The sequence below is a fragment of the Pantherophis guttatus genome, chromosome 13 (genome assembly GCF_059756535.1).
Source record: "Pantherophis guttatus breed Tessera chromosome 13, ASM5975653v1, whole genome shotgun sequence".
NCBI classification, from domain to species: Eukaryota; Metazoa; Chordata; class Lepidosauria; order Squamata; family Colubridae; genus Pantherophis; species Pantherophis guttatus.
In genome coordinates, this window is record NC_142075.1 from 21333284 (window position 1) to 21476049 (window position 142766).

The following is a 142766-nucleotide window of genomic DNA, read 5'->3' on the forward strand; positions in this document are numbered from 1 at the left end:
TCAGCTTTTCAAAGGGTTTCGGTTAGTGGTGGGATTCAATTTTTTTTTTTACTACATGTTCTTCTGGGCGTGGCGTGGCTTGGTGGGCGTGGCAGGGGAAGGATACTATAAAATCTCCATTCTCACCCTGCTCCAGGGGAAGGTTATTGCAAAATCCCCATTTCCTCCCGATCAGCTGGGACTCGGGAGGCAGAGAGTAGATGGGGGCGGGGCCAGTCAGAGGTGGTATTTACCGGTTCTCTGAACTACTCAAAATTTCCTCTACCGGTTCTCCAGAACCTGCTGAAGCCCACCTCTGGTTTCGGTATGCGTGTGAGTCTCACGGTGTTATTTCACGATGCAGTGATGATTCCTTAGTAATGGCGGAAAGGAGCCGTGGTGTATCTCGCCCAGCTTCTTACAAATTGCTTTTCTAGCTTTTGGATTTTCTTTAGTCACGGAGGAAGAGCAGCTGATCAACTCCCTTAGACATGTACAACTTACAACCACAGCTGAGCCCAACATTTCTGTCATTAAGTGAGATGTGAGTTAAGTGAGTTTTGCCTCCATCTTTCTTGCCCCGGCTGTTAAGCGAATCGCACCTGATTTATGACCTTTTTGCCATGCTTAAGCAAACCCCTGCAGTTGTTAAGTGAATCACATGGTCATTAAGCAAACCCGGCTTCCCTCCTTGACTTTGCTTGTCAGTCGCCCATGGGCAAGGCCGTAATTGGCACTCATACGATCCTACAACCGGTTGTAAATACATTGCTGGTTGCCAAGAGCTTGGATTTTGATCACATGACCCCAGGGGACGCTGCAAGGATTGGTCGTCAATGGCTTTCTCAGGGCTGTTGTAACTTTGAACAATTGCTAAAACCAACGGTCGTAAGTCAAGGACCACCTGTATTTAAACCCCCTTCCAGTTTTTAATGGACTTCCCTTGTCTCCAAACGTTGGAAGCTCTGAATGTTTGGAGCCGCTTAACGTGCTGATTTTTTTCCCTTGGATTTTGACGTTGGGGGGAAAAGGGAAAAAGTGTCCTTTTCCAGCAAAAATGCAGGAAGATAGAAGGATTATGCTCGTTTTTCAGCTATCGCTTGCATTGCAGAAGAGAACAATAGATGGTCTCCAGAGGAATCAGAAAGTACCATATCTCTGCACCTTTAATGTTGGGGGAGCGTTGAAATCTAGATCAGGACTTCCGATCTTCCCACTAAATTGTGACATTTTTGCTAGGAACCTGGAGGTATTTTAATTTCCACCACTGCTTCAAGGTTTGGTTGAATCAACTTCACGTCCCTCAAGGGAACAAGGATTGTCTGAAATGGGTAGAGGGTTGGACTAGAAGACCTTCAAGGTCCCTTCCGACTCTGTCGTCCTGTTATTTTGTCCACACCACTGGAAGTTTTAAAGAAGAGATTGACAGAAAATCCCCTTTGGTCTTCTCGTCTTTATTTTGTATCAAGATCTCATCTGAAGTCCCAAAGGTGCTTTTTGTTCCCAAGAGGAGACTGGACTTTCTGTTTTTTTTCTTTTGAAGACGTTTCGCTTCTCCTCCAAGAAGCTTCTTCAGCTCTGACTGGATGGTGGGGAATGGAAGGATTTATATTCCTTTGCAGATAGCTGGTCATTTGCATCCTTTTTAGAGAGTCGTGGAGGCCGCTTGGAGGTTTGTCTGTGTCCCCCTGAAGAAATGCTTCCATTCCCCACCATCCGGTCAGAGTTGAAGAAGCTTTTTGGATGAGAAGCAGGGGTGAAATGCTCCCGGTTTGGACCAGATCGCCCAATCCGGTAGCGATGGCGGCGGGTGGTTCGGAGAACCGGTAGCAAAAATCCCTGCGCCCCCCCACCATGCTCAGCTGAGTCGCACGATCATCAGAGGCTTTTTTTTACTTTTAAAAGCATTTTTTCTGCAACTTCTTCCGACGAAAAAATGCTTTTAAAAGTAAAAACAAAAAGCCTCTGATGATCGTGCGACTCAGCTGGGATCCTCAGAGGCTTTTCAAAGCATTTTTTTCTGCAACCTCTTGGCCGAAGATTAAAAAAATGCTTTGAAAAGTCTCTGACGATCCCAGCTGAGTTGCTTAATCGGCAGAGAGGCTTTTCAAAAGCATTTTTTAAAAAAACCTCTCTGACGATCCCCGCTGAGTTGCCTGATCGGCAGAGGCTTTTCAAAGCATTAGAAAAAAATGCTTTGAAAAGTTAAAAAAAAAAAAAGCTGGCCACGCCCACCCAGTCACATTAAACCCCCCCCACACACACAAAGCCACGCCCACAGAACCGGTAGTAACACATTTTACATTTCACCCCTGATGAGAAGCGAAACATCTTCAAAAGAAAAACCAGGAGGTCCAATTCTGAGGAGGACCCAGTTTGTGGGGGCAATAAGCTGACTTTGTATAAATATACGAAGTATGAAGGCTATTGCTTAACGCACTGTAAGCCGCCCTGAGTCTCCAGAGAAGGGCGGCATATAAATCAAATAATAATAATAATAATTAATTGCCTCTTGAAAAAATAGTGCCTTTAGGACAACCATGACCTGGATGATGGAGAATCTCCATCGGAAGCTTCCTTAGATGAGAACCTGAGTGGGTACAACCCCGAAAGCTGAAATACTCCAGATTGTAACGAGGAAAAGGGGGAGGGGTGCCCCTACTGAGAAAAGACCCTTGAATGCCAATCTCAGGGTGGAATTTCTCCATTGGAAAGCTGAAGTGTTAGCTGGAAGTGAAAGGCATCAGGAGTGCCCCGTTATCACTCTGCATCGATCCCGTGCCTCTTTTCCAACCTCTTGCTCCATGTAGTAAAATATTCTATAAAAGAAAGTGACTGAAAATCTATAGCTCTAAGAATACCTGGTTATCTTGTGTGTGTGTGTGTGTGTGTGTGTGTGTGTGTATCGCCCTTGTTCTTATTTTGATCTCGTTATTAAACTCAAAGAAATCGAAGGAGGGAAACCGAGGCGCATCAATGTTTGCTGGGACCTGAAAAGCAGAAAATGAAAACAAAGGGGGCTCTGGGAAATGGGAGGAAAGGGGGCCGGGGCAGAAAGGTAGGGGGGAGAAGGAGTATCTCACAAGTTGGAAGGCAGTTTTGAGCGAGTGGGCTCTTGTTCCCCACTCAGCTTTAGAGATCCTTTCCTTTCGGCAGAGGGCATAGAGGAGGAGATGGCAAATGCTGGAGGTTGGGGCAGAGAACCTGAGGATGTCTGGCGTGGTAGCGTGACCCGTCCTGGCCCCGAACTATATGGCTTCCCCAGAGGTCTGGGGCCACCCCCGATGTCACTGACGTTGCCTCCTCCTCCTCCGGAGAACGAAGAGAAGCTAGAAACGGACTCCCGGGAGGAGGAATGCGGGCTCGAAGTCTGCGCTGCTTCGTGGGGAAGAGTCGGTTGGGAGGCGGAGATCAACTTGAGGTCCTGGGTTAATCGTCCTGGCAAAACCAGTGGCCGACTCCGGGGTGGGAGCACCTGGGAAGGTGGGCTGGAGGTCTGAGACAGGAGCAAAGAGCCTTGAGAACCCAGCGTCCCTGACGGGCTGCGCTGGAAAGTCCTGGGGGGCAGGCTTTGACTGGGAGGGCTAAGGCCTGATGGTAGGGGGTACAAGGGTGGGGGTACAGGACCGGGCTTTGGGGGAGACAGGGAAGCGAAGGAGGATCGTTCCTGGTGCAACTGAGCAACAGTGGCCGGCTCGGCGGAAGAGCCTAATGCACTTGGCTGGGTGGGGCCGGAGGCAGGAGGGGGGCCTCCCGAGGCCTGGGACAGCTGGCGTAAGCCAGAGGAGGGAGAACTGGATGAAGGGGGCAACTGGAAGTGGTTGGTCCCTCCAGTTCCTGAGAGCTGCAACAGCTGCCCCGTGGAGTGGGGCCTGCCCGTAGGTTGCAAGCGGCTGCAAGGACTAATGGGGGAATTTGAAGAGAGTTGAGGGAATGAGGTGGGGGCGGTGGTGGGGGGCGACCTTGGAGGAGCCTTCTGGAATGGGCCAAAGCTGGTGTCTGAAGCCTGCTGCCGAGCGGCCCCTTCTGTCAAATCCAGCGGCCCAGGACACAGCTGCTCCAGTCCGGTAGATGTTGGGCTGCCCAGATTTTGCTGCGTCGACCCAACGGATGGAGAGCTGGCCAAGGACCGGTGCAACGGACCCAGGGTGGCTGATGCAGTAAACCCAGCCAACTGCTGGATCTGAAAGGAGGAGGAGGAGAGGGTCTCCATCCCTGGCGTGTGCTGTTGGGATGGCGTGCTTGATGGGGAACCCACAATGGAAGGTCCGGCAGAAGACACCAAGGAATGGAGCCTCCTCAAGCGCCTCGGAGTCTGGCTTTGCGCCTGCCCCAGAGAACCCAGAACGGAGACCGGAGGACGGAAAATGGCTGTGGGAAGGCGTGGGTGGTGAGTCAGCGCTATTGCTACCGAAGTGGTGGCGGCGGCGGCCTGCAGTGGAGCCTGGATCAGCGGGGTCCAAATTACAGGTGTGGGAGTCGAGGCTGCCGCCGCCGTTGCCGCTTGGATGTTGTGGGCGCAGTGGGCCATTTCTCGGTCATGCTGCACAATTTGTTGGATGATCTCGTTCTCCTGGTAGTTGAAGACACCGGAGTTGAGGTCATGTTGGACCTTATGGAGAAGGATGGAGTTCTTCTTACCTGAAAGGAAGAAGGAGGACAGTGAGGAGCTGTCCTGAGGAACCACCAACCAGTTAAGACACCAGGGGTGGCTCTTCTCCCCCATCTCAGTCAAGCTTCCTCTTCTGCAGAAGATTCATTTCCATTGGAAATCAAAATAGGGGTTCAAAAGCCACAGGTTTACAGGTTACGATATATCTATCAACCCTGAAGCTGGCCTGACTGAAGCCAGCTTGAGACTTTAGTGTTGACACACCGGAGGCGAGGAATAGGGAGGGGGAATAGAGATAGTTGGGGAGTTGTAGTCAAAAGAGCCTTGGTGGTGCAGCGGACTAAGTGCTGTTAAGTGCTAGCAATTAGTGCAAGTTCGAATCTCCCCAGGCTCAAGGTTGACTCAGCCTTCCATCCTTTCGAGGTAGGTAAATTGAGGACCCAGATTGTGGGGGGCAATAAGCCAGCTTTGTATAGAACAATACCGCTTACGGGAGGCCGCAAGCCCTAATAAGCAGGTATATACAAAAAAAGTATGCAGGCTATTGCTATAATGCATTGCAAGCCGCCCTGAGTCTACGGAGAAGGGCAGCATATCAATTGGAGAAAGAAAGAAAGAAAGAAAGAAAGAAAGAAAGAAAGAAAGAAAGAAAGAAAGAAAGAAAGAAAGAAAGAAGTTATTTTATTTATTTATTTAACACATATTTATATGCCGCCCTTCTCCCAAAGGACTCAGGGCGGCGAACACAAGCTAAAAACATACAATGATAAATGAAGAATCTAATTAAAACCAATTAAAACCAAAATAATAAGTAATAAAACCCCAGAATCAGAACTCAGCCCATTTGTTGACATAGCCAAGTCTTTACGCCTCGACGGAAGGAGCGGAGATCAGGCGCCATCCGGAGTCGGTGGGTAACTCAATAAATAAATAAATAAATAGATAGATAGATAGATAGATAGATAGATAGATAGATTAATTAATTAATTAATTTTCTCTTGGGAATCAAGGACATTCCTGCAGGTGCTCGGAAGGAGGGGACTGGAGTCACCTTAGCGACTGGACAGTATCCTGACTGGACAATGTGACTGATTGTTTTGAGAAAGTGACAAACTTTTAATTAGGTGAAAACCACGGGAATATTCAGAGTCTGTTTTCACCAGCCTGTGCCAAGATGACATATCCAATAAACCCGTCCTTTGAGGAATTTGCCTGCCTCAGGGTTTCGTTTGCTACGGGTATGTTACTTGAAACCCTGTCAATATTAAGAGCCTTGGTAGTACAGGGGTTTAAGGCACCCTGTTATTAAGCTGGTTATTAAGACCAGCTGCCTGCAATTACTGCAGGGTTCGAATCTCGCCAAGGCTCAAGGTTGACTCAGCCTTCCATCCTTTCTAAGGTAGGTGAAATGAGGACCCAGTTGTGGGGGCAATAAGCTGACTTTGTATAAATATACAAAAGGATGAAGGCTATTGCTGAGCACATTGTAAGCCGTCCTGAGTCTTCGGAGAAGGGCAGCATATAAATCAAAATTAAAAAAAAAAAATCATTGATTATAATTATTGGAGGTCCTCAGAAGAAAAGTAGAGCCCCTGAGTCCTGCTGATGAACTTCCTGGGAACATTTGGGTGGAAATAAGATGGTCCTTCAGCCATAATCAGCAGAATTTTTCTTCATACTCTTCCCAGGACCCACGTCCCTCTCTGCATCTCACATGCTCCAAGATGCCACATTAATGCTCTCCTAACCTGATCTGTGCTGAAGAAGAAATGAAGAATGGAGGCCAGGGAAGCATTTGGAGCAATACCAGAAGTGACCCTCCCGTAGTCAGTCCAGTATCTTCTGAATACCAGATCTCTCTCTCTCTCTCTCTCTCTGTGTACCTACCAATGCGGTCCAACCTATCCAGTGCCACTGTTTCGAAGGCCCTCCTCATCATGGGATATTCCTCTAATACTTCGTTGAAATTGTCCACCGAAAGTGAGTAGAGACGGCAGTACGTGTCAGCTCTCACGCTGGCTGTGCGCCGACCACGAGTCAGCAGGCAAATTTCTAGAAGAAAAGAAATACCTTGACATCTGCTTTGTAGCATGGACAATCGGCTTTTCAGGGGCAACGGCGAGTAATCTAGTAGTAGTCATAGTAGTACGTAGTAGCTTGGTACATTTAGAGGCTAGGAGCATACAAATCAGAGATTCAATCAAACGACTAAGCACTGAAAACTTCATTGAAAGTTCAGGATAGAGCTGGAAGGGACTTTGGAGGTCATCTAGTCCAGCCCACTGCTGAAGCAGGAGATCCTACACCATTTCAGGCAAGGGATTGTCCAGTCTCTTCTTAAAAAACCTCCAGTGATGAAGCACCCACCACATCTGAAGGCATGGCCTCTCACCTTGTATCTGTGGGAGACCTATCTTTTTACTTATGCATAAATAGATATTAATCTAAATGTCTATGAAGATTCTCAGTCATCCAAGACATGGTTGTCATAAAGGTGCTTTTTAAAAGAAAAAGAAAAAGAAAAAAAGAAAAAGATCTAGTAAGGGTGCAGAGAAGAGAGCAACAAAGATGATTTAGGGGACTGGAGACTAAACACATGAAGAACGGTTACTGGGATTGGGTACATCTAGTTTAACGAAAAGAAGGACCAGGGGTGACATGATAGCAGTCTTCCAATATCTCAAGGGCTGCCCCAAAGATGAGGGAGTCAAGCTATTCTCCAAAGCACCTCAAGACAGGACAAGAAACAATGGATGGAAACTAATCAAGGAGAGAAGCAGGGGTGAAATCCAGCAGGTTCTGACAGGTTCTGGAGAACCGGAAGCGGAAATTTTGAGTAGTTTGCAGAACTGGCAAATACCACCACCTCTGGCTCACCCCAGTGTGGGGTGGGAATGGAGATTTTGCAGTATCCTTCCCCTGCCACGCCCACCAAGCCACGCCACGCCCACCAAGCCACGCCCACAGAACCGGTAGTAAAAAAAAATATGGATTTCACCACTGGAGAGAAGCAACCTAGAACTAAGGAGAAAATTCCTGACAGTGAGAACAATTAACCGGTGGAACGACTTGCCTCCAGAAGTTCTGGGTGCTCCATCCATGGAGATTTTTATAAGAAGAGCTTGGACAACGGCAATGGCCTGGACTGATGGGGTTTTATATGGGTTTTTAACTTTTGTCTGGCTTAATTAGGTATTTTAACTTTGTACTGTGGTTATTGTGGATTTTATTGTTGTGAGCCGCCCTGAGTCCGTTGGAGATAGGGCGGCATATAAGTTAAATAAATAAAATAAATAAAATAAATAAATAAATCCTGCTTGAGTAGGGGGCTAGACAAGAAGAGAAGACCAAGGTCCTTTCCAACTCTGTCACTCAGTCATTCCATTATTCAATCAAACATGAAGACCAGATAATTCAACTCTACACAAAAGGATCGACCACTTTTGGGATCTTTGTTTTTGCTATATAACCGAGAGAGGGAAATGCGTTCCTGTACCTCCAAAGTAGGAACCATCGGCCAGTTTGGTCTCCTTGTTGCCTTTGGTGAGCACACTCACCAACCCATGTTGGATGAAGTACATCTTCTTTCCGATGGTGCCCTCTCGGATGATGTAGTCCCCTGGCTGGAAGACCTCAAAACGCAACTTGGTCAGCATGGAGGTTACGAAATTGGGGTCGGCGTTGGCGAATAGAGGCATGGAAGCCACCAGTTTCCTGCAGTTAAAGTTGATGATCTCCTAGTCCCAACAGAAGCAGAAACATCCTGTGAGATACGGGGGATTTTAGCTGAATGTCTAAATAAGGGCTCCTGGACCTCTTCTCCCTCTAGCACAGTGGTTCTCAACCTTCCTAATGCCGCGACCCTTTAATACAGTTCCTCATGTTGTGGTGACCCCCCAGCCATAAAATTATTCCTAAGACCATTGAAAATATGTGTTTTCCGATGGTCTTAGGCGACCCCTGTGAAAGGATCATTCGACCCCCAAAGGGGTCCCGACCCACAGGTTGAGAACTGTTCTGTCCCCGTCTCACACACGCACACAAACAGTCAGCCAGGAGTTAAATAAAACTTGCAGACAATAAATTCCTTCGATAACAGGATTGGCAGCAACCCAGTAGCTGCTTGCCAAGAACCTTACTCACAGAGGGAGGTGTTCCTCCTCTATCAGATAAACCAAAACAAATACACAAAGCCACAGAATTGTCAAGTCCAGTCCGTATTAAATCCAAGGCAGGTAGATAACGTAGTTTCAGAGATACAATGCGACTCGCTAGTTGTTTAGTTTTGTCCGTCACAGAGCCTGAATGGCCACCACACCCCCTTTTATCCCCTGTGGGGTGTGGTCCAGTGACTCAGCTTAATCTCTGGCACGCCTCCTTTTCTGCTGCGTGCACTTGTCTCTCTGATGCTGGCGCGGATCCAGCCAAGACTTATCTCCATCACTGTCCAACTGCGACTGTTCGGAGATACCTGGCTCCTGGCCAATCTCTTCTCCTTCGGGAGACACCTGAGGCATTGCCAGAGAGGAGGGTCCTGGAGAGGGAGGCCTGGCCAACTCCTCTCCCTCACCTTCGGAGTCTTCTCCCTCCGATAAGACGTGCTTGGGGGTCGGAGTCACAACAAGAACACTGCTCTAGCATGTACTGTAGATCCATGCTTCATCATTCAGTAGATTAATCAACATGAACACAATTTATGTATATGTTGATTGATCTGTTCTTCTCATATGTGAAGCAGCTCTACTGTTTGATTTTCATTCCTTTCATTTCCTTTTCCTGTCTCACTTTTCTATTTAAAACCTCTAATGTCAATATAAATAGTAATGGAGACAAAGGGCATCCTTGTCTTGTCCCTTTCCTGATATTTATTTTCCCTGTCATTTCACCATTTACCATCACCTTTGCCGCTTGATCTCTATATATAATTTGGATCATATTTACGAATCTGTCCCCAACGCCGAGGTGGCGCAGTGGTTAGGGTGCAGTACTGCAGCTACTTCAGCTGACTGCTAGTTCAGCAGATCAGCGGATCAAATCTCACCGACTCAAGGTTGACTCAGCCTTCCATCCTTCCGAGGTGGGTAAAATGAGGACCCAGATTGTTGGGGGCAATATGCTATTTAGTATACTGTCTTTGGTGTAAGCCGCCCAGAGTCCTCAGAGATAACATCATCATCAGAAACGTCTGTGAGAAAACCACCAAGCTCAGAAAGCACCAAGGAGCCCACAGTCTTCCTCCTCTTCCACTCCACAAACCCCGTTCCCTTCTAGCACTGATGATGTTATCTATTTGGGTCATGAAACGTCTTCAAGAAAATCACCAAGCTCAGAGAGCATCCAGGAGCCCACAATTCAACCCTGAGCTACAAAGATACCTTTGACGTGTGTTTCCTTCATCTTTATACTGCTCACCTCTTTCAGGGGCTCACTTAGTTCTCCCAGGATGCTCTCCTCATCAAACATTTTGCCCTGGTACCGATGTTCATAGTAGTCATGGATTCTTTGGCGCATCTCAGCTGGAAGTTTGTGGAAAGACATGTATTGTTCGACTTGCTTGTACTGTGTGGGGAGAAAACAGGATCCGTCAAGACGGGTTTTGACCTAACTTTAATGCATGCTATTTATATCTCCATTCCAGAATCAAAAATGGACATGGCTAGAGATCATCACCAACCTCCTTTTCTTCTCACCCTTAGAAGAAAATTCCAGTGGTTTATTTTTTTATTTTTATTTTTTATTTTACTTCAAATTTATATACCGCCCTTCTTCCTGGGAACTCAGGGCGGTGTACAGCCAGATAAAAACACATAATATAAACATTAAGAACAGATTAAAAGGAAATATCTCAATTTGGCCAAGAATTTAAAAAACATACAAATTTAAAATCATTTAAAAGGATTGGTACGTTGGCAACCAACATTTTTCGGAGTATAAGACGCACCTACCTTTTTTGGTGAGGAAAAGAAGAAAAAGAAATCTGCCTCTGCCTCTGAGCAATTTTGCCTTGTTACAGCAAAGAGCCTGCTTTACTTTCATTTTCGTTTTCAGCATCGCTTGATTAGCACAAGGAAAGAAAAAAAATCTGCTCCCAGCAATTTACCTCCTTGCACCAAGCAGCAGAGCCCTGCGCAAAACAGCTGAGAGCAAATCAGCTGAGAGTCGGGAGGCCGATCCAATCAACTTGTGCTAATTAGGCTGTGCTGAAGCTGAAAGGAGCCGTTTCTTCGTGCTGCTTGCTGCAAGGAGGTAAACTGCTGGGAGGCAGAGGCCAAAGGTGAGGGGGGGCAGTGGGTGGGTGGGGCTACATTCGGTATATAAGACGCATCTAAATTTTCACCCCCTTTTAGGGGAGAAAAAGGTGCGTCTTATACTCTGAAAAATACGGTATATTTCCAACGGTTGCAGCATCCCACGGTCATGTGGTCACCCTTTGTGAGCGTCCCTACGGACTTCAAACAAGCATCATCAACGAGGGAAGCCAGATTCACTTAAGGACCACACGATTCGCCTAACAACCGCAGTGTGTTTCTCCTAACCACCCTGGCAGAAAAAATTGTAAGATCCACTTAACAACCCATTGGCTTAACAGTGGGTATTCTGCTCCCAATTGGGATCGTAAGCCGAGGAACTGTATCGCTCCCAGTAAACCCCTTGGAGAAATCTATTTCTTTGAGATGTTGGGAGGACGTGTTTGAAGGATACATTTATATGCCTAATCTATCAACCTTCATGTAATCCAACAGGATCCACCGAAAAGCCGTGCTAAGAGAAGAGGAGAGGAGAGGAGAGGAGAGGAGAGGAGAGGAGAGGAGAAGAGAAGAGAAGAGAAGAGAAGAGAAGAGAAGAGAAGAGAAGAGAAGAGAAGAGAAGAGAAGAGAAGAGAAGGAATGGCGTGGAGAAGAGAGAAGGAAGGAAGGAGAAGAGAAGAAGAAAGGGAGGGAGGGAAGGAAGGAAATAAAGAGAAGAGAAAGAGAATCAGTGGAGAAGGAAGAGAGAGAAGGAAGGAAGGATAGAGAAAAGAAGAAGAAAGGGAGGGAGGGAGGGAGAGAGGGAAAGAAAGAGAAGAGAAGAGAAGGAATGGCATGGAGAAAAGAGAAGGAAGGAAGGAGAAGAGAAGAGAAGAAGAAAGGGAGGGAAGGAAGGAAATAAAGAGAAGAGAAAGAGAAGCAGTGGAGAAGGGAGAGAAGGAAGGAAAAGGAGAGAGAAAAGAAGAAGAAAGGGAGGGAGGGAGGGAAAGAAAGAAAAGAGAAGAGAATTTAGAATAGAAGAGAATTTGAAATAGAAATAGAAAGAATAGAATAGAATAGAATAGAATAGAATAGAATAGAATAGAATAGAATAGAATAGAATAGAATAGAATAGAATAGAATAGAATAGAATAATAGAATAGAATAGAATAGGAATAGGAATAGGGCTGAAGAGGAGAGGAGGTCTTCTAGTTCCGTAGTGATGGCCTTCCATTAAATTCTGCTCACGTGCCTCCTTCTCTTTCCACCTCTCCTTCATCTGTGCCACGGGGCATCCATCCGTCATTTTTATGGACAGAATCAAGCAGAAAGGAAGCAGGTTCAGGCAGTGACTTTGAAATGAGATCTGCACCGAATCTCTACAATTTACTGCCTTTCAGCTTGGCCTGCAGAAGCCAAATGGATTCCCAGCAGCAAACGGAGGAGCTCGGGAACAATTGAGCTGCACCTTTGATCCACCACTTCCTCCCCCTTGATAATGAACTGCCCCAAACCAGCTGTTTAGAATTAGAAACTGCATGAAAGTTGTAGCTTAAGGGCTAAAACGATCATATTTTTTTTTTAAAAAAGAAAGAGAAAAAAAATCAATTTCCCCCACCCCCCCAAATTAGCAACATTATAATTATCTTTTCTTTTTGGAACTATTATTGTTAGACAAAGGTGGTTAACTGTTACTGTTAGAGTGAGGTCTAAACTGGGATAAATTAAGGTTTGGTCATTTGCAGCAATGAATTTCATCAGTGCTAAATTAATCGTACTAAATCAGAAGCTCAGAACTACATTCGTGGAATTAAAATTAATTAAAATTAAGATTAAGACCAGCTGCCTGCAATTACTGCAGGTTCGAATCTCGCCAAGGCTCAAGGTTGACTCAGCCTTCCATCCTTTCTAAGGTAGGTAAAATGAGGACCCAGATTGTGGGGGCAATAAGCTGACTTTGTATAAATATACAAAAGGATGAAGGCTATTGCTTAACGCCTTCGTCTCCGGAGAAGGGCGGCATATAAATCAAATAAAAAACAAAACAAAACACAACAATGGGAAGATCTCAAAATACCATATTTCCCTGAAAATAAAACCCTGATTTATATTTTCTTTGAACCCTGAAATAAGCGCTTGGCCTTATTGCCATGCGCTCAAAAGTCCGATTGGACTTATTATCCGGGGGTGTCTTATTTGGGGGGAAACAGGGTATCAATTGACTTGTGGTCAATGTCTTCCATTCAAAAGTCCCAAAGGTGCTTTTTCCAAAGGCAGCTGGACTTTGTGTTTCCTTGAAGATGTTTCACTTCTCATCCGAGAAGCTTCTTCATTTCTGACTGAATGGCGGAGGATGGAAGGATTTATATTCCTTGCAGTCCTCTGGTCGTTAGCATTCTTTCTGAGGGTCATTGAGGCCACTTGGAGGTTTATCTGGGCCCTCGGAGGGGGGGGAGGTCACTTAAATGGTACAAATGGGTGTGGGACCTTCTTGGAACTGCTGAACAGAACTGAGTTGCAAACAAGAGCTTAGGTGGTATCGAATCCCTCCCCCTCCGTTGAGAGAGGGCTGTTCAATTTTAATATAGATGGCCTCTTTGACTCCTCTTTCAAACCAACTGTCCTGTCTGTCCAGAATGTGCCTTCAAATCCATTTGTCTCTTCCATCCAAAATATTCCTTGGCAATTCTTTGCAGTTAGAACTATTAACCAGTGGAATGACTTGCCTCCAGAAGTTGTGAAGGCTCCAACACTGGAAGTTATTAAGAAGATGTTGGATAACCATTTGTCTGAAATGGTGCGGGGTTTCCTGCCTAAGCTGGGAGGTTGGACTAGAAGACCTCCAAGGTCCCTTCCAACTCTGTGATTCTATTCTATTCTATTCTATTCTATTCTATTCTATTCTATTCTATTCTATTCTATTCTATTCTATTCTATTCTATTCTATTCTATTCTATTCTATTCTATTCTACTCTACTCTACTCTACTCTACTCTATCCCTTATTCTATTCTATTCTATTCTATTCTATTCTATTCTATTCTATTCTATTCTATTCTATTCTATTCTATTCTATTCTATTCTACTCTACTCTACTCTACTCTACTCTACTCTACTCTATCCCTTATTCTATTCTATTCTATTCTATTCTATTCTATTCTATTCTATTCTATTCTATTCTATTCTATTCTATTCTATTCTTTCAAAATATTTCTAGCCAATTTTGTTGGAGCGGGCATTCCAGTACATTTTGCTTTCTGCTGCTGGTTGCTCAGATCTGATCTCCCTGTGCTTAAGAAAATAACCAGTGCCTCTTTTTTTTTTTTCCTCTTTCTTTCTCCCACACAGGATCATAATTAAGTTCTACCCACTTATCATCCTCCAACAAGCAGTCCGAAACCCGACAGAGAAAGAGAAATCAGAAAAGGAGTGTGGGGGGGGGGGGAATATATATATATATATATATATATATATATATATATATATATATGTATATGTATATATATATATATAATTGAAGGCAGACCACAGAAAAAATAACACACACTGCGTTGACTTCAAACACAAAAAAACCTTAAACAAATTGAATTGGATGGAACCAACAGATGGAACTAAATATATCTGCTGGGCAGGCCACAGAATGAGGTGTACATCATTAAAAAGCAGGAGAACACGGTCAGATTGTGCATACCTAAATCTGATCACTCCCCCTCCCCCCCCTGGGAATTTTATGCATTAATTCTCTCTGGTTCACCCAAAGGTTTCCCAACATTTTTTAGCATCTATAACAAAAAGATCCGTCGATGGTATGGCCAATGGTAAAGGTAAAGGTTCCCCTCGTAAATATGTGCTAGTCGTTCCCGACTCTAGGGGGCAGTGCTCATCTCCGTTTCAAAGCCGAAGAGCCAGCGCTGTCCGAAGACGTCTCCGTGGCCATGTTGTCAGTATGACTCAACGCCTAAAGTGCACGGAACGCTGTTAGCTTCCCACCAAAGGTGGTCCCTATTTTTCTACTTGCATTTTTTACCTGCTTTTGAACTGCTAGGTTGGCAGAAGCTGGGACAAGTCACTGGAGCTCACCCCGTTACGTGGCACTAGGGATTCGAACCGCTGAATTGCCGACTTTTCGATTGACATGCTCAGCGTCTTAGCCACTGAGCCACCGCGTCCCTGGCCAATGGTACTGCAATGCATATGTTTTAATGTATAATATCCAAGTTGGATTTGGAGTTTCAGCTCCCCGATTTATGCATTGCTCAATCAATGGATTGGGAGGGAGTCATCAGACAAGCAAAGTTAAGACTGTCTCCATTAAGCTTTGGGCTGCTTATCGTTAGCAAAAAAAAAAAAATGTAACGGGGATTTCATAACTGCCAACATGAAACAAAACAGATAATAGAGACGTTAATTTGGCTTCCTCTTCCTCCTGCTTTGGCCCTTCTGTTCTTGTCGCGCAGGACTCCTCCCTGGGTTGTTGGCAGGCAAGTTCTGCTGCAAATGTATGTTGGGACAAAGGAGCATTTTCCTGATTTGCTGGCATTTGGTAGCACATGGAGTGTTTTGCTTATTCTTAGATGGTTCTGTTTAATTGGGAACTGAGCTCGTTATTTTTAAATTGAATCTATTCGGCATTGTGTCCATGGTACTGACTTGACAAGATAATGCATTTTAAAGAAAGAAACATTTCCTGTGAGTGACTTCTTTATCTGTCTGTCTGTCTGTCTGTCTATCTATCTATCATCATCATCTATTTAGCTCTATATCTCTATCTATCTATCTATCTATCTATCTATCTATCTATCTATCATCTATCTATCTACCTATCTGATCTATCATCTACCTATCACTATCATTTCACTCTCTGTTAATCTTTGTCTATGACCTAATTATTCCTCTCTCTCTTCCTTCCTTCTTTCTCTTTCTTTCTTTCTTTCCTTCCCTTCCTTCCTTCCTTCCTTCCTTCCTTCCTTCCTTCTTTCTATCATCCATCCATCCATCCATCCATCCATCCATCCATCCATCCATCTATCATCTATCTATCTATCTATCTATCTATCTATCTATCTATCTATCTATCTATATATCCCTTTCATCTCTTTCATCTCATCTATCTATCATCTATCTCTTGTATCTATCAACATAAACACATTTGCAGTACTGGAAAATTTTCTGCAAAATGTCACCTTGGATAGTTTTTGCAAAAAAAAAAAAAAGAAAGAAAGAAAAGAAAAAGAAAAAGAAAAAAAAAAGAAAAATCTTTGTAAGTAGCCTAGAGTTTCTTGACAAGAGGACAACTTAGGAAAAAATAAATAAACAGATGGCAGCCTATATTTGTGGGATGGGGTTGTGGCTATATTTCTATGCTGTTCTTATCTAGGGTTATCTCATCTGTTTGTTCCATGCTATCTTGGAAAGGGCTTCAGAAGGCTCCCTTATCTGTTCGTTCTTGGGGTGAAAAAAAGAAGGGACAGCTGATGAGAAGGATCCATTCCCTGGACCGTTTCTCAGCGGCGCCTGGATCCTAGAGTAATCTGGCTGCTGATCCTTCTCACCAAAGCCACCTTAGATGCCACTTACCTTCTCCTGATACTGTCGCCGTGAGGAATCCAGAGACTGGATAAGGGCCGTGGCGTGACCGATGAACATGGCATAGCACGTGGCGCCAACGATCATGCTTAACATTGTGAGCCACACGTCAGACATGCCCACTGGGGCTTGCTGTCCGTAGCCGATACATAGCATGTGACTCATAGCCTTGAATAGCGCATACGAGTATTGCTTCCCCCAGGAGTCATTCTAAAGAGACAGACAGACGAGAGTTACACAACATGAGATGGACACACTTGGATGAGGTGGGACTACCTTCCCTGCGCTCGGTGCCCCACCACCACTCCCATCAACTCTGAAGGGTCAGCGAGGGTCAAATGTCCACCAGGTGTTCTGACGTAGGCTCCCTTAACAAGCATTCACAGTCAGCAAAGCCTGTCCAAACAGTTTTTCAAAGGAATATTTATCAACACAGACCTTATCTCGCTTGGCAAGCTGCCACGTAACTTGTTTCCAAATGCAGTACAGGGTAAAACTTGGCACAGAGTCTCTCAGAGTCACGGAATGAATGAATTGTTTCCTGCAAAAGCCCACTCCCTGTTTGCTCCACTTTTATGTCCTGTGGGAGGGGCCAATCACCTCCAAGGTGTTGATTTACTCCCGAGTCGACCCTGCTTTCTGAGTTGTGCTTGTCTTCTGGCAGCTCTGCGCATGTGCAGACTGGGAATGGGCTCCAGCTGTTCCTCTGACTAGCTGCTGTCTATCTCCTTCTCTGCCTCCGATGCAGAGCCCTTGTCCGAGCTTTCCCCAGCCCCCAGGACTGGCCCAGTTTCCTCCCCAACCTCCTCACTATCCGACTGTGCTGCCAGCTCTGCTGGCTGCCGGCGGGCCACAACACCAGGTATCCATACCTTGCTACTTCCAAGCTTGAACGCACCAGGGGTTGGCTGGTGAGAACCTCAAGTCGGAAGAGGCAATTGCAACCAGTTCTCTTTCTAATTTCTCAAAATGCACTTGACTAGCGTCTGTTTGGAGCAGTGACGTCCATGTGGAGGAGGGTTCCAAAAAGACACAATGGCGCTCACAACAGCACAATCAAAATTTTGTCCTTTTTTTTGGGGGGGGGGAAGGGCGAGACTTCCACTCCCATGGATGCCACTAGTCTGAAATGTGGGAAGGAAGCTATTGTGTTGCTTGGAATATTGTCCTAGACTGGTGAAAGTTCTCTTGGAATTTGGGCTCGCATTTTTTTCCGAAGTATCTATATCTCGATCAGACTATCTCAGTCAAACTCAATTTCATTGAGGGCTGCATCGGGGTTGTGTTTAACCTTGGAGGGCGTGGCCAGAGTGGGTGTGGCCAGCATGACATCACTCGTGTCATTGGGCACCTGTGATGGCCCCCCGTGCTCTGCTCCGTTTTCGCTGGCAGAGGCACCGCGAGTCGGTCCTTTCCTATTTCCAGGGCGGCCCTGCGAGCCAGATCTAAGGACCCCGCTGGCCGGATCTGGCCCCCAGGCCTTGAGTTTGACTCCCACCTCCATCTATCTGAACCATGATAACCTTAAACCTTTGAATGTAGTCTTAGCAAACACAAAGATGTCCTGGTAGACAGACGTGAAACAACATGTAATCTCGGCGTGATCCAAGGCACCTTCTCTACCACCATGAAAATCCTTTCAAGTAAATTTAGATGTACATGTTATCCTAAACTTTCAAGCTCTCTGAATCCAGAGAAGAAAGCTGCCTTAAACATCTAAGGAGACATCTTCATGGAGAGGAACCCACGACAGATTCCCCCTTTCCAAAGCCTAAAGTATCTTCAACCCCCTCCAAAAATTCACCTACGTGCCACTCTGATCTGAATATAAATAAGTAAATAAATAAATAAAATTCCGCCCAGCCTCAGAATCACACCTTCCTTCTTTCATTCATGACTTAGAAGCAGCTGAGACCGTGTTCCTCGGACTGGCTGTGCGGGATCCATCATTCTGGATTTCATTTGTTCTACTTTTTTGGAGCTTCTATTTTTAGGTTTCCCCTCTCCTTCTTTGAGCTTCAGACGAGCCACGTTCCTTCCTCTCCTCTCCTCTTAACAAATTTGCAAAGCAGGAATCGACCTCTAGGACCGTGATGGCGAACCAATGGCACATGTGCCAGAAATGGCATGCAGAGTTATCTCTCTGGGCACGCGAGCCATCGCCTGTTGCTCTTCTGGTTTCTGGTGTGCTGGCCAGCTGGTCTTCTCACACTCAGGAGCGTCAGAAAACGGAACAACGGCCTCCCAGTGTGCATGCCCATGCCGGGAAGGCAGGGGTGGGTTCTAAATTTTTTTACTACCGGTTCTGTGGGCGTGGCTTATTTTGTGGGCGTGGCTTGATGGTCATGTGACAATTCTTTAGGATTTAGCAGAGGTACTGGTCTACCAGGCTTTTAACTGCTTGCAGAGCTGTACCGGTCTACTCATTCGTTTTTGGAAGCACCAATCTACCACCACACTGCCTTTTAACACTGATCAGCTGTAGGGCGGCCCTTTGAAGCCCCACGGCAAGAGTTTAAACAGTTCTTTTTCCTTCTAGCTGATCAGCTGGGACTCGGGAGGCAGCAATAGATTGGGGGTGGGGCCAAATAAAAGGTAAGAATAACGTGGGTGGGGGGGAGGTCCCAGCTCCCGAACAAAGAGAACCGGTTCGGTGACGACATATCGTCACTGCTACCGGCTCGGCCGAACCGGGCCGAACCGGGAGGAACCCACCACTGCCTGCAACCATACCTGTTTGCAAAAGTCTGCTTTCTGTTGTTACCTGTTCTGTTACAGCGTCCACATGGGGAGTTGTGGAGAGCGGTATGGCACTTCAAAAATAGATCCCTCTTTTAATAAACAGATTGTTCCTGAGGCATGATGACACATCTGTACCGCTGCTTCTCCAGAAGGTGAGGTGGCAAATGCTATTTTGGCTGGGTGCCCATGCGACTACTTCGGTGAGGGTGGGAGAGGGAAGAAACCGCTCTTCGCTTTGGAGAATGGAGATAGGGTGGCTCCTTGTATATGTACACACGCCCTCGCGCGCACGCGCACTCACACACACGCAAATGAAAGGAAATGCAATCGGCAGGAACAAGGACAAAGGAGACTGCAAGCCAGCATACGAAATGCATATAAAACAGGGGTGTCAAACTCGATTTCATTGAGGGCCGCGTCAGGATTGTGTTTGACCTAAGGGGGCCGGGATGGGTGTGGCCAGGGTGGGTGTGGCCAGTTCGACATCACTCTGGTTGGGGGCGCCTGTGGTGGCTCGAGCTCTCTGCCAGTGAAAACGGACTCCCGATGTCAGTTTTCAGCTGTGGTGGCCTCCTGCAACCTTCTGCCAGCAAAAACGACGCTCAGGAGGGCCGTGGGCCATTTTTGCTGGCAGAGGTACCGCAGGCCAGTCCTTTGCTATTTCTAGGGTGGCCCCACGTGCCAGATCTAACCACCTCATGGGCCGGATTTGGCCCCCGGGACTTGAGTTTGACACCCCTGATGTAAAAAGAGGCACATGTAGGACCAAAACAATGGTAATTGTTTGATAAGAGCCTCGGTGGCACAGTGGTTAGAGTGCAGTACTGCAGGCTACTTCTGCTGCCTGCCGGCTGCCTGCAATTTGGCAGTTGACTCAGCCTTCCATCCTTCCCAGGTGGGTAAAATGAGGACCCAGATTGTTGGGGGCAAGAGGCTGACTCTGTAAACCACTTAGAGACGGCTGTAAAAGCACTGTGAAGCGGTATATAAGTCTAAGTGCTATTGGGAAAGAAGGGAGGGAGGGAGGGAGGGAGGGAGGGAGGGAGGGAGGGAGGGAGGGAGGAAGGAAGGAAGGAAGGAAGGAAGGAAGGAAGGAAGGAAGGAAGGAAGGAAGGAAGGGTGTGTGATGGCGCAGTGGTTAGAATGCAGTATTGCAGACTAATTCAGCTCACTGCCAGGAGTTTGATCCTGACCGGCTCAAGGTTGACTCAGCCTTCCGTCCTTCCAAGATGGGTAAAATGAGGACCCAGATTGTTGGGGGCAAGAGGCTGACTCTATAAACTACTTAGAGATGGCTGGAAAGCACTGTAAAGCGGTATATAAGTCTAAGTGCTATTGCTAGAAGGCAGAGTAAGCTACAGATCATTAAGAAGATCCATCTAGTGCAAGGGTCTCCATACTTGGCAACTTTAAGGATTGTGGACCAACTCCCAGAATTTCTCAGCCAGCCATTGAGGAATTCTGGGAGTTCAAGTCCATAGGTCTTAAAGCTGCCAGGTTTGGAGACCTCTGGTCTAGTGGGACCAAGAAGAAGGACCTTCCTTCCTGTGGAACATCATCCCTGCAGAGATAAACCAGCTTCCACCTTGATACTCATTTGAAAGGCCCTCAAGACATGGAATTGCCAGCAGGCCTGAGAACCCCAAGGTGATATGGAGCACATCAAGTGATTTCACTAATTGTTGTCCCTGGTGGGGGTGATGATATATTGAGTTTTGTATTTGGGATTTTATACTTCTATAAACTGCCTGGAGTCACCATTTCTGATCTTCAGGATGTTATCTCGAAAAGACAAATGTCACTTTTAGTTACGGTGTGGACTTCGGTGTGGCCCAAAATCCAAAGTTTAGCTAAGCGGGAAAGCAATCAACTGCTTTGTTTGCCAATCTTCTTCTAAACTGCTCCTTCCGGTCAACATTTTTTTAATGTCCTTGAAAAGTCAGGTAGGAAATGTTCTCAGAATGAAGAGTAGCCTGTGTGCTCGGAAGCTGAACTCCCCCAAAAATGGACCAAGTCAAGAGAACAGCCAACAGTGTGGTTCTGAAATTTCAAACTAATTTTACTGAAATGAACAAATAACATCCAGCGTGGAACCATTGAATCTGTAACCATTGTTAATGGAATAAAAAGAGGGCTGAACTTGGATTGCTTGTGGACATGTAATGACTCCAAACTGGTTCCTCTCTTGACTCCAACCCCTATCTCTACTTCTCCTTCCATCGATTTGGGACCAGATCATCAAAGCAGACAGCTGCTTCTGGCTCCACCTCAACTCGACTTCTTAGCCTACCTGGAGCAGAGCAGACTTGACCAGGCCAGACTTTGGGGGGCCCATCTCAAGCACAAAGCAGTTGCTAACCAATTCAACATTTTTTAAAAAATTTGATTTATATGCCGCCCTTCTCCGGAGACTCAGGGCGGCTTACAATGCGTTAAGCAATAGCCTTCATACTTTTGTATATTTTATACAAAGTCAGCTTATTGTCCCCACAAACTGGGTCCTCATTTTACCTACCTTAGAAAGGATGGAAGGCTGAGTCAACCTTGAGCCTTGGCGAGATTTGAACTTGCAGTAATTGCAGGCAGCTGGTGTTACTTAACAGCACTTTAGTCTGCTGTGCCACCAAGGCTCTTTCCTCCCTAAACCAAATCCTAAAAGGGATTTTTCCTCCCTTCCCCAAATGGCTCCCTAAACTGGATCTGTAGTCCTTTCGGATCGCTAACCATTCGCCGTGATGGGTGGAAGCTGCCGGAAACTGTCATACTACATGCTTTGAATGTCATAGCTTCCCAGCCTCTGATGTCTGAATTCTACCGAAAGGATTCATTCACAAAATATGAAGAACTTTGAAGGTAAGGAGAGAGGGAAGGAACGTAATTTATTTATCCTCTCTCCTGATACATTGATATTCATTGATCCAGTCATTCATTGATCCATTCCTTAATCCCTTCCTTCCTTCCTTCCTTCCTCCCTCCCTCCCTCCCTCCCTCCCTCCCTCCCTCCTCCCTCCCTCCTTCCTTCCTTCCTTCCTTCCTTCCTTCCTTCCTTCCTTCCTTCCTTCATTTCTAAATGGAACTAAGATCATTTCCTGATTGCAGATGCCCTGAAGCAACATCTACATTATGGACACTTTCTCTCACATATTACAGGAAGATATGATGGTCACAATAATAATTCCTTAAAACATTTCTTCTTGAGCCTCTCATAAAACCACAAATCCTGCCATTCAGGAAGTCATTTTCCTCCACTAAAAGAAGTATTTTTAGGCTGCAATCATGCCCTGGTCTAGATTCCCCCCCGTTTTAATAGAGGTTATAAATTTAGATTGATTTTTCTAGCTGGGGTGTGCATGAAATTACAATGGGTGGAACATTCTGTTTTTTGCACTCATCAAGGGATAAGGAGGTGGCTGATGGACTAGAGAACACCCCCACCTCCTTAGAGAGAAATCAGGGAACACCGCAGCTCTACTCAACGGTGGTTCACCGGTACCAAAATTGCTCCGTCCGTTTCATCAACTTACCACCATACGATTCAGTGAAACCCAACAGTCCCCTGGAAATTCTTGGAGCATGGGCACCAGGAACTGGAGGCAGCCATCCCAATGGCACAACAACAGCATCATGCCAATCAAGTTGACGATCCGTACCACGGCACTGGCAAGGTCGTAGGTCATATGGAAGATCTAGAAGAAGAGGATTAACCAGTAAGCCCCAGAGATGCAATCATTTCCCAGAATACCTCCTTGTCGTGATAGATTCATGGGACCAAAGACAAGGGAGAGCCACCCTAACCCTCCAAGCAAAAAGTTCTAAAAAAAAAAAAAAAAAAAAAAGATCCTAGAAGGAGAAGTCAGGATTGGAAAGTTCACTGCCAACAATATGGAAATGTTGACTCCGTTATCTTCTTGGGATTTATTTATTTATTTATTTTATTAGTCATATTTCTATGCCGCCCACTCTCCGAGGACTCTGGGCGGCTTACACCAAAGACAGTATACTAAATAGCATATTGCCCCCCAACCATCTGGGTCCTCATTTTACCCATCTCGGAAGGATGGAAGGCTGAGTCAACCTTGAGCCTGGTGAGATTTGATCCGCTGATCTGCTGAACTAGCAGTCAGCTGAAGTAGCTGCAATACTGCACTCTAAACACTGCGCCACCTCGGCTCATAGACTTCTCAAGATAGACCACCCAACTAGCCAGGAAGCCAGAGAATTATTGGCTTGACCTCACCCAGGGAGCTTCCTGACTCCAGGGGGCAATCTAAAAACTCCAAATCCAGTTCATCTCTCCAACCGCCACACCATCTTCTGAAGTAGCAGCTCCGCTTTAAGAATAAGTCTATCCGATCGACAGCCTTTTTTTAAACTCCTTCGCTCGCAACAGAATCCCTTATGTCACCAGGCTTGAAATTTTGGGCTTGGACAACTTAGACCTACGCCGCCTTCGGTCTGACCTAAACGTAGCACACAAAATTATCGGCTACAATGTCCTACCTGTCAATGACTACTTCAGCTTCAACCACAACAATACACAAGCACGCAATGGATAACAAACTTAAGGTAAACCGCTCCAAACTCGAATGCAGGAAATACGACTTCAGCAACAGAGTGGTCAATGCCTCAATGGTGAAATCCAATTTTTTTTTTACTACCAGTTCTGTTGGCGTGGCTTGGTGGGTGTGGTGTTGTTTGGTGGGCGTGGCTTGGTGGGCGTGGCAGGGGAAGGATACTGCAAAATCCCCATTCCCTCCCCACTTCAGGGGAAGGATACTGCAAAATCCCCATTCCCTCCCCACTCCTGGGGGAAGGATACTGCAAAATCCCCATTCCCACCCCACTCTGGGGCCAGCCAGAGATGGTATTTGCCGGTTCTCCGAACTGCTCAAAATTTCCGCTACCGGTTCTCCAGAACCTGTCAGAACCTGCTGGATTTCACCCCTGCAATGCCTGGAATACACTTCCCGACTCCGTTGTTACATCCTCAAACCCCCACAGCTTCAACCTCAAACTGTCTACGGTGGATCTCACCCCATTCCTAAGAGGTCCGTAAAGGGGTCATGCATAAGCGCACCAGCCTGTCTACCGTCCCTGTCCTACTGTCCCCATTTCTTTGTACTCATTCCTTGTTCACGTCCATGTTTATACTTATACCTGTTATTTAGTACATGTCTGACGAATTAAATAAATAGGTCTATCCAATCGACAGCCTTTTTTAAAACAACAATGCACTGGCAGAATCTCATCATGCTTAACAGAGCCTGTAGTACAGTGGACTAAAGCACTGTTATTAACAGATTAACATCTGCTGCTTGCAATTACTGCAAGTTCAAATCTCACCAGGCTCAAGATTGACTCAGCCTTCCATCCTTTCTAAGGTAGGTAAATTGAGGACCCAGTTTGCGGGGGCAATAAGCTGACTTTGTATAAATATACAAAAGAATGAAGGCTATTGCTTAGCACATTGTAAGCCGCCTTGAGTTTCCGGAGAAGGGCGGCATATAAATTAAAGCAAAAAAAAAAAAAAAAACAGATGCCCAAGAGATGATAGTTTTCAAGAACTAGTCCACGGTACAAATGGCCTCTTGCCTCACAGGGATCTATGGACAAGACGGCTAGCTTTCCCACTGCCAACTATCAGAGCTGGCAGGTCTCTTCTCCGCGAGATCTCCCGCTCTTGAAGAAGAAGTAGATCTGGCAGAGTGTGGAGGTATTGGAAACGCCGCTGACTTATTTACATGGACATCGCAGCCAAATCTGCCCCGTTGCCAGGCAATCCTTTTGTTCAAGTGACTTATTTTGTCCACAAGGTAGAACTGTTCCTTCAAAGCGCTCTAAAAAAACCGTCAGCGGAGGCAGAGGCGCTGCATTGTGCAAAAGGCGGGATTAACATCCCTTTCGACGTTAACTCACAAGGCCACCGGGAGACGGGAGCTTTGCGATTCTCAACAGAGTATTATTGGCCCTAGGAAAAAAATAACATCACCCAAATCCTCCCTTCAAACAAGAGTCAGATTAAATCTGAGTGCGAAGTTGGGCTGACCCAGAATATGTGTCTCTCTCTGTGTGTGTGTGTGTGTGTTTTCAAAAACAGGAGCAGCTAACACTCCCGCCTGCCTTTCTAAATCAAAGCGGTACCCAACGGCCGCCAAGATCAGCTACATCAGGGTGTCAAACTCACGGCCCAAGGACCAGATCTGGCTTGTGGGGCCGCCCTAGAATAAACAAAGAACCGGCCCACAGTGCCAGCGAAAACGGAGCTCAGGACAGGAGGGGTTGCAGGAACCCATCGCAGCTGAAAATGGAGCTCGGGAGCCCGTTTTCGCTGGCACAGCACCAGGGGTAGTATTCACTTCCTTCGCTACCAGTTTGCAAATGTGAGCACGTGTGCATGCATAGATCCTTCCGCGCATGCCCAGAGCATTAAAAACAGGATGTGATAATGTCCGGCCGGGTGGGCGGAGACTTCTGCAGCCACCGCTACCAATTCGCCCAAACCGGATAGAACCAACTGAATATCACCACTCCACAGCACTTGGGCCACCATAGGTGCCCCCGACACGAGTGATATCGAACTGGCCACACCCACCCTGGCTCCCCCCAAAGTCAAACACAACCCTGATGAGGCCCTCCATGAAATCGAGTTTGACACCCCTAAGCTACGTTATTTCGGCACGTGAGATAAACCACGACAAAAAACCAAAAAAGACATTTGTCTCCCATGCCTGGAAGTAAAATTACAAGGACAAAATGACTAACAAGAGTATCACAGTAGATGGCAGCAGCTAACCAGCCTTGGATGATTGTGGAGATGCTAAGTAGGGTCTAACCTGGTGAGGCACTTAGAAGGAAGACCATGAAGAAGCCTTGGTAGGAGTACTTGGTAGTACAGTGGTTTAAAGCACCCTGTTATTAACACAGCTGCCTGCAATTTACTGCTGGTTCGAATCTCTCCAAGGCTCAAGGTTGACTCAGCCTTCCATCCTTTCTAAGGTAGGTGAAATGAGGACCCAGTTTGTGGGGGCAATAAGGTGACTTTGTATAAATATACAAAAGGATGAAGGCTATTGCTTAACGCATTGTAAGCCGCCCTGAGTCTCCGGAGAAGGGCGGCATATAAATCAAATTAAAAAAAAAAAAAGTCCAGAGCAATAAGCAAAATGAAAAACTGAAGAATCAGTCTAGAAAACAGCACTACCAATCCGTGGGTTTTTTTTTTTTTTTTTTTTTTTTGTATTGTTGTCAAGAAAAGCACAGGAAAGTGGCTAACTTGACTTAAAGAAGATATTGCCTTTTCTGGAAAAAAAATATATATTCTTTGCTACTAATTTATGATATCACCGATTGATGTTCTCTTTAATGGCAGAACCTGCCCCGATAACATATATATCCCTTTAAAAAAATTTTGGGTGTGCGTGTAGTTTTTATCAAGCAAATCCCTTCTATTAGTCTTTATTTTAGAAAAAACAAATGGGGGGAAAACAAATGACAAATTAAAAAATGGAAGTTAAACTAAAGGAACTCCTGCTCGAGCAGTGGGGTTGGACTAGAAGACCTCCAAGGTCCCTTCCAACTCTATCATTCATTCATTCATTCATTCATTCATTCATTCATTCATTCATTCATTTTATTTTTATTTATTTTTATTTATTTTTATTTATTTTTATTTTATTTCAAATTTATATACCGCCCTTCTCCCTGAGGACTCAGGGCAGTGTACAGCCAGATAAAAATATCTCTGTTTGGCCCCAAATTTAAAAAGACAAAACCAATTAAAATTATTAAAAGAATTTGTTAAGCCAGCCCAATGAATGTTAAGCCATTCATTCATTGGTTCGATTTATATGCCGCCCTTTCTCCAGAGACTCAGGGCGGCTTACAATGCCTTAAGCAATAGCCTTCATACTTTTGTATATACCTGCTTAGTAGGGCTTTTTGGGGGCCCCCCTAAGCGGTGTTCTTTTTTAAACAAAGTCAGCTTATTGCCCCCACAATCCAGGTCCTCATTTTACCTACCTCGGAAGGATGGAAGGCTGAGTCAACCTTGAGCCTGGTGAGATTTGAACTCGCAGTAATTGCAGGCAGCTGGCAGCTAAGTGCTACTTAACAGCACTTTAGTCCGCTGCGCCACCAAGGCTCTTTTATTATTTGATGTTCCATGTTCTAAACCCTGAACTTTAGAAAACAATGATTAAAAACCAGGGAAAAAAAGATGAGAAGGTAAGAATGGACAAACTAAAAAAAAAAAAAAAAACGAAGTTCCCTATATAGTGTGTTTCCCCAAAAATAAGAACCCTGTCCTATATTTTTTTTGAACCCTGAAATAAGCGCTTGGCCTTATTGCCATGCGCTCAAAAGCCCGATTGGGCTTATTATCAGGGAATGTCCTATTTTGGGGGGAAACAGGGTATTAAAACTGCAAATAGTCACCGATTTACTAATAAATGCCACGTCGTACTATGGTATAATCAGATATAAAATATTATTGTACAAAATATAACCTCTCTGCCAAAGAAGAAAACAACACTTCATCCTTCGATTAATGAATATGTCTGTAAAACAGATAAGTTATACATTTCTAAAAGCCATTGCTTAACCTCTGGAATAAATCATCCTTTTTCAATTTCTCAATGTTATTCCCCCCCCCGCCCCCCATCATCTTGCAGGCATGATGCAAGCGTAATGCCCGATAGACAATCAAATTCCAAAGTTTTGATCGTAATTCAACATCACTCTAGAGTAGGAGATTAAAAAAAAAAAAATCTGGGCTAACTTGTGATCCCATATGTTGTGTTTGTTTTTGCCAGATGTGTGAACCAGACGATCCTTGTTAAGCTTTTAAAATGGATTTTACACAATGGTATGAAAACAGCAACTGTGTGCGTTTGTAACCGGAGCTTAGCATAGGGTGGGGACTCGGCTGAAAAATATGTCTAGCCCAGGAGTGGGTTCTAATTTTTTTTACGACTGGTTCTGTGGGCGTGGCTTATTTTGTGGGCGTGACTTGATGGTCATGTTGACAATTTTTTTAGGATTTAGCAGAGGTACTGGTCTACCAGGCTTTTAACTGCTTACAGAGCTGTACCAGTCTACTCATTTGTTTTTGGAGGCACAGGTCTACCCATTTATTTTTTTCAGGCACTGGTCTACTCATTTGTTTTTGGAAGCACTGGTCTACCCATTTATTTTTGCAGGCACCGGTCTACCCATTTGTTTTTGGAGGCACTGGTCTACCCATTTATTTTTGCAGGCACTGGTCTACTCATTTGTTTTTGGAAGCACTGGTCTACCCATTTATTTTTTTCAGGCACTGGTCTACACATTTGTTTTTGGGGGCACTGGTCTACCCATTTATTTTTGCAGGCACCGGTCTACCCATTTGTTTTTGAAGGCACTGGTCTACCCATTTATTTTTGCAGGCACTGGTCTACTCATTTGTTTTTGGAGGCACTGGTCTACCCATTTATTTTTGCAGGCACTGGTCTACTCATTTGTTTTTGGAAGCACTGGTCTACCCATTTATTTTTGCAGGCACCGGTCTACCCATTTGTTTTTGAAGGCACTGGTCTACCCATTTATTTTTGCAGAGGGCCTCCAGAGCCTGGGGAGGCCGTTTTTCGCCCTCCCAGAGGCTCAAGGAAAGCCTCCAGAGCCCAGGGAGAGCAAAAATGCCCACCACCACCACCATGGTACAGGAGGCCGACTAGGCCGTGCCCATCATAGCCACGCCCACCCAGCAACTGGGCAGAGAACCCCTTGCTAAAATTTTTGAAGCCCACCCCCTGGCTACGGTTCTTGTGCTTGAGAAAGTTTGAAGGGCATTCGGTCAACTGCAAGCTAGAAGGGGCCACCGCTGGCCTTGAGAGAAGATAGTTGCCAAGGTTCCTGCACTGGCTGGAGATAAGAAAGGCAGCTGCTGACAGCCCAGATGAGTCTCATCTCAAAGCATGTACATGTCTTGAGGTGGAAGATAAGAGAAAAGCATTTGATGATATGGTTCCTTTTAGAGCAGCTCGTTTCTTGAGGTTTCCATTGGGCCTTTCACCCCAAGGTGGAGAAACTATAAATGGTTGGGAAGATCTTTGAATTCCTGACACTTAGTGAGTTCACCCTGCACGCAGTGAGTGTTGTTGCCCTTTCAAGGGTAACCGCAGAGAAGCTGGAATAGATCGGGCAATGAAGTTTCTGCAAATCTGTAAATGCGGAGAGTCTTAATTTTTGGAAGCTGAAGAGTATTAAAAATGGAGGGTCCGTTGCAATTGTATTGAGCAGCATGGTGGCCTAGTGGTGAAGATGCTCACCTTCCACTTGGAAGGTTGAGAGTTCAATCCTAGGTAGCGGCAGATTTTCTCTCCTAGGGCGCAAAGAAAAAAAAAATTGCTGCGAACTCCGCATAGGCATCAGGAAGGCCAGTAAATGCTCAGCTCTATCCAGTTGCCCCTACTCTACTCTAAGTTAAGGGATTACAGGGTCATAGAAAGGGTGTTTATTGCAATTGTGGAAATGTAAGTCTGCAAAGATAAAGAGGGATTTCTAAATGTACTTCCTGCTCCGTGGTGCCCTGGTTTACACACTGAGTGTACTTAGGTAGGTTGCAGAGCTGATTTATTTCTTTAGAAGCCCCATTTTAGTGTCAAATATTCACAGGGCAATTTGCAGTGAGCCGTCTTGCAAGGTTTGCTTCAGGGTAACTGAGACGGGCATGTGGCTACTAAGAGGAGAAGCTACATGACTCTTGGCCACATAAAGGAGATGCATGTTGAGGTTCTCCTAGATGTTTCTTTGCTTTGCCTCTCATGCTTGACCCAAAGGGTATTGTCAAGGTTTTTGATACAATTTTGGTTGGTGTGATTGAAGAGGCGCTTGTTTTTAATGTGTATTATATGGATAACATACACAAGAGGGGGGGGGAGAGAGAGACAGAGAGAGAGAGAGAGAGAGAGGGAGAGAGACAGACAGAGACAGAGAAAGACAGAAACAGAGAGAGAGTCAGAGAGACAGAGAAAGACAGAAACAGAGTCAGAGACACAGAGACACAGAGAGAGTGTCAGAGAGACACAGAGAGACAGAGACACAGAGACAGATAGAGAGACAGATAGAGACAGATAAACAGATAGAGAGAGAGAGACAGAAACAGAGACAGACACACAGAGAAAGACACACACACAGAGAGAGAGACAGACAGAGACAGAGAGACAGAGACAGAGGTGGAGATAGATGGACTTGGATCACACCATCGCAATCACCATTTTGATTTTTTTGGAACCATATCCTGTGGACAACCTGATTCTCTGCTTTCTGATAGATGAAAGAGAAAGGAAACAAATGTCAAAAAAGATCCTTCTCCTTCTTCTCCTCTTCTTCTTCCTCTTCCTCCTCTCTCCTCCTCCTCCTCCTTCTCCTCTTTTTCCTCCTCTTCCTCTTCCTCCTCCCCCTCTCTTCTCCTCTTCTTCCTTCTCCTCCTCTCTTCTCCTCCTCCCTCCTCCTCCTCTTTCTCCTTCTGCTCCCTCCTTCCCCTCCTTCTGCAAACCTTGAGGTATCTACAAACACGCTAATAACCTGTCAACATTCCTGGTTGAATAAACATGAAATCAGCCACTGTTTGGGCAAAGCCCGCCCACACAGAGTGATTAATTCCATTTGGAGTGCCAGGAGATCAGAGCGATGGATGCTCAGAATAGCAGCTTGCAAAGAAATTGGATTCTCCCGTCGCTTCTTTAGTGCTTTGTTCCAGAAAGAAGCCCTGCCCTGTCTGCTCAGCTGCCCTTCAGGTAGGGACCAGCTGCCCTGGTTCTCTGAGCACATTGGTTCCTGGTGGCAAAGAGCTTTTGGAGGCAGGTCTGGCTGGTTCAGCTACAAGGATGAACAGATTAACAGAGTTGGAAGGGACCTTGGAGGTCGTCCAAGCAGGAGACCCTACACCATTTCTGACAGATGGAAGTCCAGTCTCTTCTTGAAAGCCTCCAGAGATGAAGCTCCCACAACTTCCGAAGGCAACTTCTGTTCCATCGATTGATTGTTCTCGCTGTCAGGAAATTTCTCCTTATTTCCAGGTTGAATCTCTCCTTGATCAGTTTCCATCCATTATTCCTTGTCTGGCCTTCAGGTGCTTTGGAAATTAGCTTGACCCCCTCCTCCCTGTGGCAGCCCCTCCAATATTGGAAGACTGTTCTCCTGTCTCCCCTGGTCCTTCTCTTCACTAGACTAGCCGTGCCCAGTTCCTGCAACCGTTCATCATAGATTATAGGTGACTGTTCATCATAGGTGGAGCTGGGATTGCATGACGGTGGCTACCTGCTTGAGGCTGGATTTTTTGTTTGTTTTTTTACCCCTCCCTGAAGACACTCCTGCTTGTTTTCTACCCATGCAGGGAGGCTCATCTTCCCTGGCTCAGAAACTTCCCATCTCCTCCCCCACCCTGTGCGCATCCTGTTCCCTTCCTCCTCATCTTTTTAATTGCAAATTATGATTGTTATTATCATTACAAGTTTTTATTGCTTCAATGGTTTATTGGCTTTTAATGTTTGTAAGCTGCCCAGAATTGCCTCCAGATGTGATGGGCACAAACAAGCCTGATATAGATGATAGATAGATAAATAGGTAGATAAATAGATAGATAGATAGATAGATAGATAGATAGATAGATGATAGATAGATGATAGATAGATAAATAAATGATAGATAGATAGATAGATAGATAGATAGATAGATATAGATAGATGAGAGATAGATGAGAGAAGAAAGAAGAAAGAAAGAAAGAAAGAAAGAAAGAAAGAAAGAAAGAAAGAAAGAAAGAAAAAGGAAGAAAGGAAAGGAAAGGAAAGGAAGGAAGGAAGGAAGGAAGGAAGGAAGGAAGAAAGAAGAGAGAGGAATAATTAGGTCATAGACAAAGATTAACAGAGAGTGAAATGATAGGTGATAGGTAGATGATAGATCAGATAGGTAGATAGGTAGGTAGGTAGGTAGGTAGGTAGGTAGGTAGATAGATAGATAGATAGATAGATAGATAGATATAGATATAGATATAGATAATAGGATAGATAGATAGATAGATAGATAGATAGATAGATAGATAGATGATAGATAGATAGATGATAGATAGATAGATAGATAGATAGATAGATAGATAGATAGATAGATAGATAGATGATAGATAGATAGATAGGATAGATAGGTAGATAGATAGATAGATAGATAGATAGATAGATAGATAGATAGATAGATAGATGAGAGAGAGAAGAAAGAAAGAAAGAGAAAAAGAGAAAGGAAGAAAGGAAAGGGGAGGAAGGAAGGAAGGAAGGAAAGAAGGAAGGAAGGAAGGAAGAAAAAAGAGAAAAAGGAAAAGGAAGAAAAGGAAGGAAGGAAGGAAGGAAGGAAGGAAGGAAGGAAGGAAGGAAGGAAGGAAGGAAGGAAGGATCTCTGAGAGTCGGAGCCGACAGCTTGGGCCGGCTGCAGGAATTCCCACTGATGCCAGCTGTGCTCCTGATGCCAGCTGTTCCCCTGCCCTCCCCCCAAAAGCATTGGGATGTGGGGGGGGGGCTGTGAAGAATCAACAGCTTGCTCAGCCCACTCGCTTCTCTCTTCAAGGGATTTTCTATCCTCACGAGGCACAAAGCCCTGCTTTGTCCGGCATGCTGAGACAGCACTGCGCCCATCAAGTGCATCCCAGATGAGTCACCTCCTCTGACTCCGCAATGTGGGAGGATCTGGCCCTTCCCTCTTGTCAACGTCTGACTCCAGAGCTGAAGAGGTCACTACCATGGGAGAAGATGCAGCTTTGAGCGAGTACCCAGCCCTCGACCCATTTGACACAGTCCTCCTGGGACTCCATCAACTCCAGCCCGGGTCTACCAGCCTGCCGGGCTCGTTCCCTAAATCTGGTTGGACACAGGTTGCTTCTGGCTCCAAAAATCCTAACACCTTAGTAAGGCCACACTTGGAATATTGCATCCCGTTTTGGTCACCACAGTGTAAAAAAAGATGTGGAGACTCTAGAAAGAGTGCAGAGAAGAGCAACAAAGATGATTAGGGGACTGGAGGCTAAAATATATGAAGAGCGGTTGCAGGAACTGGGTATGTCTAGTTTAATGAAAAGAAGGACTAGGGGAGACAGGATAGCAGTGTTCCAATATCTCAGGGGCTGCCACAAAGAAGAGGGAGTCAAGCTATTCTCCAAAGCAGCTTCTGAAGGCAGGACAAGAAGCAACGGGTGGAAACTCATCAAGGAGAGAAGCAACCTAGAACTAAGGAGGAATTTCCTGACAGTGAGAACAATTCATCAGTGGAACAAATTGCCTCCAGAAGTTGCGAATGCTCCAACATTGGAAGTTTTTAAGAAGATGTTGGATAACCATTTGTCTGAAGTGGTGTGGGGTTTCCTGCCTAAGAAGGGGGCTGGATTAGAAGACCTCCAAGGTCCCTTCCAACCCTGTTACTCTATTCTAAATGATGACTTGTCGTGTCAGGCTATGGTTGACATTAGCCGTATTCTATTCTATTCTATTCTATTCTATTCTATTCTATTCTATTCTATTCTATTCTATTCTATTCTATTCTATTCTATTCTATTCTGAAATTTCCTGACAGTGAGAACAATTCACCAGTGAAAACCACTTGGCCTCTAAAAGTTTTTATCCTGGAGGTTTTTAGGAAGAGACCGGACCACCGTTTGCCTGGAATGGTACATGAATCATGTCGATGGTGTTGCACTCCACACAGGAGCAAATATTGAGTATTTAGCTACAACGCAGGCAGAATCTTGTTACAGTCACAGCTCTGGTCCCACGGAGATTGCTTTTTTTTTTTTTTTTTTTGCAGGGTTTAATCAGGACGTGCCTGATGAGATGTGACAGCATAAGAGAAAGGAAACGACAAATAAATTTTCAGCCCAAGGTGTATGTACTAAAGCTTTCCGAAATCTCTCCTTGTTGAACACCGCATGTCACTGAAACTGCAGGACAAAACAAGAAAATAACAGCCCGTTGAATAGGATCTAAAAGGTAAAGGGAAAGGTTCCCCTTGCACATGTGTGCTAGTCGTTCCCGACTCTAGGGGGCGGTGCTCATCTCCGTTTCAAAGCCGAAGAGCCAGCGCTGTCCGAAGATGTCTCCGTGGTCATGTGGCCGGCATGACTCAACGCCAAAGGCGCACGGAACGCTGTTACCTTCCCACCAAAGGTGGTCCCTCTTTTTCTACTTGCATTTTTTACCTGCTTTCGAACTGCTAGGTTGGCAGAAGCTGGGACAAGTCACGGGAGCTCACCCCGTTACGCGGCACTAGGGATTCGAACTGCTGAACTGCCGACCTTTCAATCGACAAGCTCAGCGTCTTAGCCACTGAGCCACTGCGTCCCAGGATCTACTCATATCTAATTTAAGAAACCACCTTGGCTGGGTAGTTTCTCTTTTGTTTGGAAGCAAAAACGACATGTTGGCTCTTGTAGATCCAAGATCTACTGCTAAGAAGCTGTTAAAAAAAAAAAAAAAAACCTCTAGGAAATGAGGTTGTTAGCAGTTTCTCTCCAAAAACCAAGCAGGATTTCTCGCTGAGCTAAAAATGAAGGTTGGAAATGAAACTAAAAAAAAAAAAAAAAAGAGTTAATTGACTGCAAGATAGGATCTGGCACCTGGTCCCTGCCTCTCCAGGGGACACGTCCATTTCGGATTTTCCCAAAAGAAAACTCGTGATGAACAGCTGCAGACAAAGCCGCCAGAGGTGCAGACGAGGGCTGGATGGAGGAGTGAGGTTTCGAGCATCTCCCACCTGAGCCCGTGGCAAGGAATCACGCCACCTGAGATACAGGTGTGCCGCTTGTGGCTCTGAGGGCCCAATCAGAGCCCCTAATATTCCCGCCCCTTCCAGTTATCCACAGCTTTTTTTTTTTTTTTAAATTTTATTTATATGCCGCCCTTCTCCGGAGACTCAGGGCGGCTTACAATGCGCTAAGCAATAGCCTTCATCCTTTTGTATATTTATACAAAGTCAGCTTATTGCCCCCCCAAACTGGGTCCTCAATTTACCTACCTTAGAAAGGATGGAAGGCTGAGTCAACCTTGAGCCTGGTGAGATTCGAACCTGCAGTAATTGCAGGCAGCAGATGGGGCTAATTGGCCACTCCCTTAGCCTATTTAAGGAGGAATGCCGACTGAAGCAATTTGCAGGGAACAACTTAGTTCACTCTCCTTCGCGTCTGGATCTTAGTTCTCTTATCAGTGTCCTGCAAATTGCTTCTGGGCTTTCCACCAACCATAGTAAGATTACAATTATTTATTCTTTGGATTCTTGTAGGTAGGCTGTTCAGAAAGTTAATTAACAGCCTTTGTTTGAAAAAGACTGATTTAATTTAGTAAACTAAGGTTTGTATGGACTTTGTGCGTGCTGCGTTCTATGGGTCCGTAGTTGGGGCAGAACAATGCTGCTCGGGACGGGAAATCCACTTCTGGGAATCGAGGGAGAAAGGATTATTTTCCTGCCCAGATCTCCCCCTGAAGGCTACTTCGTAGGCGAATGGAAAATAACAAACTCAACTCCTCCCTGAGCTTAACCTGAATTCATTAATGGCAAACAGGATGATAATTATGTGTCCACCGAGTGTCTCGTAGGTGCTTATTTTCACAGTGGTGCTCGGAAAAAATAATTTCATCCACCTGGATATCCCCTATTAAACCTTCACACCTCTTGATGGCCAATTCTGGGACGAAGCTGGACTTCAGAATTGGAGGTTGGCTTCTGGCTCTTTGATCGCCGAAAGGCGTTAAATGGAGAGTAAGTCTCCACCAACAAATTATCAACCTGTTGCCCCCCAAAAAAACCTTTTTGATGGCACCTTAAAGTCCCAAAAAAAGAAGGGCTAAATGTTGACACCTCTGTTTCCTATTGTTTTAGGGTGGGATACGCATACAAACCACTCTATAACTTCCGATAAATACCCCCCAAAATAGTGCAGTAGGAAAGAAACTGAAAATCATGACACCAGACCTACAAATATGAGCCAGTTTGGCCCAGTGGTTAAAAAGGTTAAAAACCAGGAGACTGTGAGTTCTAGTACTGCCTTAGCCACGAAAGCTAGCTGAGTGACTTTGGGCCAATCATCAGGAGACTGTGAGTTCTAGTACCGCCTTAGCCATGAAAGCAGGATGGGTGACTTTGGGCCACACACCAGGAGACTGTGAGTTCTAGTACTGCCTTAGCCATGAAAGCAGGATGGGTGACTTTGGGCCACACACCAGGAGACTGTGAGTTCTAGTACCGCCTTAGCCATGAAAGCAGGATGGGTGACTTTGGGCCACACACCAGGAGACTGTGAGTTCTAGTACCGCCTTAGCCATGAAAGCAGGATGGGTGACTTTGGGCCACACACCAGGAGACTGTGAGTTCTAGTACCGCCTTAGCCATGAAAGCAGGATGGGTGACTTTGGGCCAAACACCAGGAGACTGTGAGTTCTAGTACCACCTTAGCCATGAAAGCAGGATGGGTGACTTTGGGCCAATCACCAGGAGACTGTGAGTTCTACTCCCACCTTAGCCATGAAAGCCAGCTGGGAGACTTTGAGCCAGTCACTCTCTCAGCCAAGCCCACTTCACAGGGTTGTTGTTGTGGGGGAAAAGAAGAGGAGAAAGGTGTGTTGGATATGTTCCCTGTCTTGAGTTATTTGTAAAACTCATAAAGGCAGGATACAAATCAACCAATCGATCAAAATAAACAAAACGGAAATAAAAAAACCCCACCACACATCCTCTCCAGCAGCCTACAGCCAGAGAAGCAGGGATTAACACCAGACAAATAAACAGAAAACAATATCCTACTCAAGGAACTACCAAGGAGAAAAACCACATCCGCACCAACACCAGCAGAGCAAATTACTGTACATAAACAAGGAGCAATTATGTTACCTTGCCAGGTAATGAAATGCTTGCAAGCCAACCACTCTCAAAGAGCACCGAGGGCTTCACAGTAGCTCTTTGTTCACATAATGACAGAAGAGGCACCCAACCTTTTCCTTTATAACTGAAGTTGTACACAAGGTTGCTCCTTTCAATTCGCATGTTGAGAAGCTGGGTTACTTTGTGACTTCCTGGTGGCAGTGACTTCGAAATTGGGACCTATAGTATTTTATATGTCTGTTTATCTATGTCTTCAAGTCAGTCTTGACTTCTAGTGACTGGAGCAGTGGTGGGATTCAGATAATTTAACAGCAGGTTCTCTGCCCTAACATATGAAGAACGGTTGCAGGAACTGGGTGTGTCTAGTTTAATGAAAAGAAGGACTAGGGGAGACATGAGAGCAGTCTTCCAGTATCTCAGTGGATGCCCCAAAGAAGAGGGAGTCAAGCTATTCTCCAAAGCACCTGAGGGCAGGACAAGAAGCAACGGGTGGAAACTCATCAAGGAGAGAAGCAACTTAGAACTAAGGAGGAATTTCCTGACAGTGAGAACAATTAAATCAGTGGAACAACTTGCCTCCAAAAGTGGTGAAAGCTCCAACACTGGAAGTTTTTAAGAAGAGGTTGGACAACCATTTGTCTGAAGTGGTGTAGGGTTTCCTGCCTAAACTGGGGGTTGGACTAGAAGACCTCCAAGGTCCCTTCCAACTCTGTTATTCTATTCTATTCTATTCTATTCTATTCTATTCTATTCTATTCTATTCTATTCTATTCTATTCTATTCTATTCTATTCTATTCTATTCTATTCTATTGACTGGCTGGGTAGGCGTGGCTGGGTGGTCATGTGACTGGGTGGGTGTGGCCACCTCGACATCGACTCGACATCACTCACATCAAGGAGCACCTCACCTCACCGAGCCTCTCCTCGCCCCGCCTCGCCCCTCCACTCCCAGCTACTCCTTGTCACGCCCAGCTACTTGCCCCGCCCACCCAGCCAGGCGAGTGACCGGGTGGCCGGGTAAGCAAGTGGGCAGTGAGGCGAGGAGTGGCTAGGAGGGGAGCGGTGAGACGGGGCCAGGCGTGGCGAGGCACACTGTTCAGCCGGTTCGCCGAACTGTACAAAAAGTTAGCTACCGGTTCTACCCAACCTGTGCGAACCGGCTGAATCCCACCACGGCCCTGAAGGTTTCTTGTGAAGATTTCAGAAGTGGCTTGCTTCCTTCTTCCTAGGGCTGAGACTGATTGTCCCAAGGTCACCCTTCTGGAACTGTGTCTAAGGGCAGGACTAGAATTCACAATCTCCTCATTGCTAAGCTGGTGTCCTAACCACTCCACTCCACTGTCTCTCCTGGGACAATCCTTACCACCCCTGAAAAGAGCCTTGATATTACAGTGGCTTAGTGCACCCTGTCATTAACACAGCTGCCTGCAATTTCTGCTGGTTCGAATCTCTCCAAAGCTCAAGGTTGACTCAGCCTTCCATCCTAGGTGAAATGAGGACCCAGTTTGTGGGGGCAATAAGCTGACTTTGTATAAAAATATACAAAAGAATGAAGGCTATTGCTTAATGCATTGTAAGCCGCCCTGAGTCTCCGGAGAAGGGTGGCATATAAATCTAATTAAAAAAAAAAAATAACATTCCTCTGCTTTGGACTCTCATTATTTTTGCAAAGAAAAAAAAGAACTAAACCGAAAACCGAAACTCTTAATTCAAGCAAAACACGACAGAACGCTCAATCTGTCTTCTGCTGGCTATGAATAATTGCTTGACAACTCCTTCATTAATTGTAACATTGCCTGGTTAATCAGCTTTCCCTATCCTTTTTCCCACCTTCGCAGTTTTGTGAATTGTCAGTCTCATCTTTGACAGAAAACTGCTGCCTGCCTACGGAGTTATGTCGCTGTGGAAAAAAAAATATGTAAGGATGCGAAATGCTGAGATGCCATCGTATTCTCCAGGAAGCCTGCTGCTTTCCCATTGGTTCGTTGGCTTCTAAGCACGCCGGCTGGGGAATTCTGGGAATTGAAGTCCACCCATCTTAAAAAATTATGGAGGTTTTGAGAGACTAAGTGGCTAAGACGCTGAGCTTGTCGATCAAAAGGTCGGCAGTTCAGCGGTTCGAATCCCTAGCTCCGCGTAATGGTTCCTGCAACGGTTCTTCATATGTTTTAACCTCCAATCCCCTAATCATCCTGGTTGCTCTTCTCTGCACTCTTTCTAGAGTCTCAATATCTTTTTTTATAACGTGGTGACCAAAACTGGATGCAGTATTCTAGGTGTGGTCTTACTTTATAGAGTGGTATTTATTAGTACTTCCCTTGATCTTGATTGTATCCTTCTGTTAATGCAATTTAGGATTGCATTGGCTTTTTTGGCTGCCGCTGCACATTGCTGGCTCATATTTAGCAGGTTGTCCACTAGGACTCCAAGATCCCTCTCACAGTTGCTACTATTGAGAGAGGTACCACATATACTGTCCCTGTGCATTTTGGTTTTCTTGCCTAAACGTAGAACCTGACTTTTTTCACCGTTGAATTTCATTTTGTTAGATAGCGTCCAAGTCATCTCCCAGTGGTTAGCCTCTTTCATAATCCTTTCGTGGTCCTTCTTAAATCCACCCATGAATTTTACTCAAACTCCAGTTTTATTAGCTCTGGGCTATATATCCATCTGCCCCTTATCAAGTTGCCTAATCACAGAACACCCCATGGAATTCAAACCGCAGTTACCAAGAGTAAGCAGGTAAAAACCACTTTACTTCCCTGCCTTCACCTTCGCTCCATATTGCAGCAATGAAGTTATTCAAATATTTACCTTTGATTTTTTAGCCTATTATGCGCTACCCATCCTTCCATTAGCCTTCTCAGAAATCAGACACTGTCCTAGCTCTGGTGGAAAGCCAGATTGCAGCTTCTGGAGAGGGGTGGGGAGAGGGGTGGACAGGATAGGAACAACTCATGTGAATTTTACCAGTGAATTTTATCTCCTTGCCTTCAACATTTCCTCCAAAGAGTTGAACTCAGCGGTGAAATCCAGCAGGTTCTGACAGGTTCTGGAGAACCGGTAGCGGAAATTTTGAGCAGTTCAGAGAACCGGCAAATACCGCCTCTGGCTGGCCCCAGAGTGGGGAGGGAATGGAGATTTTGCAATAGCCTTTCCCCTGCAGTGGGGAAGGAATGGGGATTTTGCAATATCCTTCCCCCAGGAGTGGGGAGGGAATGGAGATTTTGCAGTATCCTTCCCCCAGGAGTGGGGAGGGAATGGGGATTTTGCGATATCCTTCCTCTGGAGTGGGGAGGGAATGGGGATTTTGCAGTATCCTTCCCCTTGGAATGGGGAGGGAATGGGGATTTTGCAGTATCCTTCCTCTGGAGTGGGGAGGGAATGGGGATTTTGCAGTATCCTTTCCCCAGGAGTGGGAAGGGAATGGGGATTTTGCAGTATCCTTCCCCTGGAGTGGGGAGGGAATGGAGATTTTGCAGTAGCCTTTCCCCAGGAGTGGGAGGGAATGGAGATTTTGCAATATCCTTTCCCCTGGAGTGGGGAGGGAATGGAGATTTTGCAGTATCCTTCCCCTGCCATGCCCACCAAGCCACACCACACCCAACAAGCCACGCCCACAGAACCGGTAGTAACAAAAAAATTTGAATTCCACCACTGGTGTAAATAGATCCAGGGAAACGCATCCTTGTGTTCAGTATATTCCACCTTAGAATATAGATCTCTCCACACCCCTTCCTTTTGCTCCACTTAGGATGGCTACTCCGTCTTTACTTACCTCTTCCCACTGATGAATGTACCGTATGAGCCTAGACAGTCTCAGGAGCCTCAAGAGGCTGAGGATTTTGGTGAAACGGACGATCCTCAGAGCTCGGGCCGTCTTATATACTTCCGAATCGATGCGGGTCTCCACAATCAGGAAAATGTAGTCTACCGGAATGGACGAGATAAAATCCACCACAAACCAGCTTTTGAGGTACTTCATCTTAATCCTCTGGGGGTCAAGGATGATCTCCGTGTTGTCTTCCACCACAATCCCCGTGCGGAAATTGAGCACCAGGTCAATGAGGAAGAAGGTATCCGAGACCACGTTGAAGACAATCCACGGGGTGGTGTTCTCATCCTTGAAGAAGGTGATGCCTACTGGAATGATGATCAGGTTTCCAACCATGAGGAGCAACATGGTGAGGTCCCAATAGAACCTAAAAGGACAACGCAGAGACACGGGGTCAAACAGAGAAGAAGACACCAACGGGATCTAAGGCCTGAGAAAGGCACCAACTTTGTCCGCAACCTGGACAAATGACAGCAGGTTATTTGTAGAAATAACCAATGGAAGGGAATATGCATAGCTCAGCATTGAACGACGGGGGTCCTTGATGCTCTCTGAGCTGGGCTGATTTCTTGCAGACGTTTCATTCCCAAACTAGGTAACATGATCAGAGTCAGAAAGTAGCAAACCCCACTCCCTTCTAACACTGATGATATTACTTACTTTGGTGCTGAAATGCCTACAAGAAAATAAGCAAGCTCAGAGAGCACCAAGGACCCCATAGTCGTCGTCCACCTCCTCCTCCTCCTCCTCCTCCTCCTCCTCCTCCTCCTCCTCCTCCTCCTCCTCCTCCTCCTCCTCCTCCTCCTCCTCCTCCTCCTCCTCCCTGCAATCCCCACTCCCTTCTAGCACTGATAATGTTACCTAGTTGGGTCATGAAACATCTGCAAGAAAACAGCCAAGCTCAGAGAGCACCAAGGACCCCATAGTCGTCGTCCTCCTCCTCCTCCTCCTCCTCCTCCTCCTCCTCCTCCTCCTCCTCCTCCTCCTCCTCCTCCTCCTCCTCCTCCTCCTCCTCCTCCCTGCAATCCCCACTCCCTTCTAGCACTGATAATGTTACCTAGTTGGGTCATGAAACATCTGCAAGAAAACAGCCAAGCTCAGAGAGCACCAAGGACTCAACTTAGAAATGAGATCCATCTGAGAAGACATTCAGTTCCAGAACTTGCTTTCAGGGTTAGCGTTCTTATCCTTTTTTCCCACAACAATTGATCTTCATTTTCCTCTTATCACTTACTTACCTTTTTAGATGAAATTACATTTTACAAATACCGGGTTCTTTTTAGTACGTCAGCTATTGATATTTTAAGATATTTTGTAGATTGAGCTGACTTATTTAAAGGTGGTTGTAACTGCTAATATTTCTGCACTAAAAGAAAGTCGGGAGTCACTTTTGTTAGATTTGTTTGATGTATATTTTGGTCGTTTTTAATTTGTCATTCTCTTTCCTTTTTTATTTATTTATTTATTTATTTATTGGTTCGATTTATATGCCGCCCTTTTCCGGAGACTCAGGGCGGCTTACAATGCGTTAAGCAATAGCCTTCATACTTTTATACATACCTGCTTAGTAGGGCTTTTTGGCCCCCCCTAAGCGGTGTTCTTTTTTATACAAAGTCAGCTTATTGCCCCCACAATCCGGGTCCTCATTTTACCTACCTCGAAAGGATGGAAGGCTGAGTCAACCTTGAGCCTGGTGACATTCGAACTCGCAGTAATTGCAGGCAGCTGGTGTTACTTAACAGTGCTTTAGTCTGCTGCGCCACCAAGGCTTTTTCCCTTTATGTTGGTTTGCATTTTAATGTTTGAAGATGAAATCTAACGATGATATTTTCAATAAATGCATATAGAAGCTATATCTAAGATATAAGAGCAAAGTGGGTCAGAACAAACATTTCCTATTAAGTTATCTAGGCCTGCTAGATATTTGTGTGCGAGTTTGTCTACAAAGAATCTGTGTAGCTGCAAATGAAAGAATAATGCATGACATTATTCAGAACATTTTGTCGCAATTTTTAACATTGCTTTTCCATTGTTCTGCTGGCTTATTTCCTCAGATAAAAGCCCACGGACATTTGCACCATTCCTTAATATTGAAAAAAGGAGGTTAAAACTATTAATATTTTCTCCAAATAAAAAGAAATTGCAAACAGCGAGACAACTTTAACAAGACAAAAATACTCTATTTCTTTTTTTAAAAAATTACTTTTTTTTTTAATTTGATCCCGATTTTTAATTATATCTATATAAGTCTTTGTCAGCAAGTATTTCTTCCATGTTTTACAACAAAGGGAGAAACAGTACAGATTTATCTCCAACCATATCAAAAGGCAACGCTCTGAAATATTAATATCACTCACAAAAGCCACATTAATTCCAGGTAATCTGGAGTCTTTTGCTGGGTTTTTCTTTTTTTCTTTTTTTGTATGGCTGAGCTGAAAGTTCTCAGATTAATTTTTTTCAGTCCCAAATGAAGCTTCTGGGGAAGCTAAAAGCCTCTCATCCCCCTCCGGAATCAACCTTCCCATGTACTTTTCTTCCAACATCTCCTGATCATTCTTGTGCTAATTTGGACTGAATTTCAAGCCAACATCTTGAACAGGCCAAATTTGGTTACACTCATACCAGAAACCAATTTAGAATGAGACCAATTTTCTCCCTTTCTCCTTCCTTCCTTCCTTCCTTCCTTTCCTTCCTTCCTTCCTTCCTTCCTTCCTTCCTTCCTTCCTTCCTCCTTCCTTCCTTCCCTCCCTCCCTCCCTTCCTTTCCTTCCTTCCTTCCCTTCCTTCCTTCCTTCCTTCCTTCCTCGCCTGTCTTCCTCTTCTCTCTCTGTCTTCTCCATCTTCCTTCCTTCCTTCCTTCCTTCCTTCCTTCCTTCCTTCCTTCCTTCCTTCCTTCCTTCCTTCCCTCCCTCCCTCCCTCCCTCCCTCCCTTCCTTCCTTCCTTGCCTGTTTTCCCCTTCTCTCTCTGTCTTCTCCATCTTCCTTCCTTCCCTCCCTCCCTCCCTCCTTCCCTCCCCCTCCCTCTGTCCCTTCCTTCATTTCCTTCCTTCCTTCCTTCCCTCCCTCCCTCCCAAGGTGATATGTAGTCAAAGTAACATTCCTTTCTCAGAGAGTCAAGGACAGCTTGCCCTGCGCCTGGAGGGCTGGAACTGGGAAGCCTCTCCAGTTGGGACAGTGCATTGATTGGACCATGTGATGGACTTGTGGGTGCAGGGGGAAGGACTTGGACTTTCCTTTGGGTGGGGAAAACCTGGAAGCTTTCAGATTCGGCTTTTCCCAGATGTGCCAATAGGACATCTCTCATAAAATGGAACTTTGGGGAAACTCAAGCTTCGGAGTTTTCTTTTGTTGGGGGGTGTTCCTTGGAGCCCTGACACCAACAACCACAGACAGTCCCTTCAACAGTAAGGCATCATGTCCCAAGAAGTGTACTCTGCTCCCGTTCTCTTTGAGCTCATCCTCTTTAATGCTCCAGGACAGATATGAGCTGCATTAAATCCCTCGGCTCAGCTATCGATTAGTCATGGGCCAGATTTGGCAACATCGCGTTCAATTCTTTCCAAAGCGGTTCTCATCATAAAAATGAAAGCCTCTTAAAAGAGATGCTCGTTTTGTATTCTTTTGGTTTTCATGCCAAGAAAAAACAACAACAAAAAACTCCAACAACGCAAAAGCTAGGCGTCTTTCTAAGGAAATTCCAGACTGGACTTCTGTGGTGTTTTGTTTTGTTTTTAAACTTGATTAGATTTAATTCCATCCTCACCACTTTTAAGAAGAAGCAGCTTCTTCATCTCCTCCCTGCACTTACTCAAACACTAAGAAAGGTCACGAAAGTGTAGTTAGTTAGTTAGCACTTAATTCTCTCCGTGGATGATATGTTTCATTAACACTTTGCCCAGGAGTGGTTTTCACTTACTTTCTCTACAAATGGGTGTGCGCCTTCCATGCATGCGCTCAGCCTTCCATGCATGAGGCCATCCATGCATGCGCCTGCCCTTCGGCACATGCGTGCACGCCTTCCGCCTATGCGCCCAGCCTACCATGCATGCACTTTGCTGGTGCGTGCACCTTCTGTGCATTCGCCCAGCCTCAAAAGTACAGAAGAGTCTGCACTTCCTGAGAATGCTCAGGAAGATAAATCTGTCTCAGCATCTACTTCCGTCCTACTATCGCAGCACCATTGAGAGTGTCCTGACATACGGCATTCTTGCATGATATGGGAGCAGCTCTGCAGCGGACAAAAAAGCTCTACAGAGAATCGTTAAAACTGCCCAGAATATCATCGGGCTCCAGCTACCAGCCCTGGATGACATCTTCGCATCTCTCTGCTTGAGGAAGTTGCATAACATTCTCAGAGACTCTTCCCATCCTGCTCACAATCTTTTTGGACTGTTGCCTTCTGGCAGAAGATGCAGAACAATTAAAACTCGGACCACACGTTTTCTGAATAGTTTTTATCCCAGAGCTATAATTGCACTCAACAATGAACTAAAGGGCCACCATCAGTGAGCTGTTGGACAGCATTACTTGGTCTGTTGTGTGGATGTTTGGGTGGTTTAGGGGTGGGGAATTGTGGTGGGTGGGGGTGTGTTTGGGGACTGTTATGTGTGTTGGACCTGGTCTTTGGGGGTTAAGTGAATTTCGTTGTATGGGTATACTGTGCATGCTGGCTGAGGAATTATGGGAGTTGAAGTCCACAAATCGTAAAGTTGCCAAGGTTGGAGACCCCTGCCCTAGACAGCATCTCATCTCCTGCAACTTCCAAGGTCATTCCCACAAATCCCATGACATCTAAACCATATACCTGAATAATAATTACGGATTACCTCTTTCTGACACTTTAATTTAATCCTGCTCAAAAAAACATATCCCCAGCTTCTTTGTCCGATGAAGAGAGACCAAACTGGGAGAGAGAGGCCCAAGTCAGCAAAAGCATTTTTTTTTTTTTTTTTTTTTTTTTACAGATTTTGCAATCTGCTGGAAAATTTTTGCAACTGTAGGAAGCTTTTTACAAAACGAAGCCTTACAAACATTTTGCAAAAATTCATCCTGGATTATTTTTTTCTTCAGCGTTTGATGACGCTGTTAATCCTTTCAAGGAAACACGCCAAGTCTATTTTCCTCCACAGCAAGGAACCAGGGATAATGTCAACCATAGCCTGACACGAAAAGTCATCATTTAGAATAGAATAACAGAGTTGGAAGGGGCCTTGGAGGTCTTCTAGTCCAACCCTCCGCATAGGCAGGAAAACCTACACCATTTCAATATTTATTTATTTATTTATTTATTTATTTATTTATTTATTTATTTTATAAACAAACATACAATACATAATCAATCATTCAGTGTATCATCTAGATGTTTCTATTGTTTCTTCACCTTATTCTTCCTCCTCCGATCTTCATTGTTCCTTTATTTTTCCCATTTCTTTATTATAACATTCTCCCCATACTTCATTTATTATAACATTTTCTTGTTTACTCTTAATAACTTTATCTATATCTCTTCTCTAACCAATTGTAAAATTGACTCCATATCTTGTAATATTCCGAACCCTCTCTTTCTTTGATTATCAAAGTCAGTCTATTCATTTCTGCACGATCTAATATTTTCTTAATTACTTCGTCTTCTGAAGGGATGACATTAACCCGAATCTGAAGCTTCCAGATTTTCCCCACCCAAAGGAAAGTTGAAGTCCCAGCCCAACACCCACATCAGAGGTGGGTTCCAGCAGGTTCTCACCAGTTCTGAAGAACTGGTAGCGGAAATTTTGAGTAGTTCGGAGAACCGGTAGTAAAAATTCTGACTGGCCACGCCCCCATCTATTCTCTGCCTCCCGAGTCCCAGCTGATCGGGAGGAAATGGGGATTTTGCAATATCCTTCCCCTGGAGTGGGGAGGGAATGGAGATTTTACAGTATCCTTCCCCTGCCATGCCCACCAAGCCACGCCCACAGAACCGGTAGTAAAAAAAATTGAAACCCACCACTAACCCGCATGTCCATCACAGAGGGCTCACCTTCTAAATGACACAACTGTGCCCACTGCAATGCAAAACAAACACTTGAAAACAAAAACAACTGCATGAACAAAACGGGGAACTTGACACCGAGACGCGTGTAGGCGGTATTGTATCTTGGCAATTGTTGCCCAAATATTGAGTAATGCATGTGGGACTTGCTTTGCTGAACTATTCCTGGAGAAATTTGGAGAAGCTCTCTCTCTCTCTCTCCAGATTCTTTAAAGATTGCAAAGTCGGATTAGTCTAGTGGGTTTTCTTTTTTGTGTCAATCAACCTATCAACACATTTCTTTCATGGATCATCTCTATTATCATTATTATTATTTTGGAAGTAATCATGGATAACATTAGGAAAACATCCTTTGTCCCAGTTTCTTCGATCTCATTCAAGGCCACGCTCAGAAGTTGATTGACTGAGGCTTACTCTCCAATAAGTCAGTAAAAAAATTTCTGCCTTTGCAATGTTTTAAAGGGAAAACAAACTAAGTTTGATCATTCTGGACAACCATCACTGGTGTGCTTGTCCAACATTCTGGCCTTGGCTTGTATCTTTAACAAGCCAGCTTTTCTATGGCAGCTTGTTCTCAGCAGGTTTACACGTACCACCTTGTTAAATGTGGTTTCTCCCAGCAAATTCATTCCCAAAGCCAACGTACGGCCACCAAGAGAAACATCTAGACGTGAAAGGAAACAGCTGCCAATTCCGTAGCTTGCACCGCCACCCGGCTGGCATCAGATTGACGGATAAATCCATATTTTCCACTGGCCAAATTAGGAACAAATAGGACAATTTCAGCCAAAGGGAAAGATTGATGGGGGACAAATTAAAAAGAACAGATTAGGATCTCAGGGTTTGAATTCCGATCAAGAGTAATGCTTCGATTTTTCTCTACCCGTTAATGACTTTTCTTTGCCTTGTGACCAAGGTAAAAAGGTAAAGGTAAAGGTTCCCCTCGCAAATATGTGTTAGTCGTTCCAGACTCTAGGGGGCGGTGCTCATCTCCGTTTCAAAACCGAAGAGCCAGCGCTGTCCGAAGACATCTCCATGGTCATGTGGCCGGCATGACTCAATGTCAAAGGTGCGTGGAACATTGTAACCTTCCCATCAAAGGTGGTCCCTATTTTTTCTACTTGCTTTTTTTACCTGCTTTCGAATGGCTAGGCTGGCAGAAGCTGGGACAAGTCATGGGAGCTCACCTCGTTATGCGGCACTAGGGATTCGAACTGCTGAACTGCCGACCTTTCGATCGACAAGCTCAGCGTCTTAGCCACTGAGCCACCGCATCCCTAGCCTTGTGACCAACATACACTCAAATCCCGTTTTTAAAAATGCTGAGGTTGATAGACAAAAAAAAAACAGAAAGGGGGAAATTTAGCTTTAGATCAATGGCAGAGGTGAATTCTACATCCAGAACTTCCTGGAAGCTTCTAACCCCGATTCTCTTTGGCTTCTCTCAACCGACAGAACGTCGGTTGCGTTGCATGCTTGCGAAGGCCTCGTCTGGGCCAACAAAACCCACAGAAGGACAACCGTGCCAAGCCAGAAGGGAACACATGGCTAAGTTTGTGAAAGTTGGCACGGGGTAAAATATGTCTCCTTATTAACAGAAGGGGCACATGGTGGCTTCCTCAGCAGTCAACAAACATCCTGCGTTTTGCCATTCGGAAGCCAAAGAAACACAGGAACAAAAGCAAATAAGAGCTGGGAATTCTTCTCTGGTTCTGAGTTCTAGAGAATAAGGAAGATGACCTTGCCAAAAGATATGCAGGTGCTGTTGACTGGACAAAGCTTTTCTCAAGACCAGAAGCTCCAGGGAGCACCTTGAAAGGCAGCTCAGGCAGATAATTTTCCTAATTCACTGAACTAAAAGAAGAAGGAGAAGGAAGATGTTTTTGTCAAAAGGCAACTGGAGTTCGTTTATATCCTCGAAGATGTTTCACTTCTCATCCAAGAAGCTTCTTCAGCCTGAGTGAATGGTGGGTAATGAAAGGATTTATTCTTCCATTCTCCAGTCAAAATCCTTCCTTCCTCCCTCCCTCCCTCCTTTTTTTTAAAAAAAAATTTGATTTATATGCCGCCCTTCTCCGTAGACTCAGGGCGGCTTACAATGCGTTAAGCAATAGCCTTCATACTTTTGTATATTTTATACAAAGTCAGCTTATTGCCCCCACAATCTGGGTCCTCAATTTACCCACCTTAGAAAGGATGGAAGGCTGAGTCAACCTTGAGCCTGGTGAGATTTGAACTTGCAGTAATTGCAGGCAGCTGATGTTAATAACAGTGCTTTAGTCTGCTGCGCCACCAGGCTCTTCCCTCCCTCCCTCCCTCCCTTCCTTCCATAGAATAATAGAGTAGAGTAGAGTAGAGTAGAGAAGAGAAGAGAAGAGTAGAATAGAATAGAATAGAATAGAATAGAATAGAATAGAATAGAATAGAATAGAATAGAATAGAATAGGGATTTTCTAATCCCCTGCTCAAGCAGAAAAACCTATACTACCATTTCAGATAAATGACTGTCCAGTCTCGTCTTAAAAACCTCCAGTGATGGATCGCCCATGATTTCTGAAAGCAAGTTTTCTGCTTAATTGTCCTCACTGTTGGGAAGTTTTTCCTTAATTCCAGATTGCTTCTCTCTTTGGTTAGTTTCCAACCATTGTTTCTTGGTCTTGCCTTCTGGTGCTTTGGAGAATAATTTGACCCCCTCTTCTTTGGGGCAACCCCTCAAATACTGGAATACTGCTATCATGTCCCGCCTAATTCTTCTTTGCTCTAGACTATCCAAACCCAAATCCTGCAATTCCTTCCTTCCTTCCTTCCTTCCTTCCTTCCTTCCTTCCTTCCTTCCTTCCTTCCTTCCTTCCTTCCTTCCTTCCCTCCCTCCCTCCCTCCCTCCCTCCCTCCCTTCCTTTCCCTTTCTCTGTCTCCCTCCTCCATCTTCCGCCTTTTCTTCTTTCCTTCCTTCGCTAAAATCGCCACATCTATCAATAAAAAAAAAATTATAGGCAGCTCCCAACGACATGGGCTATTCAATTATTTGAAATCAAATATTGGGGGGCTGCCAAACTGAGTTCCAATGGCCAGCGGGGGTCAGGGGGTAAGGAGAGAAGTCACCTTGCTAGGAAGCTGGGGGAAGCTAAGAAATCAGGGCTGTTAAGATGGAGACAAGAAGTCTTGAGAATGTGGCTTTATCAGTTTCCAGAAGATACAGCTTTCCCCATTTAGAGAAGCTGGGAAGCATTCCGAGACCTCTTTGGTGGAGGCTATCTGCATGTCTATGTATATTGACCAAATATGCAGAGTGTGAACGTTTAAAGAGCAGATATAAAGTCTGAAGAACACCTCCTGTCTCCAGAGGGAGGCGTTATGACTCCTGTTGTGCCCAGACAAACATAATTATGGAAGAGAGCTGGAAATTAACATGTTTGGCTTCAATTTCCAACATAGATGGTGGTCTCCCGAATGCATATTGAAGCATGCTTACTGGAGATCAGGGTCTCTATATAGTAAGGTAAAGGTAAAGGTTCAACTTGCTCATATGTGCTAGTCGTTCCCGACTCTAGGGGGCGGTGCTCATCTCCGTTTCAAAGCCGAAGAGCCAGCGCTATCCGAACACGTCTCCGTGACCATGTGGCCCTCCTTCCTTCCTCACCCTCTCCTTCCTTCCTTCCTTCCTTCCTTCCTTCCTTCCTTCCTTCCTTCCTTCCTTCCTTCCTTCCTTCCTTCTCTCACTTTCTAGCCTGGTATTTTAACCCCTAATCCAAACCACCTTCCCCGTCTCCAGCTGCTGTGGCATTTTGAACATGACCCTTTCCCCAAAGGAAATGATGATCTGGAGCCACTTAGCTGTGTGTGGCGGGAAGGCACACCCAATAGCTGTATCCCACATGCAAAACCCAGATTAATTTCAATTCAATTTAAACTAAATAAACAATAGATACTTTCCAAAATTCTCCATGGGGACACCCAGTTAATGATAGCAATTCTAACTGCTGGTTTAAAGTGCCAACTTAGGAGTCTCCTTAAAAAAAAAAAATAATAATCTGCTCAGAAAAGTTGTATGCACTCCATTCTGGATCACAGGAGCTGATAGAAGGGAGGGGGGTATGGTGGCATGAAGCAGCCACCCATATTCCAAGCTCAAAGGTCCCTTGTAATCAGTGGTGGGATCCAGCCGGTTTGGGCGAACCGGTAGTGAAATTGCTGGCTGGCCCCACCCTTTCCTGCCCCACCCCTTCCTGGAGTCCCCACGTGCCCCATTTTGGCTCCCAGATAAGTGCAGGGAGGCCTCCTAGGCCCAAAATGGGATGCAGGGTGCAGTGGTGCATTCCCCACCGTGGCCCGCTTTTGCTCCCAGGGGGCTGCAGGAGGCCAAGTGCTGCCTGTTAAACCCCCTGGCCACACCCACCAAGACACGCCCACAGAACCGGGAGTTTGAATCCCACCACTTTTTGTAATCCTAGGGATGGGGGGAGGGGAAGGTGGGAATGTCCTCTCGTCCGGCCCGTTTTCAGATCTGAACTTTGTTATTCTACTTACCCATTTCAACACCATCCCATTCAGTTATCATGCTGATGGAGAAAGACTGATAATATTGCAGGATCCGATCTGGATCCGAGGTTTAATCTTCTGAGATTTCGGACTCAGGCTGGACCCTTTAAAAGCTTTCTTGAGCTTTTAATACAATTTATTAGTTGGGAAAGGTGCTAGTAGACTTCTGATTTTTGGGCTGTCCTTCCAGTGGGTTATTATTCCAGAGATTATTCCTATGGCATATCTATGGGTGCTGTCAGTAGTGGGCACTAAGGGTTGCCTCTTATGTGTCTTGAGTTTGGGTTACACCTTTGATCCTTTTGGTCCATCAAACCCGAGGAAGAAAGAGCTTTGGAATATTAAGAAGCTTTGTCACCCTCAGTGACTAACTAGACATTTCCAGGAGGACTTCAAAGGCTCACCGTTAGACTAACTAGCAATCTTCAGAAACTTACTGAATATGCATGATCTTTTTTTTGCTCTCACGGCTGCTAATAACTGATGGTGATTAATATCCCTTATGAATGTGACCTATTGCCTTTTAAATTCTCAGCCAGGGGCTGCAATCAGTCTTGTCTACGGCAAGGAATTCCAGTTGCTAATCACAGAGGTGTTTTCTGAGTAGTGCCATCAACTAAAAGCATGGGCATGAGTTCACCTGGGCTCCCAAGGTTAGGGAGAAGGAGAAATGCATTTATACATACATACATACATACATACATACATACATACATAGGTTAGGGAGAAGGAGAAATGCATATATATATATATGCATATTCTTTCTAGCCAGGTTTTACCTACGTAAACTAAGTTTACGTAGGTAAAAGTTTAAAACCTGGCTAGAAAGAATATGCACATAAAAGCCTACGAAAAAGGAAAAAAGACTATATATATATATATATATGTAAGTTTTCACAGGTATATATGTTTGTACAGTTAATATTTCGGGTTTCTTCCCATGTAATTGTGAACATATCCCTAAAAGGGTAGAAGCGACGTTTCGACAGAATCTCATCTGCCATCATCAGGCTTATGTGAAGGTTCTCATAAGTTCTGGTAAGTTTATACATCTCCTCCCTGTAGAGGTTTGATATTTGTCTATGTAAGTTTTCACCTTCACATAAGCCTGATGATGGCAGATGAGATTCTGTCGAAACGTCGCTTCTACCCTTTTAGGGATATGTTCACAATTACACGGGAAGAAACCCGAAATATTAACTGTACACACACACACACATATATATATACATACACTTCCTTGGACTTTTTCCAAACTGATGCCCTCCAAGGGTATTTTCCCCCATCCTAGTCAACTTTGACATATTTTCATACATAAAGACCAAATGACTGTGGGAAGGAAGGAAGAAAGGAGAGAGAGAGAGAAGGAGAGAAAGAGGGAAGGAAGAGAGAGGGGGAGGGAGGGAGGCATGGAAAAAAGGAAGGAAGGAGGGCAGGAAAGGAAGGGAAGGAGGGAGGGAGGCATGGAAAAAAGGAAGGAAGGAGGGCAGGAAAGGAAGGAAGGGAGGGAGGGAGGGGGCAGGGAAGAAAGGAAAGAAGGAAGGAGGGAGGGAGGGAGAGAAAAAGGGAGGGAGGCAGGGAAAGAAGGAAGGAAGAAAGAGAGGAAAGAAGAAGGAAGGAAAGAGGGAGGGAGGGAGAGAAAGAGAGGGAGGCAGAGAAAGAAGGAAAGAAGGAAGGAAGAGAGAAAGGGAGGGAGGGAGGGAGGCAGGGAAGGAAGGAAAGAAGGAAGGTGGGAGGGAGGGAGGGAGGGAGGGAAATAAGGAAGGAAGGAAAGAAGAAGAGAGGGGAGGGAGGAAGGAAGGAAGGAAGAAAAGAGATGGAAGATGAAAGGAAGGAAGGAAGCATTTTGTTCACTTCCGATAGAGCCACCCAGAAACAGCAGCCCATTTTACTACCCACCTACAATGTCCAACGTCAGGATTTTCCCCACAGTAGCAATGGTGACACCCTGATCCAGAACGAGGTACAGTAAATAAGAAAGCTTTCAAGTTTCCTTTCCCTGGTGTTTGTGAACGATTGCATCCAGGAAGTGAGACAAGGAAGGCTGGGTATAAAGCTCTCTTCCTCCTTGAAGGCCATCCGGTCAACTCAAGCAGGTTGTGGGGATGGTTGGTGATAAAAAGAATATTAAATGGCATTTGCAGATAAGGGGAGTTGTCCCATTTAATGGGCATTGCAGATCTGCTGAGCTATTAAGGCATTTATTATCACTGTTTGAGGAACCAGAAATCCACCTCATGAATTTCCCATCTGAAGAAGACAATCCTACCGCAAGGACTAGCTTCCTTGGGATGAATATTTTCAGACGCACTGCTTCAGACTATGGAGGCTTTGCTTAAGTACGGTAACACGTGCCGACTAACACAGCCATCTTCCATTAAGTTTTCATCTTCTTTCCCAAAACTAACTGCAACGCAGCTCAGAGGAAACGCCAAAAGTTAATTCTGCCTGACATAACCAACTCTTTTGTTCTGACATTTCTTATACAGGTAGTCCTCGGCTTATGACTACCACAGAGGGAGGGCAGAACGCCCATCGTTAAGCAAGGAGCTTGAGTGGTGCCGGATTTTACAACCTTTTTAGAGTGGCGCTGTTAAGCGAAGCACTTTATATATATTTATAACTCGCCATGGCCAACTTAACATGGCCAACTCAACATGGCCAACTCAACGCGGCCAACTCAACGCGGCCAACTCAACGCGGCCAACTCAACACGGCCAACTCAACACAGCCAACTCAACGCGGCCAATTCAACATGGCCAACTCAACACGGCCAACTCAACACGGCCAACTCAATGCGGCCAACTCAACGCGGCCAACTCAACATGGCCAACTCACATGCTGGACAACTCGCTGTGGCCCAATTTAACCATTCTATGTAATGATGTAAAAATAAATCAAGATTATTTTAAGTTTCGCCATTCCCATTTCATTGGATCTCTCATTTTGCATCCTTCCTTTAATGATTCCGTTCTACCATTTCTTTGATATGAAGAGTAACTCTTGTCCTGCGGCGAGTTGGCCACAGCAAGTTGACTGTAGCGAGTTGGCCATGGTGAGTTGGCCGTGGTGAATCGTCATAGACCCCAATCGGAACAGCTACATTGCAAGTCAAGTTAGGTTAGTGATTTAAGTGTTAAAGCCAATCACCAAACAGTGGTTTGTAATGTCAAGGAACGCCTGTATTAAATGGGCAATCCTGGTTGAAAGAGAGCAAGCAGGACAGGGGAAGGAATCCATGAAATACCTTCTCTACCACGTGCTTCATTTCTTAAACCTCAAAGGCATCTCCCCCACCCTCTTTCAGCCCACATATTAAAAGCCCCGGACGCCTGCTTCTTTCATTTTGGCAAAGTTGTCGTGTAAGCTGATTGTAATTAAAATCAACACTATTGGGCTCGCTAAACTATCCCTTATGGCTTGGAAAGTTGGACTGCACAGCATAAGGTTGCTTTGCAACCAGGTAATTCTACTTTTTTAAAAAAAGAAAGAAAGAAAGAAAATGTAAAGCCCTCTTAGGTTTCCTGGGGCTCAGACACTGAATGGAAAAAATGAGAAAAAACAGCACCAAAGTTAATTTTGGCCATTACTTTCCTCTTAACTTCTCTCTATCCCAGGGAATTAAGGTTGTCGGTTGAGCAAAAACAAAACAAGACAAAACAGAAGGCTAGAAAAGAAAAAAGGGGGGAAAAAAATCCTAAAACAAAATGAAAAGCACCCAAAGGCCAGACAAGGAATACTGGATGGAAAGTGATCGAGGAGAGATTCAACCTAGAAATAAGGAGGTATTTTCTGATGGTGACAGCAATCAACCGATGGGACAGAAGTTGCCTTCGGAAGTTGTGGGAGCTTCATCCCTGGAAGCTTTCAAGAAGAGACTGGACAGTCATCTGTCAGAAATGGTGTAGGGTCTCCTGCTTGGGTGGGGGGTTGGACTAGATGACCTACAAGGTCCCTTCCAACTCTGTTAATCTGTTAATGTTGATGCTTGTCTAAAGAGACGGGCGAAAAACGAATCTCCCTTTAATTTCACAATGAAAATATCCCCATGGATGAACAAAGCCTGCCTTAAATACGTCCACAACTGGGGTCAGGGTTCCAATTGTTAAACAAGGCAATGAAGTGAATCGCTCCCAATTTAATGAACTTTCTGTCACAGTTGTTAAGCGAATCATGTCCTCGTTAAGCAAATCTGGCAGGAGAGGGCTGAATTTTTGAACTTGAAGGAACCGAATATATTGGACAAGTGGAAGGAAGGAAGTGTCTTATTGGATGTGTGGATTTCAGCTCCCAGAATTCCCCAGGCAGCATGCTAATAAACTTTGAGATGGGTTGACTTCAGCTCCCAGAATTCCCCAGGCAGCATGGGGGCATTTCCCCACCCAGGAATTCTGGGACTTGAAGTCCACCCATCTCAAAGTTGCCAAGATGGAGCAACATTGATCTAGACTTCAGCATTGCATAAAACTGTCGCACCCTACAATTGTCCTCATCCCTGGGGTTCATCCCTCTGGCTTTGTTCCTTCTCTTCCCCCCCCCCCAAGGCTTTTTTCCTTGTCTCTCCCCCCCCCCCCCCACTTTTCACTAGAGAAAACGCAGAGAAGATTCTGTCCACACTGAATTAAGTTTCTCACCAGGATTAAGGAATTCATTTTGATGGGAGAACCCAATTCAAGTACTTTTCCCTGCTCCCTAAGAACATCACCTCCCTCTCAGAGCCCAACCCACCTTGCAGAGTTGTTAGGAAGATAGAGTCCACCCCCCAACCCTCACTCAGCCACCCCCAGTTATAGGTGGAATGATGGAGCCATGTTAAGTCTCCGTTGGCCAAAACTCAAGAACCAAGCAACCCCTTTTCCAGCTAATAAATTTAATGAAAAGGGGGTACGCTTTGGACAAGCTTTTAATAGGAAAAAGGGTCACCTAATTCCTGATTTTTTTCCCCCCTTCTTAGATTTCCCAGGGCCTGCCAGATAGACGGGGTTCAAACTAACCCCGGCAAGCTGCCAAAAAAACCTACACACTTCTAAGCTGCATGAACACTTTATAATGCCTTGGTAAGGCCACACTTGGAATTCTGCATCCAGTTTTGGTCGCCACGGTGTAAAAAAGATGTGGAGACTCTAGAAAGAAGGCAGAGAAGAGCACAGAGTAGTAACTGTGAGAGGGATTTTGGAGTCTTAGTGGACAACCAGCTAAATATGAGCCAGCCGTGTGCAGCAGCTGCCAAAAAAAGCCAACACAGTTCTAGGCTGCATAAACAGAGGGATAGAATCTTTCGCCGTGCCCTAAAAACTTTTCTTTTCCATCAAGCAGGGCTGGTGTAACCCCACCCCCCCTTTTTCTTTTAGCCTTTTAAATTGTCAATAGGTTTTAGTTTGAATGTTTTCAATTTTGGGCCAAAGTCATATAATTCTTTTAAAATTTTTAAATTTTGTAATGGTATGTGTTTCAGTTCTGGCTGTGCACCGCCCTGAGTCCACTAGGAGAAGGGCAGGATACAAATTGAATAAAGTAAATAAATAAATAAATAAATAGAATCAAGATCAAGTGAAGTGTTAATACCACTTTATCAGGCCTTGGTAAGGCCACACTTGGAATATTGCATCCAGTTTTGGTCACCACAATGTAAAAAAAAGATGTGGAGACTCTAGAAAGAGTGCAGAGAAGGGCAACAAAGATGATTAGGGGACTGGAGGCTAAAACATAGGAAGAACGGTTGCAGGAACTGGGTATGTCTAGTTTAATGAAAAGAAGGACTAGGGGAGACATGATAGCAATGTTCCAACATCTCAGGGGCTGCCCCAAAGAAGAGGGAATCAAGCTATTCTCCAAAGCACCTGAAGGCAGGACAAGAAGCAACGGGTGGAAACCTTCCTCCTCCTCTTTCTCCTCCTTCCTCCCCCTCCTCTTTCTCCTTCTCCTCTTCTTCCTCCTTTTCCTCCTCTTTCTCCCCCTCCCCCTCCTCCTCTTTCTCCTTCTCTTCTTTCTCCTCCATCTCCTTTCTCTTTCTCCTCTTAGGGGACTGTAGGCTAAAACACATGAAGAACGGTTGCAGGAACTGGGTATGTCTAGTTTAATGAAGAGAAGGACTAGGGGAGACATGATAACAGTCTTCCAATATCTCAGGGGCTGCCCCAAAGAAGAGGGAGTCAAGCTATTCTCCAAAGCACCTGAGGGCAGGACAAGAAACAATGGGTAGAAACTAATGAAGGAGAGAAACAACCTAGAACTAAGGAGAAACTTCCCGACAGGGAGAACAATTAATCATTGGAACAACTTGCCTCCAGAAGTTGTAAACACTGGAGGTTTTTAAGAAGAGGTTGGACAACCATTTGTCTGAAGTGGTGTAGGGTTTCCTGCCTAAGCAGGGGGTTGGACTAGAAGACCTCCCAAGGTCCCTTCCGACTCCGTTACTCTAGTTCTAATTTGCCAAGAAAGTTGCAAAGGCATCGAAGTGCCCTAGCAACACAACCCCGTTTCCCACCCGGCCGCTTGACTCCGCATTGGATGGGGGGGTACCTGAAGTCGCTGTAAGGATGGATGATCCAGAAACCGGCGGATTTGACCCTCTCTTGTTCCCTCTCCACCGCCTTCTGGCTGCCGAACATCCGCAGGGAGAATTTGTTCACGCCGGGCTGCAGCAGAGCGCCGAACTGGCGCTGCATGAAGCCGGCTTGGCCCAGCCGAAGCTCGTCGTCCGGGCTGATCTGGTCCCCCGAAGCCCCGGGGCTTTCCACCTTCACGAAGGCCGCGTCGGGCGGCGCGTCCTGGCGGGGAGCGGCCGCCGCCGGGGTGGAGGAAGAGGAGGAGGAAGGGGCGGCGGCGGCGGCAGTGGGGGCGTCCGCCAGGCCCGGGGGGCTCCGCTCGTCGCCCGGGGAAGCGGCTTCGCCTTCGTGGCCGATCAGGCGGCGACCCTCGCCCGAGTCGTGCGGGTGGCGGCTGGCCAGAGACGAGCGGCTGCCCTTCAGACGCCGACAGTCGCCGTTGGTGCTGCTCTTGGCGCACGGCCGGCCAAGCCCACCGGCCGCCGCCTCTGCGCTCTCCGCAGGGCCGCCTTCCGAGGCTCTGGATCCCGGGCCGGGCCTCGACGGCTCCGCCGAAGCTCCTGCGGCCGCCGAGGGCGAGAGCGGGTGAAGGCGGATGCTCTTGCGCCGGGCATCTTTGCAGCCACCGCCTCCTCCTCCTCCTCCTCCTCCTCCGCCTTCACCTCCCCCGCCGCTCTCCTCCTCCTCCTCTTCCTCGTCCATCAGCGAGGCTTTGGGCGCGATCTGCTGCGGGAGGCTGTAGAGCCGCTTGCGCATCGACGGCGGCAAGCGATCCATGGCCGGGGCCCGCCGCGAGCAAGGAGGGCGATGAGCCCCAGGCGGTGGGCGCAGCTTGGAGGGCGGAGGGGAGACCCGGCTGTGCCAACCGTCTTTTTCTGCTTCTTCTCCACCCAGCCGGCCGGCCGGCCGGCCCCCCACCAGCGCCAGGCTCAGGGGGCGGCCGCCAGCTGCTCGGACGCCGCGCTCGTCATCTCCTTGCTGGCTGGGCTGCTCTTGGAGACGGGGTCCCCGCCGGGCGAGGGCCGAGGAGCAGGGCCGGCAGCCGAAAGAGCGGAGCCCTCCAGGGAAGCCGCCCCTTCCTCCTCCTCCTCCTCTCCCTCCAGGCGGGGGGCGGCCCCCCCTTCCCGGCTAGCAGTGGGGGTGCTGGGCCGCCGCCTTGAGGGACCCACCGAGCCGCTTCAGGAGGCCAGTGAGCCGGGGGCGCCGCCGGGACATCTCGGCCGGGAGGTTCCCCGAGGACAAGTCCGGCGCCGCGTCTGCTTCTTCCCGAAAGGCGACATCGTCACAAGGAAGAGGATGATGGGGAGGAGGAGGAGGAGGAGGAGGAGGGCGAGAAGCGGGAGGGCGGCGGTGCGGGGCGCAACAGCCGCGCACGCGGCGGCTCGGATCCAAAGCGGCGGCGCAGGGCAGCCGGCGATCACCAGGACTTGCGCGCCCCGCTTGGGGTTACATCATTGCTGCTGTTTGCTCCCATCTCTCCGGGTTCAGGCAGCAGCTCCGGAGCCTGGGAATATTCAGGAAGGCGGCAGATCCGATTGGGTTGCCACTGGAGTCCCCGCGTCCAATCGGCTGGGTCTACCTGAGCCGGCGCCCGGCTTCTTAAAGGGGCAACACCTTGGGAGGGGGCGCTCGGCCCTGTGGGGGGGAGGTAGGGGGAATTAAAGGGAGGGGGAGAGAGTGGGGAGGAGAAAGAGGGAGAAAGAGAGAGATGTGGAAAGAGAGAGAGAGAATGAGAGAGAATGAGAGAAAGAAAAGGGGGGAGGGAGGGAGGAAGGAAGGGGGAAAGAGAGAGAGAATGAAAGAGAATGAGAGAGAGAGAAAGAATGAGAGAGAATGAGAGAAAGAAAAGGGGGGAGAGGGAGGGAGGGAGGAAGGAAGGGGGAAAGAGAGAGAGAATGAGAGAGAATGAGAGAGAGAGAAAGAATGAGAGAGAATGAGAGAAAGAAAGGGGGGAGAGAGAGGGAGGGAGGAAGGGGAAAGGGGAGAAAGAGAGAGATGTGGAAAGAGAGAGAGAGAATGAGAGAAAAAAGGGGGAGAAAGGGGGAGGGAGGAAGAGAGGAAGGAAAAAAGGAAGGAAGGGGAAAAGAGGGAGAGAAAGAGAGAGATGTGGAAAGAGAGAGAAAAAATGAGAGAATGAGAGAAAAAGAAAAGGGAGGGGGAGAGAGAGAGAAAGAGGAGAAAGAGATGTGGAAAGAGAGAGAAAATGAGAGAATGAGAGAAAAAGAAAAGGGAGGGGGAGAGAGAGAGAAAGAGGAGAAAGAGAGATGTGGAGAGAGAGAGAGAGAATGAGAGAATGAGAGAAAAAGAAAAGGGAGGGAGGGAGAGGAGAGGAGAGGAGAGAGGGAGAGAGAGAGAATCAGAAATAAAAAAGAGAGCTGGTAACACCCAGGATCTGGGTTTAGATTGTCCTTTAGGTGCCAATTTTAACCCAACCGTCTCTTTGCCTCCCTAGAGCTTTAGAAATCCCTCGTTCCAGGGGAAGGAAAGGGGTCTCTGTTTAGCCCCCACCCCCTTCCTCCAGCAAACATTTGAGAAATCCCTCTCACTATTTGGGTTGTTTAAAAGAAATCCCTCCCCTAACTTCCTGAAAACTTCAAACATATTGAGAGGGCCAGATCCCTTTCCGTTGCCCCCTCAAAAAGTGACTGGTTTCCCCAGTATATTTCCAGCAAGCTCTTTTCCCATTTCCACCCCCACCCCCACCCTCAGAACGATAACCCTGCGAGGTAGGCTGGGCTGAGAGAGACGGTATTTGCCGTTTCTTTGAACTACTCAAAATTTCCGCTACCGGTTCGCCAGAACCTGCTGGATTTCACTCCTGGTCTGCTGGCGAAAACGGAGCTCAGGAGGGCCGCATGTGCGGATCTGGATGGGGAGAAACCGGCTCAAACTCAACCCTTCCAAGACTGAATGGCTGTGGTTCCCGGTAGACTAGTACCTCTGCTAAATCCTAAATAATTGTCACATGACCATCAAGCCACGCCCACAAAATAAGCCACGCCCACAGAACCGGTAGTAAAAAACTTTAGAACCCACCCCTGCTCAGGATGCTCCATATTTTGCCCAAAATATAGAACAATTAGTAAAAAAGGATAGGGGACATCTCTATCGTGGGTGATTTATGATCGTCCTTTTCCCTGATGTCCAATGGGTGAAGGAATGCCAACTTGAAAAGGCTCCCGACAGCCATCTCCGTAATTGATTGCTATATAATCTATATAATCTTACATAATTTATTCGCTATTACTTTAGGACCTGGCATTTGAATCAGCTGATATCTTTCTTTCTGGACCAAGTGTGGGATTTAGATGTAATTATTATCTGGACAACAAGACAACAATTATATATAAAGTGTTGGAGAGGTTATTTAGTACCCTTTTTGTGCACTCTGTGGCGAACGGTTAGAAATGAGAAGCCAAGACAGCGATTCCAATGGAAAAAGAAGGAGATTAAGATATACATTTCAAAGCCATTCGCCTTCCAGTGTCCAGGTAAGAAAAAACAAATAAGAGCATTTTGCCAAATCATGAATCTACTCTTAGGTGATACTGCTGATGATGCTACCTAGTTGGGTAATGAAACGTCTGCAAGAAAACTCCCCCCCTTCTTCCTCTCCCGCTTCCTCTTCTTCCTCTTCCCTCCTCCTCCTCCTCTTCCTCTTCTTCTTGTTCCTCCTCTTCCTCCTCCCCTCCCGCTTCCTCTTCTTCTTCTTCTTTCTTTTTCCTCCTCCTCTCCGGCTTCCTCTTCTTCCTCTTTCCTCCTCCTCCTCCTCCACTTCTTCTCTCTTCCTCCTCCCCTCCTGCTTTCTCTTCTTCCTCTTCCCTCCTCTTCTTCTTGTTCCTCCTCTTCCTCCTCCCCTCCCACTTCCTCCTCTTCTTCTTGTTCCTCCTCCTCCTCCTCTTTTCTCTTCCTCCTCCCCTCCCGCTTCCTCTTCTTCCTCTTCCCTCCTTCTCCTCTTCTTCTTGTTCCTCCTCTTCCTCCTCCCCTCCTGCTTCCTCTTTTTCTTCTTTCTTCCTCCTCCTCTTCCTCTTCTTCTTCCTCTTCCCTTCTCCTCTTCTTGTTCCTCCTCTTCCTCTCCCTCCTCCCCTCCCGTTTCCTCTTCTTCTTGTTCCTCCTCCTCTTCTTCTCTCTTCCTCCTTCCCTCCCCTCCTGCTTCCTCTTCCCTCCTCCTCTTCTTCTTCTTGTTCCTCCTCTTCCTCCTCCTCTCCCGCTTCCTCTTCTTCCTCTTCCCTCCTCCGACCTCACTTATCAAATTGATGTTCAGGACCATGGAGAGCTCAGTATAAGGTTGAGTTGCCAGACCACAAAGGAAGACTTTTGAGATGCGGCTTCCATTCTAGGCTGGAGGCTGTCCAAGAAAAGTCAGTAGGTGTGGTGTGTGTGTGTGTGTGTGTGTGTGTGTGTGTGTGTGTGTGTTTGCATATGGATATGAAGAGGGATGGTGGCTATTAATTTATTTATTAAACAGATTTGCAGCTTCTCAGTTTCTCACCGGATCTGTTTGGCCAGAAGGAGTTTTCTTTTTATTTCTATTTATGAAATGGAGTCACTCCCACAGTTGGGTTCGACTCCAGGCAGTTTCACAAGTCTAAAAACACATCGACGACACAAACTCGCACAACGGAATCTGTGGCACAATAAAACGAGCCAACAGAACAGAACGAAAGTCAGGATTGATGGCTCCGCAATCGGTCGCTGAAGCGATCTTGTGCTCTTAAGACCCTGCTCTTCCGACAGGCAGGGCTAGCTTCATAATTGAGTTTTAAATTTGGAATTCTTAAATTTTTGGGTTTTTTAGTTAATTGGCCTTAAATGCAATACTTTTAATAATTTTTTTAAATTTAAATTGTGATATTTGTATTGTGTTTTTACCTGGCTGTACACCGCCCCGAGTCCTTCGGGAGAGGGGCGGTATAGAAATAAAATTATCCTTATCCTTATCCTTATCCTTATCCTTCCAGAAGAGGCTGAATAGAGTTGATATTTATTTATTTATTTATTTATTTATTTATTTATTTATTTATTTATTTATTTATTTTTCTATGCCGCCCACTCTCCGAGGACTCTGGGCGGCTTACAACAATTGACAGTCTACTAAATAGCATATTGCCCCCAACAATCTGGGTCCTCATTTTACCCACCTCGGAAGGATGGAAGGCTGAGTCAACCTTGAGCCGGTGAGATTTGATCCGCTGATCTGCTGAACTAGCAGTCAGCTGAAGTAGCTGCAGTACTGCACTCTAACCACTGCACCACCTCGACTCTCTTGCCTTTTCTTTGAATGCATTCCATTCATAAGAGCTATATGTAAGATCATACCAACCAAATTTTGCCAGGTGATTATCTTGTGGAACGTGTTTGGGCCACACTTTGCTAAAGTCACTCTCATTAGAGACAGTTGGGGAGGGAGAGCAAATTCATGAAAGGATGAGAGAAAATACCATGTTTCTCCAAAAATAAGACCCTGTCTTATATATATTTTTTTTGCCACCAAAAAAAGGCACCAGGTCTTATTTTCGGGGGGGGGGGACATCATCCACTGACTCACCTCACTTGTGTGTGTGTCACCCCTGGCCTCCTTTTCACTGTCAGAGGCCTTCAGGAACTTCTTCGGCTAGCAAGGCTTTCCGGGAAGGTCTCTGCAGCCGATAACAGAGCTCCAGATTGATCCGGAGCTCTGTTACCGGCTACAAAGGCCTTCAGGAAAGCCTTCCCGGCTGCAGAAGAAATGGGCCGGCAAGGCAGGTGGTGTCAGGACAGTGATGAAATCCAAATTTTTTCCCTACCGGTTCTGTGGGCGTGGCTTGGTGGGCGTGGCAGGGGAAGGATACTGCAGAATCTCCATTCCCACCCCACTCCAGGGGAAGGATACTGCAAAATCTCCATTCCCACCTGGGGGAAGGATATTGCAAAATCTCCATTTCCACCCCCACTCTGAGGCCAACCAGAGGTGGCATTTGCTGGTTCTCCAAACTGCTCAAAATTTCCGCTACCAGTTCTCCAGAACCTGTCAGAACCTGCTGGATTCCACCCCTGACAGTCAGGGTATGTGAGGCCTGGCTGCAACTGTCCACAGGTAAGTAGTAGGGCAGCTCCAACCCCCCATTCCCACCCTAGCTAAATTTTTATCCGTGCACCCTGGAGTGGGCGGGGTCTTAATTAGGGCTTATTTTGGGAGGGGGTAGGGCTTATATTGGGTGCACATTTAAAAATCAAGCTAGGATTTAATTTCCGAGTAGGTCATATTTTCGGGGAAACACGGTAGCATGGAAATTCTCGTTGCTTTGAGTCTCTGCTTACCATGAACATAAGAGCTCATTTTATAAGAACACAATTGGGGTGAAATGTTCCCGGTTCGGACCGGATCACCCGATCTGGTAGCAATCGTGGCGGGTGGTTCAGAGAACCGGTAGCGATCACGGTGCGAGGTTCCACCCACCCGCCCGGTTGTCGTTACTTCCTGGTTTTAACCAGGAAGTAATGTGTTTTGTACCCTCTGCGCATGCGCAGAAGGTTTTGCTATTTGCTTTTAAAAGTACAAAAAAAAAAAGGCTCTGATGATCATAGCTGAGCTGCGCGATCGTCAGAGCCTTTTTTTTTTTTTTACTTTTAAAAGCATTTTTTTACAACCTATTCGGATGCGCAGTGCGTGTTTGGTGCGCAGCCAGCAAACCGGTTCAGATTTCAGCACTGAACATCAACAGAATGACCATTCTGAGTGGCTGGAAAGGAAACGAGATTCAAAAATCTGCTTCCCTCTGTAGTCTAAAAAAAGAGCAGAAGCTCCATCTGGCCATCTGAAAACAGTTCTGAGCATCTGATAAATGTTTTGTAAAAACGGTATTTCTTCCCTTCCAATTTTTTATTATTTTTATTTTATTTTATTTTACACGTTCCCTCCACGTTTCCAATGGTTGTCGGGTGAAAGCTATCTTGCATCTGAACTCTTTAAGAAGGAGGTAAAGTCATAAGAGCCTTGTAGTACAGTGGTCTAAGGCACCCTGTTATTAAGCTGGATATTAAGACCAGCTGCCTGCAATTACTGCAGGTTCGAATCTTGCCAAGGCTCAAGGTTGACTCAGCCTTTCATCCTTTCTAAGGTGGGTAAATTGAGGACCCAGTTTGTGGGGGCAATAAGCTGACTTTGTATAAAATATACAAAAGAATGAAGGCTATTGCTTAACGCATTGTAAGCCGCCCTGAGTCTCCGGAGAAGGGCGGCATATAAATCAAATTAAAAAATTTAAAAAAAAATAAAAAAAAATCACAATCTTCCTAAAATGAAACCTTCTTTGATTTCGTCTGTTTAAATTTGGAAGTCTCCCAAAAAAGATGAAGATTCAAAGTGTAGGAGATCAAAACCCATTGTGTACTCCTGAAGTTGAGTTATCAATGATTTTGCCCTGCTCCTAAGAAAAATATTTGGGGTCCCGCTTAAAAGGTTAAAAAATAAAATAAAATAATTAACCAGGACGTGAATCTAGGGTGTGAGTTCGAGACCTGCCTTAAGTAGAAAGCCCATGAGATGACCAAGGAAGTGAAGTTCTATGTATCTTGAATGTTTCCACATTACACTTCAAATATTAGCAGATGCCTGGCAGGCTTAGATTAGATCAGATTAACAGAGTTGGAAGGGACCTCGTAGGTCATCTAGTCCAACCTCCTGCTTAACCAGGAAACCCTACACCATTTCTGACAGATGGCAGTCCAGTCTCTTCTTGAAAGCCTCCAGTGATGAAGCTCCCACAACTTCCAAAGGCAACTTCTGTTCCGTTGGTTGATTGTTCTGTCAGAAAATTCCTCCTTATTTCCAGGTTGAATCTCTCCTTGGTCAGTTTCCATCCATTATTCCTTGTCTGGCCTTCAGGTGCCTTGGAAAATAGCTTGACCCCCTCCTCTCTGTGGCAGCCCCTCAAATATTGGAAGGCTGCTATCCTGTCTCCCCTGGTCCTTCTCCTCACTAGACTAAAGGTAAAGGTTCCCCTCGCACATATGTGCTACTCGTTCCCGACTCTAGGGGGCGGTGGTCATCTCTGTTTCAAAGCCGAAGAGCCAGCACTGTCCGAAGATGTCTCCGTGGTCATGTGGCTGGCATGACTAAATGCCAAAAGCACATGGAACGCTATTCAATAGACTAGCCATGCCCAGTTCCTGTAACTGTCCTTCATATGTTTTAGTCTCCAGTCCCCTAATCATCCCGGTTGCTCTCCTCTGCCTTGATATCAAGGTGGCATCACCAAACACATTTTGAAGCTCAGCCCATCTCTCCGGTCTCTTACGGTGAGGGGGAAAAATGGAGAAAAGAGTGCAGAGAAAGCTTAGGGAAAAACAATAAATAAATGCCTCTGTTTGAAATTAGATCCCAATTTTTATTTTTTTTTTAAAAAAAAGATACCTTAAAAGAGAGTGAAAGAGCAGCTACCATTCCTAGCTAATATCTTGATGGGCTTCGGCTCATTTTTCTGCACTCTAGTATATAATAGATACTTGAGATGAGGTTACTTGGAGGAAAAAAAATATAAGTATTTTTTTTTCAAGCTCTCCCATCAGTAGGTCTCAATTTCCCAGATGGAGGAAGATGCACAAAACATCAGACAAAGGATGATGTTATAGACACCATTGTTCATAGACAAAGGAAATGATATGAGCCATGAGTATTAATTCTCTTGCCCTCTGAATATGAAGCTGTCTGATACAACTGATATAAACTATTTAAAATTAATTAACCACTAAAATTAAAAGCGCCAGGGTGGCACAGTGGTTAGAGAGCAGTACTGCAGGCTATCAGAGATATATGATAGATGACAGATGGATGATAGATAGATAGTTAGATAGATAGATAGAGATAGAGATAGATAGAGATAGATGACAGATGGATGATAGATAGATAGATGATAGATAGATAGATAGATAGATAGATAGATAGATAGATAGATAGATATTTACCCATACAACCACCTCTCACAATACTAGACAATACAGTATCAACAGTAGAGACCTTCAAATTTCTAGGTTCTACCATATCTCATGACTTAAAATGGACACCCAACATCAAAAACGTCATCAAAAAAGCCCAACAAAGAATGTTCTTTCTGCGCCAACTCAGGAAGCTCAAACTGCCCAAGGAGCTGCTGATCCACTTCTACAGAGGAATGATTGAGTCTGTCATCTGCACCTCCATAATTGCCTGGTTTGGTTCTGCAACCCAACAAGACAGACACAGACTTCAGAGGATCATTAGAACTGCAGAAAAAACAGTTACTACCAATCTGCCTTCCATTGAGGATCTGTATATTGCACGAGTATATAATCATAATGAAAGCAAAACAAAACAAAATGCAAAAAGAACGCGTCAGTTATCGTTATTAGCAAAAGTCACCTGAGCTGGAAACTTAGCTTTCTTTTTCCCTTCCGTATTTATTCTAGCGCTAAAAGTTGCCTGCAGAAATAAAGTCTGCTGGGGGGGTGAGGGATGAGAATTTTCATAGCAACTTCTCACATTTTCCTGGGAGGTGCGACAGTGCCACCTAGTGAGGAAAGCTGGTTCTGTCCTCCTCCTGATTTGTTGTGGTTAGTTGCGAAGTCGTGTCGGACCCATCGCGACCCCTTGGACAACGTTCCTCCAGGCCTTCCTGTCCTCTACCATCCTCTGGAGTCCATTTAAGCTCACGCCGACTGCTTCAGTGACTCCATCCAGCCACCTCGTTCTCTGACGTCCCCTCCTTCTTTTGCCCTCCATCGTTCCCAGCATTAGGCTCTTCTCCAGGGAGTCCTTCCTTCTCATTAGGTGGCCAAAGCATTTGAGTTTCCTCTTCAGGATCTGGCCTTTTAAAGAGCAGTCAGGGCTGATCTCCTCTAGGACTGATCAGTTGGATCGCCTTGCAGTCCAAGGGACTCGCAGGAGTCTTCTCCAGCACCAGAGTTTGAAGGCCTCCATTCTTTGGCGCTCAGCCTTCCTTATGGTCCAACTTTCACAGCCATCCATTGCAACTGGGAAAACCATCGCCTTGACTATACGCACATTTGTTGGCAGGGTGATGTCCCTGCTTTTTAGAATGCTGTCTAGATTTGCCATGGCTTTCCTCCCCAGGAGCAAGTGTCTTTTAATTTCTTGGCTGCAGTCCCCATCTGCAGTAATCTTGGAGCCCAGGAAAATAAAATCATCACTACCTCCATTTCTTTCCCCATTTATTTGCCAGGAATTGAGAGGATCGGATGCCATGATCTTAATTTTCTTAATGTTGAGTTTCAAGCCAACTTTTGCACTTTCCTCCTTCACCTGCATCAAGAGGCTCTCCTGATTTAGCCCAGGCAAAACAGGCAGAAATTTGTCAAATTTGTGTCTTTTGGGCACCACGAGCAGCTTTTGTGATGTGTGTCAATCAAACGAAAGAAAGGGAGGAGCCTCGTGGTTTGGAGCTGCTGTCGTTCATTCTGCATTCGACTCGTTTGAGCTGCGGTGCCGAAGATACGTCCTTGACTTACAATGGTTTTCTTTAGTGACCCTTGAAAGCTATAATGGCACTGGAAAAAAGTGACTTACGACCTCTGAAGCATCCCCGCGATCACGTGATCAAAACTCATTACGCTTGGCAACTGGTTCATACTTGTGACGGTCACAGTGTCCCTGGGTTCACTGGGTTCCCTTCGGTGACCTTCCAAGAAGCAAAGTCAATGGGGAAGCCAGATTCGCTTAACAACCATGTTACTGACTGATCCGCTGCAAGGATTCGCTTAACAACCGAGGCAAGAAAGGTCGTAAAATGAAGGGAAACCCTCACTTAACAAATGACTCACCTAACCACAGACATTTTGGGCTCAATCGTGGTCGTTAAGTCGAGGATGACCTGTATTTCTTGGACAGCAAAAGTGACTAACAAGCAAGGAAGAGGAATAAAGGAGGGAGGGAGGGAGGGAGAGAGAGGGAGGGGGGAAGGAAGAAAAAAGGGTCAAAGGAGGAGGGAAGGAAGGAAGAGGAATAAAGGAGGGAGGGAGGGAGGGAAGAAAAAGGGACAAAGGGGGAGGGAAGGAAGAGGAGTAAAGGAGGGAGGGAGAGAGAGAGGGAGGAAGAAAGGAAGAAAGAAAAAAGGGACAAAGGGGGAGGGAAGGAAGGAAGAGGAATAAAGGAGGGAGGGAGGAAAGGAAGAAAAAGGGACAAAGGGGGAGGGAAGGAAGAGGAGTAAAGGAGGGAGGGAGAGGGAGGAAGGAAGAAAGAAAAAAGGGACAAAGGGGGAGGGAAGGAAGGAAGAGGAATAAAGGAGGGAGAGAGGGAGGGAGGGAGGAAGAAAGAAAAAAGGGACAAAGGGGGAGGGAAGGAAGAGGAATAAAGGAGGGAGGGAGGAAAGGAAGAAAAAAGGGACAAAGAAGGAAGGAAGGAAGGAAGGAAGGAAGGAAGGAAGGAAGGAAGGAAGGAAAGAAAGGAGCAAACATTTAAGACATGCAGCAAAGGATGTTCTATTGTGGCATATTTTACAAGCATGTTAGCCTTGGCTTTTCAAATGTTGCCTGGAGATACCCAGAATAGATGTTTTATCTTAATGCCTGCTGAGTATACTCAGAAAAATGAGAAGCGAAATGTCATTTTCTGCAAAGGCAGAGGGAAGGTTTTTCAATGCAGCCTGCAAGAGGCTGCTCAACATGGCCCCAGGGATTCCAACAGCAGCTGGGTGGAAGAAGGAACCGGAGCCCGAGAAATGTGACAAAGTCACAGCAGGGAACGACAAAACACGCCAAGCAAAGGGCAAGGGAAGGTCTCGCATGGGAAAAGAGCAAGGTGCAGCCACCGGAAGGTAGAACCGGACAAGGGAAGGTGTTATTTTAATGTGGACTTAATGGACAATAAAGCTGTCTTAGATGAGATTGGGAAAGGGGTGGGGGGAGAAATGGAATATGAATATACACTCTTTTTTTTCTTTTATCCAGCCCTTTATTAAATTTGCTGCCCACCTCTCTGAAAAGCGACGTTTTCAAAAGTTAAGAATCTTACTTTAGAAAGAACTCAAAGGGGCGAACGTTATGTCACACTCCCACCTCTGTTTTCCCTACAACAATCCTGTGAGGTAGGTAGGCTGGGCTGAGAGCAAGAGAGGGAATTCAAAGCTCCCCAGAGAGCTTCCATATTTTGGGTTCACTTGTTGGGCAGTTGACACCTCTCCCATACATCCTTGTGCCATCGACTGGGCTCCAGTCTCATTCTAGCCTAACGCTTGTGGGAAGAGCCACCTCTTCAAGGCTTTCTAGAAGGCAAGGAGGTTGAGGGCCTGCTTGGATCTCTGGGAGAAAGATACTCCACAGGGCAGGGGCAGTTACAAAGAGGTGGACTTCCAGGTTCTCCTAGATGGCACCACTTAGGGAAGGGACCAGGAGTGCACCCTCCATACCTGACCTGGTGGAATGGGTGAGATCCTACTGGTTCGGACCAGTTCGGGCGAACCGGTAGTAAAAATTACTATAGGTTTGGCTGAACTGGTATTTCTGATGATCAGCTGGGCGATGATCAGCTGTGATGTGTGATTTATATTAGCTAGAATCGTCGGATTTCCTGCTTTCTAGTTAATCTAAATCGTGTGGCACAGCAGATTCCCCTCCCTCACTGTTCTACTTACCTTTGCAGACTCGGAAGATTTTAAAAAAAAAATTTGAATTTTTTTTTTTTTTTTAGCGCTGTGCGGGTGTGCCTCAGGCGCGAATGCACGCAAAGTACACATGCACACACAAAGCACACGATCGGTAGCAGACTCAGAGAACCGGAAACAGACTTCAGAGGTTTCACCACTGGCAAGTAGCCTCCGGATCCCAACCAGATCCCAGAACCAAAGTTGATGGTGAGGTGTTGCTTACTTTCTTTTGAAAAACTGACTTGACTGAGGATTCTGGAAGGCTTATCAAGACCTGGCACTTCAAGGTAGACATAGGGGGACACGGGAATTTTGATCTCAATGTAAGACAAAATATGCAATTACTGTAATAATTTGCCTTTCAATGCTGTATTTTGCTGAGGTATGTTTTAAGATGATGGATGCAGCCGTAGAAGGAATCCTACTTGACCTGCTGAGAATGTCTTGTGAACTTATTTTACAGAGACTTATGAGAATTGTAGTCCACGTACATCAAGCGGGGAAGACCGACTTCCTCCTGTATTTTGAAGGAACACGTTAAAGCGTCAACTCCTGTCGATCTTAATCAACGTGGATAAGGGAAGAAACCCAGCAATATTTGAGGCTCCACAAATTGATTTAGACCGTGTCTCTTTTGAGAACATCTTCCTTGCATTTGTAGGCAAGGTGGAGAAACGGATGAAACGCTATCAGGATTTTGAGAACAGCCGAGCGTCCCCTGTATAACCTCAAGGAACAGGACTGTCACTTTACCCAAGATCTCACCTGGAAAAATAACACATTCCAGGTAGTCATGAAGGCTCAACAGAGACTCCATTTCCTTAGGGTCTGGTAGAAAAATCAGGTGGAACAACAACTGATGACTTCCTTCTACCGGTCTACGATAGAAAGTGTCCTCACGTATTGTGTTACGGTATAGTGTGCTGGCTTGACAGCTGCGGACAGAAAGGCATTGCAGAGGGTGACAAAAAAAATCATGGGCTGCCCCCCTGACCCCACTGGACGAAATCGCCAGGACCCACTGCCTTAGCAGAGTGAGGAAAATCCTCAGGGATGATTCACACCCTGGTCAGCACTTCTTTACTCTCCTACCAACCGGGCAGGAGATAGAGAAGCATAGCCAGCCGAACGAACAGGCTGAAAAATAGCTTTTTTCCATGGGCCATCAAGACTTCTGAACACAACGTAACACCACAATTAGGTTTAATAGGATAGACTTGCAGGGCCAGCATAACGTGCAACATGTTCATACCGGTGTAATATAATATAATGTTTTATGTATGTATGTATGTATGTATGAATATGGGAATGCGTGCCAGTTATTACTTATTTGGGTTTAGGGATTCTCTTTCTTTTACTTATTGAGTTATTGAGATGTATTCTGTTTTTTTGGGAGGGGCTGCACCAAGGGAGGCTCATTCAATCTCACTGTACACATGTTGTGCATTGACAATAAAGGTTTGATTTGATTTAACTGTTTGAGGAGACAGTAAAGGACTAAGAATGACACGAAGCCACCTCATTTGATCAGGAACATTCCAATTTAAAAATGGTCCCAGAGCTGGGGTTTTATTTAGCTTTTATTTTTAAAAACAGTGGAATCCCTTTTATACATTATTGTTGCACTTCAACAATTTTACACACCACGAGTTTCATGCATCTACAAGTACGCCCATAGTCTAAGAACCCAGTAATGTCTGTGATTCTACAGTCATCCTAAATCAACATGAATGAATGTCAAAACTGAAACGAACCAGTTGCATAGAAAATCACCATGCCGTGATGCTGTTTCCAACAGCATTAAAACAAACAAACAAAAAAAAAAAAAAAAAGAGAGAGAAGACATTATAAAATTCGGCCTGAATTGAATATACAAGATTGTGAACCCATCAGTGCAAAAAAAAAGAAAAAAAAAAGATGAGAAATATACACGATTTAAGGAAAAACAAAATTAAAGCCATTATAATATGTATATAAACAAAACTGTCTCACTGTATTCCATTGTCACCTTTGGACTACCCCTAAATCCTGCATTTTATATAATTATAGGATATTTCATTCTTTCTGTACAGATTGAGCCCTTAGGACAAATGTAGATTTATATTATTCCTCCTACATACTTGGACATAAATCTCTCATACGTACAATATAAGGAATGAATTCAGCAGCTTAAAAATCAAATACTCACTGTAGTTTGGTTTCCCCACCCTCCAAATATAAATATATACTGTATATATTTTAGGTTTCGCTGTACTTTACAAAAGGTTTTCACTAGATGGCAGCAGGTGCATTTCAGAGCTAATTTTTAACAGCTACGTTTTAAGTTAAAAAAAAAAAAAGATTTGCTGCATGCATGACTGGATTTCTTACTTATAATACTTAAATGTTCTCAAAGCGGGGGAAAAAAGCAACATTCCCACAGCACATCAAGCCCAGAATAGTTTACATCCTCTATTCTGAAGCGTTAGTAAAAGTATCGGCTAAATAAGGCATGCTTGAGACAGTCACCATTGCTCACTTCAAAGAAAAGCATCAGAGAAAAATGGAGTTTGTAAATCATCCATCGGATATTCAGCCTAGCAGGCGGCATTTCTATCAGTCTCTCAAACGTAAAACTCTGAAAAACAAATCACAATTAGCCATGGCTTGAAATTCCTAATTGCAATAAGCTAAAACAAAATTATAGGCCCACCCCACTTTCTCAGAAATCAGCAAAAAAGGAGTTCTGAACACAAATATAGAGGTGGAAGAATATAAAAAGAAGCTTTTGTTACAAGTTGGTTGTTGTCAGGAAAGCTGACAACAACCAACTATAGAAACCATAAACAATGGGTTTTCTTCGTTTAGTTGAAAAAAAAAGTGGAATCGTTTTTTTTTTTTAAAAGAGGCTCACCAATATTTTTTAGAGAGGCATGCCACACTGGATCATTATAATCCTGTATAGATGTGCCCGATCTGTGTGTGATGTGGGTCCGATTTTTATTGTCCTTCCAGCCAAAAATGTGTAAAAAAAATATTCAGGAGGAGGGCTGATTCTATATTCAGCATTAGTGCCACTTAACCTGCAAATAACTTCTGATATACAAATGACTCAGACTTATGCAAATTATATTTAGCCCCTTCACTTTCAAAAACACAGGGGTGGATAAATAATTAAGTAAATAAATAAATATGAAAACACAGTTTTGAGAAACTTTTTATACAAACTTACATAAGCACTGCTTTTAATTTGTGTTCCTCTGGCGTAGATTTTTATCTTTATGGTTGTTTGTGGAATTAGTTTTCCTATGAAAACAAAATGACATCCAAATTAAGTTGGGAGAAAACTGAAGTTGTGAACAAAACAATATTTACCACATGATGAAGGGAAGAGAAGGGAAGGGAAGAAGAGGAAGGGAAAAGGAAATGAAAGGGAAGGGAAGGGAAGGGAAGGGAAGGGAAGGGAAGGGAAGGAAAGGAAAGGAAAGGAAAGGAAAGGAAAGGAAAGGAAAGGAAAGGAAAGGAAAGGAAAGGAAAGGAGGAAGGGAAGGGAAGGGGCCATTAGATCAGTGTTTCTGAATTTCAGCAACTTTAAGATGGGGAATTTGGGAAGTTAAAGCCTACACATCTTCAAGTTGCTGAGGTTGAGAAGCACTGATATAAACCACTGTAAAACCTTGTGGACAGAACAGAGATGGCTTCCCAGAACAATCATTTTAGTGGCAGCTGAATGCATCATTTCCAATCACATTCACTTGTGTACAATGCACTGGTTTCTGTCCCAGTTATTTGTTAATATTGTTATTTTTAAAAGTACCACTCTCAAGGATTTGTTCTATGTAATCCTCCCCCTCCCCAAAATAACTCTGTTCAAGATGGCAACCCCACCGACATTCCCCCTTCTATTGCTCCTCCCTTTTCTGACAGTTAAGATTACATGCAAAAACATCTCGACTGATCTACAATGAGATTTAAAAGGCCAGAGTAAACAAACAAACAAAAAGATCAACGTGACAGTTTCTTGAACATCACATCCCTGGGGAATTCTGGGGATTGAAGTCCACATATCTTAAAATGGCCAAGATTTGAGAAGCAGTGCTTTTGGATGATACCCAGGACTTTTCTCTGCAACGTGGAAGTGTTTGTCATATGCTAACTCTCGAAAGAATTTCACCAGGAGTGAAATTCAAAAATTTTCCCTACCGGTTCTATGGGCGTGGCTTGGTGGGCGTGGCAGGGGAAGGATACTGCAAAATCCCCATTCCCACCCCACTCTGGGGCCAGCCAGAGGTGGTATCTGCTGGTTCTCCGAACTTCTCAAAATTTCTGCTACTGGTTCTCCAGAATCTGTTAGAACCTGCTGGATTTCACCCCTTCTTCATCGCCTTGGAATATCTTGCTTTCCTTTCATATATATTTGCCTGAAAGATGGAACATTTAAGAGCACAATACGGACTGCGATAGGAAGATCAGGTCCGTAAAATACTTACATTGGCCCAGCTGGTTCATCATCTGCAAGACGATGGATGGTGATCCAATGAAGGAAAGAAGAGAAGAGGGAAAAAAAAAAAGCTTTCAGGTTCTGAGGTAAAATTTTGTGGGGTAAGTACAAAAATCATTGTCTACCAATAAACAGCTTTATCTAAAAGGCCATTCCGTTTGAAATTGCAAAGATTTCATGAAGGGATTTTTTTTTTTCTCCTGGATTTGAGTTTAGATGACAAAGTAGGTTGGTTCAAAATCATTTCAGTCAACACTTTTTGAATGCTTATCGTTGAAAAATGCAACTGTTAAGTGGACAGATTCTTGCAAATGTGGATACATAACTCATCTTGTCCCCAAATTCCAGTGGTTCAATCTTACAAGAGAGATGAGAAGACAAACCAACATTTCAGTTGTAAAATCCTGCTGTTTGTTTCTAAAATCAATGCTTTATTTTCCCACCATCTGACTCTCCCCAGAAATGCTTGGTACATGATTTTTGTGTGTGAATTCCTGTCTCTTTCAGACACTTTTGCTTGAAGTCCTGAATAAAATATTTCAGAATTTTGACTGACACAAAGCAGCCCCTCCAAAAGCAGCAAGCTTTTGCTGTGATTTCATACACAAATGATATTACCCAGTAGTTATTACACATCACAGACACTTCAGCTTGTTACCTGGGAGGGCCAGAAATTTATCCCTTTATAAATTTTTTGAAGATTAGGAAAATAATAATAATAATCAACTTGTCCCTTTTCATGTAGGCTTCTTCGTGATCAACTCCTTTGTGCTTTATTTCATTTGTACTTTACCTTACACGGAGTAAAAAGAGAGGCACATTTTAAGCAATTAAAAAAATAACCCCAATCCATAAGAATACCTTCCGTTAGCAACCTGTTCTGCATTACATCGCTAGTTTATTTATTGATAAGATAGTTGGCAAGCTAAAAAAAAGAAGAAGAAGTTTTCTTATAAATTTGTGGTTTGGATACAAACTCAGCAGGATTCCACAAGGGGACTTTAAGGCACACAAAGCATTTATGGAAACTACAGTCTTTTAAACAGTGTAAGCAACTGCATGAGCACACACTAGGAGTAATGTTGGACCAAGCTGAACATTACTCCATCAGTACCTTGAAGGCAACGGAGTGGCTAAGCCACCCGCCAGCACAGTTACCAGAACGAGGGGGGGAAAAAAAAGGAAGAACAAAAGAAAAAAAGAAAAAAAAAAAGAGCTAACCACAAACTAACAGCTGGACAGTCAAAATAACACACCAGTATCCACAGAAGTCTGCTACTCACAGCAAACTATCAGAACAAGGTACAAAGAACTAGGACTAGTAAGGACAATCAGACATCAATGTGCTGTATATACAGTGGAGATATACAGAGACACATCTGATTTGGAAACATGGAAGCACAGTACGATAAAGAACTAAGCTGCCCCTCCCGACAAACATCTTTCAATCCCGCCCCGGCCTGAAAGATCTCAAAGGCAGCCTGAGCTAGAGACGCTCTAATATAGAAAACTTTGCTGGTGCTGACATTCAGGAACATCCTTAGTTTTCGGGAATTAGCAGGGTTAGGGGTTAGTGCCGTGTTCCAAAACCACCATTCTGCCATTCGAAACCTCGCTTCAATCACACCTGAAACAAGGGTGGTTTTTTTGGGGAGGAGGAAGGGTGTGTGTGTGTGTGTGTGTGTGTGTGTGTGTGAGCGTTTGGCTAACGCATTCTTGAACAAAACTCCAACTTATGCCACCTGAGACAAGAGCGGTCCTCAAACACGGAGGAGGTGGGACAAGAATGAGTTTACAAATGGAACAAGACTGGCTTCGGACTTTACATGAGGAAGCAAGATGGATGCTCTAACATGAATGCATTAGGTTGGCAGAGCTCGGGGAGAGGTGGGGGGGGGAGGGTCCTGTTCGATTGATGTGCAACTCTTTATCGTGGGACTGGCCATTTCTCCTTTCTATGCCCAGTCAAGTCAAGCGTGGCTGTTATAGAAAGTCTTTCTCGATCAATAGCCTCCTGGGTTACAGCCACGGCACACCTTTGCAAAAATCGATCCCACCATATACAGGACGTGACAAGACAAAAAAAAGAAAAGAAAAAGGAAAAAAAAAAAAGGATCAGAGCCCTAGAGAAGTTGACCAGAAAAGGGGAGAAACACAAGTATAGGAAGGGAGGGGGAAAGAAAAAAAAAAAAAAAAAAAGAATGGAACAAATTAGAAAAAAATGGAGATTCGATAGCAAACTGAAGCCCAAATTAGTGGTAAGAGGGAATGAAGAAAACTAAGGAAAAGTGTTAACGTCATGAACTGTGCATTGTATAGACTGAAGCGGAGAATAGACGAACTCCAAAGCATGCAAAGCATCTCACTTACCACCGTTTTTTTAAAGGAATGATGCAATTGAAAAGGGGGAAAAAAAAAAGAAGTCATAGTAACTGACAAATAACAATATTACTCAGCACGTTCTAGTTAATTCTCTAATTTGCTAGCATTTGAGCCGGGCGGTCAAGTTAAGAAAAAGTTCCCTAATGCTCTTCCAATCTGGCTACAAATTTTCAGACTACAGTTGCCTCTCTTGCATTCATTCCACTGACGTCATCAAGTTAAAGACTCCCAACTTCTCATTTTTACACATTGGCTCTAGGATACAAAAAGAAATTAGTCCGCCACCAAAACGCAGGACCTCTGAAAAATACATGCATGTAAAAAAAAACATGGCTTCCAAGCAGCTGCCTCAGGTGGGTTTTTTTTTTTTTTTTTTTTGTTTAAAATCACAAACTGAATTTTTACATTGTCATCATCTTCTTCTTTTAATGATCGCAATAATCCCTTGCCGGGTTGGAGTTTGAACAACTGAATGGAGCTAGCAGAGCATTTACTGGCTGGATGCCCTTCCTGTCGCCAATGCGGAGTTTTGTTCAGCAGATAATATATTCTCATTGTGCCCAAAGAGAGAGAGAAATATCTGCCTTTACCTAGGATTGAACTCACAGCCTCCTGATTGTGAGGCGAGAGCTCCACCTCTAGGCCACCGCACCACTCAAGCTGAATTTTTACACTTGACAAAGCAGAAATCCTATACGCTCTGTATAAAAATGGGACAGTCAGTTTTTTTTTTTAAAAAAAAAAAAATGAGGTTTAGGAACTTTGCTTAGGCGCAGGGGAAGGTGGAAGAGATTTAAGACCAGGCTAATCGGTCATTTTATTTTAAACCTGGCTTTGTTTGTTTTTTTCCCCCCCTCTGCCAAAGGAACAGAAAGGCTTATAAAGTGGGAATCTGTAAACGTGAGTTGGCAGGGGAGAAATACCTTTGTCCTCTGTTCTTCCCTAGCACAGAGGAGGCATTGTACACACGTACAGATGTTCTCAAGAGACCTAGATCTGGAAATCTCCCCCACACCCCTCCCTTAGTCTAGATCTAGGTCTCTTATTTCTGACCTGTCACGTCACCTGACGAGGAAAGAGCAAAATAAATATTAGAAACAGGCGGGGAAAGTGAAGGAAGGAACTTCTATCTTTCATTAGCAATACCTTTTCCCAATGAAAGAGCTAAGAATTCTGGGAGTTGAAGTCCACAAGCCTTAAAGTCGGCAAGTTTGGGGACCCCTGAGCTAAAGGTGTGAAAAGAGAAGGAAACAAATGCCCATTTTTTTCCATAGAGGCCGCATTACGTGCAGTTACGTGCAGTTGCTAAGTGGGTCTTCTTGCAGAGGTCCGTAAATCAATGCCAACTACGATCCTAAATAGGACAGGTAGTACTCGTTTAGCGGCTGCCTCGTTGAGCGACGGTTCAAAAGTTACGACAGCGGTGAGAAAGTACTTTGAGGGCCAATCTTTACATCTGTGACCTTTCCAGGTATATATGGCGAAAGAAAGCAGGAGCCAGATTGTAAGCTCCGTTACGGTTTCACTTAGTGAACGCTATATTTAACGAAGTTGCTGGTATTACGTATGGTCGCTAAATGAGGACTTCATGTAAAAACTAACCTACAGAAGATTATGCTATCACATTAAATTGGATACTGTTGTTTAGAAGGAGGATGGACAAAAGGCAAACATACATAGATATTTCAGGGGAAACTACTGTAAAAGCCAAGAATACTTGAAACTATTATGAATAATTTGATTAACATTTCAATAGCCCCAAATGCACAAAATAAACATACTTTACAAAAAAAAAAACTTTAGGGGACATTTCCCATAAATAGCCCAATTGTATGCTACAATGCACATACATGCAACGTATTAAAATCTTTATAGAACTGTCTTTTCCGACTTAAAAAAAAAGCATACTAGCTATGCGCATATACGTGCAAGTCTTCAAGAACAAAATGTTTTCTTATATATCTATGATAAACACGTGCAAAATACAAAGCTATGTAAAATCTAATATGTACATTTCTGTATTTCCGGAGCCTGGAATCTTATGAACGTTTATTTTTTACTAAGGAAAAAAAATCACTTTAATACAAAAGAAAGATCTGAAAAAGTTAAGTGGTCTGAATTCATTTATATACAGAGCAAAACAATATTCCAGATACATCAAATAGACAAAAAATGACTTCTAAGCACAGTTCATATCAACTGCAACCCTGGAAATTCAGTTTTATGTTTTCAAGATAACTCTATAAAGATCAGCTCCTTTCCTTTCTAAATCAGATATCAGAATGGAAAACAGAAGCTTTGACATGACATTTGATAAACAGTGTTTAGGATCAGCATATCGAATCAATAGAATGAAATGCATGGAATACATAAATAGTATTTTTTAATGAAGATAGCCAGGTATCAATTCATACAACCAATTCTGAAGAAGCATTAAGGGACAAGGCCCGATGGAAATTCTCTAGATTTTATTGCGTGGTTCAGGTGTTATGTTGTATTCCACTTTGTAAGTACTTCTGCAATACAATTATAAGCAGCACAATATGTTAATGTTTATGCTTGCTGCACTCAAATAAACTAACAAGGTATGGGGTAATATAAGCACAGCATATTTGGTAACTGCACTTATGTACCCAAAATTAAAACAAAAAACAAGAGAACAAGGAGAAAGCCTAATTTGGGAGGGTTGATCCAACAGCCTGAACCCAAGAAAAAATAAATAAATGAAAGGATTTGGCTTTTAGGTGAAAGTTAGCAGATTTAATATTGTAGGAATTCTAAGAAGTCATCAGTTTGAGTGTGTACTCATTTAAGTCTTCTACCTTGGCAACTTGGTTACCATTTTCTGGAGAGTCAGTTTGTTGAGTTGTCTAGCCTAGCAGCAAATCCTTATCACATAGCACACCATAATATATATTATATATTATGTTATATATTATATATATATATTTATATATATTATATAAAAGCCTTTGGGTTAGGAGGCCTCCTCCATGGAAACCTGCCTATGGAGGCACCGGAGACATTACTACTATTTAACAATAGCAACCTCTGGCCAAATCAATCCAAGCGGCTGGAAAGAGCATCGATAAAAATTAACACCTGGGATAAAGGACAAAGCTGCTCATTAAGCTTTGGCTTTTTTTGTGCGTTTTGCGTACAAGAAAACCTCAGTGGCAGGCAACAATTTCTCTGCTTTCAGACAAGCAAAGCACAAAGCGTAACCTACTTTTTGCTAAGGCGATTAGATGAGTGCCGAAGTGACAAGAAAGAAAGAAAGGAAAAGAGGACTGTTTAAATTGCTTTCTTCACATTATTACTTATAACCAGGATCAAGCCAAGAAAAATCAGTATTAGTACAAAATGCAGTAAAAATGGAACAGCTGCCCTGCCAAGAAAAAAATAATAATAATCATACGTTCTTTTATTTCAACTTGCAAAACAATTCAAACAGGAAAACAACAGGTTACCTTGGCTTAGGCTGAAATTAACACAGAGAGGAACTGGAAGAAAACCAGCTTAAGTTTTTTTTTTTTTTTACTTCCTTCTTTCTTCAAAACACACATCGTCTAGAAAAGCAGGTGTTTGTTGATTAATCACTAATCCAATAGAAAGATTTATGTTTCCCACGGAAGCCATCGTACATACACTAGACTTGATAACTTGAACGAAGAAAGGGACAGGGCCAGAGGAAGGGAAAGTAACCGCTTGACTGTAACACAAAAGCATGTCCCTGTTTGTGTAACAAAAGCTACAGCCCAGTGAGTTGTTGAAAACGATCACAAAGACCTGCCCTGCCTGTCTCGTAAGCAATGATTGCAGAAACACATCACTGCTTTTTTAAATTTCAGCACAACATAGCAAAAGCATGCAGGGAGTATGTGTGTTATATACAATACATCAAAATTTGCAGCATGTTGCGCTCTCTGAATCAATGGCTGTTAACTTGCCCATAAGACAAGCCGAGGAGGAAATTCCTCAGGGTAGCTCCAAGGAACAGCAAAATCTGGGACGTTGGAAAGTCAAGGTTAAGAATGAGCGTCTGTTTTCACGTAAGGAACATCAGCTACACTGAGAATACCCAGGTAATAGTAGGATGTCTCAGGTACACCTGGACCCAATTCAGTCTGCCTTGTCATTGGGAGTACAAAAGGAATCTACTGAGGCCAGCCTGATTCTCAAAACCATCAGAACGGAGTTAAATCGAAGAACACTCTCCACACACAGCACACAACTATCTCACCAAGAGAAAGAAGGCATAAATATGTCAACAATGAAGTGAAACATTCCTTTTGAATAAAGCAACCTTATGATTTTTAGGCTGATTTGGTGTTGTAGGAGATGGAGGTGCCTTTGGACACTGCCTTGAGCTCAGAATAGAGTTACAGTCAAGTCCTGGCCATTTATATAGGGCGGGGGTCAGTCTATTGCCAAGTGCCTGAATTCTGATCACATGGCCATGGGGATGCTACAACAGTCGTAAGTATGAAAACTGGACATAGGTAACTTTTTTCAGTGCCGTTGTAACTTTGAACGGTCACTAAATGAACTGGTGTAAGTCGAGGACTACCCGTGGGTGGCTTCTAGCTTTCCTATTCTTTGTTTTGAGGCTCAAAATGGGATCCTACAGGCAATGAGGATGGCAGGCCTGGACCTGATATTAATTGCTCACTGTGACAAAGTCAAACACTGAACTAACCGCTATGCGTAACTGTTATTCACAAATCATTTCTGTTAGTCATGGGCCTCCATTTACACAGGGGATTGGTGGGCGTGGCAGGGGAAGGATACTGCAAAATCTCCATTCCCACCCCACTCTGGGGCCAGCCAGAGGTGATATTTGCAGGTTTTCCGAACTGCTCAAAATTTCCGCTACCGGTTCGCCAGAACCTGCTGGATTTCACCCCTGCCAAGGATGCATTGTGGCCCTAAACCTGAAGGAGCACACCCACTGATGAAGCAGTGAGGGCTTTAGGCTTTAAGCTCTCCTTCAGCATTTCCTGGCTTTAATCATTGCTGGGAGTAGTGACCCAGCGGCTTCTTCGGATTGTTGGTATATTCTGTGTGAGTCCCCTCTTCGACAGTTAGTGCAAAAACTGAAACGGGCAAAAGGAAAACAGCCATTCATTCCTGAGAGATAGGAAGGCTTGAAATGAAGTTCTTCAGAAACTCAAGAAGGAAGTTCCGAGGCTTAGAAGGAAGCTTCGATGGCAAAGGCGAGGAAAATACATCCCTTAAGGATATCCCCATTGTCCCAACACCAGATCCCCAGTCACAGTCAGGAAGCAAACTCTTCAAGCAATTAAGAAGACCAAAGGGATTCTCAAGAATGTCTACACACATTCCTGGCACATGCATCTGTCTAGAAATGTGTTCAAACGAGAAGACCAGTCCAGCGTCAGCAAATGCTTATCCAGCTGTCAAACCAAACCATCTGTTCAAAAGAAGACCATGCACAACTGCTTTCATGCCGAATTGAAAGCTGGCGCCAACTCAATTCTCTTTGCATCTTGTTAGAAGTGAAGAGGCTTAGCAACTCCACCCCCCCTCCCCCGCCAGCCCACCCTCTTATCTTTTCTTATCAAGAAGCTGTTTGCCCAAGGAAGCTGTGACAGAAACAGACAATCCTTTCCACCTCCTTTGGCTGAATGGAAAGAACTTGCATTGGTCCATGGTAGTAGACAAACATACAAGCAAGCAATCTTCTTTGAGCCGCTGTTTAAGCTGTCATGGTTAGCACGGTTAATGCTACTGCTGGTTTAACTAGAGAAGCAATAAAATAGAAAACTAGAGAAGCAATAAAATAAAAAAGGGCCTTTTTAAAAAGAGGGATTGGGAACTGTTTAAAAAATTGACTTGTATATTTCTAGATATAGACTACATTCCAGTTGATCAACCTAAAATTAATGCCCAAGCTGGAATAGACTTTTGGAAACTGGAAAAACAAAAACTGCCTTTATTGGAAGTGGGGGTTATTGTTTTATTTTATTATTTTATTTTATTTTCTCTACTATGTTTTTATTGCTTGTAAACCTCCTAGAGTCGCTGTGAACGAGTAGGTAGCTATATAAGTTTCCTAAATAAATAAATTACTGGATTTTATGCATATAAGAAAAATGCTGGCCCATTTTTACACGAACTTACCAAAGCAGTTTCCCTTTGACCTGCTCATTTCAAAAAGCTGAACGCTTTGCCAAGGTGGCTGTGCAAAAACAGGACTGTCAGATGGAATCCATTGTGACACCTTCAGCATTTGCTATTGGCAGGACCATGCTTTTTAAAAAATTATCTTATCTTACATGGCTAGTCCAGAATTATCGTAAAGTTCAGACAGTGTTCGTTTCTATATACTGTATTTTTCGGAGTATCAGACGCACCTGAGTATCAGACGCACCTTAGTTTTTGGGGAGGAAAATAAGAAAAAAACTAATTGGTGGGTGGATCAGCCTCGAGGAATACCCCCAATCAGCTGTTCCTAGTGGTGAATTTTAGCAACAGGTTCCTTGGTTGTGAGCTCTGTGCCTTGTTTTTTTTTCCTGCATCTGAAACTTCTGAAACTCTGTTTCAAAAAAAAACTTTTTTTCTGCCTCTGAAAGCCTCCGAAACAGCTTCAGAAAAAAAGGCCTTTTTTTCTGAAGCTTCTTTCAGAGGCTTTTATTCTGAAGGACTATCTGTACTCTGTTCAATCTTCTTTTTTTGGTATTGGTATGTAGATTAACTTCTTCCGATCTGTTAGTTAGTGTGTCATTCTCCAGATCTGTTAACATAGTTGGGTTAGAACCTTTACTGATTCTTCTTTTGTTGCTTGCCATATTATTTTAGATAAAAGCCTTTCTGAAGCTTTTTTTCTGAAGCTTCTTTCAGAGGCTTCTTTCAGCCTCTGAAATCTCCGTTTGGGAGGCTAGGCGGGGCTACATTCAGAGTATAAGACGCACCCAGATTTTCACCCTCTTTTTTGGGGGAAAAAGGTGCGTCTTATACTCCAAAAAATACGGTAATTGCAATTTAATGTGCTGTATTGTCTACATGAGTCCTTATCTCATGAACATCTTTTTCAAGATGTTAGATGGAAATTAACAATTTATTTCTAAAATAATTTCCCCATTTAAAAGAAAGAAGCCATTTATTTTCGGTTCATGTTCATGGTTTTGTATTTTTTCTCATAAAGTAATATTTTACACACAATCAGACAACCCTCAATTGTGAATGGACATAGCCATGCTCTCTATGGCCTGTCATAGACAGGTCCACAAAGGCAGCTAGTTATCAGGTAGGAGTGTTTCTGCGCCTTAGTGACTGTAAAATGGGTGGACTTCAACTCCCAAAATTCCTCAGCTAGCCAAAGCCGGCTGGAAAATTCTGAGAGTTGAAGTCCACCTATCTTATTCTTGCTAAGATGGAGAAACACTGAGTTAGAAGGTAGGATAAACCCCTATTTCCTCACAATTAATAATAAAAGGAAAGAAACAACCATACTGAGAAGAATGGGCCACATTCAGTGGAGGAAGAAAGTTAAGATGGACACTCCCTCCAAGGTGTCTCAAGCAGAAGATTATGGCATGGTTATGGGATGTCTGTGGGGTTCAGTGGACAATTTCAAAAGGCTGCCCATCTCTACCATTTCAAATGCAAGTATGAGCAAAAGCTTTCCATTACGATGAGTTTTAGTCACTGAAAGCGTTAGATCTTATTCATGCAAAAGGCAGGTTGCAAGTATCTGCAGTCAAGAGATCTTAAAAAGTTTTATCGATTAGTATGAACAATCCTTCCCCCCCAGCAAGGCACCACAGTATGTATCCGACCGAAGCTGCATTTAGGCAGGGTGAATTTAGTAACAAGCAACATTTGTTTAAAATGTCTCACATGCTAGAAAGAAGTCTGTAGGACACGACCAGGATGAGGGAAGGAGGAGTCAAACACATCATCAGTCTCGAGTCCCTCCGTGCCCAGAAGAGACCTAACTCCAGCCCACCTTGAATTCCTTCTATTCTTCATTCCCGCTAATTTCCCTTGACCATTACTCGTTCAGGTTCTTGTCGAAGATCATAAGCTCGCAAAAAACTTTTATATTCATTTGAACTGCCTGGATTTCCCCTCATTTGACAGAGCCTTTTCAAAGATACAAATATTTCAGTACCTCCTGTCAAGGCCGCTCAAATGCAAGGACTGAGGGACAAGGATTTCCCAGCAGTCTTCAGCAGCCCGAAATTTTGGAAGCATGGGTTGATAACGCCAAGTTTTTAAAAGGAAGGCTCCCCAAGGAAAAAGAAGAAGGGACTGGTTCCCGGCAAACACAGCAGTGTGGAAGAAACTTACCGTCTGGAACCTCATCTGGCCGCTTCCTTTTCTCATAAACAACTATGATAACCACAAGAATGATGATCTCTGCCAGAATCCCCAGGAAGGGCCAGAGAGGAGCCAAGTGGCTGCGTACACGCAGGATGGTGATTTCGGCGGCCGTGCCCATGGAGTTGGTGGCATTGCATTCGTAATCCCCAGGATCTTCATCGATCTTGAGGCCCTCAATACGGAGTTCAGTGTAATTCTCTTTGTTGTTAATGAAGAAGCGACCGGAAGAGTTGTCAATACTCTAATGAGAAAAGGGTAATCCAGAGCAAAATTACCAAGCATTCCAGTTATTGTTATATGCCCACATCCTACCTTTCAAACGAGCTTAATATTCTTCATTCTGAAAGCTTGGTAAGGTGGGCATGAGAGAAGCATGGCAAGCTCATTCGCATAATCATTCGACTTGCTGATGTTTTCCTGTCTTTTAAAACCTCCTTAAGTTCATTTGTGACGGAAGATGACATGTATACAGGTGCGTCCTTGGCTTATGACCACAACTGAGTCCCAAATTTGTGTGGCTAAGCAACCCAACAAGACAGACACAGACTTCAGAGGATAATTAGAACTGCAGAAAAAACAATGGCTACCAACCTGCCTTCCATTGAGGACCTGTATACTGCACGAGTCAAAAAGAGGGCTGTGAAAATATCTACAGACCCCCCACATCCTGGACATAAACTGTTTCAACTCCTACCCTCAAAACGACACTATAGAGCACTGCACAACAGAACAACTAGACACAGGGACAGTTTTTTCCCGAACGCCATCACTCTGCTAAACAAATAATTCCCTCAACATTGTCAAACTAGTTACTAAGTCTGCACTACTATTAATCTTCTCATCGTTCCCATCACCCATCTCCTCCCTTATGACTGCATGACTGTAACTTTGCTTGTATCCTTACGATTTATATTGATATTGTTTCCTGATTGCTTATTTGTACCCTATGACTATCATTAAGTGTTGTACCTTATGATTCTTGATAAACATATCTTTTCTTTTATGTACACTGAGAGCTTCTGCACCAAAGAGAAATTCCTTGTGTGTCCAATCACACTTGGCCAATAAAGAATTCAATTCAATTCTATTCTATTCTATTTGTTAAGTGAATCACTGCAGTTGTTAATAACCTGGCTTATAGAGTGAATCTGGCGTCCCCACTGACTTTGCTCGTCAGGTCCCAAAAGGGGAATCACATGACCCCCGAGACACTGCAACCGTCATAAATATGAGTCAGCTGACAAGCTTCTGAATTTTGAACATGTGACCATGCGGATGCTGCAACAGTTGTTAAGTGTGAAAAATGGTTGCAAGTCACTTTTTTGGGGGGGGGTATTGCTGTAACTTCGAATAGCCACAAAATGAACTGTCGTAAGTCGAGGACTACCTGTATTTCAAGCAGCCATGGAGGAACAGTTCTGAGGGGCAAGCAAAGTTAGGTTAGTCAGAAAAGGATGGCGAAAGCTTGAGGGAAACCATATGCGATTGGATGTTTGGATTCTTGTTTTGCATTAGAAAGCAGGGTCATCTGCAAGGGATTTCCTGCCTAGAAATAACATTTTTTTAAACATCTGTTGCAGGGATCATACCTGGTTTTGCTCTTAAGACGTCTCCGGTGTTGATCTTCGTATATCTCAAGTTTAACAAACAAACAGAACCCCCCCCCCCCCCCAAAAAAAAAAAAGCCGTTTGCAGAACAAGAGAGAATTAGGAGGCAAAAATAACTGGAATAGTTTCATTCCTTGGCCTCGCGTTGCAAACTTCAGCCAACAGCTGAGCTTACCTACTGGAGTTCGATCTTCTACTCACCACAGACATTCCGTTGATTTTTCTGTACCACATCCAGTCTGGATGTGGGTAGCCAACAGACTTGCAATACATCAATGCCTCCTGCCCTTCGTTCTTGTTCTCACTTCGCTTATGCCCAGTAATATCAGGAGAAGCTAACAGGCACCAAAAAAAAAGGGGGTGGGATGGGGTGGGGGGAAGAGGGGAGAGAAAAAAGAGCAGTGTACAATTCAATCTGTTTCCTCTATAGAACTGTCACAACCCCATATAATGAAATTCAAAATCGTCACCCACTGTTCAAAACTCAAGCACAGCGGTTGGCCTTCGGCTGGCTTAATATATTCAGTTTTGCCACTGGTTATTTATTTAGAGCTTCCTTCCATTTCATATTGAACTATTGTTATGTAAATCTCCTGTCATGGGAGAATCTGCAGAATATTCGTGTCCAATTCTGGATTTTGTTTTTACTGAGTAACCCAACAGTTACTAGAAAAGTCTGGGGGGGAAAAAAAGCCTTCAGATGTGGAATTAGATTGTACTGAACAGTAAAACAGCATGGAGCAATAAAGCCCCCCCCCCCAAAAAAAAATAGAAAATGCTCTCATTCCGAAAAGAAAGATAATTCTACATCGTCACCTGAGCAGAAAATCCTGAACAATTTAGGACTAGGCTGGAAGACATCACATTTATTCCTACAGAAAAATGCAGAAAGTTAAAGCTGGGATACCATTTTTATCAGCTTCAAAAGATCCATTAGAACATGGCCAAGTAGCTTGTTAAGCAAAATAAAAACCTATAGAAAGAAGGCACAGTACTGACACATCTAGAATAATTTTAGATTTTCTGTGTTTGGCATTCGGGAGATAAAACCATTTCATAGACGTTCCAATTTATGAGGGTGGTGTTCTGTCCCCGTCCCACACACACACACCAACAGGTATCCAAGATTAAAAAACCAAACCAGCTGACAAAATCCTTTTCCTTATGATAACGGAACTTGGCAGCAACCTAGTGGCTGCCTGCCAAGAGTTTATTACTCATGAAGGGAAGAGATAACTTCTCTCCGCTTCTGGTACATCAAAGTAAAATGTTCAATAATTACAGAGTAAATTAAGTCCAAATATAATCCAGCAAAGCCTATAGCAAAAGTCCGGCAATGCAGAATGGCGTGGAAGCTTTCAGCTTTGTTCATCACAAGGCTTGGCTGGCCACCACGCTCCCTTTTATACCCTGTGGGGTGTGGTCCAGTGACTCAGCCTAATCTCTGGCACGCCTCCTCTTCTGTTGCGTGCGCTTATCTCTCTGACGCTGGCGTGGATCCAGCCAAGACTCATCCCTGTCACTGTCCGACTGCGCCTGCGCGGGGATACCTGGCTCCTGGCCAATCTCTTCTCCGTCGGGAGACACCTGAGGCATTGCCAGAGAGGAGGGTCCTGGAGAGGGAGGCCCAGCCAACTCCTCTCCTTCCCTTTCGGAGCCTTCTTCCTCCGATAAGACGGGCTCGGGGGTCAGAGCCACAACAGATGGGTGAGCACTCATCAGCTGTGAAGACTGTGACCCGGAAGCACTAAATAAAATGAAGCGTTCCATGGGGAATTGCAGGGAGAGAATTTTAGAAGCTAAGCTAAAGAGGAAGACAAAGGAAATGAATTAAGAAGTATGGGTACCTTTCACTTCTATTGTAGCATTTGCTGCTGGGGAGCCATCAAATATAAATACGCAACAATATTCCCCTGAGTCGTCAGCTCTGGCCTTTGTGATTCTGCAAAGAAAAAGAAACAGGGATCGGAATAGGCGGTGACAAATCAGCCAGGTTTACGAAGCCATAAAGCAGGGGTCCTCAAACATGGCAGCTGGCTGGAGAATTCTGGGAGTTGAAGTCCACAAGTCTTAAAGCTGCCAAGTTTGAAGACCTCTATCATAAAGGCTCAGTTGTTTCTAGGTCATTGGGTAACACAATAAAAAGCAGTCCAAAATATTCAAGACCTCGTACCAGCTTCTTTGCTGGAAAACTTCCAAAATGAAACGTTTCTACATGAGAAATCCTGAAAAGAGTGCTTTCCCTAATATTTTACAGAGCCAATGGGGACGCAAGTTCTGAACTATTTTAAAACTATTTTTTTTAAAAAAAAAGTTGGGTTGGGATGGATCGAATTATCACATAGACTTTAAAGTGAGCATAATGTACTGGTAGTCCTCGATTTGCAACAGTTCATTTAGTGACACAATCGTTTTTTGCACTTGCGACTGTTGCAGCATCCCCGTCAAAATTCAGACGCTTGGCAACTGGTTCATACTTATGACCGTTGCTGTGTCCCTGGGTCATGTGATCTCCTTTTGCGACCTTCTGACAAGCAAAGTCAATGGGGAAACCGGATCTGCTTAACAACCGTGTGGCTAATTTTATCAGCTGCAGTGACTCACTTAACAACGGTGGCAAGAAAGCTCGTAAAATGGGGCAAAACTCACTTTAACAAATTTCTCACTTAGCAACAAAAATCTTGGACACAATTGTGGTCGTAAGTCGAACCTGTATTCTGCTTGTTAATGGATAAAGAAACAAATAATGCATGGCTTCATCCCCATCTTGTAAAGTTTTGGATATTATTTCTTAATGCAGGGATGGGCAACTGTGGCCCTTTTACAACCTGTGGACTTCAACTCCCAGCCATCTCAGGAATTCTGGGAGTTGAAGTCCACAGGTTGTAAAAGGGCCACAGTGCCCACCCCTGTCTTAATGTCATTCTACGAACGTCTTGAGGATTGGATATGCACAGCATCTAAATCTCCTTAGCTAAAATCGCTAGTTTTTGATGATTAAGAGCTGTTCAGCTACTACATTTTGTTCAGCTGCTTCCGCGGAAGCGTCACTGAATTTTCAGAGATGGAAAAATTGCTTTTCAGACTTACTTGTATTCTGTCGTGTTTGTGTTCTTTCTGGTATTTGGTATCTCTTCTCCGTTTTTCACCCAGTAGCTGTGAATGAGGGGGCTAGGGCTGGTTGTGAGGTTGCACTGTAGAATGATAGGAACTGGAGGGAAGCTAATGGTCATCTCACTACTGGAATTGATCCTGGGCTCTAGAGGAAAAGAAACACATTAAAAGGGCTGTCAGTTTTCACCCGACTCAAATGTCCTACGTGGCACAATTAAATGGCAGAGGAGTTGGGAGAGGAAAAGAACTACATGTGGAAAACAACTTTACTAGCTCAGATGGCATCAAGGTGTACAATGAACAGCTGACCAGTAGAAGGAGGGGAAAAAAAAAAACACAACAAGGACTAGTCTACTGATACAAAAGGGCGCAAAAAAAAAAAAAAAGAAAGAAAGAAAGAAAAGAAAGGAATGTATTTTGGTATTCTTTTGTTTTTTAGCCTAACTAAGGGGAAATTAAAAAATAAACAGCACAAGAACATATATCAAGCATTCAGTCTAATCCGTTTTAAAAATAAAATCTTTGGGTGCTTTCACATATCGTTCTAGATTGAAGGATCTTGCTGCAAGAGAAAGACACCTAATAGAATACAATGCTGTATGCCAAATCCCCCCCTCCCCCCAAAACAGGTATTAGCAGGGCCAGTCTTCTAGGAAGCTTGCAAAGAAAATTGTGCCATTACACCCTTCAGTGTCTCAATAATGGAAGACAATTTCAAATCACCCATTGTGTAACACAGATTTTGAGCTATGATGAAACAAGCCAGGAAACAAAGTTTATTTAGCTAGTACCCCAAACTAGAGCTGGTACCATTTTGGAATCAGCAGCAACCATAAAGTTTTGTAGCAAATCTACCCTTGTCATTTTCTATGCTACAGAGGACACCTATGTAAAATGGTGAGTAAGGAACCCACCCCCTCCCCTTTCCCAGAGTTTGCCTTGCCCCTAACAGCATTAACTTCTTAGACTCCTGCTGTGTTCCTTAGGATCCCTTTCCTACCAACCCCTTTACCTAAGAAACAAAGAAAAGAGGTTGAAACCCTTCCCCCAATTAACATATGGATTTTCCTGTGATCTGCATTCAGATTACGTAGTATTTGAAAGTGGAACTGCACAGGGAAGCAAACCAAATTTACATGTTCAAGTCCTTAAAGCAGCAAGGTCTTTTTTGCAAGGCTTGGGCAGAGATTCCTGGCTATTTACATGGGGTTATATTATAATAATAATAATAACAACAGATTAACAGAGTTGGAAGGGATCTTGTAGGTCATCTAGTCCAACCCCCCCCGCCCAAGCAGGAGACCCTACACCATTTCTGACAGATGGCAGTCCAGTCTCTTCTTGAAAGCTTCCAGTGATGAAGCTCCCACAACTTCCAAAGGCAACTTCTGTTCCATGGGTTGATTTGTTAGGCTCCAAGTAATGCACCCATCATAAATCGAACTCCGAGGCATTGCTTCGCTTCAAAGAACAAATTTGACGTGACATGATTGCTCTCACTGTGAGAAAATTCCTCCTTATTTCTAGGTTGAATCTCCCCTTGATCAGTTTCCATCCATTATTCCTTGTCTGGCCTTCGAGTGCTTTGGAAAATATATACAGCTACTTTGTCTTACTGGGTAGAAAGTGGTCACATTCCTAATGGATTGCTATCCCAACCTAAACTCCCATGTCCTGCCACTAAGGAACGTGTGTGTTATCATGATACACAGTCCCAACACAAATCCCTTTGAAGCATCATCGTGCAGGTCAAAATGTACTTCATGTGTATCAGGCTATGCAGTCTTTTATCCTTCCTTTATATTTATGCTGTGTTTTATACTTTAGATCTTTGGAATCCATCCAATCCAACAGTATAATCTTTGTTCTGCAATTACATGTGTTCAGGCACAGACTGTGGGATTAAACCAAGTATCGGTAGACCCCCCCCCTTTTTTTTAAAAAAAAAAAAGACCCACTGCTAAGCATTTATTCCATGCCAGCATCTCAAAAGATGTAGTACCACCCCATTTAAAAATAATTGTGTAAAGGAATAGTGTAAGAATTTGAAAGACTTGTCATGATTTACTTCTGGCACAGAATGTTTGCAAATACATTTGATTTTATGGATGGTTTTGACATATACATATTATCTTCAGGAAGAGAAAATAGTGGCAGGATAAACATGCTGGTTACTGTAACAGAGAACAGGAGAGATTTAGACATGTCTTGTTAGTAGCATATGACTGTACCTACATTACCAAATCCACGATTTATGTGACCAAATTCATGAAAACCTTCATCTACTAATACTCTCAAATGAGAATTATCCTCCATAAACATAAGTTATATCCAGGTTTAATATGGCTTTATTCTAGACTGAAAAAAATCAGCAAATTTAATTAAATCATAAAATGTTCAACTGCAGCTCTCCAATTAGTCCAGAAAAAGGAAATCTGATTTTCTACTTGCCCATATGGAAGACTTCGTGTATTTGTTCTCACTGCAGCCGGAACACTAGGAAATCTCACACTCAGTGGAAAACATTACTAGAGTTCCTCTCAAATTTATTTGGAAAATTCCATTAGTTTTCCATTAATGTGTTAAAACATTTCCTCATAAACTCACCATTCAGATTAAACAAAATTAAATAAATATGCAAGGTAGACAGAGGCACTTGATGAAGAATATCTACATGCAATATGAAATACTGCACTAATAATATTTGTCAAAAACACAAAGAACTCCACCCAACATAGACATTTATAAATCAGCCTTGCATTCTCTAACCTGATGCCAAGAACCATATTGGCTAGAAATTATGAGGATTATAGTCCAAATATACCTGAAGGACATCCAACTAGGTAAGACTGATATTATATTTTCCTACCAGTTGTTAAAATAAGAATTAGAAACAAGGCAAAAGGAAGTAAATGGGAAAATACTACACAAGACTTTGGGAGCAGAGAGTATTTATCTCCTAGAAATGGGCAATACAATACAAGCAGTTGTATTGAATTCTGGGTTTCAAAAATTTATTCTGCTATATTATAAAAAATTGCTTTCAGAATACTAGTTTTTAGATTGATCCCGTTTAATGCACTTTAGCAAAATAGTAATATAAAACTGATAGTAAGACAAGTATGCAATTACTACTGGAAAATCACACTGACCATCCAGTATTTCAAGTTGTTAAAACTGTATCATAATGCTTGTGTATAAGGTACATGTCAGCATTACACATAATTGATTCTTGGTTTTTAATAAAATAACCCTCTACTGTTAGCTGCTCTTACTGCCAATTCCTAACTAGAGAAGCATTATCTCATAAAAAAAAAGAAAAGGATTTGTATGCGTTCCCTGTCAGGTGTAGTTATATACTGCAGGAAGTTTTTTTAAGTCTTTTATAATAGGAGTTTGTATGCTGTGCAAACAAAGCATCATAAACAAAGCATCTATATCCTAATAAATGTATACTTTGTACTGTTCTGTTTACACACAAAAAAAACATTTATGGTACAGCATTATCAGAAATCCAGATTAAATTACCAGATTTATTTTCACTGCATGGCCCAGGAGAAGGCTGTAAACCACAACAAATAAGAAAAAACATTGGGAACATTTGGGAAGCTTACAGGCCTCAACTAGACGAAATAGTTCTCCTTCCATTGTTGGCTTCCCAGTATTTAGGATATTTTTCCTATGAATCAGGAATTAATCCATTAACATTAGTAGATGTTAATTGCCTAATCCCCCAAGAGGTTGTCCAATCTTTTCTAAACATGAAACTTAATGTGTGCCGAATATTCATTTTTATTGTAAGAATTTATATGCCACCTTTCAAAATAAAAACCCTCCTGTGATGATACGTATTAACTCTTTATTGCCGCTTTCTTCGCAATGCAGTACGATTCATTGGCCTGTTTCTCTGGGCGATGGGGCTGTTCCGGAACAGACAACATTTTAGAATGTAATCATGATTTCTAAGCCTTCTGATAGAATCAATGGTTTAATGAATAAGTCGGTTACAAGATCACCCCATGCAATTTAGGAGACATAACTTGAGTCTTACAGGAAGGAGGTGAGAAAGAAAAGGCTTGTATTTGTAAGTAACCAATAGGCTTCAGATACACCAAGGAAAGTACCGGTACTATAAGCAGAGACTCAATATCTGGGAAGTTTTGGTATGTATGTTGTTTATAAAAAGCAACTTCTGACTTAAAGGGAAAACCCAACATTTTTCAGGCAATAAAGGTTGCAGACGAGAGTCTATGGATTGAAAACCAAGAAGAAAAGGAAGGCAATTCCATGATATCCCAATAAACGAAATAATAATAATAATAATAAAAAGAAATCGTTAGGTTAAGAATTAACGCAAAATAGAAAAGGCACTCATGGAGAAACTAGGAGAGCACAAAGCCTACTATAAAAGGTAAAAATAAATAAATAAAGAGGAATAAAAGCAAAAGGAAACAAATATTCCAATACCAGCTTGTTTTCAGAGGAACTAGAAGACAGTTTCAAAGATTCTCCTCAATATTTCTGATCCTAGGAAGGAGGAGACACATTAAGAAGGTGGCAAAAACACACTTGACACGTCCACAAATGAAGAAATCAACACACCTTTCCCCACCACCACACACACACATACACACGCAACAAAGACAATCGGTGGGTGATACTAAGGGTCACAAAAGAGGTTGGGGGGGGGGAATGAGGATCTCTGGGAGTGCCTCTAGAGACTACAGCACTACTGCTCTGAGGAACTGAACTCACTCTGAAGGACGCTTATAGTAGCCTGGGCTCGTATCCACGTTATGGCGGGGTTTTGCCTCAAGTCATTCCTTCTGGGGTCGTTGCTCGCCCTGCACTCATATGTCCCAGAGTCTTCCAAGGTAAGACGAGTGATTCTCAGCACGCTCACGCCATTCACCCCGTAGGCAGTGTTAATGGTGACACGGCGTTTTCGAGCACCGTCCCACAGCTGTTTGAAAGATTCAGCCCGGTTGACTTCAGCGTACCACCACTGGATCTCTGGGGTGGGGTTCCCAACCACGTCACAATACAGTTCAAAGGCGTCCCCTGTGAGCTTAGTCTCTGACATAGGCGACTTGACAAACCCAGCTAGAGAGGAAAAGGGGCAGCAGAAATGCCATGACGGATGAACGCGGGTGGGGGTGGGGAGTGGGGGGAAAAAAAACAGATCTTATAAAGAAAGCAAATGAAATAGCAGAAAACACAAAAAACAAAACAAAAACAAAAAGAGAGACATGCCCATCTACAACAGTGGTTATAGTGTGAGTTCAAAAGAAGAAAAGTGAGATTGGCAAAAAAAGCCAAAGTTTAAGGGAGGCAAGCCAGATTTTTAGTCTGCGACAGAAAGAGAGTGAGTCTATTTTTCCTCTTCCTTCCATCTAATAATAATAGTTCCAAGGGAGGAGGTTAAAAACTGGGTGGACGTCTTAAGTCTTATCGGGAATTCTCTTTGTTTAAACTTCAATAATTCTCCTTTATTATCTCCTTTGGATTTAACACTGGGATTAGAAAAAAGTCCTCTATTATAACCAGGGCTCCACAATGCTTCTGCTTTGATCTTTGATCTCTTATTTCAAGCCCAGAGGGATGTATGGTAGCCAGATAAATTGTCCTAAACATCTTATAGCAGCCAACAGTTAAAGAACTTTTGTGTTATAATAATCGTTGTATTACCATAAACTTAAGACTGATTAAAAACAAAAGGACCACAAAGATGTGAAAATTAGGCAAACAATCGTGCTCCTGTTATAGTCACACACCAAATAAAGATCCCATGCCATGTAGATCTCTATTTTTACCCCCCCAAGAACTGAATCAGCATTTTCAATTCCTTTAAATCTTTCAAGCTCTGGAGCCAAAATAGCACAAGTGGGATTTTTCGTAATGACTAAGAATTCATTTGTTCTCATTCCCATGTCCAAGTGCAGCTTTGTGCCCAAGGCAGGATCAGAACTCACGGATTACTGGTTTCTAGCCTAATGCTTTAACCGCTACACTCAACTAACTCTCACTTCATCTAATTAGCTAGATTACACCTAGATCACCAATTACCTAAAGTTGTAAGATTATTTTTCTGTTAGTCAAATGCCACCTAAACTAGACTGCAAAATATTTCAAGATAACGTAGAAGGTGTTACCTGCTTGTTTATACATAGAGTCACCCTGGAGAGTTAAAGAAAGTCATTTTCCTCATATTCCAATATGCGTTCAATCATGAAGTAAGCCAACCATTGTTGGAAATCAACATAGTATATATCAGCCAAGGAAGAACTCAGTTTTTGCCTCCCATTTCACAAAGCACCTCCCTATGAGATCAGGAATCATTCCTGTCACATTTTCCAGTTTCACATTTGGTGCCAAGAAAGCTATAAGACATTTGCTGATTTAATTCTACACTGTTGATCATTTCTTAATAATGTAGCTGCTGGAAAGCTTCTGGTCTTCTAACTAGTGAAGGATGGGATGCTACGGTCTTAAAAAATCACAGTAAAACTTTAGAACTGTATTTTCAATCCTAATTTGGTGAAAAATCAACCGATACAGCTATATATATACATATATATGCATTGTGCTATAATATTCAACATCCACATTTTTGCTTTTACGGTTCTTGAACCCCACCTAGATATGATAGAGTTTTATTCCCTTTTGATAAAAAGAAAACTGCCAAATACAATTGAACAGAATGTCTGCAAATCTAGTTAAGGTAAATGTTTCTGAGTATTGCTATAATCTTGACTAGCGCTATACCTATTCAATAATTTTGAATACACTGGATAGTTTGTACTATCAGCTTCAATTAGTTTCTTCAAGATGGTAATGAATAATTTCTACAGGCAGAAAAGCATTCTAAAAAAAAGCCTCTAACAAAAATCCAAATCCAAGCATGATGTACCTTAAAGTAGTTTTTTCTGCAGGTTCTATACAGCAAGTCATGAAATGGGCCATACTTAATATACTAAATTATTAATGTGACCAAAAGGCATCATCTCACTAAAAGCTGTGCTGGATAATGTTAATGTTGCAGAATCATAATAGAGGCCTGTGCGTAGCTATACGATCCTGCTGAGCCATTCTCCTTCTGTTCTGACGGTGCTGCTAAAATATACATAGCCTTAATAAAAATGCAAACACAACCCTTCCTTTGCTTTGTGCATCCTACATCAGTTAGCAGGAAATTGAGCTGTTCAAAATGAGTTGTGCTCGAGTGATCTTTGTATTTTCAAGCTCGGAGACTAATCCTTTAATATGGTTTCGCAGGGAAGCCGAGAGCAATAGATCCATTTGGTGCTTATGAACAGGCACAACTGAAATATAAGTCATAGAATAGAATTTATATTTAACCACTTCTATCAAGAAGCTTTTGTGAAAGGTGCATAATAAATTTACATTACTTAGCAAATCTCCTAATTTAAACCTTTCTTTGACTCAGACCACTACAACTCTTATAGCAGCTACACTCAAAGACAATACAGATTTTAATTTTAATAGCAATCTCCTGTAGTACAATGACCAAAAGGGAAATCTTTGTTCTTTTCAACATTAATACTATCCACACTAATAATATTTTCAAGGTCAGATGAATGCATGGAAAGAAAGGCCTTCAACCTTGTCTTCACTTTCATAATGTAAATCAATTATTATTCTGAAGATACCTGGTTATTATCATTAACTTTTGCTAAAGCTTTTGCACTAATTCAGTCTGTTTCATCCTACCAAACCAGTTATTGCCATATGTTATTAAAGAGAGAAAGTCTGAATATTTCTACCGTAAAGGATTTGAAACATTCCTTGTTTACATTGCCAAATTTAGGCAAACTAGACAAGCCCTATTCTTCTTGTATTGATCTGCCAGAAAATTGGAATATATCCAAAGCCTGTAAGCGATCAGTCACATAAAGTTGTTCAATTAATTTCTAGACTACAATTTGAAGACTTAACCACTTACTCTACAATTCTGTTACTGTACTAATTCTGCTTGATAGCACACAAAATAAATAGTCCAAACTAGTTATTTGCAAGTATTGCAGGTTTTCCCTTATTTGTACCGTGTTTCCCCGAAAATAAGACCCTGTCTTATATTTTTTTGAACCCTGAAATAAGCGCTTGGCCTTATTGCCAAAAGTCCGATTGGGCTTATTATCAGGGTCTTATTTTGGGGGAAACAGGGTAATTTCTTGTTTTCTAGTCAACTTGACTTAAAGCATTTCAAATTTTGATATAATTTTACAAATTACTAGAGCACAGGAAAAAATGAAAGCCATACACAACTCCTCCTTTAATTTCTTGTTTGAAATTAAGAATTCAGGAATCAATGTTCTATAATTTTCAGAACTGTCTTTTTTTAAAATACTGGGAAAAAAGTGAAGGGAAAAAAAGGTATAATTTGGTATCAAAATAACAAATCAATTTTCTATTACAGTGTTCAACTGAGATATTGTTCCTATATGCTCATCTTTTGGTTTTTTACCTCAAAAATATTTCCTCAATCTTCTTTGGACATGCTGAGCTTTCCTGTATTCATTTTATACTCTCTCTACTGACAAGTGTCACTCACTCGGATGCAAACTCATGTTTCTCACAGTTCTCTGGAGCAGAAAAGATTTTCCATGATAGACCTATCCTGTGTTGTGAAGGAGCACAAAGCATACAGATGTTCTATCTGATCAAACAGAATGCACCCACTATTCAAAAGAGCAGTGTCATAGACTCCTTTAGGAATCCCACTAACATCAGTAAAAAAAGAATGCTTTAATTACAACGCAGACCTCTCTAAGCATTTTCATTGCCGTGTTTCCTTGCTTTATACTTAAGCTATTCTTAGGCATTTGGGGTGTGTGTAGGTGGGGGGGGGAGAAGCTTGGGAATGAACGGAAAGGCTGCAGAAAAACTATAAAATGTTCATTAAAATGGATTAATTTCATTCTTGTTAAACAACTGAAGATAGAAGGACTGGCTTTCTGTCTGGAAAGGGACATAGGAGAAAACATTTTTTGTAGATCTTTTCTAAACCTTCTGGTCCTCCATGAGCAGCAGATTTCCTCCAAATTTTTCAGCTGATAACTATATATTTTGTGTGTTCTGGATTCTTCACCCTTTACTTCTGTTCTGTCCTTTCCTTGCTGCCACCTACCCATATTATTAAACCTCTTGCCAATTTAAATTAATCGTCTCCTTATTGCCCTAACTCTTCTTCTGATACTGCCACAGATTTTTATCTATCTTTTATTGCCTTCCTTTCATCAGCTTCCAGAGACATTCTAAGCTAGACCAGCTATTCTGAGGTTAATAAGTCAGCTTTGTGGCAATGCAGAGCTCTGGACCTGGCCTGCAGAGTTAACAGCCAATCTTGCATTTTGGGGCCATGCTTGGAATCTGAGGAACTGCAGTTCCAACACATCTAGAACATACCAAAACTGCTTTATTCACTGCCCTGTAGCAAATTTTAGCAAGTATCGCTGATTTCCACATCTTCCCTGCCTTTTAGGTCAAAAACCTCTTGACCACCTCTACAGACAATTCAAATAATTTTGTATTTTTAGATTAAAGAGCTCACATACTGCATGCGTAAATAGAGGGCAGTTTTCAATCAAATTTCAGACTATAACTAAAAGCAATACAGGTAGTCCTCGACTTACTACGGTTAATTTAGTGACCGTTCAAAGTTACAACGGCACTGGAAAAAGTGACTTATGACCATTTTTCATAGTTACGGCCATTGCAGCATCCACATGATCAAAATTCAGATGCTTGGCAACTGGCTCATATCTATGACCTTTGCTGTGTCTCTAGGTCATGGGATCACCTTTTGCGAACTTCTGACCAGCAAAATCAATGGGGAAGCCAGATTCACTTAACAACCGTGACTAATTTAACAACAGCAGTGATTCGGTTAACAACTGTGGCAAGAAAAGTCGTAAAATGGGGCGTAACTCACTTAATGAATGTCTCCCCTAACAACAGAAACGCTGGGCTCAATTGTGGTCGCAAGTCTAGGACTACCTGTATAGCAATATTGTTATTCTACTAACCCTATAGCAATAAATGCCATTGGATTTTTGGTGGTTCAGGCTTATTGCCAACGATCCAAGAGCACTTTCCCTAACAGAGCCAACTTAAAGTGCTCTTCCTCTTCCTCATTCTTGCTCCTGTATTCTTTAATCTTCTCCCAGCTAATAAGCAAACGATGAAGTGAAATACCTTCAAGGAAATTTACCCTGGCATCCAATGGCTCCAGTCCCTAAGCTCTTACGCCAACCTCCTCCCACCTATTTTATCTGGGCGTGACAATTCCCAGAATGCTTAGCTGTTAGCTGATATTGCCTGGAGATTGTAGATGTTTGAACATCTGGAGGGGGTCTCAGATTAGGGCAGATAAAATGCACGGCCTCTGGTGACATGGGCCCCGTGACTTCCCTAAAGCTGGCTACCCTTCAAGGACTTTCCCCTGCAAAAAAAACATGAAAAGACAGCTGCACCTTGCTGAAACCCTGGGTAGATTTCTCCAGATCCTTCCTCGCCCTCTGCTAATACAGATCCACCCTGTTGGAGGGGAGGGGAGGGGGAAAAAGGGCGACTCTGCCTTCCCTGCTGCTTCTCCTGCCGTGGCTTCCTTTCCTCTTTCCCAACGTATCCTTCGTAGCAGTGGTTCTCAACCTTCCTAATGCCGCGACCCTTTTATACAGTTCCTCATGTTGTGGTGACCCCCAACCATAAAATTATTCCTAAAACCTTTGAAAATATGTGTTTTCCGATGGTCTTAGGCCACCCGTGAAAGGGTCATTCGAACCCCCAAAGGGGTCCCGACTCACAGGTTGAGAACCACTGCTTTATAGGCTTGGGATCTCCTGGTGGTCTCCCATCCCATCCCATCCCCAACCAGGTCCAGAAAGGCTTGGTTTCGCCCTTCCAGAGGCAGAATTCCTCAGACCCTCCTCGGCCCCGCCCACCCGAGGAGCCAGCCCCGCCCCTCCTGGGCCACGCCCCCTTGTCAATCACCGCCTCAGGTCGGCTCCTCGCCCCCCCCAAGGCCTCCCCTCCCCTCCGGGCCGCCTTTCCTTACCGTTCTGCGCGCCGACCGGCGTCGGCCAGAGGCTCCCCGCCGTGGCCAGGAGGAGCGAGAGGGCCGCGGGTAGGGTGGCTGGGCCCCGCAGCATCGTCCCGGCGGAGGAGGAGGAGGAAGGGCGGGCAGGGGGCGCGGGGGCGGCGGCCGGCGAGGGAGGAGAGGTGAGGGGAAGGGGAGAACGAGAGGAGGAGGAGGAGGAAGACGAGGCGGGCGACACAAGGCTCCTTCGGCGTCGCCTTCGCCTGCCTTTTTTTTTTTTTTTTTTTCCCCTCAGCGACAGCGGCGGAGCGGGTTCCTTCTGCGGCAACGCCGGAATCTCGCGAGAACTCGCCTCTCCCTTCTCGCGAGAGCCAGCCCACCGGAGAGCGCAGAAAGGCGAGGACGACAAGGAGGAGGAGGAGGAGGAGGAGCCAGCAAGCACCGCCCACACGCCCGGCTCTCGCGCGGCAACGTCATGGGGGAGGGCGTGGCCTCTTTCTTTCCCCCCTCCTCCCCGCGCGGCAACGTCACGGGGAAGGGCGTGGCCTCCTTCCCCCAGCGCTGCAATGTCATGGAGCGGGCGTGGCTTCCTTTCCCCGCGCGGCAACGTCACGGGGAAGGGCGTGGCCTCCTTCCCCCAGCGCTGCAATGTCATGGAGCGGGCGTGGCTTCCTTTCCCAGCGCGGCAACGTCATGGGGAGGGCGTGGCTTCCTTCCCCTGCGCGGCAACGTCATGGGGAGGGCGTGGCCTCACTGTCCTTCTCCTCGGCCCGCTGTTCCCGCGAAGGGACCGCCTCCCTGCGGTTTTTCCCAGGGAGGTTTGGTGGGTCGTGAGAATGCAGGCAGCTGCTGGGCTTGCGTGCACCGGGCTTGCGTGCACCGGGCTTGGGTGGAGGGCGGGTCCTCCTCCTCCCCCCCCCAACCCCAGGCTTGGTGGGTCGTGAGAATGCAGGCAGCTGCGTGGGGACTTTGCGTGCACCGGGGTTGCGTGGATAAGGAGGGAGGTGCGGGAAGGCAGCCCTAGTGTGGTACCTGGGTGGAGGGGGTGGGGAGGTCAAGCTTATGCTGAGGTTTCTCAACTGTGGTTTGCTGGTCTTGTGAATGCGGCCAATTGCGAGTTAACCCTTGAGAGCTCTAAGTCTGTAAGAGATTCTCACTCATCCAGGTCATGCTTTTTCAGGAGGCAACTGGACTTTCTTGATTTTTTTTTTCTTTTTTGAGGATGCAAATGACCAGCTGTCTGCAAGGAATATTAAATCCTTCCATTCCCCAGTATCCTGTCAGAGCTGAAGAAGCTTCTTGGATGAGAAACGAAACGTCTTCAAAAGAAAAAAAAACCGAAAAAACAAGAAAGTCCAGTTGCCTCTTGAAAAAGCACCTTTGGGACATGGAGAGCTCTGGACAGCAAAGCCATGAAACAGGAAAAAGTACTTGTGGAGTAGAGTAGAGTAGAGTAGAGTAGAGTAGAGTAGAGTAGAAGAATAGAATAGAATAGAATAGAATAGAATAGAATAGAATAGAATAGAATAGAAATAATAGAAATAGAGTAGAGTAGAGTAGAATAGAATAGAACAAGAAATAGAGTAGAGTAGAGTAGAGTAGAGTAGAATAGAATAGAATAGAATAGAATAGAATAGAATAGAATAGAATAGAATAGAATAGAATTCTTTATTGGCCAAGTGTGATTGGACACACAAGGAATTTGTCTTTGGTGCACACGCTCTCAGCGTACATAAAAGAAAAGATAGGTTCGTCAAGAATCATAAGTTTCAACACTTAATGATAGTCATAGGGTACAAATAAGCAATCAAATCATACTAAGAAACAGTCCATATAAATCGTAAGGATACAAGCAACAAAGTTAGTCATACAGTCATAAGTGGGAGGAGATGGGAGAAGACTAATAGTAGTACAGTTGTTTAGAAAAAAGAAGAATAGATAATAGAAAAAAAGTGGCCATAGAGCAAGAGGTGACTCTGTAATTATACAGGGAGGCCTTGACTTATGATCGCAGTTGAGTCCAAAATGTATGTTGCTAAGTGAGAACTTCGTTAAGCGAGCTTTGCCCCGTTTTATGACTTTTCTCACCAGACTTGTTAAGCGAATCACTGCAGTTCTTAAATTAGTAACATGGTTGGTAAGTGAATCTGGCTCCCCCGTTGACTGGGCTTGTCAGGAGGTCACAAAAGGGATCATGTGACTCCAGGACATTGCCACCGTCATAAATAGGAATCAGTTGCATAGCATCCGAACGTAAGTCGCATGATCATGGGGAATGCTGCAATGGTCATAAGTGTGAAAAATGGTCATTAAGTCACTTTTTTCAGTTCCGTTGTAACTTTGAACGGTCGCTAAATGTTGTAAGTCGAGAACTATCTCTACTTGTATTCATGGTAAAGAAATTGAGATCCTTTCCTAATTGTTTCGTTCTGCATCTTTGTCTTTTTCTCTTTTTTTTCTTTCTTTGTTTCTTTCTTTTGTATTATCTTTGCTTCGTTTTTATACTTCCTTTGTATCCTTTGAATAAAATTTATATTAAAAAGAAAGGGGAAAAAAAGAAATTATAAAAAGCCTCTCGCCTCGTCTCAAGAACAGGCTAAAATCAGCTTTAGGAGCGGGAGAAATACACCTCCTGTGCCAGACCCAGTCGGTTTGACTGGGATTTAGCCACGCGTGAATTGTGAAAGAAAGTAAATAAATGCAACTCAAAAGAGGAGGCAGATTTGCATAAACTCTGCCTATATTAATTAACGAGCACAGGTGCTCGTTTAGAAATACCGATTAGGTTTTCAATACAGTCTCACTAGAGGTGGTGACTGGGTGATCACCATGGAATAAACTAAACAACCCATTAAATGTTTGTTTGTTTTAAATATCTACACATTGCCCTTCAGAATGAATTCCAAAATAGTCGGCACCTATTAAAAAGCCAACCTCCAATTAAAAATGCATTACTGACAAGCGGGAGGTTAAAAAAAAAATGGAATAAACAGTATTTAAAATGGCAAAGTGAATGTTGGAACTCCCCGTGCTGATTAAGATGGATAGGCTCATTAGAAGTTCATTAAAAGCCAATAAAAAAACCCCAAATACAATGAAATTGGGGAGGTGAGGGGGGGGAAACGAGGTTAAATGAGAGGAATTGGGGGTGTTTATTGGAATCATCAAATTGCTTCCGCTTTGATCAAACCATAAACCACATCATACGTTAACTTGCTTGACTATAGAGAAGGAGAAATAGCTACTTTTAGAAAAGTCTGGGAACCCTTTATGAACCTTTTGCTGAAAGTGGATCAAAATGCATTGGTGGTCGATCTCTGGAATGGTTGTAAGTCGAGGACATTCTGTAAGGCACATAGTATTGTTGGAAATACAAAAAACGCTCCATGTTAAATCAAAGCCCATCGGACCTCACATTTACACTCTGGAATCCAAGATAAAATGTTGATTATTTTATCAGCTGAGTTCCATACCCCGTGTGTTGTCCTCAGGATCCCTTTCCTAGCTCAGAAGTCAACCAGCCAATGACTCAGACGAGGTCTTCCACAGGAAGTACAATTTCTCTCCAGTGCTGCTAAATTTAATTTATAGTTCAGTCCCAGACAGCAATAATACCCAGTAGGCACCCTACGGTCATGCCGCCGTTGGCACAAATGAGTTATTGGACTGGGGCCAGCGTTGTTTCAAACTTTTCCATTCATGCTGTCCCTTCCTTCCTTCTTTCTTTCTTTGTCTGCTAAACCAGGGATCTCCAATCTTGGCAACTTTAAGACTTGTGGACGTCAACTCCCAGAATTCTGGGAGTTGAAGTCTACAAGTCTTAAAAGTTGCCAAGGTTGGAGACCCCTGTGCTAAACCAGCAGCAGCAAAGCTGGCTGAGGAATTCTGGGAGTTGAAGTCCGCAAGTCTTAAAGTTGCCAAGGTTGGAGACCCCCTGTGCTAAACCATTAAGGTATGGAGAACCACACAGGCATATATAAATATATGCCTGCCATGCAATTTCCTCCATTGTAAACAATGTATTGCAGTCCCAGTTGCTCAGATGCAGCGAACAAAATATTTGCAAGGCAGTGGTGAAATCTAATTTTTTTTACTATCGGTTCTGTGGGCGTGGCTTGGTGGGCATGGTGTGGCTTGGTGGGCATGGCAGGGGAAGGATACTGCAACATCTCCATCCCCTCCTCACTCTGGGACCAGCCAGAGGTGGTATTTGCCGGTTCTCCGAACTGCTCAAAATTTCCACTACCGGTTCTCCAGAACCTGTCAGAACCTGTTGGATTTCACCCCTGTTGCAAGGTCGTCTCTAGATGAGCGCGACTTCCCGGCCTGCGCCTCTCTCCAGACTCTTCTTAAAAACTTCCAGTGATGGAAGAGCCTCGGTGGTTCAGCGGACTAAGTGCTGTTAAGTGCTAGCACTTAGGTGCCAGCTGCCTGCAATTGGAGTGAGTTCAAATCTCACCAGGCTCAAGGTTGACTCAGCCTTCCATCCTTTCGAGGTAGGTAAATTGAGGACCCGGATTGTGGGGGCAATAAACCAACTTTGTATAGAACAACTCCACTTGGGGGGGGGGGGGCGAAAGCCCTAATAAGCAGATATATATATATATATAAATAAAAAGTATGCAGGCTATTACTATAATGCAGTGGGTCTCAACCTTCCTAATGCTGTGACCCTTTAATACAGTTCCTCATGTTGTGGTGACCCCCAACCATAAAATTATCCCTAAAACCATTGAAAATATGTGTTTTCCAATGGTCTTAGGCGACCCCTGTGAAAGGGTCATTCGACCCCCCAAAGGGGTCCCGACCCACAGGTTTAGAACCATTGCTCTAATACATTGCAAGCCGCCGTGAGTCTACGGAGAAGGGTGGCATATAAATTGGACTAATAAAATAAAATAAATAAATAAATGGAGCACCCACTACTTATGGAGGCAGGTCGTTCCACTGGTTAAATTGTTCTCACTCTCAGGAAGTTTCTCCTTAATTCCAGGTTGCTTCTCTCCTTGATGCGTTTCCATCCATTCTTTCTTGTCTGGCCTTTTGTTGCTTTGGAAAATAAACGGACCCCCTCTTCCTTGGGGCAGCCCCCTCAAACCCTGGCACACTGCTCACATGCCATCCCTACTCCTTCTCTTCTCCTTCCCCGCCAGCTCCTCTCCTCTCCTCTCCTCTCCTCTCCTCTCCTCTCCTCTCCACCCTTCCCTTCCCCTTTCCCCTCCTCCCTCTTGGCCCCCCTCCACCTTCCCTCCCTCCTTCCCCCCCCCATCCAGTGCCCAGATCCCCGCTCTCCACACCCCGGAAGCCAGAGGACTGGGATTGCTTTCCTTTTTCAACTGGGGCTCAGCTCCCTCCGGCTCTCGCCCTCGAGGGCGCAGGGAGGTGCCCGGCGGGGCTGTTGGACGAGCTGGGACCCGCACGCCCGGAGGGTACGCAGAAAGCGGTGGAGGAGACCCGCCCTTGTCTGCCGGTCCTGGAAAGGAAGGGCGGCGGGAGGAGGAGGAGGAGGAGGAAGAAGGGAGGAGGACGATCGGGTAAAGCGAGCCGGACTCCGGCCAGGCTGCAGCCCAGCCGGCGCAACTTGGACGGACTTTGATTGCGGGGCAGGGTAAGTCGGGCTGATTTGGGGAGGGGGCGCAGGGAAAGAAGGCACGGCTCTGCAGCCGAAGGGAAGGAAGCGGAGCAGACCCTGCCTTGTCCACCCCGCTCGCCCTCCCTTCCTCCGGGGCTAGAAGGCAGCTGGAAGGGGCTTTTCCTGACCTCCCCCTCCCGGTCGCCGCGCCTCCTTGCCCAAAACAATTCTGAGCTCAGCCGCGGCTCGCTTGCGCTTCGTCCCCGCCGTTGGCTTCGGATCCGCTTTTCCGCCGGCCACGTAGGTCTCGAGAGAAGTTAGCAGTCAAGGCGAGGGAAGAGCTCCGTTCTTTCACCGCTTCTCCCCCAGCCAGCCCCACCGGAGGGGGGGTTTCACCTTACGAGCGCCCCCCAGCTCCTCTCCGGGAAGAACGAGGGGGGGGGGTCGGGAAGGGTCCTTGAAACGGGCAGGGGTCCTCAATCAACAAATGACCTCCTGTTGTCTGGGAGGCGAAAAGGGGGAAGGGGCGGCAGTGGCGGTGGTCGGAATCCGAATTGCGATCCGGGTTGCACTGCAGAGGGCGGCGATGTGGCTCAGAAGGCATGTATATATATGTGTCTGAGACACATACATAAGCTATATGTATGCAGCATATATATATATGGAACACAAGCAGAAGACATCCGAGATCTGAATGAATGAAACAGCCTTATTCAATACTTTGTTCTTTACATACAGTAGTTTACACACTGCTCAAACAACTAAAGGGAACACAAAACTACTGTATGTAGCAATTTTATTTTTTTGAGCAGTGTGTATATATGTGTGTGTGTGTGTGTGTGTGTGTATGTATATATATATATGTAGCATGTATATATATTGTGGCATATATACATACATACTTACATACTTACATACATACATATTACATGCTACATGCTGTGGGATATATATATTTATATATATATATATAAAAAACCCACAGCAGTGTATTCAGCAGAAAAGTTTAACAAACTTATTTGCATCTCAGAGACTGCGAATGTAACCTAAGCTGTACTTTAGACTGGAACTCCTGTCGGTGTGTGTTTTCAAAATTGGCTTTGGAAATTCCCAGGAAAATTTCTCTTCTCTTCTCTTCTCTTCTCTTCTCTTCTCTTCTCTTCTCTTCCCTTCCCTTCCCTTCCCTTCCCTTCCCTTCCCTTCCCTTCCCTTCCCTTCCCTCCCCTCCCCTCCCCTCCCCTCCTCTCCTCTCCTCTCCTCTCCTCTCCTCTCCTCTCCTCTTCTCCTTCCCTTCCCTTCCCTTCCCTTCCCTTCCCTTCCCTTCTCTTTTCTTCTCTCTCTCCTCCCCTCCCTTCCCCTCCCCTCCCCTCCCCTCTTCTGTCCTGTTCTGATCATTTTCTGTTCTCTTTAGTTCTATTCTATTCCCCCTCCTCTTACTTACCTTTTGGAAAGCTGGAGCTCCAGAGTCTAATATTAATTTAGAAAACTGAAATTGTGGCCACACCAGGGAACTTCCATGTGGCCAACTGGGCTTGGAACCAGACAAATGACCACATCCGATGGATGTGGTGAAATCGGCAAAGCAAAGCAGATTGTGGTCTTTTGACCATCAGGTTCTGGTCGCGTAAGAATGGAAAAGCACTTTCTTGGGCTCAGTTGGAGAATTAACCCAATCTAACTCTGTGCCGTCTGGGCGAAAGCACTTCCCAGCCTCTGGTGGGAATGCCAGGGTTCAAAGGGTGCCTGTCTCTTGGTGTGTGTCATTCAAACTATCCTTCCTCACTTCCTGAAATCTCCCTTTGGGTAGGACGCCTCTGTGGCGGCACAGCTGGCCATCTGTTTCCTTTGGTGGGATGACTTCATTATGCAAGATTGGTTAGATGGCTCTTTTCACCATCTCCTCTCCAGAGACCAAGAAGATGTCATTAGGTCCAGGGGACAGAATGATCAAGGAGCCGAAGCGAGAGCAATCTTTTCTCTAGTTAAATAGGGTTGGTCAGTTTCCATAGTTAGTGTAATTGAACAGAATATTGGAAGGGACTTTAGAGGTCTTCTAGTCCAGCCCCCTGATTAGGCAGGAAACCCTATACCATTTCAGACAAATGGCTGTCCAATCTCCTCTTAAAGACTTCTGGTATTGAAGCACCCACAATTCTGGAGTCAAGTCTTTCCATTGGTTAATTGTTCTCACTGTTAGGAAGTGTCTCTTTAATTCCAGGTTGTTTCTCTCCTTAATTAATTTCCATCCATTGCTTCTTGTCCTGCTTTCAGGTCCTTGGGAGAACAGGTTGACCCCTCTTCTTTGGGGCAGCCCCTGAGATATAGGAAGACTGCTATCATGTCACCCTTAGTCCTTCTCTTCATTAAACTAGACATTTACACCTTTGAGAAGAATAGAATAGAATTTTATTGGCCAAGCGTGATTGGACACACAAGGAATTTGTCTTGGCGCATATGCTCCCAGTGTACAAAAAAGAAAAGATACCTTCATCAAGAATCGTAAGGTACAACACTTAATGATAGTCATAGGGTACAAATAAGCAATCAAATCCTACTAGGAAACAATCTAAATCGTAAGGATACAGCAACAAGTTCCAGTCATACAGTCATAAGTGGGAGGAAATGGGTGATGGGAATGATGAGAAGATTAATAGTAATGCAGACTTAGTGAATAGTTTGACAGTGTTGAGGGAATTATTTGTTTAGCAAAGTGATGGCGTTCGGGAAAAAACTGTCCTTGTGTCTAGTTGTTCTGTTGTGCAGTGTCCTATAGCGTCGTTTTGAGGGTAGGAGTTGAAACAGTTTATGTCCAGGATGCGAGGGGTCTGTAAATACTTTCACAGCCCTCTTTTTGATTTGTACAGTATACAAGGAGGAGCTTCCAATGATTAATTCAATGGGAGCACATAGACCAACATAACCTTCTCTAGATCTTTTGGCTTTATCGCTTGCAACCATTTTCAGCCCTCATGGTTGGCCAATGATCCCGAAGAGCGTCATTCCAACTCACTTCTTTTTTAAAACTAAAATCATGCTTCTGATTTTTTTTTTTTTTAAGCCAAGGACGTTGAAGGCGGATTTCCCGAGCTTTGTAAATTTCACTTCTGCAAAGAAGGGGCCTGACTAATAGTCCTGGGACCAGACTGTTCTTTTCTGATGGCTCTTTGCATGTTTTGAGGAATGCACAAGACAGCTGGGCTTGCCAAGGCTAGTGCAGAGATAGATTGTTTGCACAATCACACAGGAAAGGTGACTCGGTGGGTGGATGGAAGCAAGCATTTCAAAATCCAGTGTCCCAATTTAGATACAACATTAGATTATGCGTTGAATTGGGGCGTTAGACTTTTAAGACGACCGTCCAAGCACAATTCCAGAGGGGGAAGAATATTATGTCATTCTAAGCTTGCGTGTATTTCCCCCCCCCCCCCCCAATCCCTGGCTGCCTTTTAGGAGAATTTGGCATTGTGCGCTTATCTTGCACACTTGAATTTTCTGCCGTGTAATGCAGCTGGCGCGCTTTGCTGGCAGGAAAAGAAAATAGCCTTGACAATTACAGGGTTTTGTTGGTAAGGGAAAGGGAAAGCAGGAGAATCCTGGTAGAAGGAGGCTAAAAATATAAACCCAGAAGACCTTATAAATAGAACGTTCCTGATGATGTCAAATAAATAGGCTTGTCACAATCATAATTAGAGAGCCAAGAGTGGGTGGGGGAAAGACAGCAGAAGAAAGAAGCTGATAGAACTCCCTGCAGAACATTCGATGGGTCTTCCTGGGGAGAAATGAATTTCAGTTCGAAGATTGAAACACACCTTAGTGCTGTGCCAGGTAGTACCTACTTTTCGGAGTATAAGATGCAATTCCCCCACACACACCAAAAAAAAAGTGGGTGGAAATGCCTGTGCCTCTTATACAGTGAATGTTGCTGAAGCCCCGCCCACCCGTCGGCCCCCACCTGTTGGCCTCTGCCTCCCAGCAATTTACCTCTTTGCAGCAAACAGCAAACAGCCTGGTCAGCTTCAGCACAGCCTGATTTAGAACGAGCAGCTGATTGACGGTTGGATCGGCCTCCTGGAATACCGCCTATTAGCTGTTCCAGGCTGTGGGGATAGGCAGAAGTGGCGGCGATCCCCGCCACCTGGAACGGGTCGAAAATGGGACGCGCGGAGACCGAAAATGGAGCATGTGGAAGCGGCGATAGGTGACAGTGGTGATGGGCGCCGCCGAGACCAGTGGACGACGGCAATCCCAGCAGCCTGGAACAGCTGATCATTGGTATTCTGGGAGGCAGATCCAACCGCCAATCAGCTGCTCGTGCTAAATCAGGCTGTGCTGAAACTCACCATGCTGTTTGCTGTTTGCTGCAAAGAGGTAAATTGCTGGGAGGCAGAGGCCGAAGGGTAGGGGCCGACAGGTGGGCGGGGCTTCAGCAACATTCACTGTATAAGAGGCACAGACATTTCCACCCACTTTTTTAGGGTGGGGGGAGTGCATTTTATACTCCGAAAAGTAGGTACCTGGCACAGTACTAAGTTGTGTTTCAATCTTCTAACTGAAATTCAGGCTGTGCTGAAGCTGACCAGGCTGTTTGCTGCAAGGAGGCAAATTGCTGGGAGGCAGAGGCTGATTTTTTTTTTTTTTCTTGTTTTCCTCCCCAAAAGTTAGATGCGTCTTATACTTCGGAGCATCTTATAGTCTGAAATATATGGCAATTTCTCTTTTAAAAAAAAAAAAAAAAAAAAAAACCCTCCCTGAAAAAGAGTTTAATTTGTCAATCTTATCCTTCGGAGGTTGGTGAGAATTTATTTGGAATTGGTTGTGAGGATGTTCTTGAGCTGACTTGATGTTGAAGGTGGGAGAAATGGCATAATAAATGAAATGATAAATATTAAGAGACGTGAAATAATTGAGGAATAGGGAGAGGACACAAAAGATGTACTCAGATGATGTATGTTTGTTTTGTTTATAAAAATTAAAAAAAAAACTTTTTATATATAAAAAAAAGGATTTCGTGGTATCAACCCATCAATGTGCTTGGATTGTCCACAACTCGTAGAGTTCTCTATGTATCATGAATAAACCTGGTGTTTTGCATAGGTCGGTCTTACCCTGTTTGGTTTTCCTTCAGGAAGAGGATCACCGCTTTCTCATGACCATGTTCCCCAATGCTTGCGGGCCTCCTGGCTCCCAGGACTCTTCCTTTGCATGGAAGCTGTGTGTCCAGTTGCTGCTTCTGGGTTTTCTCCTGCCCACCTGGTTAGGTAAGTAAGAGGAGCGTCATGGACTTGCCTTCCTAACTTCTGTCTTCCCGGTTCCAAGTTTGATTTGATTAAGGATGACATATATCTCCTTCTGATGCACTGAGGATGTTATCTAGTTGGATCATGAGACATCTGCAGGGATCAGGCTCAGAGAGCACCAAGGACCTCACAGTCTTCCTCCTCCTCCTCCTCTTCTTCCTCCTCTTCATCTCCTTCTCCTCCTCCTTTTCTCTGCAGCCCCCCCTCTCTTCTAGCACTGATGATGTTACCTTGTTGGGTCATGAAATGTCTGCAAGAAAACCAACCGAGTTCAGAGAACACCAAGGATCCCACAGTCGTCGTCCTCCTCCTCCTCCTCCTCCTCCTCCTCCTCCTCCTCCTCCTCCTCCTCCTCCTCCTCCTCCTCCCTTTTCTCTGCAACCCCCCTCTCTTCTAGCACTGATGATGTTACCTTGTTGGGTCACGAAACTTCTGCAAGAAAACCACCTAGTTCAGAGAGCACCAAGAACCCCTCATTTCAACCCTGAGCTACAAAGATTCCCCTTTATTGGCATCATATAACAATTTCAGAACCATAAGGAGATATAGGTCATCCTTAACCTTAACCTCGTTGAAGTGTCCTGATCTGTGGGAATGCTCTGGAAAGAGAAGAAGGTGAGACCTTATAACCTGTGTGTTAAAGGTACCTCTACCCACAGAAGGTGGTAGGGCATGGGAAATGTTTCAGAAAGGACCCCAACCCAGTTTTCCAAAGAGTAGTAGGGCTCGGATAGCAACTGCTGTGGCAAGTGTAGCAAAAATCGGGTGCAACTCACTTAACAACCTTCTTGCTTAGCAATGGAAATTCTGACCCCAATTGCGGTCGTAAATTGAGGACTACCTGTCATAGTGAACCCATTTCTTCTCCACTCCCAGCGTCAAAAGCTTTTCTAATCTTCTTGGAAGCTTCACCTATCTCAGTGGCAGTCCCGTATCGAACATCTGACTGGTTCTTTGCTCTCATCAAAGCACGTATGTGCATGAATGAAAGATTTCAGTGTCTTTTAGTTCTTTGGACCAGGGATTTCCAACCTTGGCAACTTTAAACCTGGAGGACTTCAACTCCCAGAATTCCCCAGCCAGCAAAGCTGGGAGTTGAATTCCCCAGCCAGCAAAGGTGAGAGTTGAGAATTCTGGGAGTTGAAGTCCACCAGGCTTAAAGTTGTCAAGGTGGGAGACCCCTGCTCTGGATTGTTGACACTCGGAGTCAGCTCGGTCTCCCTCCCCCCAAATGCATCCAGAGCTACTAAGAGGCATAAAGCCGATGTGATGAAGCTAGACTGACATCTAGAGGTGAACATCTGAGCTTCTGGGTTGTTGTGTGATTTTTTTTTTAAAAAAAAATCATCATCCTTTTCTATTTGGCTGCTGGATGTTGTTCCGATGTGGGTACCGTTCCTCTAGACTTCAGGCTATTCCTCATTGGGGATTTTGGTATCCAAAGTTGGGTGTGAACAGAACCAGGGTCTCTCCAGAAGAGAGTCTTCTGCACTTCTAAGCTGGATGCCAAAAAGAAAGCAGAAAGTCAGGTGCGTCTTAAATAATAATAATAATAATAACTTTATTGTCATTGTACGTGTATACATAGTATACCCATACAACGAAATTCACTTAACACCCAAAGACCAGGTGCAACACACACAACAATCCCCAAACACCCCCCACCCACCCACCCACCAGCAAACACCACCTCTGGCTGGCCCCAGAGTGGGGTGGGAATGGATATCTTGCAATATCCTTCCCCTGGAGTGGGTGGGAGAAAATGGAGATTTTTCAGTATCCTTCCCCTGGAGTGGGGAGGGAATGGAGATTTTTCAGTATCCTTCCCCCAGAGTGGGGAGGGGAATGGGGATTTTGCAATATCCTTCCCCTGGAGTGGGTAGGGAATGGAGATTTTGCAGTATCCTTCCCCTGGAGTAGGGTGGGAATGGAGATTTTGCAGTATCCTTTCCCCAGGAGTGGGGAGGGAATGGAGATTTTGTAGTATCCTTCCCCCAGGAGTGGGAAGGGAATGGGGATTTTGCAGTATCCTTCCCCTGGAGTGGGGAAGGAATGGAGATTTTGTAGTATCCTTCCCCTGGAGTGGGATGGGAATGGGGATTTTGCAGTATCCTTCTCCTGCCATGCCCACCAAGCCACGCCCACAGAACTGGTAGTAAAAAAATTTGGATGTCACCAGTGTCTTAAGCGTTGTGTTGTCCTCTTCCCCATCAGGAGCCATGGAGATCAAGGTCTCCGAAGACCCCGTGGTGGCCTTGGTTGGCCAAGACGCCGTTCTCCACTGTTCCTTCTCGCCGGAGTCCAACTTCACTCTGAATGAGCTCAGCCTCTTCTGGCAGGTGACCGACACCAACCAGCTGGTGCACAGCTTCACGGAAGGCCAGGACCAGCCGGCCTACCAGGGCAGCACTTACGCCAACCGCACCGCCCTCTTCTATGACCAGCTGGCCCACGGCAACATGTCCCTGCTCCTACGCCAGGTGCAGATTTCCGACGAAGGGAGCTTCACCTGCTTCGTCAAAGTGCGGGACTTCAGCAGGGCGGCTGTGAGTCTGAAAATGGCAGGTAAGCTTTGAGTGCTGTGCCCCAGCTACGGACCCCAAAGAACGCAGCACACACAAAGTCCGTTCAAACCTTAATTTACTAAATAAACCGGTCTTTTACAACAACGGCTGTTAATTAACTGCATTAACAGCCGCCAAGAATTCAAAGGATAATAACTGAAAGCTTACTGTGGTTGGCAGAATGCCCAGAATGCAATTTGCAGGAAGCTGATAAGATAAGCAAGACAAGACACGAAGGTATGTGAACGAAGTTGTTCCCTGCAAATTGCTTCAGTCGGTGTTCCTCCTTAAATAGGCTAAGGGAGTGGCCAATTAGCCCCAAGCCTTACTCTCGAGGAGACCTCCTCCTAAGGAGCCACTCCTGCCTTTTGGCAGCTCTGCACGCCCATGCATCGAGAAGAGGCTCCTCCTCTTTGTCCTCTTCACTTAAGGGAGCTTCTGGAGGTTCTGAAGGCCCTGGCTGAATCCCCGCCTCTGGCACCACATCTTCTCCAGCCTCCTCATTTACATACCGAAAGTTGGAAGGGACCTTGGAAATCTTCTAATCCAACCCCCTGCCCCTATTTCATTTCAGTCAAATGGCTGCCCAATTTCTTCCCTAAAAACCTCCAGTTTTGAAACACCCACAAGTTCTGGAGGCAAATTGTTCCACCGATTAATTGTTCTAAATATCAAGACATTTCTCCTTAGTTATCCTTAGATCTCTCCTTGATTAGTTTCCATCCGTTGCTTCTTGTCCTGCCTTCAGGTGCTTTGCAGAATAGCTTGGCTCCCTCTTCTTTGGGGCAGCCCCTCAAATATCGGAATGCTGCTATCATGTCTCCCCTTGTAGACCTTCTTTTTCACCAAACTAGACATACCCAATTCCAGTCGCTAACTAAATGATTGTAAGTCAAGGACTATGTCAAGTTTCCGAAAGATGCCCTAATTAATTCATGAGCCATGATCCAAACTTCAAAGGAAATATAGCCATTTATTAGGAGCAACATTCCGGCAATACTCGGATGCAGTTAGGACTGATCCTACGTAGATTTACGTTCCCCTATGACCCTGTCTCTCCCCTCCTCTCTGGCCATGTCATAAATCACATTCTCCAATTAACCACTTTGGCTGGCTGTGAAACCTAACACCCTCCTTCTGATTGCGGTCAGGAAGAATATATGGAATGCACTTCAGTTTGGGAAATCAATCAGCTCTATCAGTTCTCCCTCCCTCCTGCTCATGGCAACTTGAAAGCTTTGCAAGTTGATAGACAACCTGTATTGACCTGGGTTTGGTCCCAAATCCTCTCTCATCCATTCTTCTCCCGTTTTAGCTACCTACTCCAAGCCAAACGTCAATTTGGAACCCAGCAAGAACCTGAAGCCCGGTGACCTGGTCAAAGTGAGATGCCACAGCTTTTCGGGGTACCCTGAAGCTGTTGTGCTCTGGCAAGATGGCCACGGCAACAATATCACCGACAACATCACCACCTCCCAGGTGGCCAATGAGCAGGGTCTCTTCGACGTCCAGAGTGTCCTGCAGGTGGTGCTTGAACCCAACAGCACCTACAGTTGCCTGATCAAGAATCCTTTGCTTCAAGAGGTGACTCATGCTTCCGTCACTATCACAGGTTTGTGCCTTTTGGGGACAGGGTGAAATCTGGGATAGTCGGTGAGTAGGGATCTACATTGGCTGTAGGGGTCTACATCTGGGATGAAATGTTCCTGGTTTGGACTGGATCGCCCGATCCGGTAGCGATGGAGGCGGATGGTTCGGAGAATCAGTAGCAAAAATCCCTGCCCTCCCTCTCATGTCCAGCTGAGCTGCACAATCATCAGAGGCTTTTTTTTTTTTTTTACTTTTAAAAGCATTTTTTCTACAACCTCTTCGGCCGAAAAAATGCTTTTAAAAGTAAAAAAAAAAAAAAAAGCCTCTGATGATCACGCGGCTCAGCTGGGATCATCAAAGGCTTTTAAAAGAAAAAAAAAAAACCCTTTTTTTCCTTTTAAATGCCTCTGACAATCCAAGCTGAGTTGCCTGATCATCAGAGGCATTTAAAAGAAAAAAAAAGCCTCTGTCAATCAGGCAACTCAGCTGGGATCGCCAGAGCCTTTTGAAAGCATTTTTTTTACAACCTCTTCTGAGGTTGTAGAAAAAAAATGGTTTTAAAAGTAAAAAAAAATAATAATTGGCCATGCCCACCCAGTCACATTACCCCCACCCCCCACCCCACCAAGCCACGCTCACAGAACCGGTAGTAACAAATTTTAGATTTCACCACTGGTCTAACATTGGCCAAAACCTTACAAGATTTCACAACCTCGTACATCTTTAGGAGGTTGCAAGTGACAATGCCAGAGGTTTAATTCTGGCACCCGCAGGAGAGGCCATCTGCAAAGGAGAACTGGAAATCAAGAGATGAGTTGAGCTTGTAAATAATCGGTTGGGCTTCCCTAAGCTGTTACAAAGCTCTATATTAAGCAAGAATTACTCCACAGTTTCTGGACAAAATTGTACAGAATTACAACAGAAGTGGCCAAAATTGTGGAAACCTTTTGGGAAAAGTGTATTTTCTAAAACTAGCTAATAACACTCCTTTTTTTCGGGAATAACACCCTAAAATTATATATCAATGGAAATATAATTTAATCAAGAATGTGTTGCAATCAATTAATCAAGACTGTGCGGATACGTTTAATTCTCTTTGCCACATTCTTATCATACGCTAATGTTATATATAGTGATAATGTTCTTATCATATATAATAGGTATGATACGCGGTGGCTCAGTGGCTAAAACGCTGAGCTTGTCGATCGAAAGGTGGGCAGTTCAGCGGTTCGAATCCCTAGTGCCGCGTAACGGGGTGAGCTCCCATGACTTGTCCCAGCTTCTGCCAACCTAGCAGTTCGAAAGCAGGTAAAAAATGCAAGTAGAAAAAGAGGGACCACCTTTGGTGGGAAGCTAACAGCATTCCGTGCGCCTTTGGCGTTGAGTAATGCCGGCCACATGACCACGGAGACGTCTTCGGACAGCGCTGCCTCTTCGGCCTTGAAACGGAGATGAGTACCGCCCTCCTAGAGTCGGGAACGACTAGCACATATGTGCGAGGGGAATCTTTAATTTTACCTTAAGCAAATAAACCACTGTTATTTCCCAAACCTGCCAAGACAAGAGCCCAGTGTAGGATTACAGCCTTCCAAAGGATCAGCTTTCGGGAAAGTCTGACCTTTTCCCCTCCGAGCAGTCTGACGCCCGCTTGCCTTGCCAACCTACATTTCCTGGCTTTCCAGATGTCTTCGAGCCATTTCAATTTTTATAGACTTCTCCCAAGTTCTCGCTAACCTCCTTCACTTGATGGTAACATTAATTAGGGTTTAATTGTCCTTGGCACAGCAATCGCTGCTTTGTGAGAGAAGGTCCCTTCGGGAGCATAAACATTTTGGTTAAACACACGATGCCACTCGATGGAGCCCAGTAGGGTGGGACCAGGGGTGAAATCCAGCAGGTTCTAACAGGTTCTGGAGAACCGGTAGCGGAAATTTTGAGTAGTTAAAACAGTAGTGTGACACGCAGAGCCGTTTCTGCTGCCAGTGTTGGGATGCCCGGCCTCCCACTGGCCAGCTGGTCTTCGGTTCCCTGCTGCACATGCGTGCATGCCCACGCATGTGCATGTTCACACATGTCTGCGCACATGTGCACCTTTTAGTTTCACCATACGTGCACGCACAGTTTGGGAACTCGGTGTCTAAAAGGTTCGCCAATACTGCCCTAGACCATTGCAGACAAATGGTTATCCAACATCTTCTTAAAAACTTCCAGAGTTGGAGCATTTACAACTTCTGGAGGCAAGTTGTTCCACTGGTTAATTGTTCTCACCATCAGGAAATTTCTCCTTAGTTCTAAGTTGTTTCTCTCCTCGATTAGTTTCCATCCGTTGCTTCTTGTCCTGCCTTCAGGTGCTTTGGACAATAGCTTTATTTATTTATTTATTTATTTATTTATTTATTTATTTATTTATTTATATTTATATTTATATTTAATTTATATTTATATTTATATTTATATTTATATTTATATTTATATTTATATTTATATTATTTATATTTATATTTATTTATTTATTTATTTTTAAATTTGTATACCGCCCTTCTTCCTGAGGACTCAGGGCGGTGAACAGCCAAGTAAAAGCATAAACTACAAACATTAAAATACAATTAAAAAGATATATATATATAAATTTGGCCCCATAATTAAAAACAATAACAAACAATTAAAAACATTTAAAGAAGTGTTAGGCCAGCCCGGCTTGCTGGACAAAGAAGGTTTTAAGGGCCCGGCGGAAGGCTTGACCCCCTCTTCTTTGTGGCAGCCCCTCAAATACTGGAAAACTGCTATCATGTGATCCCTAGTCCTTCTTTTCATCAGACTAGACATACCCAGCTATTGTAAGTCAAGGCAGTACCTGTAAGTGGTTGGGAGAAGGAATAAAAACAACCCTCTTTAAGCGTTCTGTCACCTGGGACTGGAATTTCCTTGAATGGGAACAAACCTTTGGCCAAATCAGCCGTGTTAAGTTTCCCTTCGCTAATTAAAAGAAAACGTACTTTGCAAACAGATGTCCCCATTGTGCTCTTCCATCTTTGGAGCCTTGTCTTAAAACTTGGAACAGATTCCAGCTTCTTAAAAAGCAGCGGTGGCTTGGCAGCACGTCAGAAATAATCAAGCTCTTTTTCATATGAGGAATTTCAACACAGGCCCGACAGTGAATTTCTTGGTGCTTCTAAAAGCACAGGGCGCCCAATTTCCAACGCGCCCTCCTTTTTATTTTTTATTTTTATTTTTTTTAAAAAAAATCTCTCGCTAGTTTAACTTAGCTGATTTTCTAGACCAGTGATGGTGAACCTTTTTGGCACTGAGTGCCAAAAAACGCGGGCGGGAGGCAGTGGTGGGTTTCAAATTTTTTTTACTGCTGGTTCTGTGGGTGTGGCTTGGTGGGCGTGGCAGGGGAAGGATACTGTAAAATCCCCATTTTCTCCCGATCAGCTGGGACTCGGGAGGCAGAGAATAGATGGGGGCAGAGCCAGTCTGTTGTGGAATGATGAGACCAACACAACTTTCCTAGGTTAGTCAGAGACAGTGTATTGCGCAATGGGTTCAGAGCCAGTTTTGTACATGAAGCTTTGAACAACTTATGATTCTGAGACCACAGTTTTATACATTTTCAAACAAAGGATTCTGTTAACTCAGCAGTTTTATCATTGCAGACATTCGTTACATCAAATGACATTTTTCTAATTACTAAGTTTGTTACATTATCTTTGCCAAACAGTCATAATTCTTCTTGTAAATCACCGAAGCATAGATTCAAATTATCTCTTGTTGATACTTCATGTGGTTATCCTTGGTCTCTTTAACCTTCAAACTGTATATCACCAAATGTCTCTATCTCTGACAATTGAGGGGCCCCTCTTATAGAATGTTTCTACTTCAAAGGAATTTGTCTGCCTTTGTACTATTTCAACTGGATACATTTGCTTAAACAAGCACATTTTCTTTCTTACAATACTATGAATAAAGAGGGCCCTTCAGTGATCATCTAGCTGGACCCGCTTTACCTACATTAAGTCAGAGGTGGTATTTACCGGTTCTCCGAACTACTCAAAATTTCCGCTACCGGTTCTCCAGAGCTGGTCAGAACCTGCTGAAACCCACCTCTGGTATAGCTCTGTTTGCGTGCGCCTGACACCACCAACGTTTAAGTCTGGGTAAAAGAGGGGGCAAAAATCTTTTCCCCCCTCCTCCATAACAAAGAGGATGCCGTTTACCAGGCAACCCATGTGGGTGAGGATAAAAGCCCGCTGAAAAACATCGGCAGACACGAAGTCCCCTTGCCAACATCCGAAACTTCCCGTCGACGGAGAGCCATGTAGGGAATCCGTTAAGCTGAATGCCTCCTTGCTCAGCTCCTCCTCCTCCTCCTCCTCCTTCTCCAAGCAAAGGGTGATAGATCAGCATTTATTTGAATTTATTAGCATAATTATTTAAAGGTTAATGAAGTGTTTTATAGGGTAATTCAACCTGCTGTTTCCTGGGAAGTCTTGGGAAACGGCGGCAATTGAAGCATTTAGCTACATCATTAGGGGGCTTTGGATTCTAAGTAAACTCTTGGCAGCCAACAGCTCTTTGCGGCCCGTGTGGTATGTGGTGTGGCATCGAGCCCACGTGGTGGAGTTTTCCTTGGGTCATCCCGCTCCAGGGCGTTGGCAATCACAGTGTCATCCCACCCCCGTTTTTCCTTCTCTTGTCTCCTTCCAGGACAACACCTTCTCTTCCCGGCAGTAGCTCTGTGGGTCACGGTGGGGCTGTCGATTTGCCTTGTCCTCCTTCTGATCGTCCTGGCGTACGTCTGCCAGAAGAAAATCCGGCAAAGTTGCAAAGAGGAGAAAGCGAAAGCCGGTAAGAGTTACCCGCGCGTAGGCTTCGCTTCGTCTTTTTTTTTTTTTTAATTGAAAAGTTTTAAAATGTTTTACAAACAAATTCCCCCCCCTTCCCCCCCCTTCCCCTCTCCCTCCCGCCCCCCCGACTTCCCAGAGCAAAATACAGGGTATTGCATTTAACAAACATAATCTAACATAAGCAAACTAACTATAAACTCTTAACTTCCCCTTACTCTTTAACTCCGCCCTAGGTACCAAAATGTCAAAGTAAAAAGAAAAATCATCTAAATATTTCATTCATAAGCTATTTGCAACTTTTTAGTCCCGTATTTGTTTTGTGTATAGTCAATCCATCTTCTCCATTCCGGTACATATCTTTCATTCGAACGGTCCTTCAAATATGCAGAGATTTTAGCCATCTCTGGCAAATTAGCTTCGCTCCGCATTGAACGCATGCATTGAACACCTGTTCAACTCCCCCAACCCCCCCCCCCCATGCTCCCCCAGATATTTCCAGGGCGATGCGCTGCTTGGAATTTGAAGGCAAGATGCTTCGTAGGGCTGGGAAGCTAGCATCTGTCTGCAACTCTTGAAAGCAGCCGTGTCTTTTTGGTATGCGTGTTCGTGGCTGTCTTTTACAATTGCCTCACGGTCCTGGGGAAGAATGCCTTTAATTCTTGAAGAGCCTTGGTAGTACAGTGGTCTAAGGCACCCTGTTATTAAGCTGGTTATTAAGACCAGCTGCCTGCAATTACTGCAGGTTCGAATCTTACCAGGCTCAAGGTTGACTCAGCCTTCCATCCTTTCTAAGGTAGATAAATTGAGGACCCAGTTGTGGGGGCAATAAGCTGACTTTGTATAAATATACAAAAGCATAAAGGCTATTGCTTAGCGCATTGTAAGCCGCCCTGAGTCTCCGGAGAAGGGCGGCATATAAATCAAATAAAAAAAAAAATTCAAAGCAGTGTTACTCAGCTTTGGAAACGTGAAGATGGATGGACGTCAACTCCCAGAATTCTGGGAGTTGACGTCCACCCATCTTAAGAGTTACCAAGATTGAAAAACATCGGTTGAAGGGATTTGCAGAGAGGTGCTACTACGCAGCTCTAACATCTCCTCGTTGTTCAAAAAATTAAACCGTATCGAAGATAGAACAAAGCATTTCCACCAAGAGCCGCGGTGGTTAGAATGCAGTAGGGCAGGGTATTTCTGCTGACTGCAATTTGCCAGTTCGAATCTCACCAGGCTCAAGGTTGACTCAGCCTTCCATCCTTCTGAGGTCGGTAAAATGGGGACCCAGATTGTTGGGGGCAATAGGCTGACTCTGTAAGCCACTTAGAGAGGGCTGTAAAGCAGCCGTTTATAAGTCTAAGTTTAGTTTAGTTAGTTTAGTTTATTGGATTTATATACCGCCCTACTCCCGAAGGACTCAAGGCGGTGAACAGCCACAGAATAAAACACATAAATACAAAAATTTAAAATAGAATAAAAATGAATTAAATAATTTGGCTGAGACAAATTTAAAATACCCAATAATTTAAAAACAAATTAAAATTTACATTTAAAAGGGGAAAAGGTTTAGGCCAGGCCAGCTTGATGAAATAAGAAAGTCTTAAGCGCGCCTTAAATTTCCTTCCTTCCTTCCTTCCTTCCTTCCTTCCTTCCTTCCTTCCTTCCTTCCTTCCTTCCTCCCTCCCTCCCTCCCTCCCTCCCTCCCTTCATTCCTTCATTCCCTTCCAGTGGTTAGAATGCAGCATTGCAGGTTAATACTGCCCACTGCCAGGAGTTTGATCCTGACTGGCTCAAGGTTGACTCAGCCTTCCATCCTTCCGAGGTGGGTAAAATGAGGACCCAGATTGTTGGGGGCAAGAGTTTGACTCTGCAAACCTCTCAGAGGGGACTGTAAATTACTGTGATGCGGTATATAAGTTTTAAGGGCTATCGCTATTTTCCTTCCTTCCTTCCTTCCTTCCTTCCTTCCTTCCTTCCTTCCTTCCTTCCTTCCTTCCTTCCTTCCTTCTTCCCTTCCCTTCCCTTCCCTTCCCTTCCCTTCCCTTCCCTTCCCTTCCCTTCCCTTCCCTTCCAGTGGTTAGAATGCAGCATTGCAGGCTAACTCTGTCCACTGCCAGGAGTTTGATCCTGACTGGCTCAAGGTTGACTCAGCCTTCCATCCTTCCGAGGTGGGTAAAATGAGGACCCAGATTGTTGGGGGCAAGAGTTTGACTCTGCAAACCTCTCAGAGGGGACTGTAAATCACTGTGATGCGGTATATAAGTTTTAAGGGCTATCGCTATTTTCCTTCCTTCCTTCCTTCCTTCCTTCCTTCCTTCCTTCCTTCCTTCCTTCCTTCCTTCCTTCCTCCCTCCCTCCCTCCCTTCCCTTCCCTTCCCTTCCCTTCCCTTCCCTTCCAGTGGTTAGAATGCAGCATTGCAGGCTAACTCTGTCCACTGCCAGGAGTTCAATCCTGACCGGCTCAAGGTTGACTCAACCTTCCCTCCTTCCGAGGACCCAGATTGTTGGGGGCCAAGAGGCTGACTCTGTAAACCGCTTAGAGGGGGCTGTAAAAGCACTGTGAAGCGGTATATAAGTCTAAGTGCTATTGCTATTCCCAGAGGATGTTGGGGCAATGATGGCTTGCTTGAGTTGGCCATCAGCCAGTTTCAGTTTTCCACCTTTGATCCAACCCAGAGTCCTGCCTCATGAGTCGATCTTTGACAAGATGGATTTGCAAGCCTTCCAGCAAATTTCGCACGGATGGCAGGTCTAGGCTGGTTCATTCATTTTTTTTTTTTTTAACCTGATCTTTTTTCCTCCTTCAGGACTAGAGGAGTTAAATGACGGAGAAGGTTCCAAAACAGGTCAGACAACAGTTTGATCTTCTATCAGTCCTTGATTGATACTTCCAGACATACCTCTGCGCTTGGCTGTTCTCAGAGTACAAAATAGTCCTCGACTTGCAGCCATTCATTTAGTGACCATTCGAAGTTACAACCTTCCAACAAGCAAAGCCAATGGAGGGAAGCCGGATTTGTTTACCGACGGTGTGATTCATTTAAGAGCAGCAGTGGTTTGCTTAATGAACCCAGCAAAAAAAAAAAAAAAAAAGATAGTAATATTGGGCACACAACTCATCTAAGGTGTGATTGTGAAACCACAATAGAGGGCCAGTGACTGTCAAAACGTTGGATGCAGGTTGTAAGTCCTCTTGGCAGGTGGGTTGTAATTTCGAATGGTCACTAAGCAATCGGTCATAAGTCAAGGACTGTAATTTCCTGTTGTTTTATGGTCATAAACAACATCTACATACCGGGCAAAAGTGACAATCCAGAAGCCCAAAAGGGAACAAAAAGTCCAAAACGGGATCCAAAACCTCCCCACCAGCAATCAACACTCAGATGAGCATAGCTGAACACCCAGATTAACATCGGACCAAAAATCAAGAAATAAACAATACCCCAATCAAGGAACTGCCAAAGAAGACAGTAAACAGCCCAGGATGACCTCAACCAACACAGATAGGGCAAGTCACCAGAATATAAAGTGGGAGCAAACTCCACTCCTTATTAGCACTGATAATGTTACCTAGTTTGGTAATGAAATATGTGCAAGAAAGCCACCAAGTTTAGAGAGCATCTAGGACCCTAAAGTCATCGTTGTCCTCCCCCTCCCTCTCCCCTCCCCAATCTCCCTCTCAGTCATCCTCCTCCCTCCAAACTCTGCTCCTTTCTAGTACTGATGGTATCACCTCGTTTGGGTCATGAAACATCTACAAGAAAGCCACCAAACTCAGAGAGAGCAGCGAGGGAAACCCCCCTCATTTCAACCCCCTGAGCTACATATAGTCTCCTGTATCGAAATCGAAAGCGGTGAGAGTTTTGATTTCGAATAAAGGCGCGAGAATTCCTTGGCATTCTGCCGGTATCCCAGAAGTAGAATATTGTGGGTTTTACAATGTGGCCAGCAAGGGGCAGTGCAGGACTTCCTTTTGTACATCGTATAACAGTTGAAAGTTGCTCTAACACAGTGTTTCTCAACCTTGGAAGCTTGAAGATGGGAGGACTTCAACTCCCAGAATGCCCCAGCCAGCAGCGCTGGCTGGGGGATTCTGGGAGTTGAAGTCCTCCCATCTTCAAGCTACCAAGGTTGAGAAACACTGCTCTAACAGGAGAATAAAACCAACTCTTTGCTTTGAACTACTGTTAGAGAGATGTTCAGACTCCGTAAGAGTCACCCTACTGTTTTCACTCTGTTCGGCACCCTCCTCTGGGGCTCAATCCACTGACGCCTTCTTTTTTTTTTTCCCCCTCCCCATTGCATGGACAGCCTTGCAACCTCTGAAAAACACGGATGTCAAAGAAGGTAAGGGCAGTTGCGCTTTGCAGCAAACACAGGTGCAGCGTCGTAGCTTCAGGTCCTTTCAAACCGAGGGGGTGGGTGGGAGGCCAGAAATGAGTGGTGCATTTGTTCTGGCTACAGAGCGATCCGGATTAAATCGGCGGCTCTCGCTTTCGTCCTCTCTTGCAACCAATGGCAGTGACTAAACTTGGCAGTTCCGTTACATGACTCCCCCCCCCCCCCCGCTTTGATTTCGACTCAGAAGTAAGGACACAGTGCTTTGCCCTCGCTCGGATTAGGCTTCATCCTTCGCTCATAATCTCAAAGCCAAATCTGAACGAGAGAGAATGAGAGAGAGAGAGAGAGAGAAAGAGAGAGAGAGAGAGAGAGAGAGAGAGAGAGAGAGAGAGAGAGAAAGCCTAGTAATCACTGAAAACTATTTTATGGGGACCTAACCCTAATCACTTAAGGTTAGGGTTAGGTCCCCATGAATTTGGAAACAAAATGAACACTACTGACTGATTTATAGGGCATTGCTATGCTTAGGAGGGTGCTGACTTTTCCACCCCATCCTATCTACGTTTCCTAGTAAAATACATGGGAAAATCCCATAGGGGGGCAAACCCACTTAGGTTTAGGGTTAGAGTCCAGGGGTGAAATGCTACCGGTTCGTGCCCCTTCGGGCAAACCGGTAGTTCAACTGAACCAGTAGTTTAAAAAGCTACCAGTTCGGGCAAATCGGTAGTTAGCTACCGGTTCAGTTGAACCGGTAGTTAAAAAAGCTACTGGTTCGGTGGAACTGGTAGTTTAAAAAAGCTACTGGTTCATCTGAACCGGTATTTCCGGCGATCAGCTGTGCTGCACGGTTTAGCTTCGCTAGAAGCAGGAAATCCTGCTTTCTAGCGAAGCTAAATCGCGCAGCACAGCTGTTACCCCCCTCGCTGTTCTACTTACCTACTGAAATCTTCTTTTTCCATGCAAAGCGTGCATTTGGCACGCACTGCGCATGTGCGTGCAGAGTCCTTTGGGGCTCACCACGCATGTGCGCACTCACCACGCATGCACAGGCAGCAAACCGGTGGCGATCCAAGGAGGATTTCACCACTGGTTAGGTCCCCATGAATTCAGACAGAAAAATGGACGCCGCCAATGGATTCGCAGCTCATGAGTATGCTTAGGAAGGCGCTGACTTTTCCACCCCATCCTATCTACGTTTCCTGGTAAAATACATGGGAAAATCCCATAGGGGGACCAACCCACTTAGGGTTAGGGTTAGGTCCCCCATGAATTTGGACAGCAAAATGGACACCGCCAGTGGATTCATAGCTCAGCGGTTTGCTTGGGGGTGGGTGGGGGTGGCGCTGACTTTTCCAGCCCATTCTTTCTACACGGGTGGGCAGATGCATTTCTCCCTATTCTGTGACACAAACGGGATTGGTTTTGTTTTTACGATCTGTGGGCTTCAACCCCCCCCCCCCCCAGAATTCCCCAGCCAGCTGGAAGTCTACTCATCGAAGTTGCTAACACTGGGATGCAACAAGGAGGGGACTCTGATAGCCTACCCTTTGAAGTGTCTCCATCTTCCCCAGCCCAATACTTTGGACCTACTTGGAAGACTAGCCCATCCCAATTTTGAAAAGTTATTGTCCTTTTCTTTCCAGATATAGCCGAAGAAATTGATTGACGATAATGGAGGTCAAAGCAATAGCCACCTCTCAAGGCCGAAGTTGCCAAGCCAACCCCTTGAGATCTTCCTCCAGCATAGACAATAGAAGAGGCAAAAGGGAATTGCCTTGAAGCCTACCACTCAAAGCTCCAGATGCCTTCTTACAGATTTTTGCCTTCTCTACAGACCTGGCCCTCCTACCCTGGATTGAGAAAGAGGCTGGAACTCAACTTACTCCTTGCCCCAAGCTTGGGATAGCCAAGGTCCTTCTTCATCCAACATATCCAAGACTACTTATTCTTCTCCCTGTTGACCTTAAACGGCAAAACCTGATCTCTATCCACCCAGGGATCACAATTTGGATCCACACGAAGATCCCACAATCAGGGCGGAGAACATAATCCATCTCAGCATTTCTATTTTGATTCTTGTTCTTGCCTTCTTCTGCCTGCAATTTTTTCCCCCCTGAGAGGATTCGCCCACTGGGTTTTAAGCCACTGCCTCTGGGAACAGTTTTCCTTTCTCGCTGCATGGATCTTTGCCTTCTCTTATCATTCATCCAAGAAGCAAAATTAGTCAGGGATTTGGCCAAGAGACCAACTTAGTATCTCTGGCATCCTGGCAAAGTGTGGGTCAGACGGGTCACAACCAACTCGCCATGGACAATTCACTGCGGGACAAGAGTTACATTAATATCAAAGAAATGGAATAGAATCATTACCCTGTTTCCCCCAAAATAAGACATCCCCTGATAATAAGGCCAATCGGGCTTTTGAGCGCATAAGGCCAAGCGCTTATTTCAGGGTTCAAAAAAAAATAAGACAGGGTCTTATTTTTGGGGAAACACGGTATCTATCTATCTATCTATCTATCTATCTATCTATCTATCTATCATCTATCTCCCTCCCTCCCTCCCTCCCTCCCTCCCTCCCTCCCTCCCTCTACCCTGTTTCCCCCAAAATAAGGCACCCCCTGATAATAAGCCCAACCGGGCTTTTGAGCGCATGGCAATAAGGCCAAGCGCTTATTTCAGGGTTCAAAAAAATATAAGACAGGGTCTTATTTTCGGGGAAACACGGTAAAGAACAGGTGCAAAAGGAGGGACAAAATGAAATGCAAATGACAAAAAGTAATTTTTTAAAAAAATTTATGTTAAATACTGTATTTTTCGGAGTATAAGATGCAGCTTAGTTTTGGGGGAGGTGAATAGGAAAAAAAAATCTGCCTACCAGGTATTCATCTGACTAGCGTAATTAGTCTGGTCAGCTTCAGCACATTGGTTTGCTGGCTTTTTATCCCCTGCTTGGGGATAAAAAACAGCTTCTAAGGCACAGCTGAGAGGAAGCAGCAATGAGAAAAGCAGGCAAAGCATGGGGAGATTGATTCACTCGGCTAGCCCCTAGTTAGGTCTGAAAAAAAGCTTCTAAAGAACAGCTGAGAGTCAGCAAAGCATGGAGATCGCTTTATTCGCTAGTGCCTCAAAGCACAGTGGAGAGTCGAATCGAGGGAGCAGACAAAGCTGGGAAGATCGCTTCCCTCACTAGCACCTCATTAGCGCCTCAAAAAAGCTACATTCGGAGTATAAGACGCACCCAAATTTTCAGCCTCTTTTGGGGGTGGGGGGAAGGTGCGTCTTATATTCCGAAAAATATGGTAATTAAATTGAAGTGTTCAATTCTCCTGCGGTGAGTTGTCCCACAGCAAATTGGCTGTGGCGAGTTGTCCCGATCTGGTGTCAGATTGCCCCAAAGCGAACCTTTCAGAAAGTAAAACCCTCGACTCCATTTGGTTGACGTGAAAAGAACTTTTACTTAAAGGAGGCTGGCTGCGATAAAGACAGGTGGAAACTGAGGTTCCCGCTCAAATATACAAAGCCAAACCTACGGTTCGCCATCCCTCCCCCCCAAGCCCATTTTCATCATTGACCAATCCGGCATTGCTGTAATGTTTTGAGAAACGCTGGGATGTTTGAGATGCTGGAATTTCACACCCAGGACAAATGGCCTTGAAGATGCCAGGCACAAATGGCTCGAACCGCTCTGCTCTCCTTCACTTGTCATTCCCTTCTCCCAAATTCCCACCATTGTATACAGGTGTATATTACCCAATTGCTTCTTTCTTCCTTTCCGCTCCCTTCCCTCTTTATGGCAGGACGCCAGTGAGGTGCCAAGCCGAAGATGGAGGAAGATCTGACTGTGTGTCTAAACACTTTTTCTGCTGGGAAAAACTCTGGCCATCAGAGATGGCATAAGGGAAATGGATGCATGACCCGAGGGCGTACACTTTCTTTTATAGTCATCAGTAAACACCGTTACAGTCAACATTAGAAATAGGGTTCTTTTTTTAAAAAAACTAACTTAGGAAAAGAAATAACAAAAGTGTTCTGACGTAGGCATTCCCAAACCACGACGCAAACTCCTTGTGCTGACAAAAAAGCCTTTTTATTAAGTTACTGTGAATTTCTCACATTCACATCCAGCAAAGTCTTTCAAGGGAGCATTTACAGTCACGGACCTTATCTGGCTTGGAGAGCTGCCAGGCCGATATCTTCAAAACTTGGTCAGGATTCTCTGAGAGTCACGAACCAGTTAAGCTAACTAATTTGTCTCCTGCAAACTCCCTTCCCCGTTTGCTCCTCTTTTATTCCCTCTGGGAGGGGCCATTCATCGTCCACCTGTGGCCTTACTCCCAAGTCGACCCTTGTTCTTTAGCTGTTCCCTTCGTCTGGTAACTCTGCTCATGCGCACACTGGGAACAGGCCCCAGCTGTTCTTCTGCCTCACTGATGTCTGACTCCGAAGGCAGCTGATAACTGTCAGACTGCCCTGACCCCCTCTCTGCCTCCGACGCAGAGCCTTCCCCAGACTCCAGGGCTGGCCCATGTTCCTCCCCAACCTCCTTACTGTCCGAATCTGCTGCCAGCTCTGCTGACCACTGGCGGGTCACAACGAAAAGTGCCTTTGAGCAGTGCTGGATATCGCCTTTCAACAAGAGAGACTTGTGATGCACAAAGAAACCTCACAGGGAACGGACTGTATTCTTTCTGCAAGCTTTCTTTAAATCAATCAATCAATCAATCAACAACAACCAACCGAGATGGAAAAAAAAAATCTGACTTCGGTAAACTTTGCAGATATGTTCAGGTTTGCCTTGAAACCAATCACATTCATGGGGTGGGGCTTACTTTTAAGTGTGCCTGAGATTAAAGCCGAAATACATGGTCAGAGGTCCCTGGTTTTCTTCCCAAGCTTCAAAAATGTCAGTCTTTGATTCTGAACGCCGAGAATGGCGTAGAAGCTGCTCTCCGTTTTCTTTCTTCTGTGGCTCTAAAGAGTATCTGGAGGAATAGGGAATTCCAGTCATGTTCAGCAGTTGTTGGACATGGTAGGGGGCAAATCTGGAACCGCCGAGGAAAGCAGCTCAGGAAAAGACAAAATTAAGTTTGAACAGAGGCTACGGGAAGATGCACAGAAGGAGAGTGAAAATCTTACAGGCTCTCTACTTCCTTTCATATTAGAATGCTTAAGACCATCAACTAGAGCCTGGTGGAAAACCTACAGATTTCAGAATGAATGTTTTCAGTGTGCGGGAATTTCATCTCGAGTTCCTGAGGTCACCAAGCAGAACTATTGCTATGAATGTTAATAGAGCCAAGAAACGGGGCCCTTAACACACACACACGATGGAGGCATGAATGAGAAATGGATTAAATGCCTTGATTAACAAAATAACAGAGTTGGAAGGGACCTTGGAGGTCTTCTAGTCCAACCCCCTGCCTAGGCAGGAAACCCTACACCACTTCAGACAAATAGTTATCCAACATCTTCTTAAAAACTTCCAGTGTTGGAGCCTTCACAACTTCTGGAGGCAAGTTGTTCCACTGATTAATTGTTTTAACATAGGTTAGCTTGGCTCTTCTCTTCTCTTCTCTTCTCTTCTCTTCTCTTCTCTTCTCTTCTCTCCTCTCCTCTCCTCTCCTCTCCTCTCCTCTCCTCTCCTCTCCTCTCCTCTCCTCTCCTCTCCTCTCCTCTCCTCTCCTCCTCTCCTCTCCTCTCCTCTCCTCCCCTCCCCTCCCCTCCCCTCTCCCCTTCCCCTTCCCCTTCCCCTTCCCTCTCTCCTCTCCTCCCCTCCCCTCCCCTCCTCTCCCGTAGCAGCAAGAATCTTAACGAAGCTTCCATGGAATGGGGAATATCAGAAATGCAGATCAATTATGCCCATTTCAGTTATCCAATCCATAGTAGGTAACACGTTGAGGAAGATGTTGAAAAATACATCTTTGTTTCTTTGAGTGTGGCCAGTTCAACATCACTCATGTTCGGAGGACCTGTGGTGGCCCGAACACTCTGCCAGTGAAAACAGGCTCCAAAACTCCATTTTCGGCTGCAATGGCCTCCTGCAACCCTCTGCCAGTGAAAATGGAGCTCAGGAGGACCCTCCCAAGCTCCATTTTTGCTGGCAGAGGCACTGTGGGCTGGTACTTTGCTCTTTCCAGGGTGGCCCCATGGACCAGATCTAAGCACCCCACAGGCCGGATCCGTTCCTTGGACTTGAGTTTGACACTCCTGGTCTAGAGAGTGGTGTGGTAGCCTAGAGGTAAAGACTCTCACTTCCCAGGTTGAGAGTTCAATTCTAGGCAGTGGCAGACGTTTATCAGGGTGTAAAGAGAAAATATCTGCTGTGAACTTTGCATAGGCGTCAGGAAGGGCATCCAGCCTGCAAATGCTCAACTCCACTCAGTCACCCCAACCCCACCCCGAAGCAAGGGATCATACAGGATTATTAAAAGAAAAAAAAATCATTTTTTGTGTGACAGAATAAGGAGAAATCCATTCGACCCACCCTCTTCCTAGGACTCCTGCCAAGAAAGCTTTTCCAAGTGTCACATTGTCACACCTGTGCTGTCCTTCGCAAATTCAAATTGAAGTTTTCTCCAACCGAGCTGGTAAAACCTGGCTTCTGGTACATAATGAACGCATCAGTTCCATTTAACAGATAGGAGATCTTCCATGGCTAACAGCTAGAAACATCTTTATCCAGCTTAATTCTGGCGGATTTGTGTAATAGAAGGCACAGCTTTCTCCTGCCTGGTGCCACAGGTGTGCTTTCAGTGATTCTGTTCCACGCTGGCATATTGTGCTTCACCATTCCTATTAAATATGATTTGGAAACAAACCCATCTGACGCTTGCCTGGGTTGCAAGAACATCGAATTGGTCAAGGTTTTGACAAGCCACCTTGAAATTGCAAGATAATCTCACTCAGGGTGAAACTTCTGAGATGCCGTTTGCATTCTGATAAATCCTTTGACTTCTCTGCGACTTTTCAAAGCGTGCTGACCATTGGACGGAGCGAACTGTTGTCTTACCAAATGCTTCGCAAACAGCCGAGGGTAACGCTCCTATGTCAACAGCCTAGCGAGGGCAATTAGGGCGGGCTTGCATAATGCATTCAGCTTTGATTGACAAACTGCCGCAGCTGAGTTCATGCACTCTGCAAACGCTACAAACGAGCACGATTTGGCATGCGGCGGAATCGGGCAATCTTTGCCACCGGATCATTCAGTTGTTCCTTTGCTAGGGCAAATATCAAGATCATTTGAAGTGTTACCATGTTTCCCCAACAATAAGACTGGGTCTTATATTAATTTTTGCTCCAAAAGATGCATTAGGGCTTATTTTCTGGTTAGGTCTTATTTTGGGGGAAATACGGTACTAAATGCACCCATCTGGCTGACAATCTTAACTGGGGCTTATTTTGGGGGGTAGGGCTTATATTACGAGCATCCTGAAAAACCGTGCTAGGACTTATTTTCCGGTTGGGTCTTATTTTCGGGGAAACAGGGTAGTACGCTTTATATGGCCTTAGTACAAGGGTTGGCAACCCACGGCCCTGGAGCTGCATGTGGCTCTTTCATCCTTCTGCTGTGGCTTCCTGTCGCCGGTCAGTAAAAGGAAAAAGGATGCTGTGCTAGGAGGAGACTCTATGGTAGGGGAACCAGACTTCCGGTTGGCAGAGGAAAAAGAACGCCGTGCTAGGAAGAGACTCTTTGGTGGGGGAACTGGACTTCTGGTTGGCAGAGGAAAAAAGCTGCCATGCTAGGAGGAGACTCTATGGTGGGGGGTAAACCGGACTTCCGGTCGGCTCCAGAATTAACAGGGGGCTTCCAGTTAGGACCTTTGTGGCTCTTCGAGTGTTTAAGGTTGCCAACCCCTGCCTTAGTAAGACCACCTTTAGAATATTTCATTCAGTTTTGGTTGCCACAATATAAACAAAGATGTTGAGGCTTGAAATGAGTGCAGAGAGGAGCAACAAAGATGATTAGAGGGGGTAGAGGCTAAACACATGAAGAAGGGTTGTGGGAATTGGGTGTGTCTAATCTAGTGAAGAGAAGAACTAGTGAAGAGAAGAACATGATAGCAGTCTTCCAATATCTCAGGGGCTGCCACAAAGAAGAGGGAGTCAAGCTATTCTCCAAAGCACCTGAAGGCAGGACAAGAAGCAATGGGTGGAAACTAAACAAGGAGAGAAGCAGCCTGGAACTAAGGAGAAATTTCTTGATAGTGAGAACAATTAATTAGTGGAAGGGCTTGCCTTCAGGGGTTGTGGGTGTTTCATCACTGGAGGTTTTTTAGGAAGAGATTGGACTTTTGTCTGAAATGTTGTAGGGCTTGAGCAAGGGGTTGGACTAGAAGACCTCCAAGGTCCCAACTCTGTTATTCTGTTAAATAGAGAACGGCTTCCAGGGAAGACTTTGAGCCAGCTAAGTGGTGAGACCAGTTTCTATGTAGGATGCCAGATGACTGGAAACTTCAGAGTGGCCATGGATAATCAAGATTTTGATTGCAAAACTTTTATTGACTGCTAGGTGGCAGCAGAGGTAAATATATGGCTAACTCCCTGAGACCATCTTGCTTAATAAAGGAAACTGGTCCCATTTGTGGTTGGAAGTCGAGGACTGCCTGTAATCCAATAGATCTGAAAGGCACCAGAGTGAGGAAGCTGAAGAACGTGTTGGAGGAAAGCAAACCACCTTCTAGCAATTGTCCTCCAAGAGCAGAGATCTCCAACGTTGGCAACTTTACGACTGGTGGACTTCAACTCCCAGAATTCTTCTGCCAGCATGGGAATTCTGGGAGTTGAAGTCCACAAGCCATAAAGTCGCCAGGGATGGAGACCCCTGTCTTAGAGAACTACTGATTGCCACGGACTTCATTTCTGATCGTTTCCCTGCCCGAACGCTGCCGTACTCCTGAACTAACTGAATCTGGGACCTCTCATTGGTATGTAGACCTACCTCCGTGAGTTTGATTCTTAGGTAGCCAACAAAAGGCCTAAGGAAAAAAAAAGTGGGATCCTGCAGAGAAACAATTGAATTATTTAGGGAATGGAAAAGATGCCAAAAGAAGAGCAGATCCGATTTCAAACCCTCATCAGTTCTGCAAGAGTTGTCCGCTCGTATTGTCTCTTGAGTTCCTCGGTCCCAGAAGGCTACCTTGGTGGATGGTGGGTAATGTCCTTGCTGCGACGCACTGCCGATCAATAAAAGAAAGCTTCAACTATCATGGGTTTATGCCTTTCATTGTGCAGTCCCATTGATGTTTGTTGAATCCCTACTGCCATGGCTGTATCTCTTTGTTTCTCTTTGGTTTCCCCCTTGGGCTTCCTTGAAAAATGAGCTGCTTAATGATGAATTAGGAAGGGGGAGGCAGGGAGAGAGCCCTTTCTCTTGGCTTGCCCTAATTATTTGTGTTCCCTTCAAACTAGTCCTTTTCCAAACAAGATATGCAAAAGCCTTCTTTGTGTTTCTTAATTCACATTCTTCATTCGGCTTTTTTTTTCCCGGGAGAAGTATATCAGGAAGGTGGGGAGGAGCTGGAGCAAGTAATGGGAGCTCAACCCATCGAGTCCCACCAGGGTCTCGAACGCCGGAATGTCAGCTTTCCAGCTGGCAAGCTCAGCATCTTTAACTGCCGAGACATTGCGCCTCCTGCAAGCAGATAAATAGGTACCACTTCAGTCGGAAGGTAACAGCATTGCCTGCATCTCTTGCTGGCCACATGACCATGGAAGTGTCTTCTTCGGACAATGCTGGTTCCCTCGCCTAAAAAATGGAGTTGCACACCACACCCTTGAGTCGGACAAGACTGGACAGGGGAAACTTTTACCTTTAATGTTAGGAAGGAGATTTCTAGGGTAATAGAGTGCCATAGCAAAGCTCTCTGACCCATCAGTTAGGTTGCATTCTGGAGATTTAGCACTGGGTCTGAACCAGGTCATTGAATCTTATTCCATAAGCTACCAATTGAATCAATCCTGGCTTAGCGTGATACCTACAAATGCAATCACATGTGTTGCAAGCCAGGGGTTGATACAGGGATGGGCTTCAAAAATTTTAGCAAGGAGTTCTATGCCCGGTTGCTGGGTGGGTGTGGCCGTGGTGGGCGTGGCCTAGTCGGCCTCCTGCACCACGATTGGGGGGGGCATTTTTGCCCTCCCTGGGCTCCAAAGGCTTTTCTTGAGCCCCCGGGAGGGTAAAAATGGCCTCCCCAGACTCCGGAGGCCCTCTAGTGTTTCCGGCCTTCCCAAACTTTCAGTAGGCCCGTTTTTCACCCTCCCTGAGCCTCTGTGCATGCCTTGCACTTATCTGTATCCAAAACGGGCCACGTAGGGACTCCTGGGAGGGGTGCAGTGCGGCGGGAGGGGCCACCCAGGAGTGGGATTTGGGGGTTCTCTGAATTGCACAGAATCTTAGCTAGAGCTTCTTCCAAACTCCTGCAAACCCCCAGCAGCCCACTCCTGGGTTAATAACTTCATTGAAAGAGAAGTTCTGCTTATTTAATAGCTGCAGTTCTGTAAAGGGAGGGGCCAGGTGCAAACCCTGAATTATTTGTTATTATCGCACGTTGACAGCTGGGCAGGTGTAGGTTTGTTGAGGTTTATAATCAGGCGGTGGGGATCCTAGATGGATTAGCTTTAGACAGTTCTCTGCTTCTGGCCTCAGGCAAGCAAAGAGCTCGCTGCAAAGTAGATTGAGTTTTAGAAATATAAATCCCCCTCCCTCGACTGTCTTATTGGCAAAGGTGAGGATGGATGGCCTCTGGTTGTCTCGGCTCCCTAATTCCCCCTTGCAGGGAGGAGGCCAGGACTTCTGCTGGATTTCTACCCCCACCTACCCCGACACCCCCCCCCCCCAAGACGAGCTGGTGCCTTGATGGATGAGTTTTTTTAATTAAGCAGGAGGGGGCCTTGGCCATCTCCTTCATAAGGCTTGAATGCAATTGCGGAGTGGATAAAACTTACATCGCCGGAGGCCAAGTACTTTATCACAATGAGGGGAAATTGGATTATTGTGGAGGAAGAGAGTGGCAAACAATATTATCTCTATTAGGGCACAAAGCTATTTGCACTCGTATTCTCAGTCCCCTCCCTCTGCCGTGGATGCATTCGGGGCCAGAAAGCACCGCGCTGAAGTTATCAGTGAGAAATTGCAGGTCTGATGCCCAGATTTCAACTGAACCTGGCTGTGGTTGAGTCCAGATTTGGGGATTTGTCTTCACAGGGCAGCCTTGGAAGTAACAGAAGGGACACGTCAGAGCAGGGCTGTTGTTAGGTTTTGGTACTATTGTTTTTCCTTCCTTCCTTCCTTCCTTCCTTCCTTCCTTCCTTCCTTCCTTCCTTCCTTCCTTCCTTCTTTCTTTCCCTTCTTCCCCCTTTTTCTGTTTCCTTCCTTCCTTCCTTCTTTTCCCTTTTCTTTGTTTCCTTCCTTCCCTCCTTCCCCTTTTTTCTGTTTTCTTCCTTCCTTCCTTTCATCCCCCTTCCTCCTTTTTCTGTTTCCTTCCTGCCTTCCTGCCTTCCTTCCTTCCTTCCTTCCTTCCTTCCTTCCTTCCTTTCCTTCCTTCCTTCCCATGTTGTTTCCTCCCTCCCTCCCCTCCCCCTCCCTCCCTCCTTCCTTTCATCCTTCCTTCCCTCTTTTTCTGTTTCCTTCTTTCCTTCCTTCTTTTTCCTTTTGTCCCCTTCCTTCCCCTTTTCTCCCCTTCCTTCCTTCCTTCCTTCCTTCCTTCCTTCCTTCCTTCCTTCCTTCCTTCCTTCCTTCCTTCCTTCTTCCTTCCCCTTTTCTTGCCTTCCTTCCTTCCCCTTTTCCCTCCCTCCTTCCTTCCTTCCTTCCTTCCTTCCTTCCTTCCTTCCTTCCTTCCTTCCTTCCTTCCTTCCTTCCTTCCTTCCTTCCTTCCTGGGATGCTGCAACCATCATAAATATGAATCCATTGCTAAGCATCTGAATTTTGGATCACGTGACCACGGGGATGTTGCAATGGTCTTAAGTGTTGAAAAACAGTCATCGGTCGCTTTTTTCAGTGCTGTTGTAACTTCGAACGGTCCCTAAATGAACTGTTTTAAATGAAGGACTACCTGTATGTTCCCAGCCATAAGAACACATCAAACTCTCCGGACTCCTTTGCTACTTCTCGGTCCCCTGCCATCCTAAACTTCAGGATCCTCCCCTGGAAGGTTGTTTCTTCCTTTTCTTCCTTTTCTTTTTTTTACTACCGGTTCGGTGGGTGTGGCTTGTTGGGCATGGCAGGGGAAGGATACTGTAAAATCCCCATTCCCTCCCCATGATCTGTCCCTGTCCACACACACACACAAACACAGCCAGCTGAAGGTTAAGAAAGTACTTGGCACGCACACAGGTCGTTATCTCAAACTTGGCAGCATTATAATCACCGCCTGCCAAGAGCTTTTACTGCAACAGATAACATAAAATTACATACGCATTGCAAATAGTCCAGCAAAACAATATCCCTTTCGGCAGCTTCAGACGTTGTTCAAGTGACTAGCCAAAGTTCATTTTTGTTCGTCACGGAGTTTTACCAGCCACCACCCTCTCTTATATAGTCTCTGGGGTGTGGTCCAGTGACTCAGTTCTAATCCCTAGCATACCTCCTTAACTGCTGCAACCGTTTATCACGCCTTCGTTGGCGTGCATCCAGGAATGATGGCTCTCCTTCGCTCTCATCCGAGACACCTGGCTCCTGGCTAATCTCCTCTCCCTCGGCCGGCACCTGAGACAGTGCCAGAGGGGAGGGGCCTGGAGAGGGAGGCCTGGCTGACTCCTCTTCCTCATGTTCGGAGCTTTCTTCCTCCGATGAGATAGGCTCAGAGGGCGGGGCCACAACACCCCAATCCAGGGAAAGGATACTGCAAAATCTCCATTTCCTCCTGATCAGCTGGGACTCGGGAGGCAGAGAATGGATGGGGGTGGGACCAGTCAGAATTTTTACTAACGGTTCTCCGAACCACTCAAAAGTTCTGCTACCGGTTCTCCAGAACTGGTTAGAACCTGCTGAAACCCACCTCTGATGCGCAGCCAGGGAACCCGTAGTAAGCCGGTTCAGATTTCACCACAGATTTCAAAGCAAAAACAAAGATGCCTTTTGAAAAAAAGAAGAAGCACCTTTGGGATTGAAGACAGATGTGCTGGCTCTATTCTCCACCTTCTTCATTAAGAGATGAAGGACTTTGAAAGATAATATGAGATCTTGCAAAACAACATTGCTAACCCAACAGAACTGCAAGAGGGCCTTCTATTATTACATTCATAAATCCAAAATAAAACCTGGTTGTATTCCTAGGACCCTTAAAAAAAAAACACAAAACAGGTTCTGACCATTTGGCCTGGATGTGGAAAGTTGCCCTCCGTATTATGATTTTGGGTTATTCTTCTAAAGGCATTATTTCCTCCCCGCCACACACACCTCTATGAATTTTCTTGTAACAGGAAAGAAAAGAGAGAGGGAGAGAAAAAAAAAAAACGTGAGTAAACGAATGGCTTTGCTCTCTTCAAAGAAAACTGCATTTTGCCGATGAAGCAGGAAGGTTGATAATGAAACACACGGGGTAATAAAGCCAGAAAGCTAAAATTATTTAAAGTGGGCCGTTATGTAGCTTTTCCAAACACCGAGGATTTTTGTTCTTTTCATTTCTTCTTTTTCTTCTTTTTTTAATAAAAAAACTCCCAGCTTTTTGTTTTAATGGCAAAAATGAATTTCATCTCTTTGTTGGATGTTGGCACTTTTTTTTTTTTTTTTTGGAAATAGGTATGGATAACAGCACAGCCTGGGGAATTCAAGGACAAACGTGGCATAAAAGCGAAGGAGGGGGAAAAAAAAATTGGAATAAATATTTAATCCACCGACTGCTTTTCAAGGGCGGGAAACGGGGAGCCGGCGAGAGTTTGGGAAGAGCTACCTTTTAATTTTATAAATACCTCTAAAACAACAGCGAGCCACCAAGGCAGGCGAGAAAGAAAGGAACATCTGTTGAAGGAGCTGCTATTGGCCACTTGGTGCAGTTTTATATCTCACGGCTGTCGTCCTTGCCAGCCAAACTCGCGCGGCAAGAGAGCAAACAGATGGAATTCAAGCTATAGTTTGGGAGCCAACCCTCTCTCGAAAAATCTTCCTTCGCTGGGTTATTTTAACACCGGCACAGACAAGGACAATTTGTCCCTCCTTTGTTCCTGGACCCGGGATGAAATGAAAAGAGTTTAGAGTAGAGAAGAGCAACAAAGAGGATTATGGGTCTGGAGCCTAAAACATAAAAAGAATGGTTGCTCGAATTGGGTATGTCTAGTTTAATGAATATGTATATACGTATGTATATATGGGACACCGTGGCTCAGTGGCTAAGACGCTGAGCTTGTCGATGGAAAGGTGGGCAGTTCAGCGGTTCGAATCCCTAGTGCCGCGTAACGCGGTCAGCTCCCGTTCCTTGTCCCAGCTTCTGCCAACCTCGCAGTTTGAAAGCAGGTAAAAAATGCAAGTAGAAAAATAGGGACCTCCTTTGGTGGGAAGGTAACAGCGTTCCGTGCGCCTTCGATGTTGAGTCATGCCAGCCACATGACCACGGAGACGTCTTCAGACAGCGCTGGCTCTTCGGCTTTGAAATGGAGATGAGCACTGCTTCCTAGAATTGGGAACGACTAGCACGTATGTGCAAGAGGAACCTTTACATTTTATCTTAGTTTGATGAAAAGAAGGACTAGAGGACACATGAGAGCAATGTTCCAATATCTCTGGGGCTGCCACAAAGAAGAGGGAATCAAGCTATTCTCCAAAGCACCTGAAGGCAGGACAAGAAGCAATGGGTGGAAACTAATCAAGGAGAGAAGCAACTTAGAACTAAGGAGAAATTTCCTGAGAGTAAGAACAATGAATCAGTGGAACAACTTGCCTCCAGAAGTTGTGGATGCTCCATCAGTGGAGGTTTTCTAGAAGAGATTGGACAACCTTTTGTCTGAAATGGTCTAGGATCTCCTGCTTGGACTAGAAGACCTCCAAGAGCCCTTCCAACTCTCTTATTCTGTTAATACTGCAGCGACACCTGTAAGAGCTCCTCGTGAAAGAGGAGGCTGAAAACCAAGAGCCAGAGAAACCTGAAAGAAATTCTCAACCACCCGGAGAATGAGGTAGAAAAACAGAAGCCTAATTCCCAGGGAAAGAGCCCTCCTGAGAAATTCAGCAGCCGATGTTGGCACGGCATTATCTAAAATGCCAACTGAGCCACGAAGACCATTAGTGGCCACGATTTCTTCCTCTGTGGTGAGTCACATTGTGTTTCTATTTATAAGGAGTAGCAACAGAGTTAATACACATCTATCCACAAAACAACACACATCGGGGTAATAAATTCGTCACTCCTTTCATTGTCAGCTTCGGGGCAATACTTAAGGGCCCAATCGGATCCCTTTTCATAAAGGGGAAGAATTTCCCAGATTGGCATTCTATAACAAGGGGGATGGCACAGGCTTCCTTTGGGGGATGCATCTGCCGTGCACCCTATTTAGAATAAATCCAATCGGATGGCAAATCAGCATCTGTCAAACTCTGTCAGGGATGGTATAGGGTTTCTTACTTGACATTAGAAGACCTCCAAGGTCCCTTCCAACCAGGGTGGGTTCTACTTACCTTTACTACCAGCTCGCAACGGGATCGTGCTTCTGCGCATGCGCAGATCACCGATGACGACATCCGGGGTGGTGGGTGGAGCCTCCCACTGGTTTTACTACCGGTTCTTGCGAACCGGTCCGAACCGGGAGCAACCCACCACTGCTTCCAACTCTGTTATTCTGAAAGCAAAGGGGTGAAGGGAAGTCTCAGTTCTGCTAAGACGTGATTATTTATCCCGTTACTCATTTATTTAAATTTATACACCGCTCCCCTCGCCAATCAGGTGTGCCTCTTGGGTGGCTTACAAAGGCTCAAAAGAGAAGCGGAAGATCTCAACCGCCAATCCGTTTTTCTAGTGCTTCGTCAAAGCCAGGAGTTTGGGAACAATTAGTGTTGAGAGAGTCTCGCATTTGGTTGTATGGACCTGCTGCTTCTCCGCAGGAGTTTATTTTGACAGCCTGGAGAGCTTTGCCTGAAGCCCAGTGACAGGGCAGGAGGTGGATAATGAGCTGGAAAGAGAGGTCCTGCCAGTGCGATTCATTCTCAAGCGCTCTGCAGCCAGGCAAGGATCAAATATGTGGGTTTCTGCTCCACAGGAACGAGCTGAAGGAAGACAAACAATCGCCATTATGAAGATCCATCTCCAAGAACATCCTATGGATTCGCCTGGCCAGCTCATGAATGATTTAACAGAATAACAGAGATGGAAAGGACATTGGAGGTCTTCTAGTCCAACCCCCTGCTCAGGCAGGAAACCTTACACCACTTCAGACAAAGGGTTGTCCAATCCCTTCTTAAAAACGTCCAGTGTTGGAGCATTCACAACTTCTGGAGGCAAGTTGTTCCACTGGTTAATTGTTCTCACTGTCAGGAAATTTCTCTTTAGTTTTAGATTGCTTCTCTCCTTGGTTAGTTTCTATTCATTAATAGAATATATTAATTGCAGGCTAACTCTGCCAACTGCCAACAGTTTGATCCTGACCAGCTCAAGATTGACTCAGTGTCAAGTTTCCGAAAGATGCCCTAATTAATTTCTATCCTTCCAAGGTTGGTAACAGGTAAAAGGAGGACCCAGGTTGTTGGGGGCGATAGGCTAACTCTGTAACTGCTTAGAGAGGGCTGGAAAGCACTGTGAAGCAGTAAATATATCTAAGTGCTATTGATAGTGCCCTTCCTTCCTTCCTTCCTTCCTTCCTTCCTTCCTTCCTTCCTTCCTTCCTTCCTTCCTTCCTTCCTTCCTTCCTTCCTTCCCCTCCCTCCCTCCCTCCCTCCCTCCCTCCCTCCCTCCCTTCCTTCCTTCCTTCCTTCCTTCCTTCCTTCCTTGTGGTTAGAATGCAGTATTGCAGATTAACTCTGCCCACAGTCAGGAGTTCGATC

General features: G+C 44.8%; 3 protein-coding genes across 7 annotated transcripts; 1 reads left to right on the top strand and 2 right to left on the bottom strand.

The window, feature by feature from the left end:
• Positions 1 to 2936: 2936 nt before the first annotated feature.
• HCN4 (hyperpolarization activated cyclic nucleotide gated potassium channel 4) lies at positions 2937 to 58851 on the bottom strand. Its single transcript, XM_060689464.2, has 8 exons — positions 57958 to 58851; positions 40810 to 41233; positions 22669 to 22830; positions 16394 to 16612; positions 10004 to 10150; positions 8088 to 8328; positions 6479 to 6643; positions 2937 to 4620 (listed from the first exon to the last, which is right to left on the bottom strand). The coding sequence occupies exons 1-8, from the start codon at positions 58758 to 58760 to the stop codon at positions 3059 to 3061; spliced, it is 3723 nt and encodes a 1240-aa protein (XP_060545447.2). The 5' UTR covers positions 58761 to 58851; the 3' UTR covers positions 2937 to 3058.
• Positions 58852 to 72162: 13311 nt separating this feature from the next.
• NPTN (neuroplastin) lies at positions 72163 to 102061 on the bottom strand. Of its 3 annotated transcripts, none has more exons than XM_034409573.3 (9): positions 101611 to 101933; positions 95289 to 95636; positions 90510 to 90678; positions 89267 to 89361; positions 87621 to 87754; positions 85779 to 86052; positions 75070 to 75091; positions 73812 to 73885; positions 72163 to 73217 (listed from the first exon to the last, which is right to left on the bottom strand). In XM_034409573.3, the coding sequence occupies exons 1-8, from the start codon at positions 101702 to 101704 to the stop codon at positions 73825 to 73827; spliced, it is 1197 nt and encodes a 398-aa protein (XP_034265464.2). In that variant the 5' UTR covers positions 101705 to 101933; the 3' UTR covers positions 72163 to 73217; positions 73812 to 73824. The 3 variants fall into 3 exon arrangements, with proteins under 3 accessions (XP_034265464.2, XP_034265467.2, XP_087734392.1); XM_034409576.3 differs by lacking the exon at positions 101611 to 101933 and adding an exon at positions 96686 to 96716; XM_087878266.1 differs by lacking the exon at positions 95289 to 95636 and having other exon boundaries at positions 101611 to 102061.
• Positions 102062 to 106698: 4637 nt separating this feature from the next.
• On the top strand, positions 106699 to 127942 carry CD276 (CD276 molecule). Of its 3 annotated transcripts, none has more exons than XM_060689465.2 (8): positions 106699 to 107200; positions 112290 to 112422; positions 114676 to 115026; positions 116341 to 116637; positions 121323 to 121463; positions 124264 to 124302; positions 125768 to 125803; positions 127441 to 127942. In XM_060689465.2, exons 2-8 carry the CDS (start codon positions 112311 to 112313, stop codon positions 127461 to 127463), a joined length of 999 nt encoding a protein of 332 aa, XP_060545448.2. In that variant the 5' UTR covers positions 106699 to 107200; positions 112290 to 112310; the 3' UTR covers positions 127464 to 127942. The 3 variants fall into 3 exon arrangements, with proteins under 3 accessions (XP_060545448.2, XP_060545449.2, XP_087734393.1); XM_087878267.1 differs by having other exon boundaries at positions 106884 to 107021; XM_060689466.2 differs by lacking the exon at positions 124264 to 124302 and having other exon boundaries at positions 106847 to 107200.
• The last annotated feature ends 14824 nt before the right edge of the window (positions 127943 to 142766 follow it).

What these genes read in the sequence shown, in the direction of transcription:
- HCN4 (XM_060689464.2), bottom strand. Translation starts at nt 58,760, where the DNA reads ATGGATCGCTTGCCGCCGTCGATGCGCAAGCGGCTCTACAGCCTCCCG. An exon ending in CATCCTTACAGCGACTTCAG is followed by an intron (nt 41,234 to 57,957) that starts GTACCCCCCCAT and finishes TTGTCCTTTTAG; the next exon opens with GTTCTATTGGGACCTCACCA. An exon ending in ACATTCATCAGTGGGAAGAG is followed by an intron (nt 22,831 to 40,809) that starts GTAAGTAAAGAC and finishes CTCTTCTTCTAG; the next exon opens with ATCTTCCATATGACCTACGA.
- NPTN (XM_034409573.3), bottom strand. Translation starts at nt 101,704, where the DNA reads ATGCTGCGGGGCCCAGCCACCCTACCCGCGGCCCTCTCGCTCCTCCTG. An exon ending in GCCGGTCGGCGCGCAGAACG is followed by an intron (nt 95,637 to 101,610) that starts GTAAGGAAAGGC and finishes TTTCCTCTCTAG; the next exon opens with CTGGGTTTGTCAAGTCGCCT. An exon ending in GATGAACCAGCTGGGCCAAT is followed by an intron (nt 73,886 to 75,069) that starts GTAAGTATTTTA and finishes TTGTTTTCATAG; the next exon opens with GAAAACTAATTCCACAAACA.
- CD276 (XM_060689465.2), top strand. Translation starts at nt 112,311, where the DNA reads ATGACCATGTTCCCCAATGCTTGCGGGCCTCCTGGCTCCCAGGACTCT. An exon ending in TGCTTCCGTCACTATCACAG is followed by an intron (nt 116,638 to 121,322) that starts GTTTGTGCCTTT and finishes GTCTCCTTCCAG; the next exon opens with GACAACACCTTCTCTTCCCG. An exon ending in AGAGGAGAAAGCGAAAGCCG is followed by an intron (nt 121,464 to 124,263) that starts GTAAGAGTTACC and finishes TTCCTCCTTCAG; the next exon opens with GACTAGAGGAGTTAAATGAC.